Genomic DNA, 121,896 nt, shown 5'->3' with positions numbered 1-121,896 from the left:
AAAAGAGATGATTAAAAACCCATCATGTCCAGTTCCTTGGGCACTCTTCATTCTTCCCATTTGGGGAATATGTTTCCACAACTTCAGCACAACAGTTTTAAGCTGCTCTACTTTTTTAAAAAAATTGTATGTTAGTATGCTCACCTTACTGTCTATATGCATCCTGGCTCCACGCCACTCCCATAAAAATGAAAAGCAGTGATTTCATGCCCTTGATCCCCAGAGCTCATTGCCAGCAACCATTAAAAAAAAAAAGCATTCACACATAAGTAGGGACAATTTATTCTTTTATCTTTATTGATTAAAAATGAAGGAAACATGCAGTAAAATACAAAGTCAAGAGAAGAGGGGGAGGTAATATTTTACACCTTCCATCATGTAGCATATGTCATAAGGAGGAACTTACATTTACTGGTACATCATTATTCTATCCTCCAAATTATTTAACAGTCTCAACTGGCTCTAAGATTTGGTTCGCAAAAAGAAAAAAAAAAGCAAAGAACAACAACAACAAAAAAAAAACCCAATTCCTTTAATCATTTAGAAAGACCATACATTTCACAAACAGCATTGGCACATACTACCTTGTGCTATAGTTAGTCCCTGCTCTAGGGACAAGGGTATCTTGAGGACCTAGTGACAGAGGTCCCCTGAAGCACTGCTCCTGGGAAGGAGAGAGACGGCTCCCCGGTTCCACGCTGTCCCACCTCGGCAGTTTCCATTGACTGGTATCTCACATCACTGTAAGCCAGCAGAGGGATTCACCACACATCATGCAGAAGTAACACTGTCCTGGGTCTTGGTGCCTACTTCCTAATTTCCAGAAAAGCCAAGAATGAACTGAACGAGAAAGCCCAGGCCACTTTTACTGTCATGCCTGCCTCCCACAACAGGGCAACGGTGAAGATGGTCTGGAGAGCGTCAACAGGAGAGGGCAGTTGCTTACTTCCAGTCTGGCATTGGATGGCCTCCAAGTCAAAAGCTACACAGAGTGAAGTTACACCTTCCTTCTTGAGCTCTTAAGTGAATTAAGACAGGTTGCTGAAACCAAAACAGGTTCTACAGAAAGCCATAAGTCTTATACCAAAGATGACATTGTCTGTTTCCTATACCTAAACCCCATCTCCCTGTCCCGGCTTCCTCATAAACCTACCTCTATTAAGGACTGGGGGGAGGGAGAGAGGGAGAGAGTGGGGGGAGAGGGAGAGAAGGGGGGAGGAGAGAGAGGGAGAAAAAGGGGGGAGGACGGAGGGACAGAGGGAGAGAGAACAGGATTTTTCCAGCTAGCTGGTCATTCTTTGTTCCTACCTCCTGAATCAGCAGGTTCCTCCTTTTACCAATCACTCTGCTGGGACCTTGGACTCTGGCATCTCATCTGTTCTCCTAACTTCCTTCTCAAACCCATCTTCTCTTCCTCTCCAACATCCCTTTCCCAACATGCCTTTGCATTCATTAACAGGTGAAAAAGGTCCATGACTGAAACACAAGGCGACATGAGTCAGACACGGGGAAAGCTTTCAGCTGTGCTCCAAGGGAAAAACTTAGTAAGAGCTGCTTGCATGAGCGATGCTATGGTCTGACCCTCAGAACTAAGTGGGGCTGGGTGGGAACACATTAGGTACCTAATCTTGTTGATCAGAACAACAATGGCAGGTGCAAGGAATTCCACAAAAGGCAACTAACTACTCCCTTTCTAGGGCTCAAGGCCCATCTTCGTGTGTCTCTTTAAGGCCAGGCTGACTATCCCATTCTTATACAAAATTTGGTTAGCTTGGTAGGCTTATTAGCAATTAGACAAATGCTATTAAACAGTAGGAAAAAAAGAAAAACTAACCCCATTGATTATTCACATATTGCATTGAGTGTTTTTTTTTTAACTAAAGAATAATTTACATAATTTCTGTAGAAAATCAAATTAACACTGTGTACTCATAAAACCTAAAGGTCACGGCACGTGTGGTTTCATGTTCCATCTTGGGAATGAAGACCCCCTCCAAGGAGTCAGTGCAGGAGAGGAGCAGAAGGCAGGCCTCTAACCCAGGCTGAGTCTCCTTTATTGCTGTGAAAATCTCAGCTGTGTACACCCATTTCCTCATGACACAGAGGCCAAGCAAATATTTCTTCACAGGAGGATCAAGGATCAGTTTTTCTTCAGTTTAATTTTTTAAAAATTGAAAACACTTTCCCAATGCTATGACTTATGAGTTCCTTTTCTTGTTCAAAAACTGCCTCTGGCAAGATAAGAGTTACAAGTCATTGCTTGATGTTTTCTGCAAAAACAATCCACAGTTCCACTTTGAAGGAGCAGATGGCTGAAGTCTGACTGCTGTCAGATGTTTTGCACCAGCTGAAGTTAAGGCTAGCAACCCTTTCTGGAGGGAGCAATGAAGGGGGTGCCTGAGAACAGCTTCAGCAAAACACGCAGAGAGACACCATGAACACAACAGACAAGAGTTTAGGCTGCCTCCATATGAGGCTGTGCTTTTTCCTAACAAAGGTTGCTAGAATTCTCATCAGGTACAAAGAAAAAACACTAATTAAATTCTCTGGGCTCCAGCTGGAACAATCAACTTTTAATTGCTACTTCAGTGTTAAAGAGATATCCCAAGATGCTCAAATCCCGGCAGGTGTGGGAGAACAGGCAAGATGAGGATGCCCAATGCAGCTCTACTATCCACTTGGGCCATCGCTGTAGTAAGGCAAGAATGAATTGAGAGATTTCCATCCTGGGCCCTGAGGCACGCTGGCTGCTTCTCAGATGGAGGAAGAGAGGGGACATGAGCATCGTATCTACTAACAGAACTCTCTGAGGAGATGCTGGCCACTGGTAATCCAACTTTTCTTTTCTTAAGGGAAAAGGGGTGGGGAGGATGGCAAGAAGAACATAAATAAAAAACTCTAAAGCTCCAAGCCAGGAAGTTTGTTGCTGGGTTCTTTGGCAGTTGTAGGTCCAGGCCAACAGAAGCAACAGATATGCATGTGTGGCACCTCCTTAGGCTGACTCTTCCAGGACTGTAGTTTAGCTGATGCTGAGCTGGGCAAATCCTATTAGTTTGCCATCATCAGGAATATCTGAACCTTCAACACCGGATGCCTAAGAATCAAACAAAATGACAAGGTATGGCAATTTATAAATAAAATTTCAGGTAGCAATAAAAATTGATAAGGATTGCAGAAAGGAAGATAGTAGGTAAAAGGTCTCTGGGACATAGAGAATTACTTTCTTCAAGAAATGATAGGGGCGGTTGGGACAATTAGAGTCAAACAGCTTTATAATTTTCCTGGGAGAAGTTAAGAGATCTGGGTTGTAGGCTTCTGAGAGGGAGAAAGTGAGGCCACTGAAATTCAGCCCAGGGGTCTTGGAAAGAGTAAAAGGGAGATCAGCATTTTCTAAGTCCTGGCATTCAGGGACTAGAAGGGCTAGTCTGCAGAGGGGTAAGGGGGGTGAGTACCAGTTTGAAAGTGACAGATCGATTTGACTGAGGTTCTTCCACAATTTTCTGCAAATTAGCTGCCACTGTAATCATACAAACAAAGAAAATGAATGAGCAACTACATAAATACATTTTAAATAATATTTTAAAATCTTAAAATGGTGGTTAAGAATCTTCGATGTGCAATCAAAATGGAAGAAAAAGGCCAGTCATTATCCAAATCAAAGCTATTATTGAACTCCAGACTGAATAAATAAATTCTGAATCATTGTTAAATTAACTGTCTTTAACATGTATTAGCTACCCTTTTTCAGACAGTTTATTAAAAGGTATGCCTTATGTTAACAGACCAGAAAGTCTATGACTAGGAATCAACCAAGTATAGCCTGCGACCTGTTTTTGTTCTATCTATAAATCAGAATAATTTTCAAATGACAGACTGTAAAACCCAACTGGGAGACGTACAGCTGTCTGTCACTCTAGCACTGTGTTCCATGTCTGCTCAGGTTACAGAGCAAGACCCTGTACCCTGGACAATGAAAAACCACACAGCTATACAAAGCCTAAACTACCCATTAGTTAGTGTTTCATAGCAAAATGCTGGCAGCCCGACTATCCTAGCAACTGTGGCCTGTCTTCACTTTGTATTTCTAGGATTCAATCTCTATCCTCCTCACTTCTGTGTCCTACAAAGATTAGTTATGCCAACATATCAGAAATGAAGAACCATTAACTTACAAACTTGTGAGTTTCCTGTCATTTCTACAAGTGTCCCAGAGACATCTACTGCTCTCGGAGGTCTGACATAGGACAGGTTTTTGCTTTTCTGCTCTGGTATGGAACTGTTCTTGATACTGTAATTTTAGTGAAGCCAAGACTATCTCAAGAAGCATCAGAGCTGCTCACTGGAAGCTGGGTTTCTAGGTACCATGTATACAAGATGACTTGAGGGCTAAGGGCGGAAAATAATATGCTTACCTATTACTAAGTCCCTTCCATCGACCAGGCCAGCAGAAATGAGCTCCTGAGAGACACCCTCTGCTGTATCTGCAAGGACAAGGAATGTGCTGTACTTCTCATTTACACGTCACTGTAACTTTCTTTTCCTTTCTTTTGTTTGGTTTTGGTTTTGGTTTTTTGAGACAGGCTTTCTCTGTACCTTTGACTCTGTCCTGGAACTAGCTCTTATAGACCAGGCTGGCCTCAAACTCACAGAGATCCTCCTGTCTCTACCTTCCAAGTGCTAGGATTAAAGGCGTGCGCCACCAGTGCCCAGCGTCACTGTAACTCTCATGGGTCAGCACTAGCTACTAAATCTGCAGAATAAAAAAGGCAGGTGGGGGCTGTCCTTGACTCTCAAGTGAGAATTTACATAGGTTTGGCTAGGAAGCAGAATCCATATGAACATGGCAAATATCAACTCATGGAAGAGATGAATTTCTAAACTGTATAATGTAGAGCTCACACCCATATCAGAAAAGCACCTACAGTGATGACCAAACATCCTATGCTGAATATAACTCTGGACTTGAGCTTCAGAGTTTTCAGACATAAAATTCGGTGTCAGCAATATGGAAATTTATTCTCAAAACTTAAGAAAATACTTTAGAATCTTTTCTGATAATCATAAAAGTTTATTAAAATTATTATCAGTATTCTGGCCATTTGTTTTCTTACCTGCTCATGCAAGGCAATACAATATAAGTGATAGGTATAACCAAAAACCAAGTAGATAAAAGCAAAGTATCTCAATGTAATTTCATCTTTAGGCTGGGCATGCTGGCGTGAACCTTTAATCACATCGCCCTGGAGGCAGAAGGAGGCAGATCTCTATGAATTCAAGGATACACTACACAATGAGGCCCTGTCTTAAATACGCAAACAAACCAACCAAATTCATCTTTAACTGATGAGATATTAAAATCTCGCTGAGGAACAAGAGAACCAATGCAGAATCAGTGTACAAATTTATACAATGACTAACAATTAAAATTCCTAGAACTATCTCTAAAACGTTAACACACACCCTCTATGTACTTGCACTCATTCTCCTTAAAGGAGGAACATTAACTGTAGAATCTAGCAATAGACATTTGCTGTCTGCTCCTCAACTCAGAAGCCTGAGTTAACAAGTCAAGAAAACAGAAGGCATGTTGCAGAGTGGAGTTCAGTCAGAAACATTATTGTGACAAGGTTCAGTTTCTGCATGGGGAAAGAGAGCCTGGAGCATGTCTCTTGTTCACTATCAGAGAGAAGAAGCATCAACAATGATAAGAAGAAGGACTCTGGACTCTCAAAGAAATTAAACTAAATGAACCTCCACGCCTCTTTCTAGCGATGAACAAGTTATTCTGCCTTCTTTTAACCCTGGAGTTCATCCTCTGTTAAATGGGAATCATTTTTCCTTAGGTGGCCGTCTTAAGAACTGAATAAAATAATGTTAAGGCCATGCATGACCAACAGTGATATTAACTAGTGGGTTTACATTCATTACTACACATCTTATTACAGTCAGTTTTCACGTGAAAGAACTAGTAAACCCATGGAGTTTTTCTTCATGCATATTTCCCAAAACCTAAACCAGAAAAATTTACCATCATTTAAAAGCAAATATAAATGACAAAACTTTAGACCTAACTAGGTAGCAAATTATTAGTCATTGTAGTTCTTGACCATTTTTATTTAATAATACTCACCTCTCCCAGGAGTGAATTCAAATCGAATATCATTTAGTTCTTTTTTGGAATTTCTATGAAAGAAAACAGAATAAAGAAAATAAGAATTTCTGGATTTATGCAGAATTTATTATAGTCTGCCAATATATATGTGTGTGTGTATACATGTATGCGTATATATGTATGTACTGTGAGAGCCAAAGTTACATTTTAAGTTTTAATTAATATGCCTAAGCAATCCATGAAACAAAAATGCCTCTGAGCTGTAGGCCTTTTCCCAAAGACCAATAGTTCCTGAAATGCTGGAGGGATGTGGACAGAAACTATGTCAGGATATACCCTTGCCCCTGATTGGATATAAGTGAGAGGTATGAAGGCAGGAAGTATGTTAGAATATATGCTTGCATGTGATTGGAACTCACCTCATGGGAAATGCAGTGAATTATGGGTTTTGTCTTTTTAAGCCCCTGCAAAATGTGACTTGGGGCCATTTTCTGGGAAATCAGAGATGGACCGGGCCAGAGAGTCCCTCAACCTGGTCAGTATTTAATTAAAGCTTGTTTCAAATTTGACTCTAAATGCAGTAGTGGTCTTATTCTCCACCAGCGGGATTAATGGTATGTGTCTTTATATGCAAGCATGTATATGTATGGATATATATATATAGTATGTATTTATATGTGAATGTATATGTATATACAGAAAGATTATTCTGTTCCCATAGATCATACACTTTGCCCTGATTAGCTAACACTTAGCAGTATCATCAAATTACCTTCTATACCTTTGAATTTATTACCCGCCTACTGATGAATAGAAGAATCTCTTATCTGAGGAAACTCATGCCCATTCCGGTCCTTATTCCCCACTAAGATAATGCTATGGTCTGAATTAGACCCATAAAGATATTGTGTTGAAACATTAATCCCTAATGCAGTATTGAGAGGCTATAGGCTAATTTAAGGATAGATAGTTAGGTTTTTGTTTGTTTGGTTTGGTTTGTTCAAGACAGGGTTTCTTTGTATAGCTTTGGAACCTTTCCAGGAACTCCCACTCTGTAGACCAGGTTGGTCCCGAACTCACAGAGATCTGCCTGCCTCTGCCTCCTGAGTGCTGGGATTAAAGGCGTGCGCATTTGCTCGGCTCAGAGATAGTTTTTAAATAGGACCTGAGATGGTCAGGATTTGAACAGGCAGAGAGGGCAGGGGAAGGGGAAGGAATTGGGGCCATCCTAGAAGCAGTTAATATGACTCAGAAACTCATGCAACTGGTGAAACACAGATGTTAACATTCAATGTGCTGAGAACCGAAACTATCCAGGCTCCCTAGAAATCCTAGTTAAGGTAGAGAAATCAACACAATGTCTAATGGTACACATGACACATCTCTGTTGGAAGCACAATCCTATGCAGTTACTCTTAGTCCCAACTATTACAGCATCTACAGAGTACTCAGAAAGCAGCAAGTGCCTACTGACCTTAATCTCAGCACAAGACTGATAGGGACCTTGGTCTCCTGGGAGCGGTCTCCTGAAGACTGAGCCTGAAATGCATTGACAAAATAAAGTCACTGACAGGAATATAAGCAAAGGGTCATCTATGACAGACACTAACTTTCTCTCTAGCCCAAATCCTTCTAGTCCCTAAGACATCCCCTGCTGTGGGAGGGCATCAACTCCAAAGGAGCAATAAAAGGCAACTGTCAGCCATGTCAAACACAATCAGAAAGTTATTCCCAAGGAAAAGCCTAAACTAGCTGCCCCCCAAGACTCAATTTAACCCAAGTCCCAGGGGTTTTGTGAATAAAGAAAATTTTCTGAAAACCTTATACTACCCTTTGCTTGCTGGAGGACATACACTCTGTGTATGAAATTAACCCAATCTTTCTGTCAGTTTTCCTAAGACACCCGTATTTTCCCCACATGACAGACAAAGGAAGGGCAGTTCTCAGAGCAGTGGTCTCCAGAGACTGCCCATGAGATGGTGATATACTCAAGCACAAAAGGGAACATCAGAATTCCCATGTCTTTTCTCACCTAGCATGGGGGGGGGGGGCGATTCTAATAATTAATAAAGGAACTGACACTGAAACTCTTACTTCAGCCAAGTGGCAATAAGACTCCATGATACAGAGTATCAGAAGTTTCCAGAGAGGAGCCATAATTACATAGCATACAGGGATTCCCAGTGAAGCTGCTATCACCCAAACACTTCTGCTATACTGCAATTTAAGAACAACTCTGTGTACTTAATTAAATTTTTACCAATTTTAACAAAATCAACTCACAAAATAGACAAATACCTTAAATAGAATAATTCTGAAAACAGAGTCTGAAAAAGAAGTATTAATGAGTGTAAGTGAACAAAAAGGAAAGATGGCTAACTCTCAAAGATCATCAATGAAGAACAGACAATATTAGCCAAATTTTTATACTTTGTATGTTTTCATGATTAACTTATTTTGCTGCTTAAAAACCTGTGTAATTCTTATAGAATTCTTCTATCTGTACCTGTAAAACTATTAAGACAGAATTCTCCCTTGTTCTAAACCAAAATAACAACCTCAGAGTTCACAGGCAGCACTGATTCTTTTTTTTTCATCTGCCCACAAAGTGACAGACCATGAACGTACACCCCAGTATACCTGTGCTGTTTTTGCTGGCTCTGCTGGGGGCAGGAGAGAGACTTGATCAGGCTGTGTAGGCATCTGGCTAGCTGGCTGAGGTAGATGAGCAGAAATCTGTTCTGGAACTTGGAGTAAAGTACCCATGGGATCAGCTGCTGAGAAGAGCTGTGGCAAACACAGGCAGGACTGTTAAGTAGCAGAAAGTGGTCTACAACATCTGGCTGGGCTCACAGACCCACACCACACAGAGTCCTGTCTTCACACTGACTTACTACCATGTCTTTGCACCTTGTACTACATACAAGTCAGTATTGCTAAGCATTCTAAAATCTTTTTGGTTTGGGGTTTTTAGAAGAGGGTGTTTTATTGCTTTATTAAACAGGCTGGTCTGGAATTTGCTAAGGTCAAAGCTTCCCAACGCTGGAATTATAGATGTGTGCCATCACACCTGGTCTAGCAATGGTCTGAAATATAACAGTAAAGCCTTTAGAAGATGAACCCTGTGGGAAGAGAGTGGGCTGTCTTAACGACAGTCTAGACTCTCTAGCTACGCCATCTCTTCTGCACGTTTCTACGTCTTGCAATCTGTCATGTCATGGTACAGTCTGAGCCTCACAAGAGGCCAAGCAGAGGCAGCCACCACAACTATAAAATTGTGATCCTAGCGAAGAAAAGAAAAAATAAGAGAAAAAACAACATCTTCCAGAAACAGTGCTGGGAAAGCTGGATCCCCATGTACAGAAGAATGAAATGTGACCTGTATCTATCTCCCTGCACAAAAATTAGATGCAAGTGGATCAAAGACCTCGATTAAAAACCTGAAACATGGTTGGGCAGTGGTGGCACATGTCTTTAATCCCAGCACTCGGGAGGCAGAGGCAGGTGGATCTCAGTGAGTTCGAGGCCAGCCTGGTCTACAAGAGCTAGTTCTAGGACAGGCTCCAAAGCTACAGAGAAACCCTGTCTTGAAAAACAAAAAACAAAAAAAACAAAAACAAAAAACCAAACCAAACAAACAAAAAACCTGAAACACTAAAATTTCAAGAAGAAAATACAGGCCATACGCTATAAGAATTTTATGAACAAGACTCCATTTGCCCAGGAAGCAAAGCCAACAGCTGACAACTAAGAACTATAACTTTTGTACAGCTGAGGACACAATCAACCATGTGAAGAAGTCCACAGAATGGGACTCTTTGACAGCTATATAATTGACAGAGGATTAATAACCACAAATATACAACTCAAAAGACAAAGAATCAAGGAAACAAACGACCCAATTTAAAAAAGTAGTCTAAGGATCTAAATTGAGAACTTTCAACAGAAGAAATAAAAATGGCCTAAAAACACCTCAAAATGTGTTCACCATCCTAAGCAATTAGAAAAGCACAAATTAAAACACCCCAGCCAGAATGGCTTAGATCAACAAAACAACTGATAGGAAACATTGGCAAGGTCATGGAAAATGGTTGGTAGGAAACTAAAAGTAAATAAATCATGATTCAGCCATGCCACTCCTGAGATATGTCCGAGGGACTTGATAACCTACCCCACAGACACACAGAATGAAATGTGACCTGTATCTATCTCCCTGCACAAAAATTAGATGCAAGTGGATCAAAGACCTCGATTAAAAACCTGAAACACGGCTGGGCGGTGGTGGCACATGTCTTTAATCCCAGCACTCATGAGGGAAAGGCAGTGTTCATGGCTGCTCTATTCACAATAGCCAGGAAATGAAAACAACTTACATGCACTGCAACAGATGAAAGGACAATAAAAATATGGATCATATACACCACAGGGAACTTATTCAGTTGTAAAGAAAATGAAATCATGAACTTCGGAGGTAAAAGGAGAGACCTAAAAAAGATTATACTGAGGAAAGCCAGACCCAGAAAAACAAATGCTTCATGTTCTCTCATCTGAGGATCCTAGCTCCAAATCCTCAGATAAGTATACAACACTGAATAACCACAGAAGCAAAGAGAGGACCACAGATGTGGGCAGGGGAAAGGAACAGCAGGAAACAGGTGCTAGGAAGTAGGAAAGGTACTAGCAGGGAGGGGTTCCCACTGAGAAAGGAAAAGGAAGAGTAATAAAGAAGAAGGAAGGACAAAAGAGAAAAACACCAGGGCTGTTTGACAAGGCCTCAAGGAATATTACTTTATATTTACCTAATATTATACACAACATATATCAAAGGAAGGAGGCCAAGGCAAAACAGGCTACACAATGAGATCTTGTCTGAGGGGCAGAGGAGGATAGAAAGCTTTGTAACTAACAGATTTGCTTCAATCTGTATGCTTCAAATATTTAATACATTTTAAGTAGGTAATCTAGAGGGAAAACAGATCTTGACTATCAAGTAAGCTAAACATTTTAAATTAGCAACTGGGAAAAATATAAATATAGCAGACAATTTTAATACTGAAAGAAAAGTCAACAGACAATGTAGAGGCCTACTTTTGACAGAAAATAATTGATAAATAGGTAGGCAAACAGACAGACATATACACATACATATTCATTCTTTCTCTCTCTCTCTCTCTCTCTCTCTCTCTCTCTCTCTCTCTCTCTCTCTCTCTCTCTCTCTCTCTCTCTCTCTCTAACATTGCATGTAAGTAAAATCAAGGAAATGGGCTGGAGAGATGACCCAGTGTTTGATAAGAAGGCTTGGTCCTCTTACAGAGGACCAGAGTTCTCAGTACCCACATCAGACAGGTAACACCTGCCTGTAACGTCAGTCCAAGGGATCTGATGCCATTCCCTGCCTTCAGTGAGCACCCACACACATGTGCCCCTACACACACAAAGATAGATAGATAGATAGATAGACAGATAGATAGATAGATAGATAGATAGATACATACATACATACATACATACATACATACATACATACATACATACATACAAAAATTAAAATTAAAGAACAAAACAAAACAAGGAGACCAGAAATGAAACTTTTATGCTCATTAATTGAATGGTAAAAAGCTAGCATTGGTTTTAGATTTTGACAGAAAATTGGTGTGGGAGGTCCTTCTGTATTTGTGTTGCTTTCTTTGGTTGAATAAAGAAACTGCCTTGGCCTTGATAGGACAGAACTCAGGTAGGCGGGGAAGACAGAACAGAATTCTGGGTAGAAGAGCAGAGTCAGGCAAAGGCCTTGGCTCTCCTGCCAGAGACGGACATAGGTTAGAATCTTGCCAGTAAACCACAATCACGTGGTGATACACAGATTTAATAGAAATGGGTTAATCAAGATGTGAGAGTTAGCCAATAAGAGGCTAGAGATAATGGGCCAGGCAGTAATTAATACAACTTCTGTGTGATTATTTTGGGGGTTAAGCTAGCTGGGCAGGATGGAACAAGGAGCACCCGCTTCTTACAACAGAAAATAGAGCTTAAATTTTAGTTCCGAATAAGTTCATGTAACTATCAGTAGAATTTCAAAGTCAGCTTCCACATTATATGCAGATATGACTATTTAACTATAAAGACCAAAAGGACAGAGAAAAACAAAGAAGAAATAGGTCTGCAGCCCAACCTCGTATGCACAGAGCCCTAGGTTTGAATACTAATAATACATAAAATCAAACACGGTGGAACAAGCCTATAATGCTCTCCCTGAAGAGGTCAGCCATGGCTTCTTAGTGAGTTAGAAGCCACACTGGGCTATATGAGATCCTGTCACCAAAACAAAGCAGGAATCATTAAGGTAATATGAAAAAAAAACCTGAAATCTCATTACACTGTTGGTAGTAATTTTTTTAAAAATGGTGGCACTACAGAAAAGAATACAGCTATTTATCACAAACCTAAACAGCACAGTGTCACAGACTTGTAATCCTAGTGCTTAGGATGCTGAGGCAGTAGGACTGTGAGTTTGAAGCAGGCCTGAATTACAAGGTAATACCTTGCCTCAAACCAAACAAGTTGAAAATATAAACAGAATTACTAAAATTCAGCAATTCCACTTTTAGCTGTATGGTTCAGAGAACTAAGAACAGCTATTACACACTCACGTTCGTTGCAGCATTTTCTCCAATTGCCAAAAGACAGCAGCACTTCAACTGTAGTTTGGCAGATGAACAAAGAAAATATACTACACCTACATATCATGTATGTAGGCTTAAAAATCAGGAAGACATTCTGAGATGCTACAACATGGACAAACCTTAAAGATACTGTGCGAGAAAAGAACAAATATTATGACTCCACTAACACGAAATATGTAGAACAATCAAGTTCATAGAGAAAAAAATATAAAAGACATTGTCAGGAGCTAGAGGTGAGAGAAAATTTAATGAATAGAGTTTTAGCATGAAAAGGTAAAAAGTTCTTAGGACAGATGTGGCAAAGGTTGCAATGAAGAAAGAATGTACTCAATGTCACCAACTGAAAATGACTGTAACTAAATTAAAAAAAATGTAAACAGCATGAAAACATGGGTATAGAAGAACTCACATGGAGATGCTTTTGAGGAAAGAAAATGAGAAGACTAAACAGAAAAACTCGGGATAATCTGTAAAATATATTCTCATTTAATTTTTGAGAAGCTAATCAATGCAAGTTAAATCAGAAGCAACAGCTCCAAACTTTCAGTAGCTGAAAGCAATTAAAGGTGTTTCTTCTATCCAGTTCAAGTCTACCTGAGCAGCACAAGCTATTAAGCGTGGTATCACTGTTACACAGAAATACAGTTAATAGTGGCAGGGGTTAAAAATAAGGACCTACAGAGTGACCCCTCCTTCTGCTTTGTAAGAGGGTAGGTGCAGGACAGGTCTCATGTGTTCCAGGCTAGCTGTGGACACATAATGTGGCCAAGAATAACCTTGAACTTTTTTGTTGTTGTGTTCAAGACAGGATTTCTCTGTGTAACAGTCCATATGACCCGGAACATTCTCTATAGACCAGGTTGGCCTTGAACTCACAGAGATCCACCTACTTCTGCCTCCTGAGTGCTGGGGTTAAAGGCATATGCTACCACCACCTGGTTGATCTTGAATTTCTCACTCTCCTACCTGCTAAGAACTGGGATCCACACCAAGTTTTATGTTGCACCTTGATGGACCCCAAGGCTTCAGGTATGCTAGGGAAGCAATCTACCAACAAAGTCGTAACCTCAGAGCCCTGCTAACTTTCCACTGGCCAAAAGAACTAACAGGGACGCACATAATCTCAGGTCCGGGATGAAGAGCAATGAGGAATAGGAATAGGCAGCAGATACTAGTCTGCTGGTAATTAAGATACACACTATAGTTCTGTAAACATAAGTCATGTACTCAGTAGTGCATGGAATCTGTATACTGTGCACACAAATTAAGAGCAAATGTATGTTTTTAAATCACATACTGTACCCAAAATTGAAGGTGCTACCAGAAGGAAGAGTATATACAACAGAACAGACCCATGAAATTACTTCTTTCAGATAGTAAGATAGAAAAGTCCACTTTACAGAACGCTGTTGGACTGAATTTCCTATCACACTGGTACAATTAAGTACAAAAAGCAAAAAACAAAACAAACCCCAGGGTTTTCTTGCTTTAAAAAAAAATCAAATGCAAGGACAACAATATGACAAGTTCCTAGACATATCGAAGCAAAACAACTGCCTTCCACTTCAAACAGTTCAAGCCTAAAAAAACAGTTCAGCAAGCAAGAAACAGTCTGAGCTTTAAGCAACAGCAGATCTGGCTGCTATAATACCTCATTAACAATTAATTAAGCACAAAGCAATACACAGAGACAAAGACAGATGGAACGAACTTAACATTAAAACCAAAATAAAAAGTCTGTTTTAACAAGGATGTGACATCCCCATTACTTACCTCAGAGTTTGACGGTGAGTCCTTCACCCGAGGAGACTGAAAGACAAAGGAGAAGACTTGTTAACAAGCTCCAAACTGAGTTATCTGCAGTCAGGTTCAAGAAACTGCAAATAACACTAATTATCGGTCGGCCATTCCATCCTGACCCACAAATTGACTCAAGGCCAAATTTTTTGAAAGAAAGAAAGCTGTTTGATATTAGTTTTTGTTCAAGCAGCCCATAATGAACACATCAATATACTTGCTGTATTATACAAGTTAACAGTTTATGGAAGGCATGGGGGGGGGGGGCTCATGCATATAATCCCAGCACTCAGGAGGCAGAGGCAGGATCTCTGTGAGTTCCAAGACAACCAGGGATACACAGTTGAGACATACACCCCCCTACACACCCACTACAGCACTGGTCTGAAGCAAAATGGATGGAATACAACTGAGCCAAACAAAAAGAAAATTTAACAAGAACAGTTTTATAAGCAAACATCCATCCAGTGTATGTTCTCAAGTAGTAAAGATCATACTCAAAAGCAAGTTTCTTTCCATTAATCATAAATATATGACTAATGTCTATGTTAATGACTACATTAACAAACATAATCATAAACATACTATATACCTACGATCATAGGCCAAATCTAACAATCCTTTAGGCTAGTTATTTGACATATTTTCAAAGTCCTATTACAAATTTTCTTGTACATCTATATTCACAGCTATTATCCAGCTACATGTTTATTAACAGAAAACTGGTCAAAATAAATGTGGTAAATATACAATGGAATTTTATTCAGTCACAAAAAATACAAAAGCATGACATCTGTAGAAAAATGAGTGAAACTGGGAATCACTATGTAAGCAGACAAAGACAAATACATCATATGTGGTGCCTGGATTTAAACTTTCCTTTGTGTCTGCATGCTCAGTTAGTCTGCAAAGAGAGCTGCGAGAGCTGAAGATCTCATACAGGGCATGGGGAGAAAACAATGAATGCACCTACAGGAGAACTGAACAGGGAGGAGAGAAGGGAGGAAAGAAACCAGCAAGACAGGAGCTGGAAACAGGAAGGGGAATGGAGGGAGGACAAGAGTATTATCAAAACAATAAGAACAAAGCTGGGTGTGGTGGCACACACGCCTGTTAATCCCAGCGTTCGGGACCAGCCTTGTCTACAGAGTGAGTTCCAGGACAGGCTCCAAAGCTACAGAGAAACCCTGTCTCGAAAAACAAAAGAAACAGAAAGAAAAACAATAAGAACAAATAAACAGGAATGCCACAAAGAAACTCATTACTTCGTATACTAATTTTTAAATTACTTTTTAAAAATTCTCTAAATAAACAAACATAAAAACAAAAAACTAAAACTAGAACTATCAATAGCCCAGACCTACCACACCTGTACACGTGCATGATGGAATTTAAGCCAGACACACAGATACATGTATGCTTCCAGAGTTAAAGCTGTGGTACTTAAAATAGCCAAGACACAGAATGTTGGGGACTGCAGACCACCAGACCCTGAATTTCTTATAAACAACTTATTTTCCTCCGCTCTGAGCAGCCTGCAGCTGCTCGGAACAGGAGACCCTGATGGCAGGGAAGTGGGTTCTGATGAGTCTGCAGCTGAAAGATCCTGAGAGCTGGGGCGTGGCCACAGCCCTATATAAGCTGCCCCTGAGCACAAAAGAACCACTTCATTTTCAGGAAATGGATGAAACTGCAGATACTGTTAATAAGCAAGACTCAGACAAATACATGACATTTATATGCTTTCTGTTATATGAAGACAAATACATATGACATGTATATGATCACACTTTCTGTTACATGAAGAATCCAGGTTGGAAGGGAGGAGATGGGGGGAGAAAACTAGAAGAGGGACACACATTACAGAGCGCAAGGAAGCAGATCAAGAGAAGTGGACCACATGTGACATGAACACAGGAGAAACTTCTGGAAGAAGATGATGGAGGACGACAGCAAGGAAGATAAGAACAAAATTTACTGGTAGATACATAGAAAGCACCACTAGAAACCTATTACAAGTTCACTCAAGTTTTCTAACTACAAAATCACAAAATGACTGCTGAGCAATAAGTAAAATTCACCTTGACTAGCACCTAATGAACAAGGCAGGAAAGCCCTCTTAATGCCAGTGTGAACAGACAATGAAGCAGCCAGAATCAGTATGGACAGAAGACTTACCAAAGAGACATTACAAATGGTGTCTTGGGCCTATATTAATTACACTGTAAAACTAAGCAGCAACATGAAAAAATAACTAAGAAACAGCACATAAATGCCTGATATTAAACACAGACAGTTATGGGCAGACATGAAAAACAAAGTAATAAACTACACCACTGCGATGCCTGACCTGAGACAGACTGCACAGAAAGACAGGATGTGCAGCAGATTTGAGAGAAATGGTTTCTACTGCTGTGAAGAGACACCATGGCAACTCTTATAAAGGAAAACATTCCACTGGGGCTGCTTGCTGGGGCTGGAACATGGCTCCTTCATTCAGTTACATCTTCATTAGCTTTCTGTTTTCCACCTTTACTACCTAAGCTTAGCTGTTCTGAAACAGGTCTGCAGACCAGGCTAGCCTCAAACTCAGAGATGTGCTAGCCTCTGCCCTCTGAGTGCTTGTATTAAAGGCATGCACCACCATACTCAGCTCTAAGTTTTTCTTTAATTCCTTCCCACAAATCAGAATTAAGCTGGTGAGATCTTGCCCTGAGGTAACCATTCCCATTAGTTCATTTCTTAATCTGTTTATCTCCTTGAACATAGGATTTAGCTCCATTCCACTTCCCGAAGCTCTTTTTATCCTCAAATTGTACACTGTATTATTACTTGCTTGGCTTGCTCCTTTTCATTATAAATCCTCATTAGAGTTTACACTAATAACTACATAACAGAGTTTATTCTAGGTTGTTTTAAGATTTCCTCTGCCAATGGAATTAATCCAAATCTCTTCACCTTAACCTCTGGCAGACTCTTTGGACAAGAGCAAAAAGCTGTCACATTCTTCACCAAATAGCACAAGAATCTCTAGGCTACATACCAAAAATTTTCTCCTCCATTTGTGTCAGGCCCGCATAGTTCAAAATCACCCTCAGCAGCATTTAAAGCATCCCAATAATACCCTGCTCCCGGCACCAATTTCTTAGAATTTCTATTGCTATGAAGAGACACCATGACCATAGAAACTTTTATAAAAGAAAATATTAAATTAAACCGGGATTCCTTTACAGTTCCAAAGGTTTAGTCCATTATCTTCATAGCAGCATGTAGGCAGGCATGATACTGAGAGAAGGAGCTGAGAGCTCTACATCTTGATCCACAGGAAGCAAAAGCAACTGTCTCACTGGGCATGGCTTATGCATACGAGAGACCTCAAAGCCTGCCTCCATAGTGACACACTTCCTCCAACAAGGCCACCAAGTATCACTTCCAACAGTGCTACTCTCTATAGTGAAGCATTCAAACACTTGAGTGTATGGGGGCCATACTTATTCAAACCACCACAGTAATCTTGAAGGACAGCACAGAAACTATCCAAAATTAAGAGAAATAAATGTTTACCGTTTGTATTTTTTGTAGGACTTCTCTAAGCTTGATGTTTAATAAATAATTGCCAATTTTCATTGGAAAGACCTTAAAAAACTTAGCTATACAAAAAAATATACTTAAAAATCTATCAGGTAAGTAAAAACTCAATGATGATAAATTAAGAGTCCTACTGATACTGGGCATGGTGCTGTAGAACTCTAAAATAACTCTAAAGCCATTTCTGACAACTCTGAGGTCAATTTTGGGGCCTCTCAGCAGTAGTGCTCCCCTCCCCATCCCGCCTGGCCCGGGAACCAAGGACCTAACAGCTATACATGCACGTACTGAGATGTTGGGAACTTTCCATCTCCTGAATAGGGGCAAGATAACCCCTCTTGATTCAGTTACTGATGTTTTGACTAAGTCCCTGGAAAGGGGGCAAAGTGACCCTCAGATGTTCCTCCTTACCTCATCTGATCTGGCAACCACACTCCAACCAATTATTGGTAATAGCCCTTTTGAATAAGTCAATCATAATAGTTAAAGAACAACCCCCAGACACCCCCCCCCCTTGCTTCTGTGGCTTTTTCCTTTAAAAGTAGCCTATACCAGCCAGTCGGGGTCTTTCTGACTTTTCGAATACTGAAAGACCCTGTCATGAGAGAATTAATAAAATCCTCATGCTTTTATATAGGCTGTGGCGTGAGAGATGGTCTCTTGGGGCGACTCCTCCTCGGTGATTGTACTCTAGGGTCCAACAGTGGCACACATCTTTAATCCCAGCATTCGGGAGGCAGAGGCAGGAGGATCTCTATAAGTTCAAGGCCTGTTCTTTATAGAGAGTGCCAAAACAGCCAGATCTACAGGGAAATCTCATCTCAAAATAAAATCAACAACTACAAAAATAGCCCTAAGAACTCCTATGAGAGTAGATCCCACTAGGCAAAGATATAAACAAGCCCATTATAATGCTCCCCCCCCCTCAAAAAAAAGGTACTCAGCAGGCAAGGATATAGAGCCCTTAAATACTTGGCATTAATCGAGACATGTATCTTTGCATAATTTGAGGTTAAGAATGAAGAAGCAAAGGAAAAGGAAGGCCCTAAGACACACATACAAACACAGCAGCAAACAAGGGAAGAGATCCAGTGCACACCAACTAGAGCAGTGCACTGCTCCTCTCCACAGAAAGGGAACAGGCTTCTGATGCTTGGTCTGATGCTGCAAGGTCTTCTAATTCACAGTTCTTCTGCAATGTCTAGCCATGAGTACCATCCAGGGACTTCCCATAGCAAGGCAGTTTTCACCTCTAGACATGGCCATTTTTATATATCCTACATGTCTTCACATCGAGAGATGCCTGTCAATTTGCTACACAGAATACCTGGAAAACTCGTCAGTAGCACTTGTCTTCTTTGCATTAGCTCATCGAGCTGTAACAAGAAGCACAGACAACTCCAGCAAAAGGGTCTATCCAGTCCAACAAAACTCACCCTGAGTTGGGAAATTGCTGCTCTCCCTTCCTCACTTTCCTCATCAAATTCGTCATCACTCCACTCCCAGCCTCCATCCTCTGTCTTATGCAGACGGCCGCTGGAGCCAGGTACTCTCCGAACCTGAGCAAAAGAAAGGCATGGGAATTATGGTACTGTTTTGGATAAATTGAACAGAAACCTCCATTCTATTTCCCATCCCTTCTATCACATAAATAGATCATTTAATAATGATCATTATTATCCTGGTAAGTCAGCCCATAGGAGGCCACACCCTCTAATCCTCAATCTGCTCTCTCCAGTACTTTAAACGCAACTATCTTAGCCAGTCTGTCTCAGTGATGCTAAAATGACTCTGCTCTCTGGAAGACACACTGGCCTGGAACACCACGTGGCTCAAGGTGGCCTCCATCACTTTCCTCTTCAGCTGGTGGGTGTGAGAGTCATGGTGTTTATCACCACAGCAGGCTTCCCCAATCTTTTTGCCTCGGTTATCCTGGGCTCCACAGTAATGTGCAGTAATCTATGAGCGGGGTACTCTGGCTCCTTCCATCTAGAAGCTTCTGACCATCACTTGAGGACACTTTATCTGAATTACTTCAGGGATGCTATCTCCTGGGATTCTCCATTTCTGAAACCCGTCAGTGGGGACCTTTCCGAGCAGTCCTCTGCTTTCATTCACCTTTCTTATGTCTTTCTAGTTGACCCTCCTTCCTGAAACACTTTCCTACCTTTATCCTACAAAGTGTGCCCATTTTTTAAAATTACTGTGCTTTCAACTTACCCCAATGGATAATCTCTTTTTAAAATAACTTCACTGAGATAATTCACACACCATACAATCTATCCAATGAGAAAAGCTCTACTGACTGGTTTTTGGTTTATTTAGAATTTAAGTATTACTACATTCAAATTGAGAACATTTTGATTGCCATTCTTCATACACATCATAGCCACCAAACGTCACTACCCATTTCTCTCCACCTTCCCCCAGTCCTGGGAAATTAGCCTACTTCATGTCTCTGTGCACTCTTGAACATTTCACATAGAATCATATACTACGTACTATTGAGTAACTAATTTCTTTAACTTACATGTCTTAAAGGTTTATTTTATGTTACAGCATGCTCCTCAACTTCCAACTGGGATTCATTATATATATATATTCATACTATATATATTCATACTATATATATTCATACTATATATATTCATACTATATATATTCATACTATATATATTCATACTATATATATATATATTAATTGACACACACACACACACAGGCATGTGTGCATATGTGTCAAGTTGAAAATACATTTAATCCACCTACCCTAGCAAGCAGCACAGCTTACCAATGGTAAGCTCCAAGTAACGTAGCTGCCAGCCTCTCTAGGGAGCATGGACTGCATATTGCTGGCCCAGGAAATGTTTGTAGGGTGGTGATTGTTCATCTCCTTCCCTCCCTATTCTACCCTTCTTTCCTTCTAGTTTTTTAGATGAGGTATCACTACATTGTCCAATCTAGTCTCAAACCTCTTGAGCTCAAGTGATCGCACTACCTCAAGCTTCAGGTTAGAAGCATGCTACTAACCCTGGCATCAAAGCAAGGCTGCTACCAAATGCCTGCTGTTTTCTCACAAAATCATGAGCTGACCCACTATCAGTAGAGCAGCATCTGTACTTCATTCTTTATTAGCAAATAATGTTTCATTGCTATGGACACAACATATGTTACACAACTGTTCATTGGCTCATGAACGTTTTGTACTTTGGGATTATTATGAATGCTGCACATTTCTTGAACACGCTTCCAACATCCCTGAGTGTGCACAGGAGGTCACAGGGTGCCCTGTTCAGCCACTTCAGGAAGTGTCAAGCAGTTTTCAAAGCAGTTGCATCATTTACATTCTAATCAGCAAGGTCAAAGGCTACAATTTCTACAGATCCTTACCAACAATTACTGTCTTGTTTATGGTGGACATATTACTGGGTATGAAAGATTAACTCCTTGTTACTTTAATTTCTTTGGCTACAAATTAGAGTGGGCATCTTTTTTGCAAACTTACTGGTCATTTGTGCATATTCTTTGGAACATTTTATAGTCCACCTTTTACTCATAATAAAAATTGGGTTTGTTTGTTACTTACTGAGTTGTAGGAATTCTCAATCTTTTTATTAGCATTTATTTAGAGAAAGAGTGTGTATGTTCACAGAGGTCAGTTCCCTCTCTCTTTCTTCTGGAAGAATTGGTTTCTCTCCTACAATGTGGTTTCTGGAGGTCTTCTTTACCTGCTGAGCCATCTTACCAGACCTGTCCTTTGGTTAGATAGCATTCTTGCTCTTTCTGCAAAATAAACTTCTCATCTTCCAGCGTACAACATGGAATAAAAGGTGGGTAGAATCTAATTTTCAACTAACCCTCCTGCTTTTAGACCAAATTTTATAGGTTTTGTTTTGTTTTTGAAGTACTGTGGATTGAATTCAAGGCCTCAGACTTACTAGAAAAGTATTCTGCCATCAAATTATAGCTGTAACAGTGTATGTGTACATGCTTATGAAAGGTACATGTGAAATTATGAATATATGTATGTGTTCGTGAGCACGTAAGAACCCAAGATCATCATAAGGGGTTATCTTCCCTCAATTGTCCTTCCATTTACATTTTTAAGTTTATTCTACTTTATGTATGTTTTTCTTGGATGTATATGCACCATGTGCATACCATGGTGCCCATGGAGACCAAAAGAGAGCACCAAAGTCCCCTAGGAATGGAATTGCAGATGGTTGTGAGTCACCATGTGAGTGCTGAGAATAGGATCCAAGACCTCTGCAAGAGCAACAAGTGCTCTTACCCAGGGTCCTCTCTCCAGCATCTCCCCTTTACTTTATAAGATAGGGTTCCTGAAAGAAGTTTGTCAATTTGCCCAGGCTGCTGAGTAACCAGTGAGCTTCAGGGATCCATTTGTCTCCATGCTCTCACTCCCCAGGCAGAGTTACAGGCTGCTCTCTCTCCCATGTCTGGTTTTTTCTGCACGGTCTGGAGATGTGAACTCATGCTTTCATGCATATGCAGCAGGTACTTTACCCAGTGAGCCATTCCCCCATTCCCAACTTCAGAATTTAATTTTGAGACAGTTTCTCACAACACTGCCCAGGCTAGCCTCACACTTACAATCCTTTTGTTTCAGCCTCCAAAATACTACAAGTGTTTTGTTACAGGGATATGCTATGAAACCTGTCCTGTGCGGTTCTTTGAGGCCCACTGATCTTAAAGAAATTGCACCACAGACACTGAACAATTTCAATTAGGATTTACTGCAATTACAAGCACAGAGATTTTAAACTGCATTCAAATTATTATTTCCGAATGTTACAGTGTACAAAGAACTAACCTAGGCCTACTAAAACAAAGCAGTGAACATAAGCTTTTGTTCTAGTAGTGTAGAAAGGCTGTCATCACATGTTAGATGGTGATGAGTTCTTCAAAGTAAAGCAGAACAGGAAGGAACAGAAAACTATGGGGCGGTCGGGAAATGTAGTTGAGGAAGTGCTACACTAATGCCTAAAGTGATCAGGACAATGAACAGTGCTCCCCCGTGTGGTCAGCTGTGCAAAGAACCTTCCCACTTCCCAGACATTCGACTTCAGTCATCTGTGATTAACTGTGCTCTAAAACCTCTGTGATTCTGATAAGTGACAGTAGTTGATAAATAAAAGGGGAAAAAATAAACCAGGAAAATGAATAGCAAGCGAAAATAGAAGGGAACCTTCCTAGAAGGGAAACAGTGTGATTTTAATATTGGAGAAGAAAAGGCTAGCTTCTTAGGAACAAAGTGTTCCAAGAAGAAAATGGAGACCTTTAGGCTAGTTTCCCTGCCTGCACTCCACTCACCTACCCCCTACCCTTACCCCCCCCACACACACAGGGCTTTCTCTGCGTAGCCCTGGCTGACCTGGAACTCAGAGAGATCCACCTGCCTCTGCCGCCTGAGTGCTTGGATTAAAGGCATGCACCACCACCGCCTGGCATATAACCTTTTTCCTTTAAAGCAAAACCTTCTGAATAATGGCAGACATCTCAAGTAGTAATCTGTAAGTTTCTACCAGAATGGTCCTAACCTCCCAGACAGGCCTTCTACTACCCCATCTACCAGAACGACCCTCATTTCCAGACAGGCCTTCTACTACCCCATCTACCAGAACGACCCTCATCTCCAGAGAGGCCTTCTACTACCCCATCTTCCAGAACAACCCTCATCTCCAGAGAGGCCTTCTACTATTCCACATGGAACAGAGGACCCTATTCTTCTCCCTTTAGCCCATCATCAACCAAAATCCATGGGACAGCATTTCTTCACATGTGCTAAGTTTCTTTTTAAGGGGAGAGGAGTAAGAAAATGGGGGATTTTTTCGTGGTGAGATGGCAAACATCAATTTTGCCCAAACTGGGACTTTAATAAGTTCTTAGAAACAACACACAGACGTGCACGCACGCGCGCGCGCACATACACACAGTACTTTGCTATAACATGTCTCAAGCTAGGAGATAATATGACTTATACCCTAAGCTTGAAGTGCTATGCAAAGTCCCACCTCACTCTGGACAGCTGGATACAGTCATCAACAGGGGTTAGAAATGACTCACAACTGCCATCCAGCCCCTTGTTTTCTAAGAGACAGTGAAGTAACACCTAAGCATGTAGCTGACAGGTATGTGCTGGCTGAGCACATAAAATGCTTTTAAAGGGCTAAAAATGAAGACTCCTCATTCCTATGAACAGAACAGCACCCACGCTAAAAATGCAAAACAAACAACAAAAAAGCCTTGTAAATCTATTCTAAGCAACCTAAGAAAACTGAATTAAACCCCCACACACCCACTCACCTTTTTAGATCTTTCAGAAATGGTAGGTGCTCTCTGTAGTATTTTTTCTTGAAGAAACTCTTTATTCTGGAAAATAAAAGTCAGTCTCAGAAACTCAATTATCAGAACTTTTTACTGAACCACACACTGACACAGAAATGTCAATCACAATATATGATAAAGAACTGTTCAGCCGGCGATGGTGGTGCACGCCTTTAATCCCAGCACCCGGGAGGCAGAGGCAGGTGGATCTCTGTGAGTTCGAGACCAGCCTGGTCTACAGAGCTAGTTCCAGGACAGGCTCCAAAGCCACAGAGAAACCCTGTCTCGAAAAAACCAAAGAGAGAGAGAGAGAGAGAGAGAGAGAGAGAGAGAGAGAGAGAGAGAGAGAGAGAGAGAGAGAGAGAGAGAGAACTGTTCAGTGAAGAGATGAGGAGGCTCTCGTCTTTTTACTCTGAAGGCTTTTATACCGGATGTCCTTTGTTGACCCTGCATTTCCAAACACACTAACGCATTATGGTTGGGATATGGGGCATTTATCAGTTCAGGAACTTAAGCCTTAAAATGAGAGTTCAATTGTTCACAGATTGTTTTTATACAACAGGAAAGAAAACTGTTCATGTGTATGCAGATGTATATGTGTGTGTATTATGCCCAGTATCCACCTTGTTTAGTGGTGCACGCCTTTAATTCCAGTATTTGGGAGGCAGAGGCAGGATGATCTCTGTGAGTTCAAAGCCAGCCTGGTGTACAGAGCTAGTTCCAGAATAGTCAGAGATGCTACACAGAGAAATCCTGTCTTGAAAACCAAAAGAGGAAAGATAGGATCTCTCATTGAGACTTGAGGCTTACCAATTAGCCTAGTCTTACTAGCCAAAGAGCTCTAGAGATCTGCCTGTTGTTGTGGCATGAATTCTATACTATGAATATGCATTACTCTCCCTGGTTACCAAAATGCCTACTGGGCAGAAAGTTAGGCAGGAAAGCCAAACTGAGAATGACAAGAAGAAAGTAGGCAGAGTAAGGAGACACCAGTGTGTAGCTGAGCAAGCAGGAGGTGTAGAAAAATGAGCCAGAATGCAGATTATTAGAAATGGATTGATTTAAATGTAAGAGCTAATAAGTAATAAGCCTGAGCTATCAACTAAACACTTATAAGTGATATAAGCTTCTGTATGGTAATTTGAGACAAGACAACTCTGTCTACACACTGTCTCCACTTCCCCAATTCTAGAGGAATTATAAGCCAAGTCTCTACAAGTAGCTTCTGTTATGGGTCTGGGGATCAAGGATGCTTCTTCATGCGTATGTGGAAAGCATTTCATTCCAGCTTCCCAAAGCAAGTTATCTTACTTACCAAAGACTGTATACATGATACCTTTAGTCATTATTTTGTCTATTTTACCTTATCTACTTATCTGTTACTTCTTCAAACGTAATCATCTTTAAAAAACGCAACTTATAAACAGTGGATAGACGATTATCATATGAATGCATATACTCAAAAGCTGGACTGCCTACCTTTGCTTTCTGGAAAAACTTGTGCCTCAAAAGTTCTGCCGCTGTTGGCCTAAAGGAGAAAGGAGAGCTTTTAGTTTTCAAGCACAGTGTGAATTTCTACCTTCAAAAATGAGAACCTTTTTCCTGAGCAGCAACCTAAAAGTTCCTTAGTAGAGTTCACTTTCCTCACCTGCTGAAAACAGAAAGTAGAATAACCCTGGTGCAGGACACTGAGGAGAACAAAGACTCACACAGAATGTGCTGATGACAACTGCAGAATCTCTGGAAAGTCGTCAGTAAAAACTGTTTCTAGAAGACAATTCTTAGGAACGTCCAATGTTTCCTACTTAGCAAAATCATTTTCGGGGAGTTAGACAATAACTACAAGTTTTAGCAAAGCATAAAAATACATTTAAAGGGCTGGAGAGATGGCTCAGAGGTTAAGAGCACTGGCTGCTCTTCCAAAGGTCCTGAGTTCAATTCCCAGCACCCACATGGTGGCTCACAACCATACAAAATGAGATCTGGTGCCCTCTTCCAGTCTGTAGGACACAGAATGCTGTATACATAATAAATAAAACCTAAAAAAAATGCATTTAAACTGGAAAAAGAAAAAAACAAACATTTTTGTTCTTACTACACAGCAGCCCAACAGGTTTCAATTTAAGGCAACAATAGATTTTTTGGCATTGCTCAATTTCCCTTTTAAAAAAATAGGAAAAGTATTAAGTATATTTTTAAAATTTAACCCAAATTCAGTTGAGTTCAGTTATAGATAATCTTGCTTGGAATAAATTCTTCATTATCAACTTTACAAGCTTTTAAAAGAAGATCACTAAGAATAAAGAATTTACTCTTCAAAGACCACACCTAACGTTACCACATACTTACCATGTAATGCTATACAATGCTTTTTTTTAGAGATATCTATCCAAATGCTAAGAGCGGCTTTTGTTCTGTCTTATTTTACCCCACTGCTGAGGATGGAAGTTTGGACAAGATGTTGTACAACTCTGGCAAGCATTTACCTCTGAATACCTCAGTCTTACACACTGCTAGGTACCAGAACATTGGGGAGGTATTTTCAAATCCCCACACCAGGCTTTCTCTCACCATATAAAGCATATTTGGGAGCGAGACCAAGGTAGGGGTAGTTCTTAAACCTTCCTAGGTAGTTCCAAAGTAAATTTTAATCTTGAGAACCAAAGCCTCAGATTAATGCAGACTGAGAACAAATGACAGATGCTATGTAAACTGAAATCACAGTGCCACTCTTCATCTGGGAAAGATTTCAATGTTTCAATGCCTTCTTTGCCAAGGACGGCATCTTAGTATTCATTTCTTTCTTGTAGGTCCATTTCCTTTTTCCACAAGGACAACTTGTGGAAGAGTAAAATCAAAGGATGTGACTACAAGACTCAATTATTATTATTATTTTTTTTTTTTTTGGTTTTTCGAGACAGGGTTTCTCTGTGGTTTTGGAGCCTGTCCTGGAACTAGCTCTTGTAGACCAGGCTGGTCTCAAACTCACAGAGATCCGCCTGCCTCTGCCTCCCGAATGCTGGGATTAAAGGCGTGCGCCACCACCGCCCGGCCCCAAGACTCAATTATTACAAAAAAAACGAAATAAAAAACCCTTAATTTCATGCTCAGTCTTGAATAAGAGAACCTGACTAGCTGGGGAGCTGGTAGCTGTTCTCCCTTGGTATTACTTCTCTGTTTTGGCCACAGTCACATGACTGGAGGAGGGGGCCAGCAGTTCCTCAGTAGGGGATTACTGATATTGCATACACGGATACACAGTGGGGAGAAGACACACTGTTTGGAATTTGGAGCAAGTGGTTCTTTAGTATGAGTATTCAAGGCTTCAGAACTGGAAAATCTGCAGTCTTGTCTTTCCATTGTTTTTTTAAGTCTCATGTAACCAAGGCTGCCCTCAAACTTGGCTGAATAGCCACAGATGACCGCTATATAACTTCTGCTCCTCCTCGTCCTACCCAAGTGCTAGGATGGTAAGTCTGTGCTAACACAGGCTTATTTCAGTTGTTATTTAAATATCACTTCTCCTCCATTCTCACCAGTGTCTCCTTGATAAGTCCACAAAGTGCATGCAAGTATTTGTGTAAATACAGACTGAACATCCCATTTATTACAGGTATGACTTTGCACAAAGCTAGTCAACCTCTGATTTTTGTTTCTTCATTTGTAAAATAGAGAAACAGAAAGTGCTGTCCTGGTAAGATTAATGTGAGAATCAAATGAGTTGGAACTGGTGCTTTAAATGTTTATGACAGTGCCTGGTACTTAATCAGTCAGTAGCTGTTTATTGTTTTCTTTCATTTCTTATGTTTAATGAGTTTATAAAGGGTTACGTTTTATGTTATTTGATCTTAAACAACATTTAATTCTAGTTTTCAAACTGGAATGCATTTTCTATACTTCCCAGAGATTTTTTTAGAGAGACAGATAAATAGATAGACAGACAGACAGATAGTTTTGACATAGCACACTATTCCTTCATATCCTTCAATAGCTCCTTAACCAAATCATTAACACTAGTACAATCTTTCTAACTAGAAGCTACAGATTTTATTTGGATATCTTCAGTATCCTATGGGGCCCTTTTATGTCAAAGCACCTGTGGCATAGCCTGTCACATCTATTCTCCGTGTCTAATCAATGTGTTCAATTCAGTCATGTTTTTCAGTTTCCTCTTTGCTTAATACTTCTGACAAATAAGGTCAGAGATTCTATGGCATATTTCTCAGTCTGGAGCTCTCTACTGCTTTCTCATTTTAAACGGCAATTATGAACTGGGTGAAGAAAGCGTCACAGGCAGCGCGCCTTTCTCAATGGGTCACTTCTGGAGGTTCGTTATGCTGTTACCTTGATTGCTTGGTGGATCTTTCTTCACACTTTATTCGGTTAGGAGCATATCACAGTCCAGCCCATACAAGAGGAATCTACTGTTTTATATTTTTAATTGAATCTTTCCATGCTAAAGTTCTAAAGAGTCATAGACTTTTCCTATGATTTTGATTTATGATTTTAATAAATTTAAAGATTTATAATCTTTTCAGCTACCACTGCATGATCCAAACTTCCTGAAGAACTAATGCTACCGTGTCTGCCATGGTATAGTGTCACCATGTGTGCTTCGTTTGAATTCCACTGAGGGGAATGTTGCTCCCAGGAGTCATGAGATCCGGATTTGCAGGTTTTCTCTGAGTGCACTTCTAAGACCCCTGCAGCCACAAATGAAGCTGCCTGACAATGCTTAAGCCCTACGAGGTGTGGAGTATGCAATCAATGTGGAGAGGACAAATTCAGACTCTCAACCTGCAGAAAGAAAAGTCAAACAATGAGGAGAGATGCTGCTGCCTCTTGGTAATGACAAACAGTTTTCATTCTGTTTATCATCTCATTAAAAAGGGAAGGAGGCTTCTTGTGTGTATATGGTGTACATACATAAATAGAGGCAAGCACACGCACGCGTGCGCACACACACATACAAATTAAAAATAAATAGTTTATAAAAAAGGAGGAAAATGTTTTCTGATGGTCCTGTCTCTAAATAGGAACTCAGCTGAAGATCTCCATCAGGTGGAATCAAAGTCCAAATTCCGAAAGTCAGCACCAAATTAAGAAATCCAACCTAGTAGGATCCTAGATTGAGTAGTGTTCCACTGGTGGTGGCCACAAGATTAGTTCAGGATTCTTTGTAATTTATGGATTCTTCACTATTTCTCGCATCTAAGAATCTTTATGTTTGATGGATTTTTTTTTTTTTTTTTTTGGTTTTTCGAAACAGGGTTTCTCTGTCGCTTTGGTGCCCGTCCCGGAACTAGCTCTTGTAGACCAGGCTGGCCTCGAACTCCCAGAGATCCGCCTGCCTCTGCCTCCCGAGTGCTAGGATTAAAGGCATGCACCACCACCGCCCGGCTGTTTGATGGATTTTTATCTGTTGCTTCTATGTATTTGTAACAAAGGAATTTGTCCTTTTTGTCAGATAACTTGGTGGAAACAAAGGTATTCCCTATCAATTTTAGCCACTGCTGAGAAACAGAAACTTTGCTGCCTATTTTTCTTACCCTTTCCAATATTTCCAACAGTAAATTCTGAACCCCCATTACATATACTAGACACATTATCAAGGATGACAAAGACCTTTGTCAACCTTTAGAGAAAACGAAATTAAACAACTTTTAGTACTAAGAAACACAGTGGAATATACAGTAGTCTTGGGTATCCCAGGAGAACTGGTTCCAGAAAATTGTTTCCCTTTGCCAAAACTCTGATGCTCAATCCCTTGTATTTAAATGGAAGAATATCTGCGTAGAACCCATAAAATCCTCGCACACTTTATACCACCTCTAGCTTAACTACAGCAGCTGCTATCACGCCAATTCTGTTGCTCAGGGAATGAGGGCCAAGGAAAGGTTGATGATGCTGAGTACTGATATAATCTGATCAGAGTACTTGGATCCGTGGGAGGATGTGGGAAGCTGATGTATACACACAAAACAGAAACTAAGACACAGTGGAGATGCAGCCCCAAATTACAAATGATGAGCTCAGATTCAAGTTCTACCTCTAAGATTAGAGGTCTGAGTGACCCTAAAAAATAGAAGGTTCCACTCAGTGATCTCGCCTACAAACGCTGTTCAAGAGCAACACACACACACTAAATACTCTTATTTAAGAACCTGCTGCTTACCACTGAATATGTCTACAGCTGACAAGGAAACTATTTGAAATTTTGTTTACCAATAAAGTCTTTCCAACATGGAATGTACAATTATTGAACTATAAATAAAATATAAATGTCATGAAATATAAATGTGTTACGTTATAGTTCTTTTGTTATCAATTGTAAAATGGCAGTTATATTATAAGTGCAAGCTGAGAAAAGAAAAGAGAAGAGACCTGGGCAGTCGCACTCATCAACTAAGACCATGCAACCCAATACAGACATGCCTATGCATGCTTCAGCAATGCCCGGGCATAAATTCCATTTACTTTCAATTTTTTTTTGAAAAAAAAAAAAACAAAAACAAAAAACTTTTCCATTAACATGGCATTTTACTAATACAGAATTCATAATATATAATTTCATAGTTTTAAGATATATCTGAACAACTTAGATATACCATATAATTAAAAGAACACAGAAATCAACTTAGGCCCTTCCAATTTTGTAAATGGCCTTTATAAGTGTTTCCAAAGTTTGTATTTCATTCATTTTAAGAATACACATATAATCCCATGTATATGCATATAAAATTTAGGACTTCCCACAGTGTTTATGTATCAAACAGACACATCACATTTATCTAATATTTTACCTTTTTTCTGGATCCTTTTGAAGGCACAGTGAAATCATTTTTCTAAATGATTTTCCGTATTTTTTCAGCATTTCTTTATCTTGAACGCCAGTTTCCAAAGAGGGAGGATCATTCTGGAGTGTCAGCATCAAAACCTAAAAGTTTTCAATACAGTAAAAACGTCTAAGGAGTTTTCAATATGGATAAAATTTCCCAACAGACAAGCATATTTTACTTTCCAGAAGTTGACATCTAGGGGCTGGAGATGGTTCAGCTGGTAGAGCGCTTACTGTTCATAAGAACATAAGCTCAACCCTGCAGTGTTCACATAAAAAAGCTGGGTGCTGTTCACGCCTATAGTCCCAGTTAGGGGAGGGGAGGTCCCCTGGGGCTTGCTGGCCAGCCAGTCCAGCCATCCTGCCAAGATCCAGGTCCAGGGAGAAACAGAATACAAGGTAAAGAGTGGCTGAGGAGCAAACCTGTACTCTCAAAGTACGCACAAGGGTACACACACACATACAGAAATTAACATCTAGGAGGGATTTTAAGGGTTAGGGACATAGCTCGAGGGATTATATGAATTATATATGTATTATATGTACTTGCTGACCAAGTGTGAGACCCTGAGCTCAACACCAAGTAGAACAAGAAATAGACTGGCTGTTTAGAACCCAAGGTTTTCAAGTGTACTGGACATTAGTTAAGAGCTATAGATGATGGAATCCCAGCCAACCTGCCTGCCCACAAGTACCCACTATCAACATTGCCATTATATCCTTTAGTTAAAATCCTTTATTTCTTCATGTCTCCAGCCCTAATTCTTCTACTGCCAACCTACTGTAAAAATAAAAACATAACAGCAAATACATGTGTGGCCTTATTAGCGCATCCACTACTTGGCCTGTTCTTCCTTGACTTTCGTAGTGTGGCCCCTTTTCTTCAAGAAATTTCTATTACAGAAATCACCAACTGTGCTTCAGTAACAAAGCTACAGACAGTTAGTTCACATTCTTCCTGCCTCCCCCGCAGTCCCTGACAGTCTTAGTTATTCTGTACCAGAGACTACGAAAGGCAGATGAGCAGAGAGATCAACAGACACGAAAATGCAGTTCTTGTGTTCACAGTGCAGCAAGACGATTGTAATTCACCAGCTCCGTATATATTTTATGAAGAACGAAATAAAAAGAGTTCAAAGGCTCTGAACTCAAAGAAAAAGGAGTTTGGAGAGGGAGAAGGCAACACATCATGAACATGTCTGTAACTTAACTGCACATCCAAAAAGGTTTATGCTGGATCTGCTCCCTACACAACACAGAGTAAAAATGGCTATGTTGGTATTTTATTGGAAAGATTATATTTTGCTACAACACATATACAAAAATCTATGAAAATAAATAACTATGGGTATGACTGGCAAACATAAAAGGCTCAGAAAAAGGGTTTGGGGAGACAGCTAGCTCAGCAGTCAGGAACGCTGACTGCTCTTTCAGAGGGCCAGGGTTCAATTCCCAGAACTGACATGGTGCCTCTAACTGTCTGTAACTTCAGTTCTAGGGAACCCAATGCCTTCACACAGAAACACATGCAGGCAAAACACCAAAGCACATTTAACAGGGGAAAAAAAGGCTCTGAAAAATGTTGGTGTACAAAAGAGTCCACACTAGCCCAGAATGGAGTATAGCAAAGGTTTATTTATCTAGGGGTAAACACACAGAAATAATAGTGATCCGCAGTCTTCTGTGTGCACTGGGAACTGGAACTGAATCCAGCAGCCAAGAGCCCCAACCCCATGCTTTATGTCTGCATTTATAATACATGAGACCATATCCAAAGTGGGCCAGTATCTTAAAGGCTATTGGCTGAAGGAGTTCCCACAGCATCTCCCCATTTTGTCTAAATAAGAGAGATCTAAGCCTAATACAAAACTATACACAATAAGAAAAAAATATCAAGTATTTTCCAGGGAAAAGAAGAGGCAAAAACATATATAAAAATTAGAATTACAACCTGCATGAACAACATCAAGCTACAAACATATGCTAAATGTTTTAATAGTTATCCTACCCTAAGGAGTCTTATATGAAAAATGGCTTGGTAAGTCATGAGAGGAAAAGTAACTATGGAAGTAACTATAGTCTTCAGAAAAATAATTGAAACTTGAGCCTCACCTTCATTGGTGGATATTTATGATAAGGAGCTGCCCCTGTGGCAAGTTCAATCGCTGTGATTCCAAAACTCCAGATATCAGCTTTAAAATCATAGCCTCGAACCTGAAAGGGGGGGGGGGGTGGCAGAGAGAGAGAGAAATATGTACTAATACTTTAACCAGACTAAAACACTTTCCCAAAGTTTCTAGTATGCCATGAAAAATTAAAGTGTTTATACACTTTGAAACTTTTTTTTTGGGGGGGGGGGTTGAGAGGTCTCCCTGTGCAGCCCAGGCTAGCCTTGATTTCCGACTCTCCTGCCCCAGCCAGAGTCCCGGGACTGTAGAGGTGCACTACCACAGCATGCCCATAGACTTGAAACCACAAAACATTAACTACAGTAATCACTTAAAAGGGTGTTATAGTTAATTATGAGCAGATACGAAAAATATTCATGGTAAAACACAAAAATATGAAACTAATATTAAGTATGATATAATCAGAAGGCATACTCGATTTATAAAACGAAAACTAAACAAACAAAAAAGACAAAATTGGAACCAAAATTTTACACAATCCTGTTTTTTATTTTCCAAGTGTTCTATAACATTATTTTATCTTCTTTTCCCCTCCTTGCCTTTCATTCCCTTTCTTTCCTATCTCTCTCCTTCTGGGGTTTTTCTTTTGTTTTGTTTTAAGACAAGATCTCATTAGTCAGGCCATCAATCTCCAGAGTGATGGGGTTACAGTAATGTGCTACAATGCCCAGGTATTTTATCATTATTACTGCAATAAAAAAAGAAAAAATATTGTAAGGAGATTGTGGATTTTTTTTTATGTCATTAGTGAACATATGAACAGGCTGCCAAACTTCTCATTTATATTGCCACCATCAAAACTTAAATTCAGTGGTCAATATGTGTGCGGTCTAATGATGCAAAGAAAGGCAAGCTCTCTCCATGGACAATATTCCCTATTTCAACATGCTTCTCTACCAAACAGATCAAGGGAAGCCCCTGCTTAACTGAGAAGAAGGTTTAGCCCCTGCCATATCCTCCTCCTGTCCCCCGTCTTTCTCCACAGCCTGTGTTTGTTCATTCTGTTCCTGCATACAATCTCTTACAACCCTGTGTGCCTGCAGTGCCCTTCTACTGGCTGGGTAGTAATACATCTATGACATTCATGAAAAGCTTCCATACAGTGTTAAAGTTACCTGTAGCTTTAAGAAGGCTGGTTTGCATATAATTTAGGAATCTTTTATAGGTGCTAGTACTGGTAAGAACATCAAGTGAATGAATACACACACTCAAGAAGAGAAGAACCCAGAAAATGACCCTAGCAAACAATGCCATATTTTCTTTCAGACGTGTCCAGAAATAAAGCCCAGACTGGCCACAGCCTCATGATCCTTCAGTTTTAGCCTGCACTTGGATAACATGTGTACTCTAGATCCTACTGGGAGACTCAGGAGGACAGAGAGCCAGGCATGGCGGTGAATGCCTTTAGAGGCAGGAGGATCTCTGAGTTTGAGGTCAGCCTGATCCACAAAGCAAGTTCCAGGCCAGCCAGACTACACAGAGAAACCCTGACTTATACAAACAAAGGAGTAGATGGCCTAGAGGCCAGAGAAGCAGCCTGACAAGCAGAAGAAAAATGAAGAAGTAAATAGTTACAGCAGAAAGAAAAGAGGCGTACTGAGAAATGAGCACTGGGTTTAGAGAGTCTGCTGTAATAAGCTGAGACAAATGACAAGAAACTGCGGTGGGCTGTCTGATGTACAAATGGGAAATGGAGAAGAGCCCTAGCAAGGAAACTATAAGCTAAACAACTAGCTCATTTGGTCTATACTATTATACATTTTTAAAAATTACTTTATTCCTTTATTACCTGAATTATCTTTGGTATTGTCTTGAGTTTCTTGTGTCCTATGTAAAAATCTTTATTTTTTGCTTTGTACTGAGATACTACTATCTTTCCTTAGAGCTAGTTCTTAACCAATCAACAGGAACACACATTTCATGTAGCCAACCTTGTATATTGAATAAATAAAAACACTATTGAGGCTTCCTAACCTGAACCATTTCAAAAAGACAGAACTCACAGTACCTGCTCCATAACTTCAGGTGCCATCCAGCAAGGGGTGCCAACAAATGTTTTCCTCACTTTATTTCTGGTAATATCACCACCAGTAGCTAAAAAAGCACTCACACCAAAATCTGGAACAGAACAGAAAGCATTTGTTATGGTTTAAAGAGGAAGTAGTTCCCACAGGCTCAGGAATTTAGGCTAGTTGTCAACTGATGGGCTTTGAGAAGTGGTAACTCCGAGAATTCTGTATAATCAATGGGTTGACTCCTGCAGTGTCAGAATGACATCACTTGGGGAGATGGTGTGGACGATCCCTGAAGAGCCAGAACCCGACAACACTTGGGGAGGGGGTGTAGGGCTGGGCCTACTGGGAGCACATGGGGCCCTGCTCCAGAGAGATGACTGTGGCAGGACCCTTCTTGCTGCTCTGGCTTCCTGATAGTCAAAAACAGCTTCCTCCTCCCACATCCTCTCACCATGCTGCTATTATGCCTTGCCTCAGGGTTAGGGTTAGGAATTCAATCAAAAGGGTTAGGAATTCAATCAGCCCTGGACTGAAACTCAGGAAACCACCAAATTCAAATAAAACTCACAGATTCAAAGAAAATATTTGAAACCAAAACTGCAAAAGTATTACCATCCAGAAAACACAAAGAATACCTACATCCCAGAACTAAGGAGGCGGAAGCCAATACAGGCTACAGTGAGATTTACAAAAATTGTATTAAAAAAAAAAAAACAGGCAAAGACTTCACCTAAGAAAAGCAAATGGACAATATGAACATGAAAAGACAATCAACATAGCTGATAACAGGCAAGTATAATCAAAACCAGGAGACAGACATTAGATGGTTAATAGAAAAATTAAAAAAAAAAAAACAAAAAAACCTAGGCATGGTTTTAATCCCATCAGGGAAAGCTGATCTCTGTGGTAGAAGAGTTCTAGGCCAACCTGATCTACACAGTGAGTTCCAGACTAGCCAGGGCTAGCTACATAGTAAAAATACCTTGTCAACAAAAATAAAACTAGAATATTAGTATGTTATGGATATCAAGAAACTGAAATCTATATGGAATGGAGACAGGAATTTAAAAGGGGGACAATTATTATGTAAAACAGCCCATTTAGCTGGGGGCTTCACCCCAGCCCCCTGACATCCATATATACAAGGGGTCTAAAATGTTTGGTGGAAAGTCAAGACCACTCCATAGGCTATTTACACTGCCCTCCCCACCCCAAGAATGAATGCGTGATCTCCCCTTGATGGAGGAAGGTCATGGGTTAATTAATAAACTGCTTGGCCCTGATAGGTTAGAACATAGGTGGGTGGAGTAAACAGAACAGAATGCTGGGAGGAAGAGGAAGTGAGCTCAGACAGATGCCATGCTCCCCTCTCCCAGGCAGACGTGATGAAGCTCTGACCCAGGATGGACATAGGCTAGAATCTTCCTGGTAAGCGCACCTCGGTGCTACACACATTAATAGAAATGGGCCAGGCAGTGTTTAAATGAATACAGTTTGTGTTGTTATTTCGGGGTATAAGCTAGCCAGGCAGCCAGGAGCTGGGTTGTGGAACGCAACCCAAAGCTCCTTCAACATCCCCTTTTTCCTTTCCGTGTTTTCCTGGGGGCTGCCCGGGGGCACTGGCATTCATTAAACCTAGACATCTTTTAATTTGGTCTGATTGGGATTATTGCATCAGCAGAGAGGTTTGTCGGTAGGAAAATACTTAACACCACCAATTCTACTTATGGACATATACCCAAAAGAAATAGGCCAGACATGGTAACTCGTGGCTACAGTGCAGCACAGAAGATGGGGGGAATCAGGAGTTCAAGCTAGCCTGAGCTACATAAAACAAAAAGGGGCAGGGGGAATGTAAACAGGAGTTGAGATATTTATATACAGTTTATAGCAACATTATTCAAAATAGGCAATAAGACACAATTTGAATGTTCACTGATAAACCAATGCAAAAGCAAAATGTGATATATATGAATCTGTGGACTATATTTTTAGGTACAAAACATTTCTTACAGCCACAGAACTGTACACTTAAGAATGGTTAGTAATGGTAAATTTTCTATTTCACAAAACAATAAAAAACTAAAACAAAGCTGTTTTAAGTTAGCTAGGGATACATTGTTAGTACAGTTTGGAGACAGGATGGTATGGGAAAGGGAAGGCAGCAGAACTCTTCTCAGTGGACAATCAGGCAAAGGCACTCATGTGCAGCCTATCACACCATTTTATAATTTCATGCTTCTTAATGAAGTAGGTGGCCATGGTTGAATCAACTTTCACCATGCTGGTGTATAAATCACCCACAATTTATTTATGCCATCTGCTAGTGAAGGGCATCAAGAACACCTAAAACTTGTAATGACTAAGATCACCGTCACCCATGAAAGGACCAGTTTCTCTCATCTACACAACAGAAGCTATTGCTTAAAGTCTGCCTACACATCCTCCACTGCACTAAAATCACCATCCCAGTTCACACCACAGTGTAAGGGTTTCTGTTCCTGTTTCACACCCAACAACTGGTTTTGTCAGATGTTTTGGTCAAGTCAAACACTTGGAACTTAATAACCAATTTATGTTTGGATGCTCATTATGACTTTGCTATGCATTCTTCCATATTCACGTATTTTATGTGTTTGTGTGTGTGTGCAAGCATGGTTGTATAGAGAAAGGAGACAAATGTTAGGTATAGTCCTCAACTGCTATCTTAATTGTGTGTGTGTGTGTGTGTGTGTGTGTGTGTGTGTGTGTGTGTGTCCATCTTAATTTTTGAGACATCTCTTGCTGAGCCTAAAGCTCACGGTTTAGAATAGATGAAGTAGGCAGTGAGCCCTGAAAGTCTCTCAGATTCCAGACACATGCCACTTCAGTATACATTCTAAGATTATTCATGCTGCAATTATCCTACTCTATGTCTTGTCTTTAGTGAAAAGGTTCTTGTTACTCTTTTGTCAAAAAGAAAGTTAACATTAAAAGAATCAACTGTATGTTGGAGTTTTACTTGGCTTGGTTAAAACAGTCCCTTATTTAGGATATAAAGTTACTCGCCTAGATTATCTTTTAAAAACTGAAGATAATGTCTTGATTCATTTGACTATCACAGCAGTGTGAGACCGAACAAAAGAAAACTACTTGATCAGGACAGCCAACTCTGGGAGGAAATGAACTCCAACTTCATCCGCCTGCTCTAAAACTGCTGAACTCTGCTCCCACTTCATGCATACTGCTTCCTAAAAGGCAGGGACTAAATGTCATCCCGTGTTAGTCCCTTCCTACTGCTGTGATTTGAAAGAAAAAAACGTCACTTAAGAGGAAAGGGTTAATCGGCTTACAATTCGAGGTGGCAGGCAATGAAGCAGCTATCACACTACATCAGTCAAGACCAGAAAGACCTCATTTACAGAGGCACGCTGATGCTCAGCTGGCTCCCCCTCCATTCAGCCCAGCAGCTAGCACATGGGCCCATCCACCCAGGTTCAGAATGAGTCACACTACTCCAATTAATCTAGTTAAGACAATCCCTCACACACATTCATAGACCAATCTAATATACACAATTACTCACTGAAACCTCTTCCCAAGCTCTAGGTTGAGTCAAGTTGACAATTCAAACCAACCACCACAACCCAGGATAAAGACAGCTTTCTATCACCTCTCAACAGAGGACTTGTTCCTGAACACAGACCATTTCTAACTGCTTCTCTTTTTCAATGAAAGCAAAGAATGCTGTGAAAATCCCAATCCCTGTCAGAAGACCCTAATGAAGGTGAGGAGTGGGAAAACCAAAAGGAAAATATCTGAGTAGTGGACGCCACCTTGAGAGGGTCCTTTAAGAAAGATGTCCTTGGAACAGAACGAAACAACAAGAAAACATAGAAAACAACCAAGGTGGTTCTGCTGGCTGTTACTTGAAATTAAAAAGAAATTCTATGATCTAGAAGGTGGTCCATTGGGTAAAATCTTCTGCACACAGCATGAAGACCTGAGTCTGGACCCCCAGGACCCACACAAATGCTAGGCAGGCATGGTAAACACTTATAGGAGTACTCAGGATGCAGGGACAAAGGTCTCTGAGGCAAAGTAGCAACCAACGGGAAAACACACACATGCACGCATGCTTAGCACACACACTGCACAAAAGGACAGTGAGTCTGGTGAGGTTTACCTGCGATCTGCACCGAGCCGTCCTCTCCTAGAAGAATGTTTCCAGCTTTCACATCTCTTCAAGGAAAGAGACACCATCAGACATTCACTTTTTAAATAGCACAATTTAAGCAACTGCTTATTTTATTCACAAAACATTAGCAATATTCAAATATTTGTTTTATATTGAAGATTATTAAAGCCAAAAGTGATTTTTTTAAAGTTTTAGCCATTTATACTTTAACCCAAGCATTAAAAAGAAAACTATAATAAAGAACATAACCTTTTATAGTATCTAGAAAACCTTAGCTCGTTAGATATTCTTGAAAGGGGCCCTCATCTACGCTCACCCACTTCTTACTGCTGAAATGTAACTTCTGTCTATAGCGACTGCTCCTTCTCGTCCTCAGCCTCCATTCTCACTTCTGCCTCATCACATAATGAGTACATGGCTGGAAACAGACACTATTATACACTTACACAACACAACACAACTCCTCAGAACTGGGTCTACTCTCACTATTACCTACACTAACAACTCTAGTAAATCAGGAACACATGCTCATTATCTAAAAAACTAAACAATGCCAAGTGTATATAGTAGGACACAGCTTGAATTCCAGCACTTCAGACCCAGAGGCAGGTGGATTTGAGAATAGCCTGGTCTACATAGAGCATTCCAGACCAGCTAGACCCCATCTCAAAGAAAAACCAAAGCAAAATATTGATGTCGCAAAAAGGAACAGGCAGAGAAAGCAACTCAACAAGGCAATTCTTTTTGTAAAGAGCAGTGCACCAAAACCCAAAACAGGCTAGCAAGTACATTCAGTCAAGATGCCTTCCATCTTTTATCCCTGACATAAGCGATGTGTATGGAGTTTTGTCTAAATGTATGCATGTGAACCATGTGTTTGCCCAGTACACAGGAAGGCTGGAAGAGGGTGATGGAACTAAAGTCAAAGATGGTTGCAATTCTCCATACAGGTGCTGGAAGCTGAACCTGTGTCCTCTACAAGTATAACCAGTGCTCTTGACCACTAAGCCGATTCTCCAGCCCTTCTTGTTTTTTTTTGGGTTTGAAGAGTTTTGCTGTCTAACCCAGGCTGGTCTTTATTTCATCATCCTGCTGCCTCAGCAACACAAGTATGTGGAATTAGAAATGTGCTTTATATATAATGTAACTTTTTTGCTTAAAAAACAGAATAGGTACTAGGCGTTGGTGGCACATGCCTTTAATCCAGACCAGCCTGGTCTACAAAGTGAATGCTAGGACAGTCAAGGCTACACAGAGAAAGCCTGTCTTGGAAAAATCAATAGGGAGAAAAACAGAATAGGCAATATTATATAGCTATACACACACACACACACACACACACACACACATATATTGGCATAAAATACTTCTCAAAGGAATCATAAGAAAATGGCAACAAGTTATATTCTTTGAACCAGATTACACTAACTAATCCCAGAGCATTGGAATTTTAAAAGCTTTATATAAAAATTGAAAAGAAAATACAGGAGTTCCCACACATTCATTATTAACATTTTACATCAGTGTGATACTTTTTTTAAAATTAATGAACCCAGATTAAGACAACATCAACTAAAGCTCATAGTGCTAGGTCTCAGGCAGTATATATGACCAGAAATAAACTCAAGCTGGACTACTGAAGAATTTCTGGTGGCTAGACAAAAGCCAGCAGTCCTGAGGAACTTATGAAATGGGTTCAGATCCACCAAAATGAGTCATTTTGCTTACCTCTGGCAGAAGGGATATATAAGGCTTTCCACTGACATACACCTGTGGTTGCACATCAAAGCCCATGCTGGCCTCCAGACTCCCTCAGTCCCTTTTCACACATACTTTACATACATTTCAAAGTCCCCACACTTCTCTGGCCCTTCTCACCTCCCTGATTTCTTCTGCACTAAGCCAGTCCCCAGGTTGTTCCAGATCCCTGCTACTCTCACAATTGTGACTCTTGCTATTCTCCCTTTCCTTAAGGATACTCCTGGCCGTTCGTTCTCTTTGTATCTCTGGCTGTTCTCTGTTACCAACAATAACCAGTCCCCAGCCATAGAGTAGACATGAAGGTTTCTTTACTGCACCCTTCATGTCCACACCATCTAGTCAGAGTCCCTTAGGTTTTATCCAACGTTACTTTCTACCCCAGGATCCCACCCTGTGCTGATATTTTGTTTGTGCTCTAACAAATAAAGATTGTTTGGGGATCAGAGTGTGAACTAAGCCATTAGTTAGCCATAGAGGACAGGCAGTGGTGGCACACACCTTTAGTCCCAGCACCTGGGAAGAGGAAACAGGAAATGATATGGCTAAGCGGAGAGGGGAGCTTGGCTCTGACTTGCTCCTTTGTCACTGATCTTTCAGCTTCTACTCCGATAACTGTTTCTGGGTTTTTATCATTAAGACCAATTAGAATTCGTGCTACTCCACCCAGGAAAGCAAATTATGTTTAGCTGCCAGGTCTCCTTAGGCTCTTGACAGTGACAGTTTCTGACTATCCTTGCTTTTAGTGACTTTGGCAGTTTGGAGGGTAACAGCCAAGTGTTCTCTATGATACACTTCTAATGGAATGACATTTTTCACATCATAGAAAAGACATTCTCATCTTACCATATCAAAGGGAAATACACAGTGTCAACAGAGTCTACTGGAATAGAGAAGATTAGTTTTTTCCTATCTACCATTTTAAGCTGTTTGAACGCAAAAGTCATACATAGGCATTACCCATTTAAATAATACTGCTTTTGTATTTCATAAGGCACTTTTACAACTGAATAGTTTCAGTTCTCTGAGAGGAGCAAACAGGTATCTCTCCCAACAGGGGGCCATTTTTCAACAAATTATATTCAGGAAGAAGGGAAAGATACACAAACAATGCCTGAATAGGCCCCAGAATGTCTCAAGGACAGTTCTGTAGCGATAAGTCCCGCCCCTTGGGGGGGCATGTTCGCCTCAGGCTAATGTCTGCCTATAAATCTGGCAAGCATGCTCCGAGCTGTCTCTTCTGCTTTCCTGGTCTCCGCAGGAACGGTGGTTCTGTAAGTCTATTTCTACATTAAAACTATATATATTTTTACAATCTGTCTGCATTCATTTACCCCGCTACATTTTGGCGTCCAACGTCGGGCTATTTTGCCCCCGACTCAAGCGGGTAGCCCGCTAGCTAACACAGCACCCTCCCGGGTGCTGTTTTTCAGTTCGTGACTCCGGCCCCAGTGCCAAGTCCGAGACATACTCGGCCACACAGGCCCATTCTGCCTGCCTTGGCTAAGTTTTGCAGCAGAACCCCACTGCCTGAATTAGCAGAAGCTCAAGTACCTGCGGTTTTGCAACAAAAGCTGCCACAGCGGCAGATTTGGTCTGATACAAAGTGACTTGCCGGGCAGTAGTGGCGCACGCTTTTGATACCAGCACTTGGGAGGCAAGGGCAGGCGGATCTCTGTGAGTTTGAGGCCGGCCAGGCAGTGGTAGCGCACGCCTTTAATCCCAGCACTTGGGAAGCAGAGGCAGGCAGATCTCTGTGAGTTTGAGGCCTGCCAGGCCATGGTAGTGCAAGCCTTTAATCCCAGCACTTGGGAGGCAGAGACAGATCTCTGTGAGATCGAGGCCAGCCTGATCTACAAGAGCTAGTTCTAGGACAGGCTCCAAAAACACAGAGACCACCACTGGCAGGAACCGATCATTGCAGGTAAAAAATTTTTCTTTTATAAATAAAATGTCTGAAGACATTACTGTTCAAGAATTTAACAGTTTTTTTAATTGTACCATGTGGGAGATTTTACAAGAGGTGTCTATCACCCCACATCTATGGATCCTTCTGGGATTCGTAGTTTTCATTGGCACCAAATGGTTTGATAATAGAAATATGATAAAGTCTTTACGAGACGAATCCAGGATTCTTAAGGCAGAGATTGAACGCTTAAAAACAATTGAGAATGACAACAATCTTCTCAAGAATCAATTTGAAGTTCTCCAGGCTGATAACAATCTTCTCAAGAATCAGTTTGAAGTTCTCCAGGCTAATAACAATCTTCTCAAGAATCAGTTTGAAGTTCTCCAGGCTAATAACAATCTTCTCAAGAATCAGTTTGAAGTTCTCCAGGCTGATAACAATCTTCTCAATAATCAGTTTGAAGTTCTCCAGGCTGATGTTAAGGAGAAATTCATTACTATGGAAGAGGGAACAGATGATCTGGATTGTAAGGTTCAGTCCCTTTCTGTAGGAACTGAAACATTAGTGGCTGATATTAAGAAGAAATTCATTACTATGGAAGAGGGAACAGCTGATTTGGACCATAAGATTCAGTCCCTTTCTGTAGGAAATGAAACATTAACTGAGAGAATCAAAACTGCTGAATGTGACAATCGGATTTCGTCTAAAGCTTATGACAGATTGACGGAAAGATTGTCAATACAAGAAGGCACGGTTTATGCCATAAAAATTATGTCCAAAGATGAGATTTTATCTCTAATGGACAAGCTTCATACTTTAGAATCCTCAATGAATGCTTTGGAACATAATTCTGGACAGGAGATTCAGACATTGCAGAAGGCAATGGTGAATAGAATTGAAAAGACTGAGGAATTTCTAAATTCTGATGAAGAAGACCAAAGGCTAGAAAGGCAAATTTTAACTACATCTGTGGGTAAATCTCTCTGGGACAATTTCCACAAAGCTCTACCTACAGCTCTACCTGCCTTTCCAGTAATAACAACAGAGAAGGTGACTGGTTCAAGAAACCCTAGAGTCATCAAGGAGGATACATGGGAGCCTGTCCGTACGAATGACCTCAAGGAAATAAAACAGGCTGTCATGACTTTTGGGATGCAAGCCTCTTTTGTTAAAGAAATGCTGAGATCTTGGGCCACGACAAGCAGAATGGCCTCGGACTGGCTCCAGCTGAGCTCTGCGGTACTTGAGAGTGGACCGCAATTAAAATGGAAATGCTTATTCAGGCAAGAGGCTAGACTTTTAGAACAGCAGAAAAGAGCGAAGGAAATTGACATTTCCCTAGATAAAATTCTAGGTGAAGGGCTCTTTTCCGACCTTCAGGAACAAGCTAATTTGGATGAAAACACACTCTCCTTGTGTACTACAGCAGCCTTAAGGGCTTGGGACAGGGTACAAGACCCAGGACAGAGAATGGAATCATTTGTCAGAGTTAAACAGGGTCAGAGAGAACCCTTTAGTGACTTTTTACAAAGATTAAGGCTGTACAAATAGGGATATCTGACCCAGAAGCAAGACATATAATGATTGAGTCTTTGGCTTATGAAAATGCAAATGTGGAATGCAAAAGGATTTTGGGGCCTTTAAAGCTCAGATCAGCGTCCTTGGAAGAATGGGTCTTGCATACACTCAATGTTGACATTTGATTATGGCACTGAAGCATGGGTAGAAGAAGCAATTTCCAATGGTAAAAGGAGACACCAAAATACCAAATGTTTTAATTGTGGAAAAATGGGTCATATGAAAAGGAATTGTAGACAACGGATTTTCAGAAATAATAATAATAATGCATCTTTCAGAAATAATAATAATAATGGAACTTCTAGAAATAACAGAAATAAGAGGACTCAGCCTTGAGGTTTATGTAGAAGATGTGGAAAAGGCAGACATTGGACGAATGAATGCAGGTCTACAAGAGATAGACAAGGCAACCTGATACAGTCGGGAAACGTGAGAGGGGGGGCCTCACAGGCCCCCATGGCAAACATGGTTCAGTCATTTCCACTTTCTGCAGAGAACGTGCCTCATCAGGACAATTAGGAAGCCCCATGCCTACTGTTACAAGCAATAATGATCAGAAAGATAAGTTACGTGTGTTTCGGGCAACTTCTATAAATGATCAAAGACCTAAACTGAGAGTGTGTGTAAATGGCATTTTTATTACTGGCCTGCTGGACACAGGTGCTGATGTAAGTATCATTACCCCCAGAATCTTGGCATCCGTATTGGCCTCTTCAGAATGTAAATGTTCAGCTCCTGGGAATTGGAACCCTATCTCGAATAAGGCAGAGCACGAGATGGGTTGAATGTATAGGGCCAGAGGGACAAATACAAAAATTAAGGCCATATGTAGCCAATATCGCAATGAATTTATGGGGTCGTGACCTATTACAACAATGGAATACCGAAATTAACATTCCTGCTACTTCTAGAGCCTATATTTCTGAGAATAATATTAAAAGATATTACAAACGGAGAAAACCGGCCATTCGGGCTATACAAGAACAAGCAATTGATGTCCCTTCAGAGATACCAACAGCCTTGCCTCTAAAATGGTTGACTGAGAAACCAATATGGACAAAGCAATGGCCTTTAGATGAGGAAAAGTTACAGGCTTTAGAACATCTGGTACAAGAACAATTAGATGCTGGACATATAGAAGAATCTACTAGCCCTTGGAATTGTCCTATATTTGTGGTTAAGAAAAAATCAGGTAAATGGAGAATGGTGACAGATCTCAGGGCCATCAACAAGGTTATTCAACCTATGGGCCCTCTGCAATCTGGAATTCCTTTGCCCTCTTTATTACCAAAAGGATGGCCTCTCATAGTTATTGATTTAAAGGATTGTTTTTTCACTATACCTTTGCAAAAAGAAGATAGAGAAAAATTTGCATTCACAGTGCCTACTTATAACAATTCTTAACCTTCGACGAGGTACCACTAGACCGTCCTCCCACCGGGTATGTTAAATAGCCCCTCCCTGTGCCAATATTTTGTGAACCAACCATTGCAAATAATACGCAAGAAATTTCCCAAATCTATAGTATACCATTACATGGACGACATCTTGTTATCCGATTCAAACATGGATACCTTGAACAGACTGTTTGAAAAAATAAAGATACTTTTACCTAAATGGGGATTGAAAATTGCTCCTGAAAAGATTCAGAAGGGAGATTCTGTTAATTATTTAGGTTATAAAATAGGTTTGCAAAAAATTAAGACACAAAAAACACAAATTAGGAGAGATCGCCTACGGACTCTTAATGACTTTCAAAGACTGTTAGGAGACATTTCCAGTCTACGACCAGCTATTGGAATAACACCTGATCTAATAATTCATTTGAACAAAACCTTGGATGGTGATAAAGATTTAAACAGTCCCAGAGAATTAACAGCTGAAGCAGAAAAGGAACTGACAATGATTGAGGAAAAATTACAACAGGCACATGTGGACAGGGTGAATCCAGAGCTCGATTGTATTCTCGTCATACTACCATCAAAAATTTCTCCTACAGGAATTTTAATGCAGAGAGATGATATTATCTTGGAATGGATCTTTTTACCACATAAACCAAGTAAGAAACTGAAAACTTATGTGGAAAAAGTCTCTGAGTTAATTATAAAAGGCAAGCTGAGACTTCGTCAACTAGCAGGCATAGACCCAGCAGAAATTATAGTGCCTTTCACTGCTGATGAACTAAAGAAACTATGGGAAGATAAAGAACCATGGCAAAGAGCTTGTGCTAATTTTTTGGGAGACATTAATAACAACTATCCAAAAAGCAAGAGGCTTAACTTCATAAAGAGAACTTCTTGGATTCTTCCTCGAATCATCCGTGATGCTCCAATAACTGGAGCCCGTACATTCTATACTGATGCCAATAACTCAGGGAAGGCAGGTTACAAATCAGAAGACTTGGGTAAGGTGGAACAAAGTCCGTATAATTCTGTCCAGAAGGCGGAATTATATGCCATTCTTATGGTGCTAAGGGATTTTTTAAAGAACCTATTAATATAGTCACTGATTCACAATATGCAGAAAGAGTTATTTTACATATTGAAACTGCTGAATTTATACCTGATGATACAGAACTAACATCATTGTTTATCCAGGTTCAAGATTTGATCAGGAACAGGCTTTGCCCTATGTACATAACACACATCCGATCCCATACGGATAGGTTGGAGGCAGGGTTCTTTTCTTATCTTCACAGGAAAATACTCATCTTCAAAGAAATTGAGGGACCCTGAATATTTAATTACTGATGGATGGACACATTTTGTAAGTATTAATTTTTATTTATATGTCTTATTAAACATTTCTTTATAAATATATAGAGCTGGTTTTGAAGTTGGACTCTGGCTCAGTCCCTCTCCACTTCCAAGCCTGTTAGTAAGAGAAAAACCCAGAGTTTCTGGAGTTTCTGTCTCATGTCAAGAGCCATGATATGGGACAGAAAGAAATATGAGTTTAGAAAACAATTTTGCTTTTCTTCATATCTATCATACTTTTCTTGAATATATCTATCATGCCTTTCATTGAATATATATATGTATATACATATATTGAATATATATGTATGTACATATATATGTATATATATGCCTATATGATTAATGTTTAAGTTTTTCACAATGAACAATGAGTTTGTCCGGAAGTGACATTTGAAGTTTCCAGGAAGAAGATGGGGCCCCACAACAACAATTCTACCTGGTTGATATGATGTCATGATACTGATAGTGCTACTACATGACCTGTTTTGGATACCAGCTGCACAGGACGATCCCAACTTGGTTAGCTGAAATGGTGCACATCTTGTAAAACATTCTGGCCAGACCTCCACAAAATACTCAGAGACTATTTGCAATTTTAAAAGACATTGATCTTGAAATTTAACCATCATTTTACTTTCACAGGATCCCCCAGAAAGAACATCACCCCCATAACAGCTGGAAGTAATTCTAGAGGACAACGTCCCCTCTCCCAGTAAAGTTTACCCCTGGGTTTAGGGACATCATTTAGGGGTTGGGAGGTTGGGGGAGGAATTTTATAAGCTCAGGGATAATTTTGAAAAAAAAAAAAGAGGGAATGATGGGATAATAGATTTATAATTGTGAGTTACTGCTTTTAGACAAATATATTGGTATCCATTCTTGTATATTGATACAAAGTTAAATTATATTGCCTATTGTATGCATGCATGTTTCTATCTCTGTTTAAAACATTTTTATGTATTGACATATATTGTATTGATAAATATATATTGTATATATTTACCATATTGCAGTGTACATTTCTACCTCTGATTAAGATACTTATATAATGTTTGTGTATTGATATATATTTACCATATTGCAATGTATATTTGTACAGTGTTTATATTTGGAGGTCATTATCCTCATTTGTTACACAGTTATTTATTGTCTTAGTCTTTAAGTTAGATAGATATTGAGAATTATATAGATAAATAGTCATCTAAGTTTGTCATTTATAATTAGACTAATCAGGTTCTCTAGATATATAGAGATTATACTCAGTATAGATAGATAATCTTCGACCTCTTCAAAGAGCTGTAGAAAATGGCCTTTAATCTAATTCAGAGTTTCGTGATAGTGAGACACAATTGCTCCTGGCAACACCGCTCTATTCCCGAGAGAATGTTGAGCACCAAAGACACTCCACCTGGAGCCTTTCTATTTGGCAGAACCGGCCTTTGGGCAAAGAAATGCCCATACCTCAACCACTGACAGAGATACAGAGCGTGCATCAATGGATAAAACAGGACTGTCATATCCTGCCAAGACAGGGTAAGATAGTTTTGAAAAGTTCCTTGCCTTTAATAATGGTATGTCAGTTATGTTAGGCCTTAGCCAAAGTTGGTTGACTCAACTTTGCAAACGAGAGTTTGGGTGATTGCCCAGGTAGTCAGTTGTCTCTGTCAATTGTTGCACATTTTGGATATATCTCGTTTGTTGAGTAGTGTTTATTCCCTTCTCAGATCTTTGACGGAGTTGAAGATTATATAATTGTAGTTACTCTCTACATTATTTGGACTCCTTGAGATAGAATGTTTAGCAAAGATTTTGTTCTCAATATTGTTTGTTATATTTATTATTTGTTGTTATTGTATATAGTTGTATTTGGTTTGGTTCTGTCTTATTTAGACAAAAAGGGGAGATGTAAGGATAAGTCCCGCCCCTTGGGGGCGTGTTCCCCTCAGGCTAATGTCTGCCTATAAATTTGGCGAGCATGCTCTGAGCTGTCTCTTCTGCTTTCCTGGTCTCTGCGGGAACGGTGGTTCTGTAAGTCTATTTCTACATTAAAACCATATATATTTTTACAATCTGTCTGCGTTTGTTTACGCCGCTACACAGTTCCTCCAACCCTCTTGAAACTTACCCTAGTATGTTCAAAGATAAAAGCCAATTAAAAGTATACTAATATAATTGAGGCTTGCTTAACCAATTATGTTTGAGATGACCTAACTGTTCTGGGGGAAGCTCTACCTCAGTCCCTAGCATCCATACCCTCAAAGATTCCAGGATGTTCTGATGAAAGTTCCACTTCAATCTTCCTTCCCCATCTCTCTCTCCCCAAACCCTGTCTCATCTCAGTCCACCAAATATGGCTCCTCCCCCAGAGATGCTCAAGATCACTCCCACAGAGTATTTAAACTGCCTCCCAGAAAAGAGTTTGTTTTTTTAGCCTCTCTTCCCTTCTCAGGGGAGTAAGGGGCAGGAATAATCTGGGAATATTTTACCTAATTTTTTCTAATTCGGTTTGATTTGGATTGCTGCACTGACAGAGAGGCTTATGGACTGCAGAAACTTCTCACTAACGGTCCCTGAAATTTACCCAGCTATGCTTAAGAAGAGCCTGCACGCTCCTCTGGCAGGCGTTGCCATTCTGTACAGTGAACAGCCCCACATACGCTGGCTGTTTCTGCAGAAGAAATGTTCTTCACTCTTGCATACATCTTTCAGCATTTTCTCAGACCTCACAAATCCATCTTCCAGCAGAGTCTTATGTTAAGTGACTATTTTTCTTGATTAACTTTCCAGACAGTCAATCTCTGTTTCCCTTGCAAACTATAAGTACTCTCTGTAGAACAAGCTTCAGGTTTAAAAGCAAAGGAATAAAGTAATGCCATGGCTTCCTGAGTACTCTGAAACACTAGGCTGTCTTCACATGCAACAAGGCAAGGGACCTTTCAAGGAAAAAATCAGCAACCAGGTATCCAGATACCAATATAGTTCTCAGGTTTAAAAAAAGAAAAAAAAGGGAGGGGGGCTGGAGAGATGGCTCAGAGGATAAGAGCACTGATTGCTCTTCCGGAGGTCCTGAGTTCAATTCCCGGCAACCACATGGTGGCTCACAACCATCTGTAATGAGATCAGGTGCCCTCTTCTGGCCTGCAGGCACACATGGAAGCAATGTTGTATACATAATAAATAAATAAATCTTAGAGAGGGGGGGGGAAGGAGAGAGAGAGAGAAGGAAAGAAAGAAAGCTTCTTTGTTTTTCAAGACAAGGTTTCTTTGTGTAGCCCTGGCTGTCCTGGAACTCTACAAATTAAGCTGGCCTGGAACTCAGAGATCTGCCTGCCTCTGCCTCCTGCATGTTGGTAATAAAGATGTGAGCCTCCACTGGGCTTACTCTGTTCCAAACTATACCAAGCAATCCTGCAGCCCTAGGGGCTGCATGGCAGGCACACTGAATTGTTTTCACAGAATACTGCCATTTCTCTCATGCCACTGTTACCCAAAGTTACAAGTTCCTACTAAAACTTAAAGGAAATCAACAGATATACTTGGCTTTTTCCATAGCGAAGAACACACGTCTATGGGAAACATGAAAAGGGATTAATAAAAGTAATGAATCACAACCAAAGCTAGAAACATCCTACATTAGGCATCATAAAGACATCCAAAATTTCTGTTAAGCTAACCTCTTTGCAGGGAAAACTACTGGGGCATATTGAGAGAAAAGATAAAATCAGCAACATGTCCATCCGAATCAGAATCTCTGAAGTCAGCTCTAGTCAACTGCGGTGGTTTGAACAGGAATAGCCCCATAGACTCATGCATGTGAATGCTTGACCCATGGGGAGTGGATTATTCCGAGGTGTGGTCTTGCAGAGTAGGTGTGGCCTTATTAGTGGGAAGTGTCACTGTGGGATAGGCTTTGAGGTCTCAGATGATCAAACTACACAGAGAATCAACTTAACTTCTGCTGCCCATGGATCAAAATGCAGAACTCTATTTCTTCTCCAGCACCATGTCTGCCTGCATGCCCGCATGGGTTCCACCTGGCAATAATTGACTAAACCTCTGAAATGGTAAGTTAGCACCAATTAACTGTTTTCCTTTATTACAGCTGCCATGATCATGGTGTCTCTTCACAGCATTAGAAACCCTGCCACATTCCAGAACCAGTGACTCAGTCACAATAATGACCAATGCCATGCGTTTCTATCACAGCCACTGTCTGTATTTTCCCCGTGAGCATGCTTCATATCCCCTGGAAAGCCTGCCATCAGGGCCTGGTCTGCCTCTGCTCTCCAGCCCCACTCAGAGGCAGCCATTTTGTGCCCACTCCTTCCCCAATAAATGTCTTGCCTGACGTCTCTTGCATGGTATGATTTTTGTGGCATTTCTTAGCCCTGATCACCAAAATGCTCTTTCGCCACAAAACCCTTTCAGTCATCAGGAAGTAGAGGCAGGTAGATCTCTATGAGTTCAAAAGCTAACAAGCTCGAGGCCAGTCAGGGCTGCATACTGGCACCCTGCCTCAATGCAAAAAAAAAAAAAAACAAAAAAAAAAACAAAAAAAAAAAACTCAAAAGTCTAGCTGGGCAGACAGGGTAGGAAACCCTAACAGAGACCTGCAGTGACAACTTCACTGGTCACACATGAGGAAACATCTACCTCTGCTTCCCAATTCAACCTTCTCCCAGACCTGATTAAGAAACTAGTGCAATTCAGAGTTGTTTATGGAAATCTTAACTCAGGCTGCTCTTAGAGCACTGGTTCTCAACCTTGGGTCGGTACTGCATGAGGGGAGGGGTATCAAATGACCCTTTCACAAGGGTCTCTTTGATGGAGGAGGGTCATCTGTCTATTTGTTTCTTTATTAAAAACTGCTTGGCCTGATGGGTCAGAACATAGGTGGGTGGAGAAGACAGAACAGAATGCTGGGAGGAAGAAGGCAGTGAGACAGACGCTATAGCTCTCCTCTCCAAGATGGACGCAGGTTAAGATCCCTCCCGGTAAGCCACCACCTCGTGGTGCTACATACATTAATAGAAATGGGTTAATCAAGATCTGAGAATTAGCCAGTAACAGGTAGAGCTAATGGGCCAAGCAATGTTTAAAAAAAATACAGTTTCCGTGTAATTATTTCGGGTATAAAACTAGGGTGGCGGGACGCAACCCACCGCTCTTTCTACATCTCTTTTTAAAAAGAAAATTATTTATTATGTATACAGTATTCTGTCTGCATGTATGCCTGCAGACCAAAGAGGGCACCAGACCTCATTACAGATGGTTGTGAGCTACCATGTGGTTGCTGGGAATTGAACTCAGGGACCTTTGGAAGAGCAAGCAATGCTCTTAACCGCTGAGCCATCTCTCCAGCCCCTCACAAGGGTCTCTTAAGATTACTGTAAAACACATATATTTACATTACACAATATTACATTATATAACAGTAGTAAAATTATAATTATGATGTACCAAGGAAAATAAATAATAGTTGGGGTCGCCACGACATGAGGAATTGTGTTAAAGAGTCACAGCATTAGGAAGGTTGAAAATCACTGACTTAGAATCACCTGGAGAGTCTTTAGGAATTCCGGTGCCAAGGCTTTATTCCAAACCAATTAACTGAATTTCTGACAGTAGACCCAGATAGCAATACTATTTAGAGTTTCTCATGTGATTCTGCTATATCTTAAAGAGTGAGACTTGGGGCTGGAGAAAAGGCTCAACTATTAAGAACACTTACTGACCTTCCAGAGGAAGCAACTTTAGTTCCTAGAACCAAACAAAATCAAGCAGCTCACATCACAATAGATGTAACTTCAGTTCCAGGGGCACCAATGCCCTCTTCTGACTGTCTCATGCACATGGCAGATACTCACACAGATACAGATAAATGTAGTTATCAAAACTTTAAAAATTAAGTCTAAAGAAAATATAAAGAAACAAAAAATAAACAAAATAAAAATTAACAATCTTTAATTTGTAGTAAGTGTGGGAAAAATAATCATTCCAAACAATATGGAAAGAAATACACAGAAAGCAGGGGTATTTGTCAGCTTAGGAGAGAGAGGCCTTGTGTCAAAGACCTTTCCTAGTACACTCTAGGACATAGAAGTCTATTTGGGAAGACATAGGGAAAGGAAGAGACAGAAAGACAAGCAGACTGAAAGAAAAACACAAAGACAGAGAGAAATTTCTTAGTACATTTAATCTCTACCTGCTGTGATTATCCTTCAAAGAGGAAGCAAAGAAATTTAAGAAAATCTGTAATCAGCAAAGCTCTTTCAAGAAATGTTCAATGTGGGGCTGGAGAGATGGCTCAATGGTTAAGAGCATTGCCTGCTCTTCCAAAGGTCCTGAGTTCAATTCCCAGCAACCACATAGTGGCTCACAACCATCTGTAATGAGATCTGGTGCCCTCTTCTGGCCTGCAGGCATACACGCAAAACAGAATATTGTATATATGATAGATAGATAGATAGATAGATAGATAGATAGATAGATAGATAGATAATTTTAAAAAAAAAAAAAGAATGTTCAATGTACTTCAGAAAACCCTAGAGGCTCACAAGCCAGCAGTGAATAAAAAAGAGGCCCTATTTAAAACATGGTAGCAGGCAAGGAGTGGTGACCCTAGGATGTCCACGGATCCCACAGATGTGCCGAACATAAACACACTTTTAAAAAATGTTTTTCAGAGAGAAAACTATATAGGTCAGAAAACTCAAAGCAACATTAAGAAAGAAGAGTGTCCGTACGGAGTTCACCACACAGAACTTTAGACAGCTCTGCTCTGCGTGACTGCGCATCTCCTCTGCTATATGTGTCCTTCCGCTGACAGCTACCAGAAAGCAGGTTGGGGGTACACCTCCCACGGGTAACCTGCACCAACCTGCAGAATGCTAGCTAGGTTCGATCTCAGCACCAGAAAGAAAGGTTAAAAAGTCATGAAATTTCTCAGAACTGTACTCAAAGTTAACCCACAAGCCACTGATAAACTTCTTTGTGGACCCATTTTCAAAGTTTAAACAAAAGCCTTAACTTAAGGAGTCTCATTTTCTTTACTTGCAAAGGTTAGTAAGAACAATATACCACTTAGCATGTAGCAATACATACTTTATTATTTAGGAACTAATTTAAAAATACAAAATATAACCCTGAGAATGTAGCTCAGTGGTAGGGCACTTGATACCCTACACATGGGCCCTAAGTTTGATTCCCAAAATAGTAAAAGTAAGGGGGGTGCTGTGTGTAAGGAACAAAGAGAGAGAACTTCTTTCCCTCACAGATTTTCCTTAGGAATATCTATGAAGGGTAGGGTAATTGGTAGGGTAATCTCACAAGAGAAATACACAAAATCTAAAAGTAGGGTTCATCTGGTAAATCTTAAAAATCACCCTCACTGATGGGCATTATTTGATGAAACAATCATTTCAGTGCTCTGGAAATTAACCTTAGAAACATTCTTGGAAAACTAAATCATATCAGATAAGAAAAGTGGGCCCTAGGTGTTCTGGTCCAGAGCAAACCCAGTTCCATCTATGTGGAGCTTCTACAGGGCACATGGATCACTGTGCAAAAAATTTCCCAGAAAGAAGCTAAACCCTGTACTCCAGTTTCCACAAGGCTGATTACCTGATTACAACATCAAAGACTTTGAAGAGAGAGGTCAGAATGTTGTAGTTCAGAACCTAATTAAAATTTATCTTTAGCCCCTTGTTATCCTGCCCCACCTCACCCACCTCCACTCAATCTGACGTGACATTCTTGTGACCATCAGCTGAGCCCTGTTGAAATGAATGACTTAGCAGACCACGAGCTCCCACCAACCAGAAGCCTCAGAGTCCATCCAACAAGAGGGTTCTGTCTTTGCTGTGATCACCTACCTGATATTTCCAGTGTCTTGATTTATGACCTCCTTTGTTTCTATGAAATTGCTACCTCATTGGAACATGGAATTTGAAGTGACCTATTTCTGTGTTCCAGGGCCATGGACACTTACATTTAGCTCCAGAATAAACAGTTTCTTAGCCTCTTTGGAGCAAGAACCACTTTGTGTGCTCTACATCACTTGAGCAACACACCTCCAGCCAGAGATGCTCAGCCCCATCTGATTGGAAGTGATGGGCAGCTCCTACACACAGTGACACTATTAACAGAAGCACCTTCTGAGAGGGCTGGCCATCAAGAAAGGATAAACACTGACTCTACCACCTGTGGTTGCATTCCAACTTTAAAAAAAAAAAGACACTGAAGACACACACTTGCTCACTGGACACAAAGTCTAGGCCTTGGCTGTGCTACACTCCTGCCAACTGGGAAGATGTACACAAAGAGCAAAGGAGACTTGGTCAGAAAGTGCTGGCCTGCGCCACAGGCTCTGAAAAGATGCATTCTAGCATCCACAGGAAGCAGAGAAGCCCCAGAGGCTACTGCCACTTGCGTATGACCTCCAGTCATTCATCAGACTTCAAATAAAAAAAATGTAAGCACACCTGAAGAAAGGTAAGGGGAGAAGGAAGGGAGGTAAGTATAAGAAGGCAGGCAAGTGAAGGGGGAAATGAGGGAGAAAGGATGGATTACTGAATATTCTACCAGAAGGCTTCATTTTACTAGAAGCAGATTTATGATGCCAGATCAATCTTTAAATTTCAAGACAGAACTATCAGTCTAAAGGAGAGACAAGAAAAATCAGCAGTGCCTTCACAAATCTGAGAAAAAAGCATGTCAACTCGTGCAGGGGCATAGAAGTTACACAGCTAACATTGCCTTAACACTGGCTCAGCAGTTAGGAGCATTGCCTGCTCTTCCAAACGTCCTGAGTTCAATTCCCAGCAACCACATGGTGGCTCACAACCATCTGTAAAGAGGTCTGTTGCCCTCTTCTGGCCTTCAGGCATACATGCAGACAAAATATTGTATACAAAAAAAATAAATAAATATTTTAAAAAAACCAAAGAACTTTGCAGTAATTTAGAAAACTACTTAAGATATAAAATAAAATGAGAGCAATAGACAGTGTGGACATAGTGGCATATACCTATAATCCCAGGACTTGGAAGGGTGAGGCAAGAGGATTAGGAGTTAAAGGCAGCCTACGCTTTTATTTGGTTTTTGTTGTTGTTGGGTTTTTTTAATTTATTGTTTTAAGTTTATTTAATGTACATTGGTGTGAAGGTATCAGATCCCTGGAACTGGAGTTACAGACAGTTGTGAGTTGCCATGTGTGTACTGGGAATTGAACCCAGATCCTCTGGAAGAGCAACCAGTGCTCGTAACTGTTGAGCCATCTCTCCAGTCCCCATGTTAGCAAGACTTTTAAAAGTTGTTGTTTTGTTGTTGTTTTGATTTTTAAAGGTTATAAATATATAGCTCTGTGGTAGAACATTGTCTAGCATGCACAAGAGTCTCAGTTCAATCCCTAGCACCCCAAAAATGAGAGACAAAATTATATAAGTACCATTACCTTAAGTACTTTAGGAAACAGAAAAGAAAATGGAAGGAAATATTCCAAATATTACCAGTGATTATCTTCTCGGCAAAAATTAAACTGATCTGTGTTTTTATTTCCAATTTTAATAAAACACTTTCCTCATTTGTTTGCTGAAACAGAGCCTTATCATACAACCCTGGCTGTCCCCAAGTCTGCTATGGAACATCAAAACTACCTCTGCCTCCTGAGAGCGGGTATTAAAGGTGTGCACCACCATGCAGGGCTTACATTTTGTTTTTTGTTTTATTAAATTTATTGCTTTTTTATTATTTATGTGTTGTATAATTCAAACTATAATCAGCAAAACAAACTGAAACTATTAATACATAAAGCACAGGGCTCAGAAATGAAACAAATTCATAAAGTAAAGATACTGTCTCTCAATGAGGTACAAGTACAGTCAACACACCCTGGGAAGGAGACCAGTGTGGCCCTGCACAAACCTGTGAATCTGCCCATTCTTATGCAGGTATTCCAATCCCTCCAGGACTTCTCGAAGGATTGTAGCAATGGTCGGCTCATCTAGGACTCCACTTTTATGCTCCCCTTTTGCCACAATATGCTTAATAATATCCAGAACAGAACCTGAAAACAGGAAACATAATCCAGTAAAAATTTTAACTCATCCCATATTCAGATCTAGTTTAGAATCAAAGCACATTAGAACATTTACATAAGTTATGTGAAAAAGAAAGGATAAAGCAGCAAATACAAGGAAATACAGATGCTTCAAATTCTAAATTGCAACCTAAAACAGAAAATAATTAATATCCAAGTGGTGTGTTACACCAGTGTGTCCTTAAGCTCTCTCAGAACTTAGAAGGGTTAATGCAGGATTCTGATCAACTGTGAAGGAGACCGGGGAAACCACATCAATCAATAACACTCTAATATAAGATACCACAAACCAAAACAGTTTTCAACCCAGACTAGACTGTGCAGTATTTTACAACTAAGCATGTAAAAATACAACTGAACTATGGGTCTAATCAATAAAGACATATGTGGAAAGTAAAAATCACATTTGTCACTGTGATGCTAGTCTTGGTTGTCAACTTGACTACATCTAGAATTAACTAAAATCAAAAAATGCAGAGGCACACCTGTAAGGGATTTTGCTTAATTTGAAGTAGGAAGAACTACTTCTAATCCAGCTCTTTTGAGTTCAGAAGACACATTCTAACCTCGATGGAGGAAGGTCACTTGGCCACACCTGCTGGAAATCTATTAAGGACAAGGAAGAAGGAAATTTCACTTTGTCTGCTTGTACTTGCCACTGTTAGCAAATCCATTCCTTCACTAGCATCAAAGCCTACTTTGGGACTCTGGCATATACTGAGGACCAGCTGAGACATCCAGCTTTGTGGACTGAACAACTACTACTGTGTTCTAGGACTTTTTGTTCATAGGCAGCCATTGTTGGATTACCTAGACGACAGCCTGTTGCAGGGAGGGACATGCTTGTTCATCCCAGCTGCCAGGCTAGCTTAGCCCCAAAATAACCATACAGAAATTGTATTAATTAAAACACTGCTTGGCCCATTATCTATAGCCTATTATCGCCTAACTCTCACATCTTGATTTAACCCATTTCTATTAATCTGTATATCACCACAAGTTCGTGGTCTACCAGGAAAGATTCAGCATGTCTGTCTCTGGTGGCTCCATGACGTCCCTCTCCTCCTCTGCCTCTCTTCCTCCCAGCATTCGGTTTTGTCTTCCCCGCCTACCTAAGTTCTGCCCTATCAACTAGGCCAAGGCAGTGTCTTTATTCATTAACCAATGAAAGCAACACAAAAACAGAAGGAACTCCTACACCAACAGCCTGTAACTCATTCTAATAAATCCCCTTTTTATATAGAGAGATTCATTCTCTAAGAGTCTGTTGCTCTAGATAACCCAGACTAATACAGTAATCAAGTTAACTTAAAGGCTAAAATTCTAGGATAACAAATACATAAATAAAACAGATAAGGCAAAGATAAACATGGTAATAACAGCAATTTCAGTTTTTCCTTAGCCCAGATGTCTCATCAACCCAGTTCCTCTCAGCAAGCAAGATGCTGCACCTACCAAACAAGGGGGCAGGAGGAATGAACTCTTATACATCAATTAAAACCACAGAACACTAAAAATCAAAACTACTTGCACCCAAAAAACTTTTGACAGAGACTCATAAAAATGCATGGAGCTGACTCTGCTGCCCTCTCTACATGCACTGTTTACTACTTACACTCTCTTTTTTCAAGAAAATAAAACCACTCAGTCCACTGAAAATACTGCATACTCTTAAATGACTCACTTAAGAAAGTTAATTCCAAAATCATAAGAAACGATAGTCTAGGGGGCTGGAGGTACAGCTCAGAGGCAGAGTACCCTAGCCTCAATCCCCCCCACAAAAAAAAAAACAGCACTGATGTGGGATTCCCCTCTATATGCTGTGAATACCATTGATTATAATAAAGAAACTGCTTTGGACCTATAGCAGAGCAGAACTTAGCTAAGGAACACTAAACTGAATGCTGGGAGAAAGGAGGCGGAAGAGGGAGAAACCATGTAGTCCTGCCAGAGACGCTGGAACTTTAGCCGTAAGCCACTGCCACATGGTGATAAGCAGATTAATACAAATGGGTTAAGAGTTAGCCAATAAGAACCTAGAGCTAATGGGCCAGGCAGTGATATAATTAATTCAGTTTCTGTGTGATTATTTCAGGGCTAAGAGGCCAAGAACTAACTAGCATCCTCCTTACAACACAATTCAACACAAGCTTCTCTGAGCTCCCACTTAAGAGCCAATGATTTAAATCAGGTGAGGTAGCGCGCGTGTGTGTGTGTGTGTGTGTGTGTGTGTGTGTGTGTGTGCGCGCGCGCAATACTAGCACTTGCAAAATGAAGGCAGAAGGATTGGGAGTTGAAGGTCATTCTCAATTACACAGAGCACTCAAGGCCAGCCTGGACTGCCATTAAACACAACCTCAAACCCTCCAAAATAATTTAAGGACTCAATAAGCTTGATCTAATAATAATAATAATAATAACGATAACAACAATAATAGAGCCCAAGTGCCTAAGAAAAGAACTGACAGCCATATCCTGTGTTACAGAACTGCTGGAAGGCTTTAAAGGCTCAAGAACAGTCCACAGACAACATTTGTGATAGAACAGCTTGTGCAGAATCAAGTCTGGCCCAGCAGTGGCAACTGACTAAGAAAGACTCCTTAAGCATAAATAAGGAAAAACACAAGAGAGAACAGAAGATGGTAACGATATTCTCAGAAAGAAAGCACATACAGAAATCTGAACTTCACTGCCTACAGAAGAGATACAGAAGTGATTCCCCAACTGTCTTCAGAGGCAGAGACAGGTGAATCACTGAGTTCGAGGTCTACACAGTAAGTTCCAGGCCAGAGCAACATAGTGTGAGCCAGCCTTGAAAGAAAAAATAAAATCGGGCTGGAGAGATGGCTCAGAGGTTAAGAGCACTGACTGCTCTTCCAGAGGTCCTGAGTTCAATTCCCAGCAACTACATGGTGGCTTACAGCCATCTATAATGAGACCTGGTGCCCCCTTCTGGCTTGCAGGCACACGTGGAAGGAATGCTATACACATAATAAATAAATAAATATTAAAAAAATAAAATAAAATCCCTACTTGGAGTTCCAGCACCAATACCATATAAGGAGAACAGGAGGGGAGAGAGAAGAAAGGGATGAAGACAAGAGAACTGCCTACAAGGACGAGTCTCTTAACTCTCCCCCTAGAATCCAGTCCACCACCACTCAGGAGATAGGCATTTTATTCCCTTGAGCTAAGGAGCTAGAGACGTTCCAAACTCACGCAATACTCACGCACATTACAGGACTTTGCCTTCCTTGATACTGGGATTTACAAACTTGTAATCGAGGACTAGGGAGAAGTTCAGTTCTGTTGAGTTTACCAGTCATATATAAAGTCCTGAAGAAAAGTGACTGAATCAATGAGACCACATGTTCACTCTTAGGAAAAAGGCCACAAGAACTATTTAGTGAGAAAATAAAATGCCATGTTTAAAGCTTTAAGAATTTTTAAAATTTTAAAAGACTGGAGGAAATGGGGGAGAGGGATCTGATAGAACTTTAAATCAACAGAATTTGTTCATTTAACAAGTATGCCCATGTAGTAAAAGGAGCGGCTGGGGTGTTGGTTAAAAAAATAAAGAAACTGCTTGGCTGGCCCTCATAGGTTAGAACACAGATGGGTGGAGAAAACAGAACAGAATGCTGGGAGGAAGAGGAAGTGAGCTCAGACTCCACAGCTCTCCTCTCGGGAGCAGACGCCTCAGAGAGAGGCCATGCCCCCAGCTCCCAGGCAGACGCACGCGATGAAGCTCCGACCCAGGATGGACATAGGCTAGAATCTTCCCGGTAAGCGCACCTAGGGGCGCTACACAGATGATTAGAAATGGGCTAAATTAATATGTGAGAATTAGCCTAGAAGAGGCTAGATAGAAATGGGCCAAGCAGTGTTTAAATGAATACAGTTTGTGTGTTGTTATTTCGGGCATAAGCTAGCCAGGCAGCCAGGGTGCTGGGGACGCAGCCCCACCGCCCTTATTACTACATGCCCACCCTGCACTTCTAGCACTCAAGGACTTGGGCAGGACTGTCCTAAGGTCAAGGCCAGACTGAACTATACACTGAGTTCCAGCTCAACCCAGCCAATGAGATCCTTTCTCAAAACATCAACCAACAAAAGAAAAATTAAATCCTATTATATTGACATCTAGAAATTATTACAAAATAAGATATAAGCCAAGAATGATGGCACATGCCTTTAATACCAGCACTTGGGAGGCAGGAAAGGGTATTTCAGCTTACAACTTCCAAGTCACAGCCACAGCTGTGGAAGTCAGGGCAGGACTCAAACAGGAGAAAGCTGGAGGCAGGAGCTGATACAGAGGCCGTGGAGGGTGCCTTCTCATAGTCTCCACAGGAGCAGCAGCACCCACAGTGAGCTGGACCCTATTACAGCAATCATTAATCAGGAAAATGCAGCACAGACTTGCCGACAGGGCAGTCCTATGGAAGCATTTTCTGGATTAAGATTCCTTTTTACCAGATGAAAACTCACAAGCACATATACAACAGAGAGCTCAACCACTTGATTTACTCAACACTATAGCATTTAATTCAGTGATAATGCTTCTCAAACACTGAAGTTACATAGAAGTTTTCATGTCATCTAAAAGAAAGGTGAAGGTAAAACATGCTAAGCAGAAAGAAACTAATGATTATCACTGGACAGCCCAATTAACCCAATTTACTAAAGAAAAATAGGGATTTTGGAGACAGTTGTAGGAGTGTGTACTGTAGTATGTCCTTAACCACAGTCTGCAAGAAATACTGTACAGGGAAAACTCAGTTTTTGAACTTTAAAATGCGAGCTAGCGGAGGGAGGAAGGGAAGGAGGGCGGGCTCATCTAGCAGGCATGAGGCTGGCTTTGATCCCCAGCACTGCATAAACCAATATGGTGATCCCTGCATCCCTAGTATTCAGGAGGTACAGACTAAATGAATAGGGTTCAAGGTCATCCTCAATACACAGAAAGTTTAGAAGAGGCCAGCCTTATACTATATGAAAATCTGTCTCCAAAAGAAATTTTTAAAGAAAAAAATAAATAAAACTCAAGCATTTTTTAGAATAAAGTAAATAAAATACTGATAAATAAGATTTTGGTACAAATTTTGTAACAAAGCAAAAACTTAAAAACATAGTTCTTCTATTCCCCCAAAATAATCTCTGTGCCATCACAGTTTGAACACAGAATGATATCTACCAAACAGCAGTGTGTTATAGAATAGTAGTCTAAAACGTGTTAGATTCGTTTATGCTGCATTTATTTAACTCTGTAAAGCTGTGTTACTTTGCCTGCCTCAAACATCTGATTGGTCTAATAAAGAGCAGAATGGCCAATAGCTACTAGGCAGGAGAAAGGATAGGCGTGGCTGGCATGGTGAGAGAAAAGAGGAAATCTAGAAGAGGAGGAGGAAGAGCAAGAAAAAGGAGAAGAGGATGCCAGGGGGCGGCCACACAGCCAGCCATAGAATGAGGAAAGAAAGGTACATAGAAAGGTGAAAGCCCACAGGCAAAAGGTACACAGGATAACCGAAGAAAAGCTGGCTAGAAATATGCTTCAGTTCCCAGCACCCACATGTTGGTTCACAACTGTCCTTAACTCCAGTTCCAGGGGCTCTAATGCCCTCTTCTGACTTCTGTGGGTACTGCATACTCATAGTATACAACACACACATAAATACATCTAATAAAAATAAAAAATTTAAAGATATTTAAAAAAATAATTATATGGGCAAAGTGAAGCAACTGCTAATTTAAGAATCCTATTAATTAATCAAATGAATTGATTTCTGTTACTTTCCTAACTTTGCTTTTATTTTAAAAATATGCTTACATAAAAATTTAGCTATTATTCATTCTTTTTTTCTTATAGGGTTGAGGACAGTCAGGGCCTTACCCATGCTAGAGAAGCATTCCAACACTGAACTATGTCCCCAAGCCTTAATGACTACTGCCACTACTAACATTTTTCTGAGCCATTGAGGTTTCAGAGGGCCCAAATTTTGTTTAGTTCATTATTCCATTATAAGCTAATAGATGCCAAAAAAAAAAAAAAAACTAACTAAAAATTCACTACTACTGATTAAACATGCAAAGCTCATCACTACTAAATAGATATTCTGCTGGGTCCTGCTTAGGTCCAGGGATTATCCATATTTTTCTCTCTTAGAATATGACAAAGATGAGAATGGTTCTAAAAAACATCTTGAAAGGTGGTTGGTGTTAGTGACTATCACAAGAAACAGGCCTTTAACTAAGCAATTCGTGTCTCCAGTGTGTCACAATGGATTAACACAAAGGGGTAACTCTGGCTACACTGAAAGCCTCGGGTAGCAAGGGAAGACTCCTATACAACTGAGCCCGCTCTCTGTGCACCTCCTACATGAGAGCACAGAGGTGGATGCTTTTCTTGTGCAATCTTGTGTCACCACACCAACACCTTGGAACGCAGAAAGGCATTCTGATTCAGCAAGCAGGTACAGTTCAGAGTGGACACTCTTTCCTAGTGACATGCAATGACTAAAGAGAAAGGTGTATTTTATTCTAGTCTGTCTCTCTGAGGAAGCATTACTGCACACTAAATAAATGTGCATTGTTGGTGTACGAGGGTCATCTGTCTATGAGTTACTTTCATTGGTTAATAAAGATTCCCTGCTAGCTACAAGGGAAAATCCTTCTCATATAGAGAACTGGGATATCACAACCTTAGGCAAATAAAACAAACATTACTGTTAAAGATACATTCAGACGGATGTGATACAATATGGAATGTACAACGTCACAGACATAAAAATCTTAGCCTAAATTCCATCCAGTTGAATTTTCAATCTAATACTCAGGATGCTAGAAAGCAGACATACAGATTAGGAATGACACCAAAAAGGAAGAATCAAATAAATCTAGATAAACAGACAAAATCAAATGATGTCCTGGGAGGAAGGGAGGAAACTGTACTAAGATAACAGAGATGCTGGAACAGCCAAACAAAAGGTGTGAAGCCTAGCGCAGCTACACACTAGCATCTGTTTAGCTGAACTATAGTCTCAGTACCTTTAAATGTAAAATGTCAACAAAACCCTATCAGGGTAAGAAGAATTTTATTCATTTTTAGACAAGATCTCACTAAGTAACTCTGGCTGGCCTTGATCTCAGAGATCCCCTTGTGTCTGCTCCTGAGTGCTGGGAAATTTGCATTAAATTTTTAACCCATGGACTTAGCATTCCACTACAGTATACTCACCTCCACTTAGCAGCTTCATGACTAGCCACAGCTCATCTTTTACCACAAAAGACGTGTAGTAAGACACAATATTAGGATGATGGCACTGACTCATAGCTTGAATTTCTTTCTACAAAGAAGAAAATGCATGGTTACTAATTAAATTCCAGCTTAAAGAAACCCTATAAATTAGCCAACCCATATTTGGTATACCAGGACTATAGTACAATCTTCTCTGGGGTTTCAAAGTACTAAATTCTTCATAAAGGCCTTCAGGCCAGGCTGGACACCTCTAATCCTGGCACTTGAGAGGAACGAAGACCAGGATACACAGGGGAGATCCCATCTAAAAAGGCTGAACCAGGAAATGATGGAGTGCCCCCTCAGTCAGCTTTGACTCTCCTCCTTCTAGACTCTGTATTAGGAATTTCTGAAAGAGAAAACATGCACTGTTTATCACAGCCTGGCCTGGTACCTCAGAAACCTCCAATGGGACACATACTTTTACTCCAAAAACTATCTTGGGAAGTCTGGCCCACAGAGAATAATTACTAATGAACAGAACGTAAGATCTTTTGTCTGTCTGTCTTGGGAGGGGGGATGTTTAGTCTTAGTAAAGTATCAGTTCGCTTAATTTTTCTGAAATGATTAACCATTTTCACACCAAAGAGAAGTAAGCTGAAATGTACAAAGTTATCAACTAAATCCAGAGTAGCGAAACCTGTGTCAAAGCCTAACTCTATCTCAGTTTATAAAACTTAAATTAACAAAGGATGATAAAATGTTTTGAAGAATCCTGAGTGATACCAGGGACCCTCTGGTCTTATTCTTATCCCTTCTGACACCACTCCTAAGATGTAGTCTCACAAAACAACTTAATGCTTCTATCTCTGGACCTTGAACCCTACAGTTCCTCTGCACCACATGTGTCCCCATAGAATCTTAACTTAGCAATCTGATGGCAGTTTAAGTATTGAATGTTTTCCCAAAGCACCCAGGTTCCCCAAGGCTGCTGCTCCTCCTTTTTTCCTCTTTCTTTCTTCCTTTCTTTCTTTAATTAAAAAGGCAAAACAACAACTTTATTTTTCCAGATATGAGAGGCCTTAGGCTGGAAGTCCAAGAACCCCTTAACTTCCAAGCACCTGTGCACCTTCTCCCATTATGGCATGTAAATACTACACAGGACATACGAGCTTACTTGTCTGGCTCTGCTAGACTGAGGGCTACATGAAGGCCAGGACTTAGAACCGGGTTCCCACATGTGATGGCACATGCAAGCAGTCCTAGCACCTGGGAGGGGAAGGCAAGAGGAATAAAGGTCTAAGGACACATTCAGCTATACAGAGGGTTTTCAAATTTTATTTATTTGTTTTCTGTGTCTGAGTGTTTATCCTGCATGTATGTCTGTACGCCATGTACGTGCCTGGTGCCTATGGAGGTCAGGAGAGGTGTCAGACCCTGGAGCAGGAGTATGGATGGTTGAGCACCATGTGAGTTGAGAGAGCTGAACCAGGGCCCTCTGCAAGAGCAGCCTGAGCTCTTAAACACTGAGCCATTCCTTTCACTCCCTAGTTTTTAAGGCCACCTTGGGCTACATAAACACTCTATCTCATAAAATCACAATTATTAAATTCTGTTTTCCCAGCCATCATGCAGCTGTAAACTTAGTAGTAGAGTTCTTGCCTAGCAAGTGTGAGGGTCTTAGTTCAATCTTGTGTGCGCACGTACACGCACACACATGCTTAAAACAGAACTTACGCTATTTTCTTCATTATTCTTATTTGGGGCATGTGTGCATCCGTACATCCATGAAGGTCAGAAGAGGGCAATAGATAACTTGGAGCTGTTAAAGTTACAGACAGTTGTGAGTCACCTAAGTTGACTCCTAAGAACTTAACTCAGGTCCTCTGCAAGGGCAACAAAAGCTCAGAACCACTAAGCCACTTCTTTAGCTCCTAAACTTATTGCCTCATTATTTCCTGCACCCCCCAACACACACACACCTATAAGCTCAATGGAAACTAAGAGTATTCTTTGCATTTACCAGTGTGGCTGGCACACGCACCCCTCTAGTAAGTATTTTTTGGATGAAGAGCTCCTAGTGTTTTACACAGCTTTGATTTATTCATGCACATGCTTTATATCTTTGGTATAGAAAGTTTTTTAATTCCTTACAAATGATAAATGAAGTACTTGATAAATGCTATTTTTTTCATCTTTTCTACTTAAGTGCAAATTTATTTACAGCAAAGACCTTGTTGTCCATTTTTTGCAAGCCCTAAAGCACCAGCAGGGGCCTTTTCAAGGCTTCTTAACTTCTAAAAACTCAGGAAAAAAGAAAGAAAAGGAAGAAGAAACTTAAGTAAGCAGCTGCCTATTAGCAGCTACCCTGGACTGGAATAGAGAAGATATGAGCATACAAGGAGCAGGTGCATCAGCACACACAGGGCAAAGTAGCAAAGATGTTAAATGTTACAAGAGTCAACAGGAAAAAATAGCTAAGACAGCAAGTGTGATCAAAGAAGTCTTTTTGGAGGAGATGTACTTCGTTTTAGCACTAGAGCCTGTGAGGAAATAGAAGCAGTATGAAAGGAAGGCCAAGTGGCCTCCCACCTCAGTATTATGAAATTAAACCAGATCTGAGCCACATTCCAAGTCCCATAGAATATAAATATTCTAAATATGATAAATACGATAAAGTGTGTGAGATATATTTAAGGCATAATTGTTACACTGCCCCAATGGCCTCACTGAATTCCTATACTGCCAAAAACTCTATTTCTGAGGTCTAGACACTGGTAAGTGAAAAGCTGTTCTTCAGTTGGTTTTATCAAAGCTGGCTGAAACTCAGGTGGTTAACAGAAAGGCCACAAGATAACCTCTTACATCTGTATAATCCCATCTGACTGTAAATGGCAACCCGCAGCCCAGCTCAGTGATAACCACTAGGAAAGAACAGGAAGGGGAAAAAACAAAACAAAACACTTCCCTAGAAAATCTCCATCCTTACCCAGAAAAGACCCATCTCTCCCTTTTCTTAGCTAACTTTCTTCTATGTATTCTACAACTAGCTACAAGCTCCCAGTCCCCAACAACTGGAGCAGTTGATTTGCAAGTCTATCGCCTATTAAAGGGTCTTCTTAAGGTCCCATATCCTCAAGAGGAAAATGGAGCCCAGTTTGGGATACAAATTGGTAGCAAAGGGATTGGAAAGAGTGCTCATCAGGTAAGATGTATACTGACTGCCCTCGCAGAAGACCTGCGTCTGTTCCCAGTATCTACACTGGGCAGCTCACAACTGCCTTAACTCCAGTTCTAGGGGAACTGATGCCTCTCTGCAGGGACCCACATGCAACACATACCTACTCACACAGGAACACAAATACACACATAACTTAAAAATATTAACTCCTGTTGAGCAAAGGTAGTGGTGCAGGCCTTTAATCCCAGCACTCAGGTAGCAGAGACAGGTGGATCTCTGTGAGTTCGAGGCCAGTCTGGTCTACAGAGCGAATTCCAGGACTGGCTCCTTAGCTACGGAGAAACCCTGTCTCAAAAATAAATAAATAAAATCTTTTTTAGAAATTGGTATCTGGCCTGGTATGATGGCACATGCCTTTAACCACAGCATCAAAAGGTAGGCACAAGGAGAGCTGTTGAGTTCAAGGCCAGCTTGGTTTACACAGAAAGAGGTTCAGGCCAGCCAAAGCTACATGAACCCTTGGCTGAAAAGCAAATAAGCAAATGGCAACACAGTAAATAAAGCTGTTTGGTTAAGAGGTCACAGCCAGCACAGGTATTTAATAAGTGTCTATTATACCAACTATGTCAGACCCAACTGCTGACCATGATAAACCCTCTTAAAACTGACAGTCTGGTAAAGAAGTTAAACAAATACCCTGACAAAACAATAATAAATCAGGAAAAGTTATTAGACATCAAAGGCGTCCACCAGAGAGACATAAAAACTAGAAGTGACAGTCAAAAAGGGTTTTGAAGATCAGTAAAATAAGTTCAACTGTTTAATCACCTGGAACCATATCATAAATAAAGGACTTTTTGAGTATATTAAAAATTTAGCTTTTATCCCAACAGCTAGGGAAAGACACAGGTTTAACTGTGGTCATTTTCACAAAGACTGGCTGCAGAATAAATGAAGACCAGAGGCAACTATTCTAGACTACTACTACCATCTGAATAAAAGACAATGGAGAAATGACAAATGTTCATTCTTAGGTGAGGCAATTGTACTATGGTTACATTCCTATTAGAGGAAGTTGAGAGAGCAGCAGGTCTCCTGCAATCTGAAAGTTTACATATGCAGACGGGCAGGAGCCCAGCGGCAGCACTTACTTAGCATGTGTCAGGCCAAAGTTCCACTCTCAGTTTAGAGATGAAAAGTGAGGAGCCAAAGATTGGGAGGAACTGCAACTACAGGACTTGGTAACGGCACGAGAAAACAAACTGCAAAGCAGAGTGACAGCTGGGGTGAAGGCCTGGGACTAACTGTAGGCCTTACACGCTAGGCTCAAAGTTTTAGCCTGAGAAACTATTATTTCTAGAGTGTTCTAGCGGGAAACTAAAAGGACGATAAGGACTGAGTCTCCAGAAACAACTGTCCTCCCCTAAAGGGTGAGAATCTCCCCTGCGTAACACCTGCTCAGTTACGTGTCCCTCTTCCTGATACACACAAATGCTACACAAGAGTGGTGCATCCATTCTGACTCAAATGCCCCGGCAAACCCTAACACCTATGAAGTCATCCTTGGAATGAAGCTGCTTCTTCAAAGTTCTTTATATTCAGTTAATGCCTTCTACCTTTTTCTTTCTTTCTTTTAGGTGGGGTCTTGTTATGTAGATCACACTGGCCTGGAACTTAGCCAGATCCGCCTGCCTTTACCTCCTGAGTACTGATATCAAAGGCATGTACCACTACCCTGGCACAATTTTCTTATATATTTCTTATTTATTTCCTGGCTAGGATTGAACTTAGAGCCTCATGATGGAGGAAGGTCATTGGCTAATAAAGGAACTGCCTTGGCCCTGTGGGTGGAGTAAACAGAACAGAATGCCGGGAGGAAGAGGAAGTGAGCTCAGACTCGACAGTTCTCCTCTCGGGAGCAGACGCCTTCAGAGGGACACCATGCCTCGCTCCCGGGCAGACACACGCTATGAAGCTCCGACCCAGGATGGACTTAGGCTAGAATCTTCCCGGTAAGACCGGTGCTACACAGATAATAAGAAATGGGCTAGTCCAGGTGCGAGAGTTAGCCTAGAAGAGGCCAGGTAGAAATGAGCCAAGCAGTGATTAAATGAACAGTGTCTGTGTAATTATTTCGGGGCATAAGCTAGCCGAGCAGGCGGCTGGGGTGTTGGGGACGCAGCCCCGCCGCCGCCCATATTACTACAGCCTCACATGCTAGACAGACACTGTGACACTGTGTTGTGTCTCTAGCTCTTAAAATTGTTTCCTTTCCTGTGTGTGTGTGTGTGTGTGTGTGTGTGTGTGTGTGTGTGTGTGTGTGTGTATGTGTGTATAGCCCTGGCTGTCCTGGAACTCAACACTCTGTGGACCAGGCTGGCCTCAAACTCAAGAGAGTTCCAGGACAGGCTCCAAAGCTACAGAGAAACCCTGTCTCAAAAAACCAAAAAAAAAAAAAAAAGAACAGATATCACGTATAAAAAATTAGAATTACAACCAGCATAAACAATATTAAGCAAGAAACGTATGTTAAATGTTTCAGTAATTTTTTTTTTATCCAAAGGAGTCTAAGTCTTGTATTAGAAATGGCTTGGCTGGCTAAATCATAAGAGGAAGGTACCTAACTACGACTATCTAGTCTTCATCCACTGAAGACCTGAGAAGGGAGATAATATTACCTGAGTAGGCAGGAAGTGCAATTAAGTAGCTTCCAAAATGAGCAGTAAATGACAGAGACAACTGGCTACCTGGGCAATCATCCAAAGTCTCATTTGCTACTTTGGAGCAACCAACTTTGCCTAAGGCCTAGAGTAACTGACAGACCATTTTCAGAGGCAGAAAAATCTTTAAAACCATCTTATCCTTAGCAAGGTTTAGTAGTCTTTTTTATTGTATCCTGCCATTGGCTAAAGGAGGTTCCTCAGCAAATAACGCCATCTAATTTTTCTTGCTAAGTATTGATTACATAACTTTTTTGGTATTTATTGATACATTTTGAGACAAAATGTCTCTACATAATAGCCTTGGCCGTCCTGTAACTCACTATATAGCCTACACAATGCTACATTCTTAAACTAGACTGCTAATCCAAAAATACAACAGAAACACAAAACAATCCCTATGGGGTTGCGTTCCTTTTGGGGTGGGGGAGAGGGGGAGCACAGAACATCTTTTATTTTGGGGCGGGGGAGAGGGGGAGCACAGAACATCTTTTATCACCACTGTTCCTCTCTAAGAATGATCCCCAGAACCTGCATAAAAGCCTGACACAGCACATGCTTGTAATCCCAGTTCTAGGAAGACAGAGACAGGAAGACTTCTGGGGCTTGACAGCTAGCTAATCAAGTCAAATTAGCAAGCTCCAGCTCAATTCAAAAAGGACGGTAGAAATCAACTGAGGAAGACACTCAACACTGAACTCTGCCCTACTTACGCACATGCAGACCCACAAACATGTACACATACACCAAAATAAACTCTAAAAATAATTTATTTTATTTTGGTTTTTTTTCCAAGACAAGGTTTCTCTGTAGCTTTGGAGCCTGTCCTGAAACTCACTTTGTAGACCAGGCTTGCCTTGAACTCACCTGTCCCTGCCTCCCGAGTGCTAGGATTAAAGGCATGAGCAGCCACCACCCAGCCTAAAAATAAATTTAAAACCAGTATGGCATGATGGTACATGACTTTAATCCCAGCATTCAGGTGGCAGAAGCAGGTAGATATCTTCAAGTCTGAAGACAGCCTGATCTATGTAGAGCTCCAGGGCAGCCAGGGCTACATAGTTAGACCCTCTCTCCAAAAAATTCCAATAAAGAGGTCAAGGGCCCATTCCATCTCTTATCTTACATAAAACAAACTGACGCTCCTCTGAGGCCAGTATCTCTTAAAGGACCACAAATCCATGGTATTAAAAAAATGAGAACTAAATCATTATCACTACATCAGTAGGAACAATCATATAATACTAGAACACATGTTCAATAAACTATCAATGGATACTACATACATATTTACTGAACTACATGACCAAACTCAGAACGATACACAAGTCATTCAATGTAAAGAGCAAATACACAAAAAGAGCAAAAAAAAAATCACAAAACTGCTAATAAATTTAAATATTCAATCTAAAAAAAGTATGTATCAAATGCTACCTCAGAGTAGTATGATTGTAATTTTTAACTTACTTTGATTTTATAATTTTTATAATAATCCTTTATTAATGAAAATTAGTCATTTTTTTCAAAAAGAAACTAAAACATCCTTTAACATAAACTACAAAGAGCATGTCTCTCCAATCAAGAAATATGAGCTATGGGGCAGGAGAGATGGCCCAGCAGTTAAAATTACTGGCTGTTCTTCCAGAAGACCCAAGTTCAATTCCTGGCACTCACATGGCAGCTCACAACTGTCTTTAACTCTGGTTCCAAGGAATCCAACACCCTCATACAGACATACATGTTGGCCAAACACCAATGCACATAAAAATAAATAATTCTTAAGGAGAAAGAGAAATATGAGCTGTGCATACCAGGAGTTCATCCATGCTAGTCTGACACTTCTCGAGGTTTATCCGTTTGATGGCCACTCTCTCCTTTTTGGGGGCACAGTAAGCAGCTTGGACCACGGCAGTTGCTCCACTCCCTGAAAACAAACACACGAACAATAACCACACATGTAAAGCACGGCCTTTCAAACCCCAAACACATAAACAATAAATACACATTTAAGCATGACATTTCAAATCCTCACTTTAAACAGTGAAGACTAAGCCTATCTTATGCCACAGTGGACAACAGAAGAGGAGAAACGCCGTCGAGAGCTGGTGAATACAACCTTGAGAACCTCAGGGCCGGCAAGATGGCTCAGTGGGTAAAGGTTTCACCTGCCACCAAGCCTGACAACCTGAGTTCAAACCCAAGGCCCACAAATGACTTCAAAAAGATGTCCTCTGACCTCCACACTCACACCACAGCATCTGTGCACCGCCACACACACATACTAGATAAATGAAAATGTATCTTAGAATTAAATAAACCACCCTCAGCTGTTTCATGTCTGTAGCCAAAAAATAACAGTGAAAAAAAAATCAAAAATCATTATGATTTAGTTCTAAAGTATGATAGCATAGGCCCATACTCAGTTCTCCAAATATAACTATATACCATAAAAACTGAAAAATAATCACCAACAGGCTTTGGAAGATATAAAAAGGAGGTAGAGCACCTAGAGACCTGGGGACCAGGAAAGCCTATGGTGAGCTCACAGCATTTCCCTTTTCTCGCCCTGTTGGGGATATTACTTTAAGGTGTGTTACTTTTGTTTATGCTGCATTTGTTTAACTCTGTGAAGCTGTAATACTTTGCCTGTATCAAATGCCTGACCGGCTAATAAAGATCTGAATGGCCAATAGCACAGCAGGAGAAAGGAAGGCGGGGCTAGCAGATGGAGAGAATATACTGAAGGAGAAAACTGGGAGAAGGGGTACAGAAAAGTAGGCCAAGAAGGACATCAGGGGCCAGCCACCCAGCTACACAGCAATCCATGGAGTAAGAGTAAGATTTAAAGAAGAGAACAGGAAAAATCAGAGGACAAAGGGTAGACAGGACAATATAAGTTAAGAAAAGCAGGCAAGAAACAAGACAAGCTAAAGTCAGACGTTTATAGAAAAGATTCTGTGGGATTCATTTGGGAGCTGGCTGGCGGGCCCCCAAAAGAGTCCAAAGAGCATAACACCAAATACTACATCTCTCCCATATGTTTCAGGCTACACAACAGAGAGGTCTGCACTTCAGAGCCATCAAGATAGACAGATGCACGGACAAGTCAACAAACGAGAAAAGACTGCCCTCTGGCTAAAGATCTGTGAAAAGGGCAGCTCAGCACAGACAGACCTAGAAGGTCAAAATATTCCCCAGTTCTCGCCCAGGACAGGACTGGCCCAAAGCAACCCGGCACCAGCATGACCATGGTCCTCTACACATTCCACAGTGTCAGCAGTTCAGCCCTGCCCACAACTATGGCAGTGTCAAGCCAACCAGCCTTTAGCAGTCCACAGGGCCAGCCAGGATAGGTCCTGCACAGGAGCTAGAGCAGTGCCAGAGCAATATTACAAGAGCCCTGAAAACTGAACTGCCAAGGGTATTACAACTCCCAAAAGTAAGATAAAGTTATATACCAAACAAAAGTAGAACAACTGCTTGTCAAAATGTAAGAGTAAAATAGAATTTAGAGTCTGCCAAAATAATAACCCAAATGTCCAAGATGACATCAAAATGTGTGACACTGGATGTGGTAGTACCCCACTCCTGTAAGCCCAGTCCCAAGTCGCCTTTGACTACACGACAAGTTAGGGGTCAGCCTGAGAATGTCAGAAAGCTAACAAAAGATTTATATTGTCAATGAAGAAACTACTGGGGGGAGGGAGGAGTGCTGAGCCTGTAAAGACACTTGCTACCGAGCCTGACCTGAGTTCCAGCCACAGGACCCACATAAAGGAGGGAAGTGACTCCCAGAAACTGTCCTCTGACCTCTACATAGGTACAGCGTGGATATACACATACACACATGCTCACATGCACACACGCACGCACACACATGTAACGTAGGAATATGTATAAGGGGCTGTGCTAGAGGCTGCTGAGCACTACTAGCTCCACCGACACAGCCTGTCCTCAGCCCCAGGTTCTTGCTTCTGTCAGTCTCGGTACTTGTCTGAAGGAGACGAACAGCAGTGGCTGTCACACTGTGGATTTATCTACCAAGGTTTGTTCGGCACACCAAAAACATCTTTTCTCTTGATGGGAAGAAAAAACAATAATATGTGCACCCAGAAGTTATTTTTCAAGGACCAAATGAACTATACAAATAAAATATATACTGACTGAGAAAAGGCATTTGCTGGGAGCTCAGTGGTGTATAGATCACACAGACAAAATCTGTGAACTCAGAGACAAGATAAAGAGTTTATCCAAAGAGCAAAGAAAACACTCTGAGGACTAAGCCTTAGGAGCAGCAGGGTCAACAGTGAGCGATCTGTACTCCATGCAGGACATGAAATAATGCTCCCACCCCCAAGGTCTAAGTGTTCTATCTCAAAAAACTTAAAGACATATTACCCTATATGGCAAAATAATAATAATAATAAATTTTAGAGTTGGAGAGATGGCTCATGGTTAAAGCACTTGCATCTCTTGTATCTTCCAACATACACCTAGTAGTTGGTATACAGCCACCTCTAACTCCAGTTCCAAGGGATCCAATGCCCTCTTCTGGCCTCCACAGGTACCAACCATGAATAGACATACATGTAGGAAAAACATCCACACATCAAATAAAAATACTTTTTTAGAAATGTTGAATGGAGCAGCAGGCCACTTCCCTGCCACCCCAGCTCCCGGTCACCTGGCTAGCTTATGCCCCAAAATAATTACACGGAAAACTGTATTCTTTTAAACACTGCTTGGCCCATTAGTTTTAACCTCTTATTGGCTAGCTCTTACATATTGATCTAACCCATTTCTAATATTCTGTGTAGTACCACGAGCTGGCTTACCAGGAAAGATCTTAACCTGTGTCTGTCTGGAGTGGGAGAATCATGGCAACTGCCTGACTCGGCTTCTTTCTCCCAGCATTCTGTCCTGTTTGCTCCGCCTACCTAATTTTCTGTCCTATCAGGCCAAGCAGTTTTCTTTATTAGTTAACCAATGAAAGCAACAGATAAGATACAAGGCCCACCTCCATCATAGAAATACTTGTTAAATATTGCCAACCTAAAGATCTGAAGCTAAGCAAGGTGGCTCATAACTGTAACCCCAGCATTCAAGGAGCAGAAGCAAAAGGTTCAGAGTCTAAGGCCAGACTGGGCTGTAGAGTCAGTTCCAGGTCTCACTACATGAGACCCAGTCACAAAATATAAAAAAGAAGGAAAGTACAAATCTTAGGATGGGAAGGTGATGTTGAATTATCTGGACGGGCTCGATGTAACTAAAAGGATCCATGTCAGTCAAAGAGGGAGGCAGCAGTTCCTCAGGAAGGATAATGGAAGCCAAGGCCGGAAGTGCTGTAGCCATGAGCCAAGAAATGAATACTGACACACACTACAGCATGGGTAACCCTAAAAAAAGAATAGGCTAAGAGAGGGAAGTCAAGTATCTAAGACACATATTACCAGATTTCCTCTATGTAAAATGTTCGGAATACGCAAATCCAGAGACAAAATAGTGGCTGCGAGGAGTTGAGAATGAGGAGTGGAAGTGACTACATCATAAGGTGGGTTCACTCTTTCCCTGAGTGACGGTTACAAAATATCCTACATGCAAAAATTTTAACCAAGCAAACATCCTAAAACAGTAACTTCTAGCCAAATATAGTGGCATACACCTTTAATCCCAGAACACAGGAGGCAGAGGCAGAAAAATCTGTTAGGCCAGTCTGGTCTCAAGAGACCGTTCAGCACAGCCAGGACTACAAAGAGAAACTGTCTCGAAAAACAGAATAAAACAAACAAGGAACACTACAACCGTTACCTCCTAATCCAAGAATTTTGAAAAGAGCATGGAGCAATGCTTCAAAAGCAGCCAAAACTCAGCCCAGAGGCAGAAGTGAATGGGTAATCTAAAAAGCTTTTGTTGGTTGATGTCCCCTTCTGCCCTGCCCCTATTCCCAAAAAAAACAAGGTTCAGGGCATTATCAAGCCCTTTAAGGTTGTGGAAGTTGTCTCACTCACATTCTCTTCAGCCATCCAATCTCCCTCCCTCTCCTCTCTGGCCCAGCACGGGCCTTCCTGACTGCACTATTCTTAACCCGCATCTAGGTGGAACCCTCCCTCCACGAAGACTGAAGTGTGCACCTGTAAGTCACTCCTCAGACCTCCACATTACAAGGCCTACTGCACACTGCATTAAGTGTCCATTTGTCATGGACCTAATGCAATTTAGCACCTTCATGCAAGTAAGGTAGGTGTCTTTCTATATATTAACCCGCACAATGTTCTCTTTTCAGTGCCTGACTCAAAATTCACCTATTTCCAAGAACTACTATTGAAAGGAATGAAATTTATACCACAATTCCACCAATGATAGAATAAATTTCCATTTCCCAACCATGTGCCTGACAGAGAAATACTCAATTAATGATTGCTATTACTCGCTTATTTACTCATTATGCAATTTTCAGTTATTTAACTATTCAAACACATGTGTTTATCAAGTATTATTTGCTCTAGGGTGAGCTTATTAAGATTCAAAAGTACTTTCCCAAAACACAGAAGGACAAATTACCCCTACCAGCACTCCACCCTTCATACATTTTACTGAAATTGCATGGGATCCACACCCCCAACGTCTTAATCACTTGTATGACTGTACACTAAACGTTCTCTTGTACAGTAAGCCCCAGATGGAAAAACATTAAACACTACAGGGAAAGTGCTCATTAATTCTCTCCCTCCTTCTCTAGCCTCTCATCTTCCTCTCAAACATAAAAGCAATTTCAAGAAAATGTTGGCAAGTGAGGAGGAAAAATGGTTTATGTATTGCGCAGTAACTGCACTTATCAACACAGTTCTCGGCAGATTGCTGGGCTCAAAACCCAAATGTCTGCACTACTGTGAGGCAAAGGCACCCACTCCCTTATAACAAGCATTTACTTTCAGTAACTTCGACTTTAATAAGATTGCCAATCAACCTGTAAAATGGTTTGGGGAGACAGCTCCATCCATAAAGTGCTTGCCACACAAGCGTGAGACCCTGAGACCAGAGACCCAGAACCCAGGTAAGCTTGGCATGGCAGCACATGCCTGTGGTCACAGTGCTGAGGAAACAGGAGGCAGGAGGGTCCCTTGGAACCCACCGGACCATTGTCTCATTGGAATAGTGAGCCCCAGGTCCACTAAGTGACAGGGTCTCAAATACAAGAACAACTCAGAAGTCACCCTACACAGACAACTGCCATCCTGTTCTGACGTCAGTCCTCAGCCCCTACACCCTACCTCAACAGTCACATCTGCCTTGGCAAAACACCTGCAAGTTCCACGGCCTTGACCATGGTCCAGATGTATTAGCCAAAATAATTAAAGTAAACTAATAACTAATAAAAAATAAGTAAAAAAAATAATTGTTATGTGTGAGTTCAAGGCCAGCCTGGTGTACAAGGCTAGTTCCAGGACAGCCTGGTGTACAAGGCTAGTTCAAGGCCAGCCTGGTGTACAAGGCTAGTTCCAGGACAGCCAGGATTACAGAGAAACCTTGTCTTGAAAACTTTAAAAAAAAAAATGTGATATTATAACTTAAATAATTACTATGCTCTGCCAGAAATAAACATTTAAAGACCAATTTTACCCCACATTAACTTAAATGTATAATATAGTCTTTGTGGGCTTTATCTTTTAAAATACTGCACCCTGACCTTGGTCTCCAGAGGCTTTTCAGAGGCACAAGCTTGGTCTGCCCATTAATGGAAAAAAGTGTTAAGTGATTTAATCAGTATGGTTGTCAGTAATTGTCCCAGTGATCATTTCATTACAGGTCTACAATCAGAATGTGCATCAGGATAAAACAGGAGCATCACTGAGTTCCAGACCAACCCAGGCTCAGGGAGTTCAAGGTTAACAAAGGTTATAGTGTAAAACCCATCTCAGAAACAAAACAAAACCCTAAATATCTAAAGTGGGGAGGGGTGTCAGGAAAAAGCATTGAACAAAATGCTAAATAAAAGGATACATATTTTCTACAAGTACAAGAAACAAGTAGCTAACACAGAGCCTGATGTGATGGATGGCCTGGCGTGCAAACATGGGGCTGACCAAATCCACTTAAAAGACTGAGAGAGCTTGGGAAGTTATTCTAGATAGAAAAGAATAGAGTTAAGCACGTCTTCTTGATAGCAGCACTTTCTCGGGCGGGCTCTGCTTGCTAGAGGCAAGCGCTCTCATTTAAAAGAGGCTTCTTCTTGCCGGGCGGTGGTGGCGCACGCCTTTAATCCCAGCACTCGGGAGGCAGAGGCAGGTGGATCTCTGTGAGTTCGAGACAAGCCTGGTCTACAGAGCTAGTTCCAGGACAGGCTCCAAAGCCACAGAGAAACCCTGTCTCGAAAAACCAAAAAAAATAAAAAAAATAAAAAAAAATAAAAGAGGCTTCTTGACTCAGCTTTAGCTGCAAAACCTTGCAGCTCTTTTGAGCAGTCCTGCCACGAAAAATTTAAATGGTGTTGATGAAAGGCTGACTGCAAGCTTTTTGATGGTGGCAGGGACCTTGAAACGCCATAGAGTTGTGGCAATAAATATGGCTCTGGCCAGTACTTCTGCCATGAGGCTAGACTCTCAGAAAAAAAGCTAAGGAATGGGCTGGATCCAGCCATCAAAGCCATGGCTTTAATCCTGGCCATATCGCTTAGCAAATTAAAGACTCATATGGTCAGGAAAAGAGAGATATACAGTAAAGATAGATGCAAAGACAAAGAAAACCTCTAAATGGTTTACTGTGTGTTTAAAAATATATGTAGGCAAAAAAATAAAAATATATGTAGGCTTAGAAGAAAAAAAAGAGGATAAAGTCCCTTTTTAAAAAAAAAAGAAAAAAGAGAGTAGTTGGGTGTGGTGGCACACACCTTTAGTCCCAGCACTTGGGAGGCAGAGGCAGGTGGATCTCTGAGTTCAAGGACAGCCTGGTCTACAGAGTGAATTCCAGGACAACCAAAGATACACAGAGAAACCCTGTCTCAAAAAGCCAAAACTTAAAAATAAAAATAAAAGGAATAGAGGTTAAAATAAAACCACGTAAAGATGAAAATACAAGGGAATCTGGATTCTGTATGTTACTGTGTTGTCTTTAAACTGTTTGATGGCTGAGGAAGGAGCAAAAGCTGCTAAAAGACATTTGATTATAAATGCTGCTGGATTAATCCAATATATGAATATATATTGAAAATGTATTGACTTCAAAATTGAAGTCAAAAGATATGTTACTTTGGAGAAGAGGTTTTGCTTTTGTTTCCACAGGAAATGAGGGACTGTGGATTCATTCTATGTTGAGAAAAATCAGGTTTGACCAAGGAAGACCCTGAGAAATCTCCGATAAGAGGAATGGCCCAGATGTCCGGGTTCTACATCCAAAGACTGCTGTCTGAGATGATCAAGTCTCACAAGATACTCCAGTCAGGACTTGATCATAATTCTAAATTTTCTTTAGGTCCCCATAAGATTATCAGTGCCCCCAATTAGCAGGAAGTAGCCTGGAAAAACAATGTCCACATTCCCAAAAAATGGATTATGGATGTTTGCCTTTGTTTAGAATGTTCATTACAAGTTGCTATGGATAATGGTCAGTAGAAAAGCTAAACAAAGAAGATTTGATTCGGAGTTCTTGTTTAAAAAAAAAAAGGGAGGGGGGAGTTACTGTGGGACAATGGTCTGTACCCTGTCACTTGTATTTTAAATAAACACTGATTAGCCAGTAGCCAGGCAGGAAGTATAAGGGGAGCGACCAGGCAGGAAGTAGAGGCAGGTCAAAAAGAATTTTGGAAAGAGGGAAGTTTCAGTCTGCAGTCGTTACCCAGACAGAGAGGAAGCCAGACACAAAGCAAGCAAGATATGTGACTGCCTAGCCAAAAAAGGTACCAAGCCATGTAGCTAACACAGACAAGAATTATGAGCTAATAAAAGTTCTAAGAGTTAATAAGAAGCCTGAGATACTATGAGATACTAGGCCAATCAGTTTATAATTAACATAGACCTCTGTGTGATTTCTTTGGGACTTAATGACTGCGGGAACCAGGCAGGACAGAAACCTCAGTCAACGGTGGCCCACACCTTTAATCCCAGCACTCAGAAGGTAGAAGCAGGGAGATCTCTGAGTTCCAGGCCAGCTTGGTATACATAAGGAACTCCAGGCTAGCCAAGGATACATAATGAGTGCCTGCCTTTAAAAAAAAACAGCTGGGCATAGTGGTGTACGCCTTTGATCCCAGCACTCAGGAGGCAGAGGCAGGCAGATCTCTGTGAGTTCCATTTCAGCCAGGTCTACAGAGCTAGTTCTAGGACAGCCAGGGCTACACAGAGAAACCCTTTCAAATACAGATAGATTAGATAAGATGAACAGACGGATGATAGAGATAGATGGATGGATGGATGGATGGATGGATGGATGGATAGATGGATAATAGATGACGGATGGATAGATAGATGAATGATAGGTGATGGATGGATGCATGGATGGATGGGTGGATAGATAGCAGAAAAACAAACGAACGAAAAAGGTCCCCTTTTGTGATGTACAAACTGACTCGCTCTGTAGACCTATAGACCAGGCTGGCCTTGAACTCAGAAAGCAGCCTGCCTTTGCCTCTTGAGTGTTGTTGTCTATAGGTTTTAATGAGGAGGTATGACATTATTTCTCTCAACTTACATAATATATGTTTTATTCATGAGAAGAAAAGATTTCCATTATATTGGAATGAAATAATCAATTCTAGAGTGCTGGGTTGTCTTAGCTTGGGTTTCTATTGCTAAGAAAGACTCCATGGCCAGGGCAACTGTGATAAAGAAAACATTTAATTGGGGTGGATCATTTACAGTTTCAGAGGTTCATCCATTGTCATCATGCTGGCATGCAGACAGAGTTGAGAGTGCTACATCCTGCAGACAACAGGAAGTCAACTATCTGAATCTGGCCCCACAGTGACACACTTTCTCCAACCAAGTCCAAGGCCCTGGCTTAGGGGAGGGGAGATCTGAGGACATACATGAAGGTAGAATGCTTGTCTAGGATAAATATGGCACTAGGTTCAATTCCCAGGACAGCACAGACAACATCTAAGAGTAGTTGCTAGGAGGGCTGAGATGGAAAAATCTTGAGTTCAAAGCCAGGCTGGGAAACATCAAATGATCCTACCTCAGAAAATAAATATAAAGTGTCAATAGGAAAAAAAAAAAAAATATATATATATATATATATATATTTTTTTTTTTTATTTAAAAAATATTTTTTTTATTTATTTTACTGGAATGCTCCTGCATTGTTAGTAGGATTACAAAATGGCACAGCCACTTCAGAAAATCTGGAGATCTCCTCAAAATGTTAGGTTCCATATGACCGCCCATCCCAACAAACAAGATTTACTCTACATTTCAGAAGACTGAGCTGTCATCTTCAGCTATCTGAAGCCAACAGGACACACCTGGTTTCCATACCTTCCTCAGCGGAAACAATTATCAGATGTACTTGTGTTGCCTTCTCTTTAGTGGTTTGTCTTTATTTGCCCATTTGTCTAATAAAATACAAAATGAAATAAAACTATCCCAACAGACTACCACTGAAGTACTCAGCAATTAGCTTTTTAAAAGGCTGAACATCTTTTATGAGGCCCTTGAGTACAGGGTTAGGCAAAGTGACAATGACTTAGACTCGCTTCTACATACAAAACCATACAGAAAACTCAACCCTCTGCTGCTCTCAGTGAGAAGCCACTATATGAGTCCTGGAAACATAATTGAAGGAAGCTGACTGTGGGGAGAAGAATTTTCAAATCACAAAGACACAATAATTCTCCTACATAGTCACTGTGCCTAATTAAACAATCTCACATCTATATTATGTGCTACTAGTGATCAAGTTAATTTTCCAAGAGTATTCTCTAGTGGTATTATTCTATTCTATCTCTGGATAATTTAAACTAACAGTAAACAAAGCCTGAAATGTTAGCCTGAACTATGTTAATGTTATGTCTACATAAGCAAAACATGATGGTGCTGAAAAGCCCAGCTACAGCTGCCCCTGATGGAGAATGCCTTCCAACCCTCCCGGAAGATGCCTGCAACCAGGGAATAATACTGAACTCTACAATGATTTTTTTTTTTCACAATTATGATAAAGTTTAATCTCAAAATTACGCACGATAAGAAGCAAAAAAGTGACAATTTCAAACAATAATTACAATTATATATAATTTCCTGATTCACAATTTTATAGATGCATGATCCTTTCTCATCACATACCTTAGCAACCCCAATTACCATAGGTTTGTTTGAAACAGTCTCTTACAGACTAGGCTAGCTTTGAACTCTCTGTAAGAGGATGACCATGAACTCCTAATCCTCCTGCCTCTATCTCTCCAGTACTATATGATTACAGACAGGAGTTACCATGCTCAGCTGATTTTTTTTTCATTTTAACATTAAGACCTTTCACCTTGGAGCTGGGTGTACACCCCACCTCTACTTAGCCTTTGAAGGGCAGGAGAATCTGAATTCAAGGTCAGCCTATCATTCATATATGTATATGTGTGTATGAATGCAAAAATAAAAAACAAAAGCTATAAATGCACCTTGTATGTTTTGTTGTCAGGGAAATCCTCTATGGCTTCTCTTTGTCATGTATGTGAGAACTGCCAGCACCTCTTGCATTGGGGCCATCACTAAGGGCTAGCTAACACCAACTGAGACCAATACCACATGGTTTAGTCAGGGAACACCTGCTGACAGAGACGGCAGCATGGACATCCTGGACTCCATGTCCAGCAGTGAGAACTGTAGCCAGTCTCACTGTGTTACTCAAAAGAGTCACAATTTAAAGCTCGGGATCTATTTCTGGAATTTTCCATTTAAAATTTTCAGATCTCAGGTGTGGTGGCACTTGATCACAACACCTGGGAGAAAGAGGCTGAGTGATCTCTGTGAGTTCGAGGCCAACCTGTTCTTTCTGCAAAGCAAGTTCCAGGACAGCCAGAGCTAAAAAAAAAAAAAAAAAACTGTCTCAAAAACAAACAAACAGGATCTCTGTGAGTTCGAGACCAGCCTGGTCTACAAGAGCTAGTTCCAGGACAGGCTCCAAAACCACAGAGAAACCCTGTCTCGAAAAACAAACAAATAAACAAAAAAACAACAAACAAATAAATAAAATTTTCAGGTCTCAGGTGATAATAGGTAACTAAAAACCTGAGAAATAAAAGGCATAGATATGGAATTACTAGAGATGGCTCAATGGTTAAGAGCACTGCCTGCTCTTCCACAGGTCCTGAGTTCAATTCCCAGCAACCACATGGTGGCTCACAACTATCTGTAGTGAGAGCTGGTGCCTTCTTGAGGAAGAGACCACATCAGTCATCCTCATCAACCTAGATCATGAAAGTCAATATGCACAAGTTCAACAGAACCGCCATATTCAGGCTGCCCACGCACGCATCAGCACTGCCAGGGCACACATTTCACTCTTCACTATACATACAACGGAATGGTTTTAACTTAGTTCTTATTTCCTCAACACACAACTTAGTTAATGAACTAACAATGAAATAGCAAATCGAAACATCAGTCCTAATTGTTCATCTAGAATTATCTTTTTATTACATTTAGTATGTGTACACAGATCACATCTCAGTGTGCGTGCAGAAGTCAAAGGACAACTTAAAAGAGTTAGTTCTCTGCTTTCATCGAGTAGATTTTGGGGCTCGAACTCAGGCTGCGTGGATAAAAATGTCTGAAAAGAAGTACGTCTGCAAAGAGGAGGGGCAGATAAGGCTGGGAAGCATAGTGGTGGTTTAATGAGAACAGCTCCACAGGCTCATGTATTTGAAAACTTGGTGCCCAGTTGGTGGAATTGTTTGGGAAGGATTAGGAGGTATGGCCTTGTTAGAGGAGGTGTGCCACTGGGTGTGGGATTTGATAGCATCTCAGCTTGGTAGTTGTCAAGATGCAAACTCTCAGCACCATGCCTGCCTGCTGCCAAATTCCCTGCCATGATGGTTACGGCTCTAATCCTCTGGAACTGTGAGCCCCCAAATTAAATGCCTTTTTGTTTGTTTTTGTTTCCAGAATTACGATTTCTCTGTGTGGCCCTGGCTATCCTGGAACTCGCTCTGTAGACCAGGTTGGCCTCAAACTCACAGAGATCCACCCTCCTCTGCCTCCCAAGTGTGTGCATCACCACAGCCCAGCTTAAATGCTTCCTTTTGTAAGCTGCATTGGTTATCGTCTTTTGTCACAGCAAAATGTAATTTCATATATATGAAAAATGCCATAAAAAACCTAGTCACAGCCAGGAGGTGGTAGTACCTGCCTTTAATCCACCATTCAGGAAGCATAGGCAGGAGGATCTCTGTGAATTTGAGGCCAGTCTGGTGGTCTACAGAGTAAATTTCAAGACAGTCAGAGCTACACAGAAAAATCCTTACTCAAAAAACATAAGAGATACATGGTCTAGAGATTGTAAGGTATTTCTTAGTGAGGCTTTGCATTTACTAAAGAAACAAGCTAAGTCAGACTGTTATCACAAAAGGTAAGGTCTTTGTTATGATTTTTATTGCTGTGAAGAGACACCATGACCACAGCAACTCCTATAAAGGAAAACAGTTAATTTGGGCTGATTTATCGTTCAGCAGTTTAGTCCATTATTGTCATGGCGGGAAGAAGCATGGCCTCATGCGGGCAGACGTGGTACTGAGAGGCAGCTAAGAATTCTACATCTGAATCCACAGGCAACAGGAAGAGACTGTTATACACTAGCCAACTTTGAACTTTTTTAGACCTCAAAGTCCACTCCCTAGTGACTCACTTCCTCCAAAGAAGCCACACCTACTACAGCAAGGCCACACCTAACAGTGCCACTCCCTATGTGCCTATTCAAACCACCACTAAGACAAAGACACCAGGCAGTGGCAGAGCACACCTTTAATCCCAGCACTTGAGATGCTAAGGCAGACCAGCCTACTTTACTAAGTGAGTTCCAGGATAGCAAAGGTAACATATTAAAACCCTAACTCAAAATAAAATAAAATGACAAAGGCAATCACCTGACTATGCAAAGTATTAAAATTTACACTTTTTAAAGCTTCCTAAAAATAAGACCTGCTGTCAGTCTTGTTGAAAATTATGGCCCCAAGAACAAATGAAATGACTGTAAGAATAATGTCATCAAATCAAGTTAGCCTCTGCATGCAAGATGAAAATAAAGATATTCCACCATATGCATTGAGTCATTATTCAAACAGCCCCTGGCTTTCCAATGAACGAGCCATTATAGGCTTTCTTCCTCATTCTAGTGATCTCCCATTAAAGGGGACCGTAACTCCATCTTCCTAATGTTCCAGACAAAAATCTAGGAGTCACTTTACCTCGCCTTTCTCATACATCCAATGCGCTAGCCTCGATATATATTATGTCCTGAACCTGACCACTCTCCTCACCTCCACGGACACTTCTCTACCTTAGACAACTTTTCTTTCGAAAGAAAGAACCTTACAAAAACCTCATACATAGAGGTGAGGGTGGTGACGGGCTCCGTTAATCCCAGCACTCAGGAGGCAGAGGCAGGAGGATCTCTGTGAGTTTGAGTGAATTCTAGGATAGCCATGCAGCCAGGGCTGTTACACTGAGAAGCTCCATCTCAAAACAAAACAAACAACAAAAAGAGCCTCTGTCTCTAAAAACAAACCACAGAAACTTCATAGAGCAGCCTGAGTTTACAAATGCCAGGCAATGTTCAAAGCTAAACCAATGTTCAAAGCCCTGAGATAACTTCCCACCTTTCTCAAAGCAAAAGTGAAGCTCAGGCTTACAAGACAGCTCAAAGGGTGGAGTGCCTTCTCTCCAAACCTGACAACTGGAGTTTACTCTCTAGGACACAAAGTGGATTTCTCAGTGAGTGTTCTGTCACTGTGATAAACACCATGACCAAGGCAACTATGAAAGAAAGTGTTGAATTGGTTTACAGAGGGTTGCAGAGGGTTAGAAGAGTCCATAACAGCCGAGTGAAGGAACAGCTATGAGCTCACATCTTATCCACAGCCAAGGGGCAGCGAAAGAGAGGTAGGAATCCTCAGGAGTGTTTTAAAACCTCGAAGCATGCTCCTGGTGACACAGCTCCTCCAGTAAGGCCACACCTAATCCTTCCTAAACAGTTCCACCAACCAGGGACCAAGTATTCAAATATATGAACCTACGGGGGCCTTTCTCATTCAAACCAGCACAGTGGGATAAGAACTAATTTACACAACCTGTGCTCTGACATCTATATGCATGCCTATGCCCACACAAATAAACAATGTTAAGTTCCCTGAAGGACTTAAATTCTGACCAAGGCCAAGGCCTTGCATCCCTACCACACTATCTTTTGAACCTCTTCACCTCTTCAGTGTTATTTCACTGCCTTGTTCTGCTCTTGCCACCCACACCTACTCCTCTCCTCAGTTCCTCTTGGATCAAACTCTCTATGATAAGCACACAATTACTGCTATACCTCCTTCAGGTCGTCCCTCAATGTCGCACAGGTGAGGCTTTCCCTAGTCTATTTAAAACTGCACACCACGTCTATCTCTGCCAACCTACAATCCTTCCCCTCTTCACCTACGCAGAACCATGGACTCCAGGACAGGAAGGACTTCTGAATTTGCTTCCCTGCTTCACTTCTGCACCTAGACCCGGATATAACAGGTGCACAATAAATACTTGAATGAATTAATCAAATAGTGGAATATTCTTCAAGAAAAAGAAATTCCTTGCTTAAGACAGAACACAAAAATAACCCATTCTTTGTATATTACTTCACCATTGTTATCATGAATGGTGACATTAACTGACAATTTAGTATGCTGAGCAAACTCTTAAATATCTGTTTTTCAGCTAATCATTACAATAACCCAATAATTAGCTGGTCTCACAAAAAAATGCAAATAAAACAGTGCAAGCAAAGTTAGGACTCAGGTCAGGAGCTGGAGAGATGGTTCAGTGGTTAGGAGCACTGACTGCTTTTCCAGAGGACCCAGGTTCAACTCCCAGCACCCACACAGCATAAACTCTGACTCCAAGATCTGACACCCTCACACAGACATACATGCAGGCAAAACACCAATGCACATAAAATAAATAAAATTATAATCGTTTGTATCTTTATCAAGAGAACCTTGGGTATGAGTCACCTAGTTTTGACAAAACAAAGCAGCAGCTTTATTCACAACTTTCTACTCTATTGATGTAATATTGTAAGACCCAGCTAAAAAGCTTCAATCACCAGTCTCCCTTGTGATGCCCAAGTTACATAGTTCAAACCAATAAATAAAAAGAAGTCAATGATTAAGGCATCCAGGAAGAAAAAGTCCCTTAAAAGGGTACTAACTCAGCTGCCATCTCTTTGTCTTTCTGCCCCATTCTTCTGGACCAGATGTGAGCATGAAGCTGGAGGTGAAACAAATACCACACAGTCATGAATATGGGCATCACTGGCTAGCTTGTGATGGTATGAAACCAAGGGCCTCAGACGTCTGAACTGCTAGCCCCCTTCTTCTATAGAGGAGAAGTACTGTATTAAGCCACTGTTACTTGTTTGATATTACATGCAGACAAATGCAATTTCTGAATTAGCCCTATGAAGCTGAGGATCCATGACGGCCTCACTGAAAATGTCACTCAGCCCTCCTAACTATGCAGAAAACACATCACTACAGGCAGAACTCAAGTCTTTCACGATTATGGAGGGATGGTTGAGAATCTACATCTGAAATCATGATTTTAAAAATTCAAATGTGTAGCTAATAAAAACTGATAAATATTAAAATGATGAGGATAAAGTAAAGAATAAAGCTATCGAATTGCCTTTGTCAAAGCAGGGTGAGTATCAACCAAAATCCAATCTCAAAACTAGTCTAAAGTGTTCCAATTTTAAACTTAGTCTGAAGTAACCAGTCACACTGAGACTTTCAGATGACAATAAAAGCCACATGGAACAGCCCTTCCTTGCCAAGGTCGTTGTCTCTGTCACCATAATGTAGCTTTACAATACCACAGTGGCAGAGTCTTATACAGATATATTACCATGTCTAATCCACCAAAACTTGAATGAAACCTGGAAGGGAGGGGGCATGCAGAGATGTTCCAGTAAGCTTATAACAGACATGGGCAGAACACTGTATAGATAATAAATCAGTATTTTTTAAAAGAGATTTCAATTCAAATCAAGAGGCTGAATTGAAAAATGGCTCAGGGGTAAAACGACTAACAACATGGAGACCTGAGTTCAGATATTAGTCCTGTGTAAACACTGAGTAACCAGCAGAGGATGGAGTGCAGGGATGCAGAGACAAGACAAAATGGGGACACACAGAAGACACCCATGTCCACTTCTGGCCTCCACACAAGGGGTACACATAAAACATACACACACACGTACATAGACCACCAAGACTCTCCCACACACAAATAAATTTTTTAAAGATTTCAAATCACATAGAATTTCATGTTTTATAGCAGTATCAGAATCTGAGAAAAATAAGGCAAAGAGGCCAGGCATGGTGGTGCAAGCTTTTTAACACAGCACTGGGAGGCAAAGGCAAGTGGATTTCTGTAAGTTTGCAGCTAGCCTGGTCTAGTAAGTTCCAGGATAGACAAGACTATGCAGAGACCCTGTCACAGAAAAAGACAAATAGAAACAAAGAAAACAGACAATAACAAGTACTTTAGGGTGCATTTAATACAAGCTGAACAGGGGCGGGAGAGATGGCTCAATAGTTAGGAGAACTGGCTGCTCTTCAAGAGGACCCAGGTTCAATTCCCAGCACCCATAAGGCAGCTCACAACTATCTATAACTCCAGTTCCAGAGAATCTGATATCCTCACACAGACATACATGCTGACAAAACACCAATATTTATTTAAAACAAGAACAAAAAAGGGGGGGCTAAAGAGATGGCTCAGAGTTTAAGAGCACTGGCTGCTCTTTCAGAGGTCTAAGTTCAATTCCCAGCAAGCACATGGTGGCTCGCAACCATCTGTAATGAGATCTAGTGCCCTCTTCTGGCCAGTAACTACACACAGGCAGAACACTGCATACATAATATATAAATCTTTTTTTTTTTCTTTTTTGGTTTTTCGAGACAGGGTTTCTCTGTGGCTTTGGAGCCTGTCCTGGAGCCAGTCCTGTAGACCAGGCTGGTCTCGAACTCACAGAGATCCGCCTGCCTCTGCCTCCTGAGTGCTGGGATTAAAGGCGTGAGCCACCACCGCCCGGCCCATAAATATATAAATCTCAAAAAAAAAAACTGCACAAAATGTGGCCACAATTGCAAAGCTATTGAGTGGTAAAGACAAGGTTAGACAGTCTACCCCCAAATCCTTCTTTAAAACTCTCCATACATATCAAATATAGTATGACCATGCTGAAATTCTTTTTTTAAACATTCTATTTTTATTTGTGTGCACACACACACAGAGACCAGAATAAGGTGTCAGATCCCCTGTAGCTGGAGTTACAGGTAGTTGTGAGCTACCAAACATGGGTTCTGGGACATGAACCCTGGTCCTCTGGAATAACAGCACGTGCTCTGAACCGCGGAGCCATCCTCCAGCTGTAATATGCTAAAAATTTCTAATGTAAGACTAGACTAGACATGAGTTCAGTTACTAAAAGGATGAATGATTAACTGTGAGGGAATCAACTCCTTCTGCAAATAGGAAACGTTAAAACTTGTCAAAACGTCTTTACAATGATAAAGCTCTTTAAAAGGAAGTCTTCTGAATTCCAACTCATATATTTAACATGTTCCCAGGGCAGGGTTTTTGCTGTTTTACCATAAAAGAGAACAAGGGGCCGGTGGATTGCTCAAAGGGTAGAGAGGCCTGAGGACCTGAATCCAATCCCTAGAACACAGGAGAAGCAGAGAAGACTCAAGAAAGCTCTTCTCTCCTCTTCTATGTCTTAACGTCTTTAAATAAAACCAGGATTTTACCTTATCTCTCACCATATAAAAACCTCAAAATGTATCCGAGATTTAATATAACAGCTACAGTTACAATGTTTAAAGAAAATAGAAAAAAAAACTCTATAATGTTGGGTAAAGATGTCCTAGGTATATATACACCAAAGGCAAAAACCAATATAAAAAGAAATCCACTAAAATGTGAAAGTTTAGCCAGGTGTGGTGGCTCAAGCCTACGAATCAAAATCCTCAGGAGGCAGAGGCAGAAGGATTACCTCAAGTTCAGGCCAGCCAGAAAAACATAGCTAGACCCTGTCTCAACCCTATCTCAAAATAAATTAATAAAAAAAACATTTTAAGCAAAATTTCTAGAGCCAAGCAGTGGCATGCCTTTAACTCCAACACACTTGGGAGGCAGAGGCAGTAAGATCTCTGTGAGTTCGAGGACAGCCTGGTCTATATGGGGAGTTCCAGGCCAAAGCTGTCTGGTGATAACTTGCCTTAGGAAAAAAAGAAAGAGAGGGAGGGAGGGAGAGAGATGGGGAGGGGGGAAAGGCCCCCAATCCAAGACCAGTCTGGGCTCCTGAGGAGAGCCTTGCCTCAAAAAAAGGTCCAAAGAACACCCCAAGAGTGAGAATTAAAGATATCCGTGTGGACATCTAATAAGCAAACATCAACAGACCTCCACCAGCATCGGTCCTCAGAGAGAGACAGCAGACACCGCTTCCCATCCACTAGAACAGATGGAGTTCAGCAGCCAGCACACGTTTAACACGTGTGAGGCTCTGGACTTGCTCCCTTCAACACACATAAACATTCACATAAACAAAAAATGACAAATTGCATACTGCTAAGTTATAGAGAAATGGGAATTCTCCCACAGTAGAATATAAAATGGTATGAGTACTTTGCAGAACCATTTGGCAATTTATGGAGAGAAGTTAAACTTACTATTATGGCCTTGCAGTTCTACTCCTGAGCTTGTGCAAGAAAAATAAAACATTCCCAAGAAGACTTAATGTAAATACTAATAGCTTTATTCCAAACAGCCAAGGAGCAGAAATAATCCAACATTCATCAACTGGTGTCCAATGAGAAGGAACTGTTACTTGGTGCTACGGGACAGCAAAGCGCCCAAAGTAAGAGATGACAAAGATCAAGGACTACACACTAGATGGTGAGTCTCCTATGAAATGTCCAGAGGGCAAACCCACACAGACAGAAAGCAAAGTTCTGGTTGCCTGGGGCTGGGGTGGAACAGGGAGTTACTGCAAATGGATGTGAGGCATCATTTTGGAATGAGAGAAATGCTCTAAAGCTGGGCTGTGGTGGCGACCAAACTCACTAAACTCGCAAACTCACTAAAGTATTACTGAACTGGACACTTTGATCAGGCTGATTTTAAGGGATGTAAATTATACTTTCACAAACGTTTTTAGGAAAGTAAAAATAGTGTGCTATGTGACAGAATCCAAACAGCAAAGGTCACATTATTATATGATCCCATTTAAATGAAAAATCCATAAACAACAAACCTATAGACAAAAATAAATTTGTGGTTGCCTGGGACTGGGGGCAGGAAGTACTGAGTAATTTCACAGGGATAATGGGAATGTCTAAAACTGGATGATGGATAAAGTAAGTTTACCCCCACCAAAAAAAAAAAATCACTAATAGTTGTAATGACTGAAACTCATGGTATTAAACCATACTTAATACAGTTTTTATTTTTTATCTAAGAGTGTGTGTGTGTGTGTGTATTCGAATGGCATGTATGTGCGGGTGGATGCCTGAGACCAGAAGAGGTCATCAGATCTTCTGAAGCTTCCATTACAGGTAGCTGTGAGGACCTGACACAGGTGCCAGGATCCAAGCTCAGGTCCTCAGGAGAACAGTAGGTGTTCTTAACCACTAAGCCATCCGTCTCTCCAGCCGTCAATGACCAAATCACACTGGTATTCTTAACCTTTTGACGAAGCTTGGACCACTCTGTGGCCGGAGTGAAAATCCACTCTTAGAAAACTAAGGCTCCCTTCCTATCACCCACTCAGATATTCTGTTCTATAGTTCTGACTATACAGAATTAATGTCACTAAATCTCCACAGCCCTTGTAACTCTGAAAGTTTGCAGCTCAACTGCAAAAGCATCAAGAATGATCACAACTGCCCCTACAGGTAGGCTGTGGAAATTAGGAAGGATGTACACCCCACCAGAAAGAAAAGCAATGCTATTCTTCCAGAACAATAATGGGGACTCTTTATTTTTCTGACATCATTCTGGAATCTCCCAGTTAAATACTGGAGATTCCTTCAATATGAAATTTAAAGTCCCAAGCAACTGAGATGTAGCAGCTAGCTCAAGCAGTACATGTTAAAGACCTAACATGCAGCAAGGACAGAGCTATGAAATGACCTGAAGATCAGACATACTTTACGTTTTATTACACTTCTATGGGGAGAGCGGTGGCAGACGATCAGGCTTGGCAGGAGTGCCCTTTACCTATTGAACCATATTATTAGGCAGCTGATGTTTTTTAGCTAAAACTTGGCCCACGTTGTTGGAAAACAGGGGACCAATAAAGTATAAAAATGAAATTTAGAGAAATGGAGGCAACAGGATAAAGAATTCAAGACCAGCCTTAGCTATATGGCAAATTTGCGGTCAGGCTGAGCTACCTGAGAGCTCCCCTTAAAAGGAGAGTGGGGCGGAGAACTGGGGAGATAGCTTAGTGTAAAGGGCCTGCTGAGTTTGGATCCCCAGCACCCAGATCAGTAAGGAGCCTGTAATCCCGCGCTGGAGGCAGAGACAGGAGGTCTCTGGAGTCTCACTAACCAGTCAGTCAAATGGTGCATTCTAGGTCAACTAGTAAGACTCATCAAAAAATACAGAGGAGCACAAACAAGAAAGTCTATCCTCTACTGCCCGCCCGCAGGTGCACACACACAGAAATTTGGTGGGTAGCCTCCCCTCCTCCCCCAGAACAGAGTTTCTCTGTGTATCAGCTCTGGCTGTCCTGGAACTCACTCTGTAGACCAGGCTGGCCTCTAACTCAGAGAGAGACTCTTGCCTCTGCCTCCCAAGTGCTGGGATGGGCATGTGCCACCACCGCATGGCAGGTTGTTTCTTTTTCTTTCTTTCTTTTTTTTAAACACAAGCAGTGCAATAAAAACGTGCACCTTTAAGGACGCTATGGGATCTTCCGGCTGGTCTCTGTTATAGAACTACTTCTAAGGCAAGATGCTGGCCGCGTAGACAATCTTTCACACTCAGAGGTCTGCTCACGTCAGCTGATTGAGCCTTTGTTTAACTAAATCCAACCCCTTCTGATGTCTATGGTCATTGTGTCTGTCATTACAGTGCTACAAATCTTCCCCCTAATCCCAGGCCCCTAAACATCTCCTCAAGCACTATGCACCTCTGCGAACGAAAATCCTTGGTTGGTGACAGTCAACCAGCATTCCCAGACCTATTCAGGTACACTCAACACACGGTAACGAGAGTTAGGGATCACTCCATGGTTCGACCAAGGACATATAAAACTCCCAGATCCATAGCGTGGCCTCAAAGGTCCCTGAGATCCAAGTGTGCCCTCTTTCTGGTCCTAAAACTTAGCAAGCACTTTCTCTCTCCTCGGGATCTTCCTATCTCCTCACCCCTCACTCAATTGGGGGGACGGGAGCGAGCTTCCCTCAACTCACTTAAAGACTCAACAAGTCTTCACCTCAGAAAAACAATTTTCCTTGAAATCAGCTGCCTGGTCCAAGCCATTCCTTATTATAATTCCTCTCGCCCGTTTCCCCTCTGCAAGGCCGGTTACAGCTTTTCTACTTAGTTAACGCCAAGGAGCCCACTGTAAGGAGCCAAAGCCGGGTCTATGCAGCTCAGCTCCGGTACCTGCAGCCTCCCTCAGCCCCACCCCTGCAGCCGAGCACTTCGGGTACACTTGAAGGAGTCGCCTCGCGGCGGCAGGAATGGACTCAAGTGCCCACAGCCCACAAGCACGGGGACACACAGCTCTCGACCAGGCCTGCCGCCCATCCACACGCCTTTCTGCACAGGACATGTCTGTCCCAGGTACGCCTCTCTCCGAGGAGGGAGCCCCACCCCAGGCGCACGCATCGCACCGGTGCCCCGCAAGGCTTGGGCCCTCAGCTCTCACCGATCACCTCCTGCAGCTCGTAGTCGTCCCTGTTGATGGACCAGGGCAGGGCGCTCGAGTCTTCAGACATGACGGCCGCTAGCAGCGCCTGGCTCGGCGCTCCCTCACGCACGGGGCTCTCGGGGTCAACTCGCCGCACGCCTCCCTCACGCCCAGCCGCCGCCCCCCACCAGCCGCCTGGCCCAGCCTTGGGGCGCACGACGCCGGGGCGCGCGGGTCGAGCGCGGCCCCGAGGCGGGGACGCGCGGCTGCGGCCGACGTCGTCTCCTGCGGCTCCGCGTCCCGCGGTCCCTAGCCCGGCCCACGAGCCGGCCTCAGCCTCCGCGGCACCGCGACACGAGCTTCTCCCCGGCCCTGCCCCTCCGTCCCGCCCTCCACCCGAACCCCAAGCACGGGCCAAACTTTCCCTTCTCCCTCCACCTGCCGGCACGCTGCGCGCTGACGTCACCACGCTGGGGAAGCCTCAGCCCGAACAGCCGCCATCTTAGGTGTGGCGGTGCAAGAGGCGAGCTAGGGAGGAGCCGGAGAAGGGGAAGTCGACAGTCGGAGGGAAGAAATGCTCATGAAGGAGTTCTCTGAGGGCGTCCGAAAGCCAAGAGACAGCCAACAGCCTCGGAACGGGGAACCACACTAAGCATGGCGGCCACTGAGCGCCCAGCGAAGGGGGCGGGGCTTCCTGTAGCGGCTGAAGGACATTGCGGTCTTCACGTCTCATTTATTGGTTGGTTTGAGGAAGCGTGAAAAGGGCAACTGGTGGGAGCGGACATCAGTCATACGTTAGTCCCGCCTTTAGGCGCTTGCCTTCGCTGTTCTGCCGCAGCGCTAAGACCTTTCAGGACTCTGGTCTCTGGGTGACGTCACGGCGTCGCCGTCACACCCTCGCAACGTGCAAACCGTTCCCCAGGGTGTGGAAAGCCCAGGGGAGCTGCGGGGTGGGGTTCGGGGGACCACAGCCAACTAGGATAAAAGGTCTTGCGCTTCCCCCCCCCCCCGTGGAACCGGAAGCTCGGCCCGTGATGACATTTTTTTTTCCTAAGGCGGAAGTTCTCTGCGCCGCCTCCAGGATTCGGGCGGGAGTGAGTTGTGTCTTTTCTCAGCTTGGAGTGCGAAGAGCCAATGAGCACCTGCCTTGGGGACCTTGGCTGGTTGACTGCCCAGACACCGCCTTTACTGTGCAGGGAGATTTTTGTCACCCGCCTTGGGGTCATTTCAAGGGCCCTGTCTGTGATCATCCTCACCGTCCGTTTTCTCGGCCTTAGGGTAAAATGGGGGAGACGGGGGACATAAAAAGATAAACTTGGGTAGGAACGGGTTTTCAGCCGAACACCTCAGTGCGGCCCTGCCGAGCTCTCCAGAAGGAAGTCACTGAGCACAGCGGTTTATGGGACTTGTAGACCATCTCAGGAACAGAGGCATTTGGGCCAGCCCATGCAGGACTAAGGTGATTTCAACAAACAGAATGTTCCAGTCCTAACGAAGGAGCAAGGTCTGGCTATGGGATTTGTCTCAGGCATTGCGGGTGGCATATCTACCGCATGTGATAACTTTTACTGGAAGAAGAGTGAAAAGTAGCATGAAGAGGAAGTGGGGAGGATTAGAATTCTCAAGGTTTGTACCAATAGAAAGATCAGCAAATCAAAAATCATCTGAAATTGTTGGGCCTTGTGGACCACGGACAGACTTTACATCTTTCTTTCATTACCTCGAAATGGAATAGAGTTAATCCAGGGTGCCTCCTCTCCTGTCTTTCTTCCCTCCCACCAAGAAAAGGAACTACCAGGCTCGTGGTGAAATTTCAAGATACTGGGTCTAAATTATTGCTAGATGTCATCACTGTACATTCATTAATGTACTAAACATTAATGAATTAATTCACTAAACATTTTTGTTTACTTCCTCACACTTGAGCGTTAGTGGATTAATGGAGCTGGAACCTGCTCTAAAGATCTGAACATTTTATTTCCCCTCTCCCTGACTTTCTCTCTGTGGCCTAACAGAGGTTAGTTACACCACCATGATTCTAATGAGCAGGGAAGCAAGGAATTGAGGTTTTTGAGGCCACAAGCCCAAGTTCCAGCCTCTTTTTCAGCCTCTAGAGTATCTTCCATGTGATACTGTCTTAACGGCGATCAGAATGTACTTAGTTCCTTTTCTTTTTCTTTTTTCTTTTTTTTTTTTTTTGGTGGAGTTTTTGTAGTGAACAGTAGACAGCTTAAGGAAACTAATAGATAAGCAGTTATAAATCATAAGGTACCATACAGGAAAGGTGGACTATGATAAACAGCAAATAATTAGGGAGCCCAGCTATAAACTGTGCTTTAAATAAGGTAGTTTTAAGTCTTATGAAACTATTAATAAAATTATGGTTAGATTTCACTTATGCTTGTTGTTCCCCTGGTAATCATTTTCGGGAAGAGAGGAAGGGAAACGGAGAGTGGTTCTGGAGTCCTGCCCCTTCTATCACAGATCCCCATCTCCTGCTTTCCTGAGAATGTGGCATATTTTCCTTGGGAGGAGAACCTCGTTTTCCCACATTCTAGGTTAGTTTAGACCTCTTCCTCCCAAATCAGGCTCTGAGACGGAATTTGAAAAGTTTATTGAGGGGGTGACCTCAAGAGGCAGACTAAAGAATGGAAGAGTCAAGAAAAGGTACGGGTGATCATTGAAGGGTACACCAGTGAAGGCTTAGTGTGTGGGGGATGGGCTTAATTCTGCTGAGTGCACCTAAGAAACTACAAAACACAGCAGGGAGTGGGGGTGCACTCCTTTAATCCCAGCACTTGGGAGGCAGACCAGGCTGATCTCTGTGAATTTGAGGCCAGCCTGGTTCTAGAACAGCCAGGGCTACAAGTACAAGAGAAACTCTGTCTTGGAAAAAGAAAGGAAGGAAGGAAAGGAAGAAGAGGAGGAAAGAAACTACAGAACAGATTGCAGAATTGTTCTATTAAGAGACTAGAAACAAGGAAGGGGCTAAGAATATGTCTCATTCATACAGTTCTTACTAGCCTAGCATTCATAAAGACCAGTCCTTAAGAGCAGAAGGGAGGAGGAGGAAGAAAGGAGAAATATTAACCAGGAACTTATTACAGTGTTAGCTCTCCCATACCCTTCCCCAGCTCAGTGCCTGGAGGAGCATGCTTGTAGGGTGGAGAGAGCACACACAGTCACAGATGTAGAGAGAGCACACACAGTCACAGATGTAGAGAGAGCACACACAGTCACAGATGTAGAGAGAGCACACACAGTCACAGATGTAGAGAGAGCACACACAGTCACAGATGTAGAGAGAGCACAGTCACAGATGTAGAGAGAGCACACAGTCACAGATGTAGAGAGAGCACACACAGTCACAGATGTAGAGAGAGCACAGTCACAGATGTAGAGAGAGCACAGTCACAGATGTAGAGAGAGCACACACAGTCACAGATGTAGAGAGCACACAGTCACAGATGTAGAGAGCACACACAGTCACAGATGTAGAGAGAGCACACACAGTCACAGATGTAGAAAGAGCACAGTCACAGATGTAGAGAGAGCACAGTCACAGATGTAGAGAGAGCACACACAGTCACAGATGTAGAGAGAGCACACACAGTCACAGATGTAGAGAGAGCACAGTCACAGATGTAGAGAGAGCACACAGTCACAGATGTAGAGAGAGCACAGTCACAGATGTAGAGAGAGCACACACAGTCACAGATGTAGAGAGAGCACACACAGTCACAGATGTAGAGAGCACACACAGTCACAGATGTAGAGAGAGCACAGTCACAGATGTAGAGAGAGCACACACAGTCACAGATGTAGAGAGAGCACACACAGTCACAGATGTAGAGAGAGCACACACAGTCACAGATGTAGAGAGCACACACAGTCACAGATGTAGAGAGAGCACAGTCACAGATGTAGAGAGAGCACAGTCACAGATGTAGAGAGAGCACACACAGTCACAGATGTGTCTCGTATACCAAGACTCTCAGAAAGCGAATATTGCAACAGGCCCAAGAATATGACCGATCTATACAAAGCCTCTACTTCAGTGCATCACTGGATTGAGAAACCAGGTGTGAAAGCATATTCATGCTTTCTCACTTAGGCCGCTGCCTGGTTTGAGTTTTGCCACTAGCAGCTTTAGGATAAAGAGGGAAAGACCAGTGATGTCTTGGGTGATCATTAGCAGATAATTATGCAGTTGTAGTAATTCACATTTTATAGGCTTTTTAAATAAAAGAAATAACTTTTGAAGTCTAGAAATTAGTGGGTACCCCCTGTGAGGAACCTGAATTTTTTTTCTTCTTCCTTCGAAGAACAAGAGATTGGACTAGGACTTCACACTAAGCAAGAGCTGAGGCACTGAGCTACAGCCCTTTAGACTGTGTGAAGATATGTCACTGTGATTGGTTTAATAAAAAATGAAACGGCCAATAGCTAGGCAGGAGGTCTAGGCAGGCCTGCTAGACAGAGAGCTCTGGGAAGAAGAAGGGGGAGTCATTAGCCAGCCACAGAGGCAGCAGGACAGGCAGAACAGAGTAGAGGTAACTGAGCCGCATAAAAGAAAAACAAAAATATGGGTCATTCTAAGTCTGAAGAACTAGTTAGAGGGCTGGAGAGATGGTTCAGCAGTTAAGAGCACTGGCTGCTCTTCCAGAGGTCCTGAGTTCAATTCCCAGCAACCATGTGGTGATTCAGAACCATCTATAGTGAGATTGATGCCCTCTTCTGGTATAAAGTTGTACATGGAAACAGCACTCATATACATAATAATAATAAGAGCTAGTTAGGAACAAGCCTAAACTAGAGCCAAACTTTCATAATTAATAAGTTCTTGTGTCATGATTTAGGTGCTGGCAGTCCAAAAAAAAAATAAAAACCTGTCACACAGCTCTACTCTTCTGAATATATTTTTAAGAGCACAACTTTTATGAATCTGTCATGAGCTGTTTCTTTTTCCCTCAATTGTTATCAGGCCCTGGGCCAATTATAGACTGATAGAGTCTATCCCTCCCATGGAGCCCTTTTTATATGCCACATGAAATATAATGTCATTTCTTCTTCCAGGGAGGGACAATAACCTTGTCGTGGGTCTGAGGCTCCAAAACAACCCAAGCCGACACAAGAGGTCACACAAATCAGGACCTACTACTGAGCGGCACGGCAGAAACTGACGAGTCAGGGACAATGGGACTGACTTCATCCCAGTGTTCACTGCAGCAGTATTTAAGCACAAACCCCACAAACATCCATGCCAACTTACAGTTAGATTTTTCTGCCAATCAGGATTCAAAGACTCAACCAGCACACAATGTAAGCTTTTCAGTCCTCCCAAATGGATCCATTTGTTCTTTCTGTTATTAGGCACGGCCACAATGTCTCCGAGAACTGAAGATGCACGATAGATGATTTCTGCTGTTTAAGGAGGATGCTGGTCAGCTATTGGAAAGTCCCAAGCTCCCCCAGGGGCTGGGAACAGGAATTTTGTTTCACCCTACAGGTAAAATAGAGCCTGAAATCAAAATGCAGTACTTAGGACAAGGTGCTTTTGCCTGTTCCCAGCAACCACACATAGGTGTGTTTTCTGCTCTGTGTTTGGAATAATACCCTGCAGAGGCACATGGAAGGTCAGAGGGTAGACTAACTAACTACGTGGACTGTGATTGTAGAGGAATGGACTTACGCCAGGACTCTGGAGCCTTAAGAAACTGCCATCTTGGTGATTCAGGGCATGCATGTCCAACGTGACAGATGCTTAGGCACACGAGGTGGATGTAAAGTGGTTATAGGAGAGAAATGGTCAGCCCGTGCCCAAAGTGGCTTCTCAGTGTCAGACTGGACTCTGAGCGTCAGGCTCCTCCAGGCTCGTCCCACAGCAGCTTAATGAGTCCAGGCCAAGTGAGCACAGGGTGGGGCTACTTAGCTGAGTGGCAGGTCGCTGGGTGCGGTCAACATTTCAACCAGTACATTACAGATTTGCTAAGTCTTAACGCCTACTTAGTTTAGTCCTCCCTTGATGCCCTCCCACTTTCAGGAATTCATCTAACTTTTCCTTAACCTGTACTCATTCTTCTCAACACCAAATAAATATAAAAACCACTTCAAAACTGTACGTGGTGACAGAGTCTTATAATCCCAGAACTTGGGAAATGAAGGCACGAATGCAAGGCCACCCTTAGCTGTGTAAGAGAACGCATGTTCAGCCTGAGCTCATGAGACCATCTCAATAGATAAGAAAACAAACCTGGACTCATGAGACCATCTCAATAGATAAGAAAACAAACCTGGACTCATGAGACCATCTCAATAGATAAGGAAACAAACCTGGGCTCATGAGACCATCTCAGTAGATAAGAAGACAAACCTGGACTCATGAGACCATCTCAGTAGATAAGAAGACAAACCTGGGCTCATGAGACCATCTCAACAGATAATGAAACAAACTCACTGGGATGCTAATTGTAGCATCTTTTCCAAAGCCTCTGCTTCTGTTCCTGCCTCTAACTTTCTGTCTTGAATTCCTGCCTTGGCTTCCCTGCATAATAGATTTTGTGCTCTGTAAACCAAATAAACCATCTCGTCCCCAATTTGCTTTCTGTTTATTTTTTAATCACGGCAATATATTGTAAATTCCAGGACAGCCTGAACTGCATGAGACACTGACTTTAAATATGTGTGTGTGTGTGTGTGTATATACACATGTGTGTGACTAGAATATTTCACCTTTCTTCAGATAAACAATTTTAAAGGAAAAACTACTAAATGCTGGTCAAAATTAAGGACAACAAAAACTCTCATCATCAGCTAATTGAAATGTGAGTTATGGAAGATCTTTGGAAACAAGTTTGATAGGACCTGGTAAAGTAAAAACCATGCTTCTGCTATAACCCCAAAACTCCACAAGTCTACAGCCAGGATAAATTCTTGTGCATGTATTTTAAAGCAACATATCACATCAGCATTTTAAAGAATGGGGAAGTAAAGGCAACAGCACAAGCAAAATGTGAAAATGTTAAGTTAGCAGGTATTGCATAGCTGTAGAAATATACTACAGCAATATAAAAATAGCTTAAAGGGCCGGGTAGTGGTGGCGCACGCCTTTAATCCCTGCACTCAGGAGGCAGAGGCAGGCAGATCTCTCTGAGTTGAGGCCAGCTTGGTCTACAGAGTGAATTCCAGGACAGGCTCCAAAGCTACAGCAAAACCCTGTCTTGAAAAACAAAACAGAACAAAAAAGGCCAGCCTAGTCTACAAGAGCTAGCTCCAGGATGTGCTCCAAAGCTACAGAGAAACCTTGTCTAGAAAAACAAAAAAAGAAAAAGAAAGAAAGAAAAAACTAACAGAAATCAAGGCACAGTGGCACAACCCTCTGATCCATGCACTGGGGAGGTAGTGGCAGAATAGTCGAAAGTTTCAAGTTCTTGGTTACGTAGCAAGTTCAAAGCTAAGACTCTGTCTTAAACAAAATGCAGCTGTGTGGTGGTGTACACCTTTAGTCCCAGCACTCAGGTGGCAGATACAGATGGGTGTCCTCAAGGCCAGCCTGGTCTACAGGGCAACTTCCAGGACAGTCAGAGCTACACAGAGAAACCCTGTCTTGAAGAGTAAAGATCACTGGGATCCATGGGAGACCTCCTTCTGCTTCTTACCCAGCTCTTCCTCTCTTCCAAGTCTTCACACTCTCTCATCCCTCTAACGGGGAGTTATAAAGGGATCTTTCTAGATTCTTCAGACTCACTTCAGGGCTCAAGTCCTACAACTTCATCTCATAAAAACATTGTCCTTGAAATCATCCGGACTCTTCCAAAACATTCCTTATCAGAAGATCTTACTCATTTCCTTCCTACAACCTACAAAATCTGTACTTTTTCATTCCTTCTCTTTAAAGATGTAGTTACTGGACATGAACAAGGGTCTTAAAGCCTGAATGTATGTGTATGCACCACGTGCGTGCCTGATGCCCACAGAGGCCATTAGACGACATCGAATCCCCTGAAACTGGGGTTATGGATGGTTGGGCCACCAAGTCTGTGCTGGAAATCAGACCTGATCCTCCGTAAGAAAGGTAAGTGGTGTACACGCAGAGCCATCTTCCCAGCCCCTTCTCCATTACTTCTGACTACTTAATGCCTACCTCTGTGATGAGAGAGATCTTGGGATGCCACCATGGTCCCTTTCCCTGGCATTATGACCTCCTTGTAAACGGACCTATCAGCAAATACTAGCACGTCTGAGGATGGGACCAACTATGTCTCCAGGTAACTTCATCCATCTTCCTCTCCTGATGACAGAGTCTTCCACAAGAAATGCCATTGGATGAGCATTTCTGCGGGACACGGTGAACAATCTCTGCAGACCTTTCCTCCTTGGCCTCCTTGTCATCATCAGCCTTTAAGTCTGTGCTTTCCAAACTCCTGGTCAGCTGATGTACCCTTTTATCAGTACCTATGAGTCAAGTCAGATCTGGACCTCTAACAGACCCGCAGCAATGCTGTCCACTGGAGTCCCCCATCCACCATTGGCTCCTGAAGCCACGCCACAGTAGGCTGGGTATAACAGCTGTCACTTTGGGGGCACTGGGCAGATTGCATGAAACCTGTGCCTGCTTTTCCTCTTATTAACTGATAAAGTGTGTGCCTTTAAAGGCATAGGTGGGGACAGGCAGCAAGACTGTGGGTTAGAACAGTTCATCATGCCTTTGAATAAGCTCAACATACAACACGTCCATTGCACAATGAAAGCTTGAGGTACCAGTCCAACTTGATGGGACAGTGTCCCAGGTAACACCCAGGACTGGTGTGAGATTGACTGACCTGCCCACCATCTGTACCTCTAGCATGATCTTTTGTTTCTTTTATGGCATTGTTTGCTGTGGATTGCCAGCTTCTTCCTTCCTAACAGAACATATGTGATCAATTCTGGAATCCCATCTTAAGGTCATTCCCAATACCAATTACTGAATCAGGTACCAGCGAGAATAAATGACACCATCTGTTGTGGAATATTACTTTAACTATGTAAATATTGTTACTTTGGTTTATGCTACCTTTGTTTAAAAATGTAAGGATGTGTTACATTTCTTTCACCTTGCCTACCTAAGGCACCTGATTGGTCTAATAAAAAGCTGAAGAGCCAGTAGCTAGGCAGGAGAGGGATAGGCAGGGTTGGCAGGCAGAGAGAATAAGTAGGAAAAGAAATCTAGGTTCAAGAGAAGGAGAAAAGAACAAGGGAGAGAGGAACATACCCAGGGCCAGAAGTCAGGCAGCCACCAGCCAGACACGGAGAAGCAGTGACAATAAGATGTATAGAAGGAAAGAAAGAAAGGTAAAAATCCCCAAGGCAAAACAAAATGAAGAGAAACAGGTTAAGTTATAAGAGCTATCAAGAAATAAGCCTAGCCCAGGCTGTGGTGGTGCACGCTTTTAATCCCAGCACTCGGGAGGCAGAGGCAGGTGGATCTCTGTGAGTTCTAGACGAGCCTGGTCTACAAGAGCTAGTTCCAGGACAGGCTCCAAAACCACAGAGAAACTCTGTCTTGAAAAACCAAAAAAAAAAAAAAAAAAGAAAGAAAGAAATAAGCCTAAGCTAAGGGCAAGCATTCATCACTAATAATAAGTCTCTGTTGAGAATTAGGTCGGTACAATAAATAACCAGGCCAGCTCAAGAATAACAATTATATTTTAATGGCTATAAGGGGAAACTCATGCTACAAGAGTGGGAGGTCCAACTTCCTATCTGCGCGGGGAGAGAGAGAGAGGGAGAGAGAGGGAGGGAGAGAGGGAGGGAGGGAGGGAGGGAGGGAGGGAGGGAGGGAGGGAGGGAGGGAGGGCGTGCATCTGGGTCCTCCCAGTTTTTCTTTCTGGGCTCCCAGGTAGCCACACCTTAACTAGATGTGATTGGTTGACAGAGCTTTCCCATCATCTCCTTTTGTCTCAACAAGATCGATCCAAACCCAATACAACTATATACAAATAGGAACAGATACCAAATATAAAATTACAAACAATAAACAATATTAAGCAAGGAATGCATAAAAACGTTTTACTAAATATTCTATTTCAAGGAGTCTAACTATTGCATTAAAATTAAGCTTGGCTAAATCATGAGGAAGGTAACTACAATTATCTAATCTTCAACTCCATCGAAAGTCTGAGAAGGGAAACAGTATTACTTGAGTAAACAGGAAGTGCAATTGAGAAACTTTCAAAATGTGCAACAAATGACAGAGACAACTGGCTACCTGGGGGAATCACCCAAAGTCTCATTTGCAATGTTAAAACAACCAACTTTGGCTAAGGCCTAACGTAACTGACATACCATTTTTTAAAGGCAAGAAACTTTTCAAAACTATCTTACCCTGTCTTGGCAGGATATGACAGTCCTGTTTTATCTATTCATGGATACTTTGTATCTCTGTCAGTGGTTGAGGTATGGACATTTCTTTGCCCAAAGGCCAGTTCTGCCAAGAAAAAAGGCTCCAGGTGGTGTGCCTTTGGTGCTCAACATTCTCTCGGGAATAGAGCGGTGTTGCCAGGAGCAACTGTGTCTCACTACCATGGAACTCTAAGTTAGATTAAAAGCCATTTTCTACAGCTTTTTGAAGAGGTTGAAGATTATCTATCTATACTAAATATAATCTCCTATGTATCTAAAGAATCTTATTAGTCTAATTATAAATATGACAAACATAGATGACTATTGATCTATAATTCTCAATACCTATCTAACTTAAAGACTAAGACAATAAGCAACTGTGCAATAAATGAGGACAATGACCTTCAAATGTACACAATATATAAGTATCTTGATCAGAGGTAGTAATGTACACTGCAATATGGTAAGTATATATATCAATACATAAACAATGTTTTAAACAAAGGTAGAAGCATACATGCACACAATATTCAATATAATTTAACTTTGTATCAATATACAAGGATCTATACCAATATAATTGTCTAAAAACAATAACTCACAAATACCAATCTATTATCCCATCATCTAATTATCCCATTTTTTTACTCTTTTGGCTTTTTGGAAGGCAAACCACCGAGTTCCCACATGAAGGCTTGTTCTTAGTTTTTTGGTTTTTTTAAAAAATATTTATTTATTATATATACAATATTCTGTCTGTGTGTATGCCTGCTGGCCAGAAGAGGGCACCAGACCTCATTACAGATGGTTGTGAGCCACCATGTGGTTGCTGGGAATTGAACTCAGGACCTTTGGAAGAGCAGGCAATGCTCTTAACCTCTGAGCCATCTCTCCAGCCCCCCCCCCTTTTTTTAAAGATCCCTGAGCCTATAAAATTCCTCCTCCATCCCTCAACTGTATATTAGTTATAATCAAACCCTAAATGATGTCTCTAAGCCTGAGGGCAAACTTTGCTGGGAGAGGGGACATTGTCCTCTAAAATTGCTTCCAGCTGTCATGGGGGCGATGTTCTTCCTAGGGGATCCTGTGAAAGTAAATGATAGTTAAATTCCAAGATTAATGTCTGGTAAAATTGCAAATAGTCTCTGAGTATTTTGTGGAGGTCTGGCCAGAATGTTGTAAAAGATGTGCACCATTTCAGCTAGCCAAGTTGGAACCATCTTGTGCAGCTGGTACCCAAAACAGATCTTGTAGTAGCGCTATCAGTATCATGACGTCATATCAACCAGGTGGAGTTGTTGTTATGGGGCCCCATCTTCTTCCTGGAAACTTCAAAGATTACTGCAGGGAAATTTATTGTTCATTATGGAAAACTTAAGCATTATTTATATAGACATATACAGACATATATATACATATTCAATGAAAGGTATGGTAAAGACAAAAATAGATATGAAGAAAGGCAAATAAGTTTTATAAATTATTTTTTCCTTCTGTCCTGTAGCATGGCTCATGACATGAGACAGAAACTCTGGGTTTTCTCTTAACAACAGGCTTGGAATTAGAGAGAGACTGAGCCAGAGTCCAACTTCAAAACCAGCTCTATATCTTTATAAATGTAACTACATTCATGTGTGTGTGTGTGTGTGTGTGTGTGTGTGTGTTGAATATTTTCACTTACAGAACCTATTTGAGGGAAATCACAGCACACAGTCCGAAGAAGAGTGTTGCCTCTGATGTATGGGTCAGAGCTTCTCAACCTTCAATCACAGAGGAGTCTACTGCATTACTTACTTTCCGCAGTGCTGTGATAAAAATTCTGGGGAAAAAAGCAACCTGAAAGAGGAAATCCTCTCTCTATTAGCCCCATACTGATATCGGAGAAGGAACATAAGACCTCATGCATGCCAGTAAGTCAAGCACTCTGCCACTGAGCTACATCTCCCAGCAGGAAGGGCTGATTTGGACTTGTTCATTGGGGGTGCAGTCTTTCATGGTAGAGAAGCAGTTGGTAATATTATGTCCACAGTCAAGAAGCAAAGACAGATGAAATCACTGGTTTTCTGGTTCTTTTTAAATAAATTTTAAATTATGTTTTATTTTGTGTGTGTGAGAGTGTTTTGGCAGCATGGTATTTCTGTGCTCCACGTGTGTGTCAGGTACCCACAAAGGCCAGAATTGAGAATTGGATCCCCTAGGGTTGGAATTGCGGATAGTCGTGAGCCAACCCTGTGGGTACTGTTGAACCACTCCCCAACCCCCTGCCATTATTTTTTTTTTTTGGTTTTTCGAGACAGGGTTTCTCTGTAGCTTTGGTGCCTGTCCCGGAACTAGCTCTTGTAGACCAGGCAGGCCTCGAACTCCCAGAGATCCGCCTGCCTCTGCCTCCCGAGTGCTGGGATTAAAGGTGTGCGCCACCACTGCCCAGCCCCTGCCATTTTTTTTTAAGATGAAAAGAAATCTTGGGGCTTGCTAGCCAGTCAGTCTAGACAGATTAGTGAGCTCCAGGTCCACTGAGAATAAGATGGTGTTCTATTGAAGAAGACACCGGACATTGACCTCCACATGCACATGTTCCTGTGTGCAACGAACACACAAACACAAACTGTCTTAGTTATCTTTCTATTGCTGTGAAGAAACACCATGACCAAAGCGACTTAGAGAAGAAAGTGTTTATTGAGGGCTTGTTTACAGTTTCGCAGGGTAAGCCCATGACCATGATGGCAGCAAGCATGGCAGCGGGCAGGCAGGCATGGGGCTGGAGCAGTAACTGAGAGATTGCATCCTTATTTGCAAGCATGAGGCAGATAGAGAGAGCACTGGGAATGGTATAGGCTTCTGAAATCTCAAAGTCTGTCCCCGGTGACACACCTCCTCCAACAAGACCCCATGCCCTAATCCTTCCCTAATGCTAGGGACCAAGCATTCAAATATATGAGCCTGTGGGGGTCATTCTCATTCAAACCATCACACATACATACACACACTAAAGTAAAATCAAAAGACCTAAGACCTCTTGGGTCCCACACTAGAACTAACCCATTAATCAAGCCCCGATCTTCAGCAGCTGTGATGGTTAATCTTGAGTGGCACCTTGGTGACTTAGACTCACCTAGAAAAAAACCCTCTGGATGAGGGTGTTTCCAGAGAAGTTTAACAGAGGTTGGAAGACCTACCCTGAGTATGGACAGCACCATTCCATAGTTTTGGGCCCTGCATTGAATAAAAAGAGAAAATCACTTGGGCAGTGGTGGCACACGCACATCTTTAATCCCAGCACTCAGGAGGCAAAGGCAGGCAGATCTCTGTGAGTTTGAGGCCGGCCTGGTCTATAGAGGGGAGGAGGAGGAGGGGGAGGAGGGGGAGGGGGAGGAGGAGGAAGAGAAGGAGGAGAGAGAGAGAGAGACAAGAGTCAAGGGCTGGAGAGACAGTTCAGCAGTTAGATGGTTCACCTGTAACTCTAGCTCCAGGAAATCTCATGATCTCTTCTCACCTCCGGGAGAAATGCATGTATATGGTACACACACACACACACACACACACACCAAAATTTTCATGGAGAAAGAGAACCCTTATTTATTGCTAATGAGCATATAAACGGTGCAGCCAAATTTATATGCAGAGTCCAAAAAAAAAAGGGAAAGGAAAAGGAAAAAAGAAAGAAAAAAAAAGAAAAAAGAAACCTAGAGCCGAGCTCCCAGATGACACAGCTCTACCACTCTCGGGATACACCTGAGGACTCTCAGGTGCTGGGATTCTGGCCTGGAAAGTGGGCTCAGTGGTTAAGAGCACTTGTTGCTCTTGAAGAGGACCAAGTTCAGTTCCCAGCAACCACGTGGTGGCTCCCACCCTTGTAAATCCAGTTCCAAGGGATCCAACATCCTCTTCTGGCCTCTGTGAGCATCAGACATGCATGTGGTGCACATACATGCAGACAAACCACGACTACACATAAGATAAAAATCTAAAGAAATAAAGTAAAAAAGCACAGGGATTCTGTATATTCTATTTCCAGTACTGCCCCCGTCAAAGACAGAGGCCTTGTAGCTAACAGGAGAGGTGATGTTGATGCTACTGGCTCAGGAACCGTGACCTGCAGTCGCCGGGCTCCAGAGTAGGTCCGTCTCGTGGCAACCAGCCTCATGTCGCAATTGAGCCCTTGAAATGTTGAGACGCGCCGTAGCATGGACTACACTGGAGTGAGCCCAGCGGGGTTTGATCCGAGAAAGAGAAAGCGTGGAGACCACAGAGTCACTTCTTGCCAGCTCACCACTTCCTTTCTCATCTCCTTCAAGCAGATTCCTAAGGCAGACATTGCAGCCCGGCTTCTCCCTTACGGACCCACCTTACAGCAGTCACTACCCTCCTCCTCCCGACACTTCAGTCTAGCGCTCCTTCCTGGCCAGACCTAAGCCACGGCCCTGCTGCAGTCTGAGACCCTTGGCCCCCATCGTCTCTGCTGAGCCCCGAAGGTCTTAAATGACCATTCCGTTCTCCATCCTATACGTGCCTCTCACTTGCATCAGCCACTCAAATCTTTCTCTTACTGCTTCTCCCATCTTAGGGTTTTCGCTGACCCCTCCACACCCCTCTGAGAGTCCTGTCTTCGGGATATGCGGGCTATGTGTGATCTGCCGCCTTTGGTCCAGCCAGCATCCAGGCCGTCCAGAGCTCTACATCTGGTTTCTGAGTGGTCTGACTTCCATTTGCATCTTGATTCTGCTACTGGAGTCTAATTTCCTTTAGAACAGAGCATGATTGACTTTTCATATTCTGCCTTGGCCTGGTCCTACAGAACAAGCAGATCCTCCAAAAATCAAGTTTTGGGAGCTGGGCATGGTGGTGTACGCCTTTAATTTTAGCACTCAGGAGGCAGAGGCAGAGGCAGGTGGATTGAATCCAGTCTGCTCTACTTAGCAAGTTTAGGACAGTCACGGCTACATAGGGAAACCCTGTCTCGAAAAAACAAAAGTTAATTTTTAAAACCTTTTCTTGGCAGAGTCTCGTTATGTTTCCTAAACCGTGGGACTCAAGGAGACCCCCTGCCTCGGTCTCACAAATAGCTGAGACTCTAGGCACACCATCTCAACTAGCTCTAAAACTTTGTTTTTTTAAAGATTCGTTTATTTATTATATATACAGTGCTCTACCTGCAGGCCCGAAGAGGGCATCAGATCTCATTACAGATGATTGTAAGCCACTGAACTCAGAGCATCTGGAATAGCAGCCAATGCTCTTAACCTCTGAGCCATTTCTCCAGCCCACTGTAAAACTTTCTACCTTGAGATAATTACAGATCTTTGGGAGGTTGGAAAGGTAATCGGAGTTTTTACACTCTTCACAAGGTCTCCCAGAGCACCAAGGGATATAATCCAATTCACCAAGGGATAACGGTAGGGCAATCTAAAGCCCTCAAATGTAACATCCATATTGTGTGTATAGCACTTAGCCGACTAGTTACATGGATGTGTGTAACACCATAATCAAGATCTAGACAGTGTTTGGAGAATACAGCTTAGATGACAGAAAATCTGCTTAACATGGACCTTGGGTTCAATCCTTGGCAATGCATACAACCAACAGGGCCAAGACCTAGAACCTGGTATAACCTAGGAAATACTCAGTCTGGTGGGAGAAAGCAGGTTTCTGGAGCAGATGGATACCTTTGTCTTCCCCTGGTCCCTGCTGAAGCCTGAGCCTATGAGGCCAGGGTTCAATTGCCTGGAAGCCCCAGGAAACACCACATTACAGGGCAACTTCTCTTATATGAGAAAGTCGGAGCCTAGCTGTCTACTTCCAAACTCCTTAACACACACACACACACTCACAAGTACACTTTCTCAAATAGAATAAATTTTATTATAAATTTCAAATACAGAAGTACAAATGGCAACCATGAGCCTTTATCCCACCTATCTCACTGAAGTTCTCATAAAACCTATATAACAGGTATAGAAGATATTTTTCCCAGATTGCTCTAAAATGCCCAATATCAAGCACAGAAGTGCTTTGTGAGGTCATGCAAAGGGGCCTCCATTCCAGCCCCAGACACTGAGACCCATGTTCTGTTGGATTCAGGACCCTGGGGTATGCCCTGAGCACAGAGACCAGAGGCATTGCCTCCATGACAGAAAGCTTGAGAGGAATGTGGGAACCATCTTGCTAGGGAGGAAGCAGCCGAGCTGTGGTGAGGCAGCTTCTCCTTTTTCAACTTTATTTTGCTAAAGGCACACAATGCTCTCACATTTGGGGCCTTTCTAGACTTTTCTTTCAATGATTAGAGAAAAGAGAGAAGAAATTAACAGTGTCCCATCTTTTTCTTCTTCTTCTTCTTTTTTTTTTTTTGGCAGTGTGTGTGTGTGTGTGTGTGTGTGTGTGTGAGAGAGAGAGAGAGAGAGAGAGGGTGGGGGGGATAGGCTGCCATGTAGTCCAGGCTGGCCTTTAAACTTGGTGTGTAGCCAAGGCGAGCCTTGAACTCCTGATTCTCCTGCCCCTACCTCATAAATGCTGGAATTGTAGGCATGCACCACCTGTAGTAAAGGCACCCCATTTTTGTCCAGGGAGATGGCCAGGCCTCCTTGACGGTAGAACTCTTCCACTCAGCCACTCTTGGGAGCTGTCCCAAAGTAAACACATGTATGCAGATGTCTCTGTGTGTAAAGGAGCATGTGTGTATTTACACACATCTGTATGAACAAGACTCCAAGCACTGGGGAAAGGACGTTTTTCTGTATTTGCTGCTTGTTAACCAAGTAGGTAATGGAGGTGCAGAAAGTTGGTAGAAAGTCTCGGTGTTGGTGGGCCAGAGAGAAAGATTCCCTGATGACATCATCCTGGTGGCCCTGCTGGGGCCACTATAAGTGACAGGCATGTCAGAGGACAGGATCCTCTTCAAGCAAGGCAAAACTGAAATACGTGCACAGGGATGGCTACATGGGAGGGAAAAGCAACCCCAGTTACCCAGAGCAGTGACCACCAAAGGTGGGACTGAGACTGAGGGGGGGTTAGAGATGCAGATAGGACAGTTTCAGAGAATCCGGCTCAAAGTCAGCTCACCTCCGCATTGCCCTGTAAAAGGAGGGACAGGAAAGTGAGGCGGACAGGAGACAGGAGGAAGTCGTCCTGTGGTCCCATAATAACCAGCTCTCCTTCAGCCAGAACAACGTCTTCCCATGTTCCTGTCCGATCTCCACATCCTGTTCCTCAGGTGGAGAAACTGAGGCCAAAGATGGCTCAGATGTAACTTAGCTGGTCCTCTACTTAGACTCATCTGACCCTGGTAATCACTGTGCTCGCTGACAACCCAGCAAGCGATAAAGTCACTTTCAGTCACTCTTTCCATCCAGGACTTGAGGGAGGGTGTCCACATGGAGTCTGGATGCTGTGGAAGTCCAGCTAGAACCCCTAGGGATGAGTGGACCATAAATTGCCTCCTACAGGGTCAGAGGAGGCAAGGGCAGGCTGACAGACCTAGAGCTCCTGGGGCCATCTTCAGGGCAGAGACAAAGCCTTGGCAAGGCGGGTCCAGAACCAGGACTTGGTGCAAGGGTTGGTATAGTCACAGATAGTGATGAACCGCAGGATACTGGGGAAGTCCTTCTTCATCGCCTTGTATTTGATGGGAATCAGCCGCTTCTGTTGGACACCTGGAGGCCAAACAGTGTGGTATTGGGACCAGGCCCCTGCCCTGTGGTGGGGCAGACCCTGTCTCCAAAGCAAGGGATAACACCAGTGCCCCACCAGCTAGGTACCCACGGTACATATCCACGACATAAAGAACTTCGCAGGTACACTCATTCAGAGATCTGGCATGCTTTGGTCCTGCATTCTTGGTCTGGAATCTTAAGGCTATACCTCTCCTCCCCTCCCTGACAAAAGCAGGCCTAAACTTACCTGGAGAGAGGCTGAGAGCAAACTTGGTCTGGAAATCGCACTCCTTGCTCTGTAAGTAATCATCAGAAACAACCACCACCATCCGGCGACACCTAAGGGAGAGCGGCAGAACGCAGGCATCCTGATGACTTCCTTCAGCTTAACCCCAGAAGCTAGCCTCTGGGAGGACCACAGTACCCAGGTTACCCAGCATAGAGTCCAGATGGCAGGGGAGTCCTAACCTCTGGACCTCTGGACCTCACCCACCTGCCCACTGGGATGCCTCACCAACCTTTTCTCAATGAGCTCACTGGCAATGGACCAGACACAGGTGCCTGGCAGGACGTCACGGTCAGACACACACAGCTTCAGCCGATAGTCTGTTTGTTCTAGCTGCCTGATCATCTCCTGCACAAACTCAATATCATTGGGGCAGTAGCAGATGAAGGCATCAAAAAGCTCTGGTGTTTGTCCTGAGGACAGGGGACAAGAGTAATGGTCAGCCGTCTGCAGGAAGGCTGGAAGGAGCCCAACCCGAAGTTATCCATCAAGGGAACCTGGGCCTGCACCTATCCCGAAGTGATGTCTTACACATGCCCTTCCCACCAGTGAAAAGATAACTCCCTCCCAGATGAAAGCTGGGTTAACTGTGATAGAGGCATGCCGTTACGGTCTCAGAAGCACTCAGAGATAGGGCTGCTTTTATACCCATTTCTTTGGGTTTTTTTGTTTGTATGTTTTGTTTTGTTTTTTTGTTTTTTCGAGACAGGGTTTCTCTGTGGTTTTGGAACCTGTCCTGGAACTAGCTCTTGTAGACCAGGCTGGTCTCGAACTCACAGAGATCCGCCTGCCTCTGCCTCCCGAGTGCTGGGATTAAAGGTGTGCACCACCACCGCCCGGCTATACCCATTTCTTGAATGGGGAAACCGAGACTCAGAAAGAAGGAGGGACTTGCTCAAGGCCCCCAGGTCCATCCATGCTCTGCACGCATCCGGGGGCTGTGGCCCACCTAGCCTATCCAGGGGAACAACACTCGGCCCTCACCCAGCGGGTCGTCAAGAGTGGTGATCCCCTCCAGCTCCTTTGTTTGTGGGACACTGCTTTCCACTCTGGCCACCTGTAAGGGCTTCTCAGATTCCTGCATCTGCTGCTTTGTTATGTATTTCTTGCAGTCATTCTCTGTGAAGAAGAGATGGGGTGTAGAAGACTCCCCAGTTACCCAGGCTGCTGTACACACTCAGCATCTACACCTTGTCTGTGTTCCACAACTGGCGCTGGACCTTCTCTAGTAGCCATTGGAGTCATGGACAGATCCGACAAACAAGCCATCCTGTCTGACTCTCCCAAAGTGGGCATCTGGGAGGCCAACAAAGTACAGCTGGCACCTGCCTCTCACACATCATCCCGCATCCCGTTTCTAAGGCTCTTGAGAATGGCTCCAAATCCGACATCGTGCAGGGTGCAGGGCATTGGGGGGGGGGGGCTTGAACGCTGAAGGGCTCAGCTATCTGGTAAGTGCTCAGTGAGGGTGGTGACCCCCATCTAGCAAGGTACCTGTGGGCAGGGGCATTGTGTTGAGTGCCTGTGAGACACAGAAAGGGCTTTAGTCCTTCACCCACCCTGTTGCTCCTGACACTACTGGGTGCTCCCAGAGAAGCCGATCTTGATTCCTGGGCCCAATGCAAGGTCTTTGCCTAGACTCATTCCACACCCTAACTAGGGCTTTTGAACCCTCTCCCAATCCCTATGCTGTCCTGCATATTGACAGAAAATTCGACCATCTCTCCCTCCCTGCCCAGCAGTCCTCAGAAAAATAAAACAAGATTGATATGCCAAAGCCAGCATCCTCGAACATTGGCGCAAAGCCAGAAAGCACGCGTCCTCACCGATGTGGGGCAACAGCTCCCGCAGTATATCCTCACGGTCCAGCGTGGCCAGCATCTCTAACAGTCTGCCGACCGTCGCGCCAGAGCGCCCCTGCCAGGCATCCAACAAACTGCCGGTGGGGTCAGGGCGCGTCTCCATCTGTCGGATCTCCAAGTACTCGAAGCCCATCTCCTCCGCCAGCAAGGTCCAGTCGGCCGCCACCGGCAACCGGACATTCAAGAATAGCGAGAGACGGCGCCGCACTCCCACGTTGAGCGCGGCCAATGGTAGGGAGAACTTGGAGAAGTCCCGAGACACGGATCCCACGCGCGGGCCTTCCGCAGACATGGCGAGCCAGCCTGAGCTTCGGTGAGGTCCGGTCCGCTCGCCAGCCGAGCTTCCTACTTCCCCTAAGGTTCCTGCCAGCCCCGCCTTCCCTCACTTTCCGAGAAGCTCCGCCCTTTGCTAGAATCTGGAGTCCCTGGCACAAGAGCGCAGTTGGGGTGCCCAGCCACTGCCCTCGGAGTGTGTGTGTGTGTGTGTGTGTGTGTGTGTGTGTGTGCGTGCGCGCGCGCGCGCATGCATCTGAACACGGCCTGAGCTCCACCCCACTCGTGTTTCTAACCTTTGCTCGACTCCCTTTGAAGGTGTGAGAACCTGGAAAAAGGTCTCTGGCTTTGGTCTCGTGGCCTACAGACCTGTCCTGGTCGATCTGGTAGTGGTGGCAATGCATGGTGAGATGAATCTGTCTTGTTTAGGACATGAAGGAGTTACAGTCCTTATGTACAGTAACCTGTATTCTGGTAACGGGAAGGAAGAGACAGACGTGACTTCGGAAGTGGCAATGTGAAGCCACAATCTGCCCTGAGCCATCTGATGCAAGCGGTGACTGCCTTTTAAAGGGGTAAGCCACAACCTTACTCGTGAGCTGGCATTTAGGGCATCCTGTCCTTTGGTATGAGGCAAATCCAGTTCTACCCTCCGGGGGTCTGCAAAAAGCCACGCGGACCTACCACCTTACTCTTTAATGCTGAGGGTACAGTTTAGACCTAGGGAACCTTGTTTTTGTTAATTCACTTAGTTAATCTATTTAGGTGTCAATCTCCAACTCAGGGTCTCCACTCTCTCCACCCCTCTCCCCCGTCTTAGTAGAATTCCTAGGGGAATGTGTACACTAATGACATCATCCCAAGCAGATGTAAACTAAGCTGAAGACATGTGAAACACGCTACAGTTAGAACCTGCCTGCTTTTTCTCACATTTGTAAAATCGGTTCTTCATACCAAACAGGAAACAAAAATTGCTTTGTTTTTTGAGCAAGCATCTGTGACAGGCTAACCCCGTCGGGGCCGAACTAGGCGCTGGAACATTATCTAAGTCCTCGGCTCTGGGTTTTTGGACGCCGGACAGAACAGAGCAAATTTTGATGAGAGACTCGGAGTGTTTTTTCTGGCTCGCCCAGCAAAGGGAGAAGCCGTGTGCTGGGCCCCGCCTTCCCGCCTTTCGTGCTGCTGCGCGCTGAGCTCAGTGCTTTGGAGGAGGGGAACCCTTGAGGCTGCGTTCATCTTAGGAAACCAAAAGTTTGGTGTACCTCCTTCCCGTGTCTGCAAAAGTTTGCGCAAACTTAAGTTTCCAGGCTGCGTTTCTGGGAGAGGCTTAAGGGTGACATTCTGATTGGCCTCCGTAGAATTGGTGGGCGGGGCTTTTAGTGGAAAGAGCGTCTCCGGAAGAGCCTTGGGTGGGGCTCCCGGGGAGGGGTGAGTTTCTGGGGGCGTGCCCTCAAGCAGACGCCCCTTAGTCTAATTGGTTGTGTCTAGAAGTGGGCGTGCCCCTTAGGAGCCCCACCCCATCACTCGCGATATTATTCTACCAGGGTTGTGATCAACTTTTAGGCCTCACTAGGTAGAGGCTGTCCTGCGCCTGCGCCGGCGATCTCTTTTATTCTTCGAGCTCTGCACCCAGAACCCAGACAAATCTTCGGGACCCACCTCCGCGATGCATCGACTGCAGGTAGTGCTGGGACACCTGGCCGGCAGGCCCGAGTCGAGCTCCGCGCTGCAAGCCGCGCCCTGCTCCGCGAGCTTCCCGCAGGCCTCGGCCTCCGACGTGGTGGTGGTGCACGGACGGCGCACCCCCATCGGCCGTTCGGGCCGCGGCGGCTTCAAGGTGAGACCCCTCCTACGGGCGAGGGTCGCAGAAGGCGGCCAGTGCGATCTTGCCCTCTGGGCTACGGTGACCGCAGAGTCCCCGGGTGGGGATGCGGGAGCTGGGCTCACTGCCTCTGCGCTTCGCCCTGCAGGACACCACCCCGGATGAGCTTCTGTCGGCCGTGTTGACCGCGGTTCTCCAGGACTTGAACCTCAGGCCTGAGCAGCTGGGAGACATCTCCGTGGGTGAGCTCACCTGCCAGGCCCGCGCCGGGTCCTCCTCGTCCTCCCTTCCGGGGCCTCCCCTTCTCACCTCGAACCCGGGTTTCACAGAGCAACACTTGACAGACTCCACTGATCAGTGGGATGATCCCTTGATGGCCTGTGCTCCACCTCCAAGCGCAGCAGCCAGCTGAGTGGCGGTGGAAAGCAGAATGCCCTGTGGGAGATACTTTAAAGCATTGATTCTCAACTTGTGGGTCGCGACCCCTCCTAGGACCATCGGAAAACACAGATATTTACTTTACCCTTCATAACTGTAGCAAAATTACAGTTATGAAATAGTAACAAAATAACAGTTGGGAGTCACCACAACATGAGGAACTGCGTTAAAGGGTGGCAGCCTTAGAAAGGTTGAGAACCACTGCTCTAAAGCCCAGATATTCCTGGAGACTCCACGAGGTGGGAGGCTACGGTTCCTTCCCTCCTGTTGCCAGGCGAGCAGGCCACCTGCCCAGCTTGCTGATATGGAGGAGCATGCCTTGGCACGCATGCGGGAGGCCCTCCAGCGCTGGGCTGCTGGGTGACGGGCGGTTGGTAGCTGGTTCCCCTTTCCCCGGACTCTTAACTTTCACATGAGCCTGGGAACATCCCGAAGTGATCCTGAAGAAATATATGTACTCACAGCTGAAAGTCAGGATGCAAAACTTGGTACTGAGTGAGGTTTCTATCTACAGGCAACGTACTTCAGCCAGGAGCTGGGGCCGTCATGGCACGCATTGGTCAATTTCTGAGGTAATCCTTCTACCTCTGATGGGTGAGTGGGTGGGTTCTAGCACCACTGACTAGTCTGTAGGTGACAGGTTATCAGATTGGACACTAGATACCAAATCAACCGGAATCCTTGGGCCCAACTATTCTCCCACTTTGAAGGGCGTGTTACCTGGCCCACAGCCAGGACACGCAGGGCTTTGAGACTGGGGCAAAGGTAGCCTGATTTTTCTCAAAGCCAACTTGTTGCTTAGCCTTTGGACATGTGGACTCTGTCTTCACATGTCAGGTAAATAATCCCATGACCACCTTGGTCCGTGACTTTGCTTCCATTCCTACGTGAGCTGCCTGAGGAGTCCTGGTGCAGCCCTGGATCAGAAGCTTGAGGACAGCGGTAGGGATGGGGAAGCCAGGAGGAGCCCCCCCTTCCCCCCCCCCCCCCCCCCCCCCCCCCCCCCCCCCCCCCCCCGCCGCCGACTTCCAGTTGGGGAAGCAGTACTTAATTACTTCCGTGTGTAGATTGAAGACCACCCTCCCTCAGGTGGATGAGACATAAAAGCAACACTGCTCAATGTCAGAGTAGGGCAAAAAAAGAACCTCTAGAGACTAGAGGGGGTCAGACAGCCTGGGGTCGACTTCCCATCCCTCTGGTAACTTTCCATTCTCACCGCTTCCCTGCTTACCCACTTTGACTTCCCCTCCTTCATCTACCCTGTCTGCCTCCTGTATGCACTACTCTGCCCATTCTGTCCCCTTCTGTCCCCGGGCAGCCAACCCCTGCCCAGATATCTTTGGAGACTGGCTCTCAAGTGTCAAAGGAGTGGACTTCTTGTCCAGTGGGTTGCTGTGAGCCTCCCTGTGCTATGGCTTTGCCATCTGGCCCTGTAATTTGCATCTCTGACAGTGGATTAGTTTTTTTGCATATTGGTTGGGCATCCTCTGGGACACAGTACTGCTGGTGTCTTAAACTCAACACAGTACCTTGTGCTCAGTACAAATTATTTGATGAAAATGTGGTATCTTGCGGGAAGGGGCTTGATGAATGGGTAATTTGAAACTAAGAATGTAGCAAGCCTGGAAAGCTGTCAGTGAGAGCCTGGCCTGAGTGTTTCCAAGCCTGACTGTACTGCAGGAGCAGCAAGATTCTCAAGGAACTTCCTGAGCTCGTCTAAGGAGGCGCTAGAAACGAGGCTTTGTACTGTTGGCCAAGATGGGTTATCTACCCAGAGGGGAAGCCGAGGTTGCTGCCAGAGCTGAGCCCAGTGTCGAAGCCCCAGGAGTGCCCGGTACAAACATGCCGGAAGCACTCGTCATCCGGGCAAGAGCAGATTCTCAGAGAACCACATAGGCACACAGGTGTATGAGTGCTGGTGAGTGAGGCCCGGTGGCAGAGATGGTTGGTGGCCTTGTCTGTGAGAGCTCGCTCTAAGGCTGGTGGTCTGCCTCTGTGTGGGCAAAAGTGATGGCTACTTTCCTTTGTGAAGTCGTCAGGAAGTGAGGAAGAATGCCTGTGGCCCAAACAAGCGTCCCCTGCCTGGGTTTAGAATCACATAGCAGCAGGACATGTGCTTGGGGACCCTGGTTGCTAGTGGCCATAGTGACAGGGTTTGCCAGGTAGCTGATCCCTCCTTTACATATGCCTACCCTGGTGGGGGTACGGACAGCTGTCATCCCTCCATGCACACTGTTATGTGCTGTAAGGGAGCCCTGGAGCCTCACGGGGCCTGTTTTCTATGAGGCTGTGGCATGCTCAGGACTGGCTACACGTCCAGGGCTGACTGCCATCTCCCCTTCTGTTTCAGTGGCATTCCAGAGACTGTCCCATTGTCTACCGTCAACAGACAGTGTTCATCAGGGCTACAGGCAGTGGCCAACATCGCTGGTGAGTTGTGACTGCCAGGGACCCGTGAGCATGCCCGGGGTTTTTGTTTCGTTGTGTTGTGTTTGAAATAGGGTTTCTCTGTGAGGCTGTCCTGGAACTCACTCTGTAGACCAGGCTGGCCTGGAACTCGGAGATCCTCCTGCATCTGCCAGAGTACTAAGATTAAAAACATGCACCATCACTATTGGCTCTGACCTTGGTTCTTGACCCCAGAGACCCTAGGCAGAGAGGCATGGAGGAATGCCCATTGTCAGACCCCAAGCCTTTCTGGGTGCTCCTGGGTCTGTACCCCGAGAGCAGAGAGGGAACGAGCTGTGCTGCTCCAGGGCAGGCCTACTCCGGCCAAGGATGGTTATGAAGTGCTTTTGTTGCAGGTGGCATCAGAAATGGGTCTTATGACATTGGCATGGCCTGTGGGTAAGATGGTCTTCCTGCTGGACCTTATTAACCAGTGTAACAATCAAACTAATTTTCCTCTCCTCGATTCTGAGGGGCCATGATTCTCCTGCCCACCATGGCAGCTGGCTAGGTTGGGCTCCCAGAAATGTGTCCAGGAGTGGCCCAAGCTCTGGGCTGCTTGGGAATGGCCCAGTCTCAGCACCAGCCATAGAGAGAGTTGGTCTAAAGTAGCCTGGGAATCTGCCAGAGTTGAAAACGTGGCCGAGCGTGCTGAGAGAGGGCTACACTTGAGAATGCCCTCAGTGTATTCTCCGTGCCTGTTGAGAGAGGAATAGCAGTTTTGGTCCCCTGAACCCAGAGACACATTGAGCAGAGCACAGTGGTTCATCCTGTCCATCTGGCTAGAAGGAGACGGACAAGAGGATCTTAGGTTAGAAGCCAGCCTCGAGCCAAGTGCAGCTTTTATTGCATAACTGTTTTACTAGTCTATCCATTTTCTTGTCGCCAACCTGGAACTCGGGCTACAGCTGGGTTCCAAGGGACAGATTGTTGGCTATCTGTTCTCTGTCACCACCTAGACTACAGTTTTGCTTCTGCCTGTAGAAATTAACTCGGAAGTGGTTCCAAGGGAAGGCGGTGTCTAGGGCCTAGACTTGGGGTGTCAGAAGCTGGAAAGACATCTCGGGGAGGCCTCGGCATGGTCCGGGGCCAACAGCCTTTCCTATTCTCTGTGCAATGTTTTTATCAGGAAGCATAGCTGGCCTATGGTCAGGTCTTAGCTGCCCTTCACTGGATCTTCTTAACCTGTGTGTCAGTAGGACAACAGCCAAAGTCCACAAACAGAGACCGTGGTGGGCAAGGGTCACAGCCTGCCTGCCTTTTGCTGTTCTTTATGTTTGTCATAATGAGGACAGCAGATTTGGTGACTTGAGGGAAAGACTGGGATTATAGTCCCAGTCAGTTCAATCACCCTAGTAGTGGAGACAAAGCAGTGGTCCTGACCATCCCCTAGCCTTTGAGAGGGCAGCTTGTCCGGGGCCTCCTAGCTGAGAGTTATCTCCTAGCCTTTGAAAGGGCAGCTTGTCCGGGGCCTCCTAGCTGAGAGATATCCCCTAGCCTCTGAGACGGCAGCTTGTGGCCCAGGTTGGACAGCTGTGGTCAAATCCCTCCCCACTCAGACCTCACTGTCGTCATCTTTACAAGAAGACACCAGTTCAGCTCTGTGAATGTTGCCATGGAACCAGCTAACCCCATGGGGTCTGTGTCATGT

At 42.7% G+C, this 121,896-nt stretch overlaps 3 protein-coding genes across 6 annotated transcripts in view; 1 reads left to right on the top strand and 2 right to left on the bottom strand.

Moving 5' to 3' along the window:
* Nucleotides 1-270: 270 nt before the first annotated feature.
* On the bottom strand, nt 271-95,518 carry Oxsr1 (oxidative stress responsive kinase 1). 2 transcript variants are annotated; one of them, XM_075964188.1, is made up of 18 exons: nt 95,106-95,518; nt 72,797-72,909; nt 65,085-65,193; nt 57,673-57,814; nt 39,733-39,788; nt 35,561-35,670; nt 33,476-33,577; nt 31,329-31,462; nt 26,005-26,053; nt 24,505-24,570; nt 19,617-19,739; nt 14,569-14,604; nt 8,753-8,899; nt 7,587-7,651; nt 6,131-6,183; nt 4,413-4,481; nt 3,453-3,517; nt 271-3,094 (listed from the first exon to the last, which is right to left on the bottom strand). In XM_075964188.1, exons 1-18 carry the CDS (start codon nt 95,173-95,175, stop codon nt 3,020-3,022), a joined length of 1,584 nt encoding a protein of 527 aa, XP_075820303.1. In that variant the 5' UTR covers nt 95,176-95,518; the 3' UTR covers nt 271-3,019. The 2 variants fall into 2 exon arrangements, with proteins under 2 accessions (XP_075820303.1, XP_075820302.1); XM_075964187.1 differs by lacking the exon at nt 95,106-95,518 and adding an exon at nt 82,383-82,500.
* Nucleotides 95,519-111,796: 16,278 nt separating this feature from the next.
* On the bottom strand, nt 111,797-115,764 carry Myd88 (MYD88 innate immune signal transduction adaptor). Of its 2 annotated transcripts, XM_075964186.1 has the most exons (6): nt 115,229-115,764; nt 114,387-114,521; nt 113,635-113,815; nt 113,364-113,455; nt 112,941-113,116; nt 111,797-112,538 (listed from the first exon to the last, which is right to left on the bottom strand). In XM_075964186.1, exons 1-5 carry the CDS (start codon nt 115,554-115,556, stop codon nt 112,962-112,964), a joined length of 891 nt encoding a protein of 296 aa, XP_075820301.1. In that variant the 5' UTR covers nt 115,557-115,764; the 3' UTR covers nt 111,797-112,538; nt 112,941-112,961. The 2 variants fall into 2 exon arrangements, with proteins under 2 accessions (XP_075820301.1, XP_075820300.1); XM_075964185.1 differs by having other exon boundaries at nt 111,797-113,116.
* A 209-nt stretch (nt 115,765-115,973) lies between these two features.
* LOC142845458 (3-ketoacyl-CoA thiolase B, peroxisomal) overlaps nt 115,974-121,896 on the top strand; it is a 10,458-nt gene continuing 4,535 nt past the window's right edge. Inside the window, exons 1-6 of one of the 2 annotated variants that reach the window (XM_075964182.1) lie at nt 115,974-116,112; nt 117,082-117,374; nt 117,508-117,601; nt 118,312-118,369; nt 120,148-120,227; nt 120,602-120,644. In XM_075964182.1, coding sequence (XP_075820297.1) covers nt 117,204-117,374; nt 117,508-117,601; nt 118,312-118,369; nt 120,148-120,227; nt 120,602-120,644 — 446 coding nt within the window. In that variant the 5' untranslated portion in view covers nt 115,974-116,112; nt 117,082-117,203. Of the gene's footprint in view, nt 116,113-117,081; nt 117,375-117,507; nt 117,602-118,311; nt 118,370-120,147; nt 120,228-120,601; nt 120,645-121,896 lie in introns of those variants that run through there. The other variant, XM_075964183.1, reaches the window with a different exon arrangement.

The sequence above is a fragment of the Microtus pennsylvanicus genome, chromosome 3 (assembly GCF_037038515.1).
Source record: "Microtus pennsylvanicus isolate mMicPen1 chromosome 3, mMicPen1.hap1, whole genome shotgun sequence".
In the NCBI taxonomy this organism is placed as follows: Eukaryota; Metazoa; Chordata; class Mammalia; order Rodentia; family Cricetidae; genus Microtus; species Microtus pennsylvanicus.
Note: the sequence above shows the minus strand (reverse complement) of the source record. Positions and strands in the feature narration are given on the sequence as shown.

What these genes read in the sequence shown, in the direction of transcription:
- Oxsr1 (XM_075964188.1), bottom strand. Translation starts at nt 95,175, where the DNA reads ATGTCTGAAGACTCGAGCGCCCTGCCCTGGTCCATCAACAGGGACGAC. An exon ending in CACCTGAAGTTATGGAGCAG is followed by an intron (nt 33,578 to 35,560) that starts GTACTGTGAGTT and finishes CCCCCCTTTCAG; the next exon opens with GTTCGAGGCTATGATTTTAA. An exon ending in TTTCTGAAAGATCTAAAAAG is followed by an intron (nt 19,740 to 24,504) that starts GTGAGTGGGTGT and finishes TCTTTTGCTCAG; the next exon opens with GTTCGGAGAGTACCTGGCTC.
- Myd88 (XM_075964185.1), bottom strand. Translation starts at nt 115,556, where the DNA reads ATGTCTGCGGAAGGCCCGCGCGTGGGATCCGTGTCTCGGGACTTCTCC. An exon ending in GGAGCTGTTGCCCCACATCG is followed by an intron (nt 114,522 to 115,228) that starts GTGAGGACGCGT and finishes TCTTCTTCACAG; the next exon opens with AGAATGACTGCAAGAAATAC. An exon ending in AGTGAGCTCATTGAGAAAAG is followed by an intron (nt 113,456 to 113,634) that starts GTTGGTGAGGCA and finishes GCTCTCCCTTAG; the next exon opens with GTGTCGCCGGATGGTGGTGG.